Source organism: Scyliorhinus canicula, chromosome 5, assembly GCF_902713615.1.
Source record: "Scyliorhinus canicula chromosome 5, sScyCan1.1, whole genome shotgun sequence".
Classification (NCBI taxonomy): Eukaryota; Metazoa; Chordata; class Chondrichthyes; order Carcharhiniformes; family Scyliorhinidae; genus Scyliorhinus; species Scyliorhinus canicula.
The window spans coordinates 216398849-216543027 of record NC_052150.1 but is presented as its reverse complement, the minus strand read 5'-3'; positions in this window follow the sequence as shown (position 1 = coordinate 216543027).

Genomic DNA, 144179 nt, shown 5'->3' with positions numbered 1-144179 from the left:
TGGCATTCCCTCGAACCTTCCTCATGAACCTGCACATCCTTCTATTTCTGATAATGATCCAATCCCCCTCCTGAATGCCTTGGTTGAACCTGGGAGGGTGGCTGCCCTTTGAAGCACTCAGGGATGTAGGAAGCAGAGTTACTGAAGACACATCTGGCTGTGCATGTTGAGGCTGGCGGATACGATTGGGGAGGCGGGGTGGGGGAGGAGAAGAACAGTGTATGGTGCTGGAGGTGAAGGTTGAAGAATGAATGCACCTTTGTACTTATAGAAGAAGTGAAGCCATAAGACCATAAGACATAGGAGCAGAATTAGGCCACTTGGCCCATCGAGTCTGCTCCACCATTCAATCATGGCTGATATTTTTCTCATCCCCATTCTCCTGCTTTCTCCCCATTACCCCTGATCCCTTATTAATCAAGAACCCATCTCTCTGTCTTAAAGACACTCAGTGATTTGGCCTCCACAGCCTTCTGCGGCAAAGAGTTCCACAGATTCCCCACCCTCTGACTGAAGAAATTCCTCCTCATCTCGGTTTTATAGTATCGCCCCGGGAGTGGTTAGCAACTGGTGGTGCGGTGGCCAAACTTGCAATCCTCACCAGGTATGAGATCGGTGCCTGAAGCTTGAGTACGAGTGTGGAGGAAGGTCCTCAGGTCACGGAGGGGCATGTGTCTCAGAGGAAGGTAAGAGTCCAGGGGCAGAGCCAGGACTAGATGGAAAACAATGCAGGCTTGTCTCATCCCTCATAAGGACTTCTAAATTTGATTGCCCAGTTATTCAGCAATCACAAGGCCACCATGATATCAGTCTAACCCAGCTGCCCTGCATGCTCTGTGATGAGTGATAAAACTGACTGCATGGTCTCCTCCCTCAGAAGAGCTGTCCTCCAGAGCCAACCAGGACGCTCCATTAACACCAGGGGAGGCGCTGATGGTAGATGCACCTGCGTCACACCCTCTCTCTGCGCCAAGCACAAATGTAGATACTGGCACGTCGGTGAGCAATAGCGTGCCAGCTCAGTTGGCAGTGCACAGTGTGAGGGTGTGAGGAGTGGGTGGAGACAGGAAGTGTCCAGAGCGCCGGCAGGCGGTGGAGTCTGAGACAGATAACTAGCCTCTGAAGATGTCCATCAGGTGGCAGTTGCTGGATGCCCAGTGGGATGTGGGGGGAGACCTGCGTTCCATGGTCTCACCCATGGACGAGCCCATGTGGAGCATGAACATTATGTTGACCCAGTGTTCTGAGCACACAGCCTCCTCCATTGAGAGGTTATTTTATTCATTTTGTATGAGATGTGGGCTGGGCCAGCATTTATTGTCCATTGCTAATTGCCCTTGAACTGAATGGCTTGCTAAGCTTTTTCAGAGGGCAGTTAAGTGTCAACCACATTGCTGTGGATCTGGAGGCACTTTTGTATGAATATGTAGCAGGTCTAAAAAGAGATGGAGCAGTGATGGATCTGGTTCTCGGGGAACAAAGCCGGACATGTGTTCAATGTGGCAGTGGGGGAGCATTTTAGTGATAGCGACCACAACACGGTACGGTTCAAGTTTGTTATGGACAAGGAAAAAGATGATCAGTAATAGATGGTTTTGGGTTGGAGGAAGGCAGGTTTTACCAAAGTAAGGCAGGATCTGACCAAAGTGACTGGAAACAGCTTCTTGCGGGAAAGTCTACAGCGGAGCAGTGGAGGGCATTCAAAACGGAAATGGGGCAAGTACAGGTCCACCATGTTCCCTATAGAAGCAATAAGTTCCGGGAATCCTTGAGGTCTAGGCCAAGCCAGGGCTGGTAAAGGAGGAAGAGAAGGGTTTTTAGCAGGTTCAAAGGGAAAAATTCAACTGCAGCTGGGGAGGAATTTAGGAAGTGCAAGAGGGAACTTAAGAATTCAAGTAGAAGAGTAAAGCGGGGCATGAAAAAGGACTGTCGAATAAGATTAGGGAGAGTTCAAAGATATTCTATAAATACATTAAGGGGAAGAGGTTCATCAGCGAAAGAGACCATTAGAGACCATGGGGAAATCTGTGTGTGCAGTGGCATGACATTGACAGGGTGTTAAATGAATATTTCTCATCGGTCTTCACTCTGGAGAAGGAGGACATAGGTACTGAATTCAGAAAAGGAACTGTGTGGACCTTGAGCAGTTTGACATAGGAAGTGAGGAAGTATTGGAGGTTTTGACAGGCTTAAAAGTAGACAAATCCCCAGGCCTGGATGAATTGCATCCCAGGCTGTTGTGGGAGGTGAGGCATGGCTTTGTGAGAGGGGGGTCATCCCTAACAAATTTCATAGAATGTTTTAAAGTGACCGAGTGTGCGGATGAAGGAAGAGCAGTTGGTGTAGTTTATAAGGATTTTAGCAAAGCCTTTGACAAGGTCCCACATGTGAGACTGATTGAGAAGGTTGAAGCACGTGGAAATCAAGGAAGCTTGCCGAGATTGATCCAAAACTGGCTTAGTAATAGGGCACAAAGGGTGGTTGTAGAAGGCTGTTTGAGTAACTGGAGGCTGGTGTCCAGCAGCGTATCAGACGGTTCAGTGCTGGCTCCCTTATTGTTTGTTATATGTATAAATGATGTAGACATGAATATGGGGGCAATGATAAGTAAGTTTGCAGATGACACCAAGACGGGTCGAGTGATTAACAGTGAAGAAGGAGTCGTAGGTTACAGGAAGATTTAGATGAGTTGGTCAGGTGGGCAGAGCAATGGCAGAGGGTATTTAGCCCTGATAAATGTGAGGTGTTGCACTTTGGAAGAAAGAAACAGGACAAGGGAGTATTTAATGAATGGCTGGACACGAGGAGGAACAGATGCAACTTGGGTTACTTGTTCACAGATCCCGGAAGGCGGCAGAGCAGTGAATAGGGCAGTTAAGGTATATGGGACACTTGCCTTTATCAGTCGTGGCATAGAATATAAGAGCAAGGAGGTTATGATGGCAGAGCAGACTCGAGAACGTTAACAAGGCCACAGCTAGAGTACAGTTTGCAGTTCTGGTCACTATAGGAAGGTGATTGCCCAGGAGGGGGTACAAGAGAAGATTCACCAGGATGTTGCCTGGGATGGAGCATCTGAGCTATAAGGAGAGACTGGATAGGCTTGAATTGTTTTCGTTAGAGCAGAGAAGGCTGAGGGGGATATGATTGAAGTGTGTAAGATTATGAGGGGTTTGGACAGGGTAAGCAGGAAGCAGCTGTTCCCCTTGGTTGAGGGGTCAATCACAATGGGGCGTAGTTTTAGGGTGAGGGGCAGGAGATTCTGAGTGGATCTGAGAAAGGGTGGTGAGAATCTGAAATGCACGGCCAGGGAAGGTAGTGGAGGCTGGAATCCTCACAACCTTTAAAAAGCACTTGGGTAAGCATTTGAAACACCGACTCATTCAAGGATATGGGAGAAGTGCTGGTAAATGGGATTAGCGCGTGATTAGGGGTAGTTATTGTTGGTAAATGGGATTAGCGCGTGATTAGGGGTAGTTATTGTTGGTAAATGGGATTAGCGCGTGATTAGGGGTAGTTATTGTTGGCGCAGATGCAATGGGCGGAAGGGCCTTTTCTGTGCTTTTTAAAAATTTGTTAATGGGATGTGGGCGTTGCTGGCTGGCCCAGCATTTATTGCCCATCCCTGAGGACATTTAAGAGTCAAACACATTGTTGTGGGTCTGGACATATAGGTCAGACCAGGTAAGGATGGCAGATTTCCTTCCCTCCAGGACGTTAGTGAACCAGGTGGGTTTTTACAACAATCAATAATGGTTTTGTCACCATTATTAGACTTTTAATTCCATATTTTTATTCCACCAACTGCCCTGGTGGGATTCGAACCCAGAGGATTACCCTGGGTCTCTGGATTACTAGTCCAGTGACAATACCACTATGCCACTGCCACTTTTGCCACTTACCGAGGACCTTCTGCAGATTGATAACGCGCGCGAGACAGCGGTGATTGACAAATAAAGTCTGGATTACTCGTCCACTGTGCAACCATCCACTTGGAATGGAGTAAAAATAAAAAGTGTTTCGTAGGAGAGTCATGAGGCAAAATTTGGAACTGAGCCACATGAGGAGATATTAGGACATGTGGTAGGTTTTATTGAACGTGTTAAAGGAGGACAGGGAGGCAGAGCGGTGTCGGGAGAGAGGTGCCGGGAGAGAATTCCGGAATTTAAGATCCAAGGCAGCTGAAGTCACATCTGGAGATTGTGAAGCAGTGAAAATGGGGGATGATTAAATGGCCAGAATTGGAAGAGCCCAGAAATCCTAGTGGTTTGTGGGGCTGGAGGAGGGAGGGGGGGGGGGGGGGGGGGGGGGGAGGTGTTGGAGGGGTTTGAACACAAGAACGAGAAAACCATTGTTTCCCTGGCTCCTTCCAGCAGAAAAGATGTTCACATCAATAATTTCATGCCACTTCTCCGCTCAGATATGAATGGATTCTTTCTCCTTTCTCCCATGCACAACAACCCACTGAGGAAGATAATACTGTCAATAATGTATTCAGTTACAGAGGTGATTATTTTTTAATCTGGAACTCCTTCCATCTGAAATAGTTTGCTGAAAGGACACTCTGTTTTCAAGGCATAGACTTACACACCACACAGTGTTCCCAAGGTAGCTTCCATTGAAAGATATTGGCAAACTTTTTAACTGATATTTGGTTTTCCAAGCCCGCTCTCCCAAGGTCATTTTCTAATTGTCTCTCTCAGATAGAGCAGCCTGCTAGGATTACATCGCTAAAGTGTTTCAAAGCGATTATTTTTCTCAGGCAGGCAATGCCTCGATTTTCAAACTCTCATCCTTGTCTTCGAATCGCACCGTGGCCTCGCTCTTCCCTGTCTCTGTAATCCCCTCCAGTCCTACAGTCCCAATTTTAATCGCTCCCCTGTGGGTGGTCTTGCCTTTGGCCGCAAACGGCCCATAGCACTAAAACCGCCTCATTGAACCTCACTACGAACATACCAATTAGGCGCTGGAGAAGGCAGCTCGGCCCCTTGAGCCTGCTCCCCCATTCGATAAAATCATGACTGATCTGATCGTAACTTCAACCCCGCATTGATGCACTATCAATTACGCAAATACGAGAGTAGGATGTAATCGAGGCTTTATTACACACAGATGTGTGGCCTCCTACAGCAGCTGACGAAATGGCTGCTGTACGGGGAGCACACATATTTATACTACACCTACTGGGTGGAGCCAGCAGGCAGGGATCTACCCCTGTACCTGTAGTACAGGAGCCTTACCGTAAAGCACCTATATATACATCCTATATATATATATATATATACACAATATATACATCAGTGGTGACTACCACATACATTCCTACCTCACCCCCAATAACCTTTCACCCCTCCCTTGTTAGTCAAGAATCTATCTAGCTCCGCCTTAAAAAGACTCTGCTTCCACTGCGCTTTGAGGAAGAGAGTTCCAGAGACTCATGAGCCTCTGAGTGAAAAGATTTCTCCTCCTCTGTCTTAAATGGGTGACCCCTTATTTTTAAACAGTGACCCCGAGCTCTAGATTCTCCCACAAGAGGAAACATCCTCACCACACCCACCTTGTAAATACCCCTCAGTATCTTAAAGGTTTCGATCAAGTCACCTCTCACACTTCTAAACTCGAGTGGACACAAACCTAACCTCTCGAACCTTTCCTCAGAAGACAACCCACCCATTCCTGGTATTAGCCCAGTTAACATTCTCTGAACTGCTTCTTTCCATTGGCATCTACAAGAAGACTGATACTCTCCACAATATTCCAGGTGAGGTGTGGAGTTTTCCATTATATGCACGGGGTGCTGATTGAGGCTGGAAAACCGGTGTTCAGCTTGCCGGCTGTACAGACTGCTTTCCTCGCCACATTGTGCAGCAGTCTGTACAGAAGGGATCGCCTGGTGCGGCCCATGCCGCCGCGCTGGCGGGCCTAGTAAAAAGGGCGCCCCGATCTGCGTTAAAAAAAAACCCCCCCCCCAAGGATAAATGGAACGTTCCCCTCCCTCACACGCACAAGGGCAACTCTGTCTCCTGTTAACAAGCCAATCTTCTAACTGAACGAATATATCACCCCTTACACCATAAACCTTTATAATCTACTCACTTTCCCCCTTCAAGACGCTCCTTAAATCCTGCCTCTTTTAACCAGGCTTTTTTTTTGGTTAACTCCCTGAATATGCCCTGATGTGGCTTGTGTCAAATCTTGTTTGACCATTTAAAATGCATCGGGATGTTTAATTTGCGATGTTGCAGGTGCCAATAAATGCATCTTGTTGTTTGGGCAGGAGGGGTCCTGCATGTTTTCGGGGTGAATGTATCCTTCAGTTGTGCCTCCCCACGGTGCTGGGAACACATCAGAATTTGGATGGATGTGAGACGGAAGAGCCAAGAAATGTTAATTTGAGAAAGGCTGGCAGCTGCGACTTGCAAGAGCTTTGGTTTGCTCTGCTGTTTTCACATTCAACGTCCAACTCTGGGATCTTTCCCATTTTCAAATTGCTGTCACACAAAAGAAAATGGAAATGTTGATTTTCCCACTCGTTGGGGGTGTTTGCTTTTTTATTACAAACTGGTTCCTTTTGATTTGCCCGCAGTGATGTACAGCCACAGAAAGAGGAACTTAGGCAGCACGGTAGCATGGTGGTCAGCATAAATGCTTCACAGCTCCAGGGTCCCAGGTTTGATTCCCGGCTGGGTCACTGTCTGTGCGGAGTCTGCACGTCCTCCCCCTGTGTGCGTGGGTTTCCTCCGGGTGCTCCGGTTTCCTCCCACAGTCCAAAGATGTGCGGGTTAGGTGGATTGGCCATGCTAAATTGCCCGTAGTGTCCTAAAAAGTAAGGTTAAGGGGGGGTTGTTGGGTTACGGATATAGGGTGGATACGTGGGTTTGAGTAGGGTGATCATTGCTCGGCACAACATTGAGGGCTGAAGGGCCTGTTCTGTGCTGTACTGTTCTATGTTCTAACTCTATGAGGCAGCAATCAACACACTCAATCTCAGGGCAACGCTGGACAGACTAGGCAGTCACAGAGCAACAGAGTTGGTGCTCGAAGAGGAATCTCTGGGAAGAATAGGAAAGCTAATGTGGTTCAGAGAAAGGTGGATAAAGGAACATGAACAAAGCAGGCTCACGGAATTCGGACTCTTGTTTCTGTGGATGATAAACACTAACATGGATTGCTTGTGCCAAGTGTCCTCTTCCCATTTATCTCCGCATAATTCTGCGGAGATGAGTTCTGCCAGGATCGCATTAGGAGAGCTACAATTAGCCTCATTGTCCAGGGGCCAGGAAAAGTTAACTTCAGCCAAATATGTGCTTCTGATTATTATCTCCTGATCCATATCCAGAAAGTGTTGTGAGAGCGTGTATATGTATCGGTTTTTGTGCTTGACTGTGTATTTGTGTGTGTTTATTTGTTTGTCTGTGTGTTTGTCTGTGTATTTGTGGGTGTGTTTGAGTGTGTGTGTGTGTTTGGGTGTTTGAGCATGTGTATTTGAGAGTGTGCATTTGAGTGTGTGTGTGTTTGAGTGTGTGAGTAAATGTGTGTGTTTGAGTGTGTGTGACTGAGTGTGTGTTTGAGCATATGCATTTGAATATGTGTGTGTTAGTGTTTGAGTGTGTGTGAGTATGCATTTGAGTGTGTGTGTTTGAGTGTGTGTTTGTGTTTTGAGTGTGTGCTTGAGTGTGTCAGAGTGTGTGTGTGTGTTTGAGTGCGTGAGCATGTTTGAGTGTGTGCGCGTTTTGAGTGTGCAAAAAGAACAAAGAACAAAGAAAAGTACAGCACAAGAACAGGCCCTTCGGCCCTCCAAACCCGTGCTGACCATGCTGCCTGACTAAACTACAATCTTCTACACTTCCGGGGTCCGTATCCCTCTATTCCCATCCTATTCATGTATTTGTCAAGATGCCCCTTAAACTTCACTATCGTCCCTGCTTCCACCACCTCCTCCGGCAGCGAATTCCAGGCACCCACTACCCTCTGTGTAAAAAACTGGCCTCGTACTCTAAACCTTGCCCCTCGCACCTTAAACCTATGCCCCCTAGTAATTGACCCCTCTACCCTGGAGAAGCCTCTGACTATCCACTCTGTCTATGCCCCTCATACTTTTGTAGACCTCTATCAGGTCGCCCCTCAACCTCCGTTGTTCCAGTGAGAACAAACCGAGTTTATGCAACCACTCCTCATAGCTAATGCCCTCCATACCAGGCAACATCCTGGTAAATCCCTTCGGCACTCTCTCTAATGCCTCCACATCCCTCTGGTAGTGTGGCGACCAGAATTGAACACTATACTCCAAGTGTGGCCTAACTAAGATTCTATACAGCTGCAACATGACTTGCCAATTCTTATACTCAATGCCCTGGCCATACTGAAGTCCATATGGACAAGATCCACTGCCCTACCTGCATCAATCATCTTTGTGACCTCTTTGAAAAACTCTATCTTTGGTGCTTTGTGCGGGTCGCGTGTGGTCTGAGTTTTCGTGAACTCGGCTTGGCGGCTGCGGACTGTGTCCAGCGCTGCCACGGCCAGGCAGGAACCATGGTGCTGGCAGGGAGGGCTTCGGCGAGGGCTGGGGGGACTGGTGGGGGGTGTTCAGGGGGGGGGGGTGCGAGTGTGTGTCCAGAGGGACACTATTTGTCTGGCCGGGTCCGTCCATGGCGGGCGCCATGTTGTACCACGGAACCGGCATTTCTCTGACCGTTTATGTCGGGAATGCCGGGGAGTTTATGTGGTGTGGCTGCTAGTCCCCCCCCCCCCCCCCCCCCCCACCGGGCGGAGCATTGGTGCGGGGGCGCCCTGGATTTTTCATCATAAAACCAGACATATCCTCCGGACATTGCCTCAAAATCGGAGAATCCGCCCCCTCCCCATTTTCACCACCGGGGAGGGATTGGAGCATTACTCTGGAAACGGCACCGTGCTTAAACCTCGATTTGCACATGATGCCCGATTCTCCGCCCAATCGCAATTCACGTTCCCGGTGTCGAGAGGTGGAGAATCCAACCCCTGGTCCGTGAAAGGGTTTCTGTTGGGAATATAAGACCAGGAAGCAATACATGGTCCTAAATGTGCAGGCAGATCTCACACCAGATGGAAGGAATGTCATTCGGAAAGAGCCGGAAAAGTGGGACAAATCCGATGGAAGAGGCAAAAAAAAACCCCCCATCAAGGTCTGGAAAACGAACTGGATAAAGAATTACTGCAGTGGAAGAAAGAATCCGACAAAAATTACTGTGACGGCGCACATTAACATAAAGTGTCTCGGGACTGATTCATTTCCATATTGTTTGCTGCCTGCTAATTTAGGTACATACAGCAGGAGTTCGTCAGATGAAAATCAAAATATCCCTGACAACGATTCAGCACTGAAATATTGATCAGAATGTGGAAAAACATGAGGTACATTTTGCTGCTTTATGCGTAGACATGTCAAGAGTTATCAGTGCTTCAATGTGAGAAGCTGATTGTTGGTGACATTGTGTTTTTATATGAATCTTAGGTAAGAATAGTAAATCAGTCAAGTGGAAAATGAAGGAGACTGTGCTGCAAGAAGGAGTTGTCAGTTAGGACAGGAGAGTGGATGAGGCCTAAGGCGGACGTCAATGGGAGAAATGAAAGAAGATAGCAATATGTGGTCTGACTAGGGACAGCTGCTCATTTCTAATCTTGGGAGCGTGTGATTAATGTCCTTATCCAGCTCGCTCAGTTTTCTTCGGAACTTGGGAAACAAGGGAATAGGAGTAAACCATTCAGCCCCTCAAGCCTATCCTGCTCTTCAATTAAATCATGGCTGGTCTGCATCTTAAGTCCACCTTAGCCCGTAATAACCTTATATATTAAGAAATATAACTTTCTTTGGGGTGGGGAACAGGGCCGGGATTCTCCCCTACCCGGGGGGGGAGGGGGGGGGGGGGGGGGGTCCCGGCGTACCGGAGTGGCGAGAACCACTCCGGCGTCGGGCCTCCCCAAAGGTGTGGAATTCTCTGCACCTTTAGGGGCTAGGCCCGCGCTGGAGTGGTTCCTGCTCCGCCGGCTGGTGTGAACGGCCAGCCGGGGCCGAAAGGCTTTCGCCGGCTGACGGAAGTCCGCGCATGCGCGGGGGAGGGGGTCTCTTCCACCTCCGGCATGGTGGAGACCGTGGCGGAGGCTGAAGAAAAAGAGTGCCCCCACGGCACAAGCCCGCCCGCCGATCGGTGGGCCCCGATCGCGGGCCAGGCCACTGTGGGGGCACCCCCCGGGGCCAGATCGCCCCGCGCCCCCCCCCCCAGGACCCCGGCGCCCGCCCGCACCACCAATCCCGCCGGCACCAGACGTTCTTTGATTCCCGGGACTTTGGCCCATCGCGGGCCGGAGAATGCCGCGGGGGGCCCGCTGACCGGCGCGGCACGATTCCCACCCCCGCCGATTCCCGGGTGGCGGAGAATTCGGGCCACGGCGGGGCGGGATTGACGCCGGCCCCGGGAGATTCTCCGACCCCCGGGGGGGCCGGTGAATTCCGCCCCAGGTATGAGCCTTGTTCAAGGGGTCCAGTGAGTCACTGACACATGTTCTGGTCCTGCCCCAAGCTAGTTGGGCTCTGGGTCTTGTTTTTTTGAGATTGTTGCAGTCAAGCTGGAGCCGTGTCTGCTGGTGGCGATCTTTGGGGTGTGTCATGTGAGAGTACCTTTAAGAAATAGGTGTTTATAAATGTGTGTGTATATAAATATTTGTAGTGAGAGTACCTTTAAGAAATGGGTGTTTATAAATGTGTATGTATATAAATATTTGTAGTGAGAGTACCTTTAAGAAATGGGTGTTTATTACTGCAGTGATGTCAGAGAGTGGGTGGAGCTGGGCTGTCTGTCAGCTTTTTAATTTCGTTTTTGAGCAGGCTGCAGGGTGTGTTTTAGTTTCGTTTTCAGTGTTGGAGCTGAAGCCAGACAGAGCAGGTGTACTGCTGATCTCTCTGCCATCAAAAGACTATCTCTTGATCATTTGGTGAATTCAGAATTATAAATGTTCTCAGTAGTGAATGTAAACCTGATGTGCTTCTGGTAAAAGGCGTTTTAAGTCGTATAGATGTTAAAAGGAAAGCTTAAAGGATTACTTAGTGTTGTATTCTTTGGGGGTTGTATTTGAATTAATGGTTGCTAAGATGTTCACTGTATGTTTTAAAAAGGTTACTTGAGTTCATAGAATAAACATTGTTTTGCTTTAAAAAATACGTTTCCATTTCTGCTGTACCACACCTGTAGAGTGGCCGTGTGCTCCCCATACCACAGTCTATTAAAGGTTGTGGGTCAGGTGAACTCCAGTATACACTTTGGGGTTCTCTAAAACCTGGCACATAACAGGTGTCAGACTCCCCAGAGCTTCTTGAGGGGAGGAGGGCTGACGCCTTGGCCTTTGCCTCCTTGGTGGCTCGGAGGCGAGTCCTGCTTGGTTGGAGGCTGGCCGTGCTGCCCAGGGCCTTGGCATGGTTGGGGTACCTGGCAGAATTCCTGCGATTCAAAAGGATTAAATAAAACGCGAGCGGGTCGGAAGAAAGGTTCTATTCCAGGTGGATGGCGTTCAGCGCTTTCTTTAAGGACATGTTCGTGGTCAGCAATTGAGGGGGTTGGGGGGGGGGGGGGGGGGGGGGGGGGTGGGTTAGGAGAGGCGGGGGGTGAGGGAGGAAGGATCGCCGGGCTGGGGGCTGATAGGGGATTTAGGGTCGTTACTGTTACTGTGTTAAAATAAAAATGACAAATTGTTTGTATTGTGATGCCTTTGTATGTGAGAATTTGGAATAAAATATATTGAAAAAATAAAAAGAACATAGAACATAGAACAGTACAGCACAACTGCTTTAACTTTGACATTTTCAATTAATTCCCGACCTCGACACCTATTGGGGGAAAAGACTTCCAGAATTCCACTATCCTTTCTGTGAAAAAGTGCTCCAGGACACCTGTCTTGTCTAAACTGAAGGCCTTGTACTCAACTCTTCTATCAAAGGAAATCTTTCTCTCTGGCTATCCATGCTGTGAAAGCTAAGAATCATCAGTGATTGTGAGATGTTTCCTCTGCTCAAAATATTGATGGACCGTGAGGAGTATAATCCGGCCTTCTATTCTGGCAATATTCTTTTATTTTGATGCTCTTGCCATCCTGTTGTTGTGCTTACTGAGTGTATTGTAATATCTCCTCAGTGACTGTTATGTGTTTGGTAATGAGTGAAGTAAATGCTTCCACTTGCTCAGTAAAATTTAAGTCTCTGAGCTTGGCTCCTTCCACTGGTATCATTATTTTAATAAGCCGGAACAATTTGAAGCCGGATTCTCCAGGCTCCTGTTATATTCTCTCCCCCTCCACCCCCCCCCCCCCCCCCCCCCCCACGGGAATCAGTACTGGTCACCACCATTGGAGACCAGATGTGATGACCATTCCGGGGAGCCAATGGCGCTCCTGGGTGGTCAGGGGCATGCCAAGGGGCGGGGCATGAAAGTGGCAGGGCCAGAAAGATGTGGAGCCTGCAAAGGGTGGGGCCTAAATGGCAGGGCACAAAGGGAGGCCAAAGGGGGAAGCATAAAGGGGGGGACAAGAAGGGAGAACATTTGACGACCCCCCCCTGTCGGGACGTCACTTACCTGGTTTGGGGGGTGGGGTGGGGTGGGTGGGTTGGTGCCAGCAATTATGTGGGGCCTGATGTAGGTGAGGTGGCTGGAGGGAGTCGGGGGGGGGGGGGGGGGGGGGGAGGAGGATGGTTTGAAGAGAGGCCCATTGGGTGGGCCCAATGCCAGCAATCCTTGTGGGGAGAGGAGGCTGGTGCCAGTAAAGGTGGTGGGAGGGGGGGCACTGAAGACCTGATGCCGGCATTGTTGAGGTGGGGGGGGGGGGGGGGGGTTGCCTTTACTGTCACCTTGAGATCAGGACTCTGTTTTTTGTGAAGCCAGGCTTGTCGGAGTGTGTAGGCCCTGCTCCTCTCAGTGCCGGTGCAAATCACGCCCCTCTCCAAAAAATTGACAAAGTGCGGGAAGGTCGCAGTGGGAATCACGCTGGAACAGCCGGCACGATCCGCATCGATTTTCTCGCTCGTAATGACCCTTAGGCGGGAATTCTCCACCCGTTCTCGCCCATGGGATTCCCCGGTCCCGCTGCAGTGAGTGAAGTTTCGGCTGAGCGCCAAATTCTCCGTCCTCGCTGGCAGTGTGACGGGGCGAACCCGGATCAGAGAATCCCGGCCTTGGTCATGATTTGAGAGAATTCTGCCCAACATTTCAAAAAATCATTTCCAGTATGTGGGCACTGCTGGCTCGGCCACCATTTACTGCCTATCCCTAATTATCCTTGATAGCAATTCTCGGTGGTAATATGCTCGAATTTCTAGTGAAATTAGGAGATTTCTGATCTTGTCAAAATCATTTTGTGGGTCCCCGCCCCACTGTTGACCTTGTCACAACTGCTGTCGGAAGTGTTCATTGATTTCCATCATGTTCGGTAGAAAGGTTCCTATTTGATTGGCTATCTGTGCTGAATGTATATTGCTTAATTCACACTATGTATCATTGTGTCCTTGCGGGCTCTGTCTGTGAGCCGTTGCGCAGCTCTGCCCACAGGGGGAGATGAGGAGCTTGTACAGGGCTCCACCCTTGACTCCACCCATGGCTCCGCCCATGGCCCCTCCCACTACCGGAAGTATAAAGTGCTGCGGTCTTGTGAGTCTGCCCTCAGTTCTTCTGGTCGCAGGCAGGCTCAGTTGTAAGTCTATTAAAGCCACAGTTTACTGCCTCTCGTGTCTTGAGTGAATTGATGGTCACACCACCATCCCAAGGCACCTTTGTAATTCTGTGATGTTTTTATGCTGGGGGAACTCTCAAATGACCTCGATTTTCAGCGGGTCAGCTGTAATCCTTGAATCTTGGGCAATATGCTCGAAGAGTGTTATCATAGACTTTGTAAATTCCCATTTACCATTTAAAGTCAAACCTGCTGCTTGTAGGACTTTGAGGTTAGCTCTCACTCGATGGCCATGCTCTTCTCTCGATGAACCACGTCGAAGATTGCCATCCATAAGGCACATTACTCCCTTCCAGGGTCTGAGACCCTGGGCGGGATTTTCCGTCTCCTTCCGCCGCAATGAGTTTTCCGGTGGCGGAGCGGCCCCACCCATTGGCCAGTGGAGGGATCGGCTAGAAAATCCCGCCTGTTGTCTTTGGAATGGTTGCCTGTTACGACAATAATGACCGAATGGGGTGATTAAAGTCGTTCGCAATCTGGCTTTATCGCCCAGCGGAAACTGCCAAAAGCCACTGTCAACATCAGCTTTTGTGAAGGGGCTGCATTTTGTCAATTTGGCAGGACTTTCCAGTGAAACCATCGGGTGGATCTTGTGCTCTCTTGATTTGTTTAATTTGAGCCAATAAGTGAACTATTAGAACTATTAGAAGTCTAATTGGTATTTCTGATATTCCAGAATACCACTTCATCGGCGCGGTTACTGGAGAGGTGAACCCTGGTTGTAACGTGTGTTCAATCTCACTCGTGTCTTTCTCTAAGAATGGGTGAGGGAACATCCTCGCTGTGAAGAGAGAGAGAAATAAGCTTAGCATCTGGCCTCATGGTCAATGAAATATTCTGTCTTCAGCTTTCCTAAGCCACTGAATTGGTCGTCAGTGAATTCTTCAACCTTATAAATGAGCCTCCGCTACAAACATACCTTTCTGCTCAGTAACAATGCCTCCTGGTTCTGTATGACATACAGCACTGCTTTCTCTTTTTCATCGCTATTGAAAGGACATCACTTTCCCCACTGACAACCACTTTGCTTAGCTTCCTAAACTTGGTCTTTTGTGCTATTTGTACTGCCTTTGTGAGAGTTAAATCTTCCCCCATTTGCAAATACCTAATAAAGTTTCATTTAGGACCCAACTATCAGATGATCGCAGACTAATTCATTTCTGAGGATCATACAACCGTCTGTCAGGTCATCTATAAATTAATCAATGGATTTTTGCCACCTCTTATTAAATATTGCTCGCTCAATGATCAATATTTTTCAAACTCTGAAGGATGATTTGAATGCCTGATGGACTTCCTCATGTGAGCTCCAAGCCTCACCCGCCCCTGTCTTGCAATAACATTAATCTGCTATGGGCCCTACAGCATAGGGTTGACCTGAACCCTTTTTTCCTTCTTTTGAAAACACGAAGCTAATCTGTATTTGGACAATCTCTTTCTCCAATTGTCTCAACCAGTTGCAAATCTTGAGTATTTCAGAATGGTTCTGGGAGTGGCAATGTAGATTCCATGCTTACCCTAAGCTCTGGACCTATTGCTGCTTCAGTAGTTTGGCGAGTAGATTGTGATCTGCACAATTTGTACTTGTATATGAAGCACCCACGATTCTCCATTCTCAGCTGAGTCTTCGATCTCTTTTTCTTGTCCTTTTTCCAAGGATTTGCTGGTCTGTGGTCTTCTGATAGATAGCTCTTTAAATGACCCATCACAGACATAGGAGGCTGAATGGCCTCGTCCTGTACTGTGAGATCCACTGCCTATTCTACAGATGGAGCCCCAGACAATGTATCTTATTACAAAATCAAAATTCTGCAACTCTTAAAGTAAAAAAGGAAAATGCTGGAAATGCTTATCAGGTCACGGTGGAGAGAGAGAAATGGAAGGGTTAACATTTCAGGTCGATGAGTTTTCACCTCACTTGCAAGCAGGAAACTGCATAATCTAAAGCCTTATTGATCCTGATATACTTACAGTTCTTACGTAATATGCAGGGGCTGATGAAAGGGCATTGACCTGAAGCATTAACAATGAATATGTGTCGACTGGCTTTCAAGAGTGGGAAATAACACATCTAAAGCTTAATTGTACCTATATCCAACATAGATTGACAAGGCTTTTCCAGTTCAATAGCAGTCAGGAGCTGGAAACCTAATCCCTTTAACTCATTTTCCTAACCATGGGAACTGCGGAACACCCTCAACTCCCTCCTCAACTGGTCAGGTCTGTGCACATACCAAATATTCTGCATGATACATTCCTCTCTGGAATGAGAGTGACTGCCCTTGACATCAAGGCTGCATTTCACTGTGTGAATCACAGAAAAATACACTGCAGAAAAGGCCCTTCGGCCCATAGAGTCTGCACCGCCTCATGAAAAGCACCTGATCTGCAAAACCTAATCCCATTTGCCAGCACTTGGCCCACAGCCTCGAATGTTAAGAGGTTCCAAGTGCTCATCCATCTACATTTTAAAGGATTCCAGACCGTCACCACTCTCTGGGTAAAAAAGATTTTCCTCAATTCCTCCCTGAATCTCCCACCCCTCACCTTGAACCTGTGGCCTCTCGTAACCGGCCCATCAACTAAGGGGAACAGCTGTTCCCTATCCACCCTATCCATGCCCCTCATAATCTTGTACACCTCGATCAGGCCTCCCTCAGTCTTCTCTGCTCCAGCGAAAACAACCCAAGCCTATCCAACCTCTCTTCACAACTTAAAAGTTCCATCCCAGGCAACATCCTGTTTAATCGCCCCAGCACCTGCTCCAGTATAATCACATCCTTCCTCTAATGTGGCGACCAGAACTGCTCTCAGTACTCCAGCTGTGGCCTCACCAGTGTTCTATACAACTCCAACATGGCTTCCTTGCTTTTGTCAGCTAGGCCCTGATTGATAAAAGCAAGTCTAGGATGGTGTTTCCTTCGTCTGGGGGGGGCTCGAGAACAAGGGGTCACTGTCTCAGGATATGAGCATTTAGGTCAGAGATGAGGAGGAATTTCTTCTCTCAGAGAGGAGTGAATCTGTGGAATTCTTTACCGCAGAGAGCTGTAGAGGCTGAGTCGTTAAGTGTCGTATATGTAAGGCTGAGATAGAGAGATTTTTAATCTGTAAAGGGATAAGGTGGGAAAGAGTTGAGGATTATATCAGATCAGCCATGATCGCATTAAATGTCAGAGCAGACTCGATGGGCCGAATGGCCTACTTCTGCTCCTACATCTTTTGGCCTTCTGGTCTTATGGTCACACTAAGTTTGCTGATCAAGTCCTAATAGATTCTCCTGTTGGCTTAATTTAACATGCCAATACATCATTATAAATTAATTTGTCACCACCCAGCTGCAGTTGCATGGCTGTCATAAACAAGAATGTTAACATATTGACAGACCATGAAGGTTCGTTAGAAATGAAAACAGAAAGTTCTGGAAATAGGCAGATTATGAGGGGCATGGACAGGGTGGATAGGGAACAGCTGTTCCCCTTAGTTGAAGGGTCGGTTACGAGGGGACACAAGTTCGAGGTGAGGGACGAGAGATTCAGGGAGGGGCTTGAGGGAAAACTTTTTTATCCAGAGGGTGGTGACGGTCTGGAATGGAGCACCTAAGGTGAGATAAACAAAGTTTGGGTGGAATAATCCCATCTCTCACCGGCGGGTTCAACGGTGGGCAGGGAGGGAACAATTCGGCGGGAGGCTGGCGTGAATTTTCCATGGGATCTTCCATTGGCGCCAGCCATGGCAGATTGGGAATCTTGCTGGTGGCCGGCATGAAACAGATTTGCACCCCGTTAATGGGATGCAGATGAAGTCCCGACCGGAATCGTCCGCCCATTCCCGATTCTCCACGACAGCAGCGGGAAAACACAACAGCCTAGAACATGTGTGGAACAACATAGCATGCAGAGGTCAGGGCGCACCCAAACATTGCCTGGGGCTGCCTCCGGAGTTCGGGAAGGAGACCGCCAGTGACCCTGGAGCAACACAGTAGTGGGTGAGGCGAGCATCTATCAGGTGGATACTCAAGATTCAGTGTCATTGAGGAGGTCCGTCTTCCAGCCTCAGCATGTTCCTGGAGATCCATCTTCTCTCTTCAATGGTGGGTCAGTGATATTGGGCGCCTTTTAATTATTATTCCCAGATCTGACAGTGGGACGCGCGCAATCAAACCTGCCCCATCATGGAGTACGGCACTAAACCTGTAGGAGCATTATGAATTAGTTTGGGGCCAGAAAATATAGCGTGGTTTCCCATCAGCCTCCACAGCAGGAAACATTCCCTTACCCCACCCCGCCCCCGCCACGGGGCTCCATCCCAGATAGGAAAATTCCGGCAGATGTTTCACGTCCATCTGACTTTTCTTCAGGCTAGTTTAGTTGGTATTGCCTAACTTAGGGAAAAACGTTTAAAATACCCCAGGTGCTGAAAATACAAAGTCACGCCAGCCAACAAAATTTCTTGTTTCTGGCGCCCCTACCATCTGTGGAGAATTCTGCCCTATCTCTGTGCTGATCGTCCTGTAAAAATAGATTGTGCGGCACTCAGGAAACTGGCCATCCTTACCACATCCCTCCCCCCCACTCCAGCAAGTCTCTCAAAATCTCCCCCCCCATGGACTAGAGCTGCACCCAAATCTCTAAACGCAGTTTACATTTGGAAACGTGTTTGTTGGAAATTGACGGCCAGGTTTCCCATTTTACAACAGCGGCGACATTTCAACACCACTCCACTCTCGATAAAGGGCTTTTGGAGGCTCTCATGAAATGTGCTATATAGATGCAAGTTCTTTCCTTGTTATTAGTAAAGGCTCTTTGGAGTCCTATCACTGATGGCTTTATACACAGGATCTCTGTCTAACTGTGCTTTATTTTATGGTATAAGTAATGATCTATACCAGCACTTGCGGAATCTAATTTATTATTTTAGTCCCACTAACCACACAATTACTTTTCAAAGCCAGCCACCATTACCAACATCATTAGCAAATAGCATAGAATCCAGGCCCAGCCAGAATAAGAGATGGTAGTGTAGTGGTAATGTCACTGAAATGGTAATCCACAGACCAGTCGTCCTGGGTTCAAATCCCCAACATGGCAGCTGGTGGAATTTAAATTCGATTAGTCGACCTGGAAGATAATGAAATGAAATGAAAATCGCTTATTGTCACGAGTAGGCTTCAAATGAAGTTACTGTGAAAAGCCCCTAGTCGCCACATTCCGGCGCCTGTTCGGGGAGGCCGGTACGGGAATTGAACCGTGCTGCTGGCCTGCCTTGGTCTGCTTTCAAAGCCAGCGATTTAGCCCCGTGCTAAACCAGCCGCTGTCAGTAATGGTGGCTGTGAAGCTACGATTGGAATGATGGTCGTAAAACCCCATCTGGTTCACTCATGCCCTTTAGTAAAGGAAATCTCCTGTCTTAACCTGGACCCGGCCTACATGTGACTCCAGGCCCACAGCAATGTGCTTGACTCTTGATTGGCCTGTCTGAGCAAGCCACTCAGTTCAAGGGTAAGTAGGGATGGGTGACAATTACTGGCGACGCCCACATCCTCTGAAAGAATTAAAAACTCATCATAGTTGGCCAATGTAATCAAACGGCCAACATTGCTTTCTCATCTTGTTTCCTATCATTTAGTCAAATGTTTATCCAATCCGCTGCCTTGTTTTAGATTTCCTTTGGCCAGATCAGTCAGGAGTTGTTAAATTGTTTTATAATGGTCAGAATATGTGATAAGCGACACTTTTCCCTCTATAGGCCTCCATGCTCACCGAGAGACAGGGAGGGTGCACAGCCAGGGGGTAAATCCAGTGACGCCCAAAATGAAAAGGTCCCGCCAAAATTAATGGCAGCAGCTCATTATAAATTTTTCTTCATTTCCCGCCTGGCAGCCAAGCAGATTTAGCGGGCCGAGACCTCCTTACGTGCTTACGTGATTGCAAGATGCTATATTCCCAGGAAGCACCCTTCTGAAGACGCTGGTAGCTGCGTGGGGAAAACCAGCCCACCCTGGGGGCGGTCCCCAACAATCGGGAGAGGGGAAGGAAGTTGAGATGAGGGATTAGCGGAGGTGGGAGGCCATTTGAGAAGGGGGCGAGGGAGAGATCCCAGTTTGAGGAGGTGGCAGTAAGGCTCTTGACTACAAGACCATGAGACATTCAGCCCATCGAGTCTCCTCCGCCATTCAATGAGATCATGGATGCTCTGAGATGGTGAACCTTGATTGCTCGAGAGAGAGAGAGAGAGAGAGAGCGAGAGCTTGGTGAGGGAGGTGGCGGTGGATAGTTGGTGATTTTGGCAAATGGAGAGTGTAACATAGTTCAGAAGGGTTAAATGACCTCCTTCTGTGCTGTGTGAGTGTATGTACTATATTTGCAGGAACAACTTTCTGAAGGTGCTGATTATTTTGTCGCGTCATTGCAAGAAAAAGATTGTGAAAGAAGGAACAACCATTGACACAGCTTCACTCACACACTCAGAAAAGCACTTTACTTTGAAGTAAGAGGAGGCAGAGACCCAGGCAATGATCCGGGTGAGGTTCGAATCCCACCATGGCAGATGGTTACAGATGCTATATAAATGCAAGTTGTTGTTCTTGCTGCCAAACCATCTGAGCGGCATTTCTTTAATCATCCTAAACTATGATTAAAGGGTAAGGAGACCAAACGGCTTTCTCAGTGGCATTTACGTTTACTCACTGAACCAAGTTATGAATATGGTGACATTTGGATCCTTGCTAAATATAGATTGCAAACAAGTATTGATTTAATATATGCACTTGTATACAGACCACCCACACACATGTAGCTTGTCAGTGGGGGAGAAGGACAGCGCTGAGAGTTTAGAAAATCGCACAATTGGAAGGAAATGCACCAGGCAGAGTGAAATGAAAGACCTGCATTAATATAGCGCCTTTCACTACCTCACAACCACAGGATGTCCAAAAGACTTTACAGATAATAGAGCCCAATGAAGCCTGTTCACGTATCTAACTTCTAACATTCACTCCGACAGAAGCTTGGGTCATTAGAACCATAGATTCCCTATGGTGCAGAAGGAGGCCATTCGGCCCATCGATTCTGGACCAATCCTCTGATAGAGAACCCTACCTCGACCCATTCCCCCACCCTATCCCCGTAATGCCCAGTTAACCTACACATCTTTGGACACTAAGTGACAATTTGGCATGGCCAATCCACCTAACCTGCACATCTTTGGACTGCGGGAGGGAACCAGAGCATTCCGTGAAAACCCACGCAGACACTGGGGGGCGGGGGGGGGGGGGGGGGGGGGGGGGGAGGTGGGGGGAATGTGCAAATTCCACCCAGACAGTTACCCAAGCCTGGAATTGAATCCGGGTTACAGGGATCGGCCGGTTGATTGGGCCTAGGTAGGGTGCTCTTTCAGAGGGTCAGTGCAGACTCAATGGGTTGAATGGCCTCCTTCTGCTCTATAGGGAATCTATGGATTCTACAGTGTGCAAAATGTGCCCTCCACGTTGGCCACAATCTGAAAAAAATGCAAATCGCTTATTGTCATGAGTAGGCTTCAATGAAGTTACTGTGAAAAGCCCCTAGTCGCCACATTCTGGCGCCTGTTCGGGGAGTCTGGTACAGGAATTGAACTGTGCTGCTGGCCCGCCTCGGTCTGCTTTAAAGCCAGCTATTTAGCCCACTGTGCTAAACCAGCTCAACCTCAAACACAATCTGCAACCTCATGTCCCAGCATATCCCCCTCCCCCTCCCCCCTCTACCATTATCACCAAGCCAGGGGATCGACCCTGGTTCAATAAAGACTGCAGGAGAGCATGGCAGGAGCAACATCAGGCATATTGAAAAAATGTCGACTTGGTGAAGCTATAACACAGGACTATTGTGTGCCAAACAGCATAAGGAGCAAGAATTAGACAGAAATAAGCAATTCCACAATGAACGCACCAGATCTAAACTCTGCAGTTCCTGCCATATCTAGCCGTGAATGGTGGTGGAAAATTAAACAACTCACTGGAGGAGGAGGCGCCACAAATATCCCCATCCTCAATGACGGAGGAGCCCAGCACATCTGTGCAAAAGACAAGGCTGAAGCATTGGCATCAATCTTCAGCCAGAAGTGCCGAGTAGATGATCCATCTATAATGTTTTTGTCAGATGACCTGATTTATACTACAAGAACACTACTAGCTAAAGCTATAAATGATTTATTAACATCAACTGTGGGTCAAATACATACAAAACAATAGATGAATAACAGTACAAGAATAACATGCACAAGAAACCTCTCTCTTCCAGCTCCCTAGTCAGTCTGAGGTCACCTGACTGAAACGTATGTACTAATGAGACTCCTAGTGGCCAGTTGGTGAATTACAACACAACCATGATATCACTACATCCCCTTTCCTTTGAAGGAATAAATTAATACATTATCATCAGTATATTTACATGTGATATCATTAGCCTGTGAGTCTAACAGTATTTAAAAAAAACTGCTTTAACAGAAATATATGTACAAGAACAGCGAGCATAGTATGTACAAATAGTCCAAATCTACAAATTGAGTTGATCAGGTTCTCTTTTGACTCTGGTTGATCATCTCAAAGTTCGACCTTGCTGCTCAGAACTTGTCGATTCAATGTTCTCTGTGACATTCTCAATCTCACTGCAGCTGACATTGATTCTGATGTAGACTCGTCATCCAGCACGTTGTCGTGAAAGTCTTCTCTGCTTTACAAGACCACGCGACGATTTCTTCTTAACACCAACCCGTCCTATGTCTGTACATTATAGGAACGAGGTGCTACTTGTTAAAGTGCAATGGGTGGGATTCTCCGTTACCCGACGCCGATATCGTAATCGTCAATCGGGCGGAGAATCCTGTTTACGACTGAATCGAGGGTGCTGCCTGTTTTTGGATGCTCCGCCCCCTCCAAAACGGCGTCACCGAGGAGTACGCCGCACGCCATTGGGACGGTCTCAGGATGTTACCTGAAGGCACTCCCATGATGCTCCGCCCCCAGTGGGCCAAGTTCTTGACGGTACGGGACACGTGTGCGCTCAGTTTTCGTGAACCCGGCGTGGCGGCTGCGGACTGTGTCCAGTGCTGCCACAGTCGGGCGGGAGCCATGTTACTGGCCGGAGGGGGGGGGGGGGCTTCGGTGAGGGCTGGGGTGACTGGTGGAGGGTGGCCCGTGGGGGTGTCCAGGGGGAACTATCTGACAGGTCAGATCCGCGCGTGGCCAGCGCCATGTTGTACGGCGCGACCCCTGCAGGTCGTCGCCTTGCACATGTGTGGCCATGGACCTGACAATTCTCCAGGCGTTTATATCGGAAAGGCCATGCGGCTGCCATGCCCTCACCGGTCGGAAGATCAGTGCTGGGGCCTCACCGATTTTTTTCGTCGTAATACCTTCCTCCGGACATAGCCTCAAAATCGGAGAATCCAGCACAATGTCTTTTCTGGACCAATTGCCTGAACCGTCTCACAATGTCATCACTTTTGCATTTCCTTCACCACTGCATTCTTTTCCTTCTTATCCAAGTATGGGACTGTGGCATGCAACCTTCTATTCATGAGTAACTCTGCTGGTGATCGTGGCAACGCTTTGTAACATGAGATATGGATCAGATTGGCTGTCCATTGCTTTCTGTAATGATTGCTTTACGATATGTACACTTTTTCTGTTAAGATCTTTGGATCCATGTCTATACGGGTATCACCATTTTTTTGTTTCATACATACCATGGAATTTACCCCTTTGGTAAGTTCTTCTATCTTCTTGATAACTTGTGGTATCGTATCTGATATGGGTGGTAGGGTAGAAATGAGATTGACTTACTGATCTACATCTTCAGCAATTTCAATACTACTAGTTTGTATTGATGCTTTTGATAATGCATCTTCTTTAAATTGTACCTCATTGGCAAATGGTAGTGCACTAAAATCAATGAACACATCGCTGAATTTGCTGATAATGTTCTCAGAATCGTTGGAGTGTGGATCAATCCTTTGTGGATGCTACATACCAACTGCATTAGACCTAATTCTTCATAGGACTGATCACCTAATAATGAATCCAAGCCCTCAGATACAACACAGAATGGGACAGAATAAGCTGTGTTCTTCACCACCACACCCAGGTCACAAGCACCATAACATTTAATGCTTGAACCATTATAATCTCTCAGAGATATTTTGTGATTTCTTCTAACCAGCTGAATTTTTAGATTTTTAAAATCAGTCATGCTGATTAAGTTGGCTTTGGCACCAGTGTCTAACTTCAGTTGGATCACTGTACCATTCACTTCAAATGGTAGCGGCCATTTGTCCTCATCAACTGCATTTATTTTAAATGGAGCATCAGTTTTCATTTTTTTAAGACCTGGAGAATCTTTTGTCTCCAAAAAATTCTTCTTCTCTGTTATTACTCGAACAAACAATGATGTTTCATCACCGGAGACTGTGTGTCTTCCATTGTGTTGACTGAGCTGGATTTGAGCTTAGAGTGACAATTCTGAGCAAAGTGATATTTTTCCTTTGCATCTGGAACAAAACTTGCCAAAAACTGGACACTGCCTTAATTTGTGCCTTGAAACACATCTTTTACACAGAAATACTTTGTTCTGATCTTTAACTTGTTTGTTGGTGTGTGAGGGGCTGCAGGAACCTCCCACATTTTTTTGGAAGTTACCCGCCATTTTGGAAACCGGAGTGCTTTCCTCCACGAAGACGTCGCCATTACTGAGAAACATTTCAGAATACTGTGCTGCTACCTCGTGAGCCTGACAAATCTTAACTGTTTGTACTAAGGACAGCTCCGATTCCCTCAGCAACCGTTCCCTCAGCTTATTTTCATTCACAACAAACACAATCTGGCCCTGAATCATGGACACTTCCACCACAGAGAAATGATAGGTTTTAGCTTTGAAACTGATCTATGGATACTTCTGTAAACATAATCTGAACACAAAGCAATCATAAATTTCATTTTTTCTGGGGTACAATATGCATCAAATCTTCGAATTGCTTCATTAAAACATTTACTATCTTCATCGTTTGCAAATTTAAACGTATTAAATACAGCAATTGCTTCGGGCCCTACCGCTGTTAGGAGTATCGCTACCTTACACAAATCTGTCGATCTCCTAAATTTACTGCAGTAAGAAACAGATTAAATTGTTGTTTAAATGCACAGCAGTTGCTGTCTACATTACCGTGAAATCTGAGACTCACTGGTGGCTTCAATGGCTCCATGTTGCTAATTCTTGCAGTCTGCAAAATCTTCAAATCTCTGTAGACCTCGTGGCAGTCTGATAGTCTTTTTTCTCAGTGTTTCATACCATCTAAACCTGGTACCATGTAATGTTCTTATCAGATGGTCTGATTTCTATTCCAAGAGCACTTATAGCAAAAGCTAGAAACAATTTATTAACATTAACTGTGGGTCAAATATATACAAAACAACAGATGAATAACAGTATGAACACGCACATGCAACCTCTCTCTCCCAGCTCCCTAGTCAGTCTGAGGTCACCTGACTCTAACATTCACTTATATACTAATGTGATTCCTAGTGGTCAGTTGGTGAATTACAACACAACCATGATATCACTCCACCATCTTGGTCTCCTCTGGAGGTTCCCAGCATCTCAGATGTCTGTATTGAGCCAACATGATTCACTCCACATGATATCAGGAAACAGCTGAAGGCACTGGATACTGCAACGGCGATGGGCCCTGGCAATAATCCGGCAATAGTAATGAAGACTTGTGCTCCAGAACTTGCTGCACCCCTAGTCAAGCTGTTTCAGTACAGCTGCCATCTACCCGGCAATGTGGAAAATTACCCAGGTGTGTGCTGTACACAACAAACAGGACAAATATAACCCAGCCAATTACCACCCTATCAGTCTACCCTCCATCATCAGTAAAGTGATGGAAGGAGTCATCAACAGTGATATCAAACGGCACTTACTCAGCAATAACCTGCTCACTGACACTCAGTTTGGGTTCTACCAGGGTCACTCAGCTCCTGACCTCATTACAGCCTTGGTTCAAACAGGGACCAAAGAGCTGAATGCCAGAGCTAAGGTGAGAACGACTGCCCTTGACATTAAGACATAATTTGGCTGAGCATGGCATCATGGAGCCCTAGCTAAACTGGACTCAATGGGAATCAGGGCGGGGGGGGGGGGGGGGGGGGGGGAAAGGGGGGGGGGGAATTCTCCATGGTTGGAGTCATACCTGGCACAAAGGAAAATGGTTGTGGTGGTTGGAGGTCAATCATCCCAGCTCCAGGAGCTGCTCAGGGTAGTGTCGTAGGCCCAACCTTCTTCAGCTGCTTCATCAATGACATCCCTTCCATCATAAGGTGATGAAGTGCTTCAAGAGGTTGGTCATGAAGTGCATCACTTCCATACTCCCAGTAAGCCTTAATCCACTGCAATTCACATACTGCCGCAACCGGTCCACAGCAGACGCCATCTCATTGGACCTACACTCATCCCGAGAGCATCTCCACAACAAGGACTCCTACATCAGACTCCTATTTATTGACTGCCATCAATACCATAATCCCAGCCAAGCTCATATCAAAGCTACAAAACCTAGGACTTGGCTCTTCACTCTGCAACTGGACCTCGACTTTCTGACCCACAGACCACAATCAGTAAAAATAAACAACAACACCTCCTTCACAATAGTCCTCAATACCGGGGCCCCGCAAGGCTGCGTACTTAGTCCCCGACTATACTCCCTGGACACACACTCTGTGGCAAAATTTGGTTCCAACTCCATCTACAAGTTTGCTGACGATACGACCATAGTGGGCCGGATCTCGAATAACGACGAGTCAGAATACAGGAGGGAGATAGAGAATCTAGTGGAGTGGTGCAGCGACAACAATCTCTCCCTCAATGCCGGCAAAACTAAAGGGCTAGTCATTAACTTCAGAAAACAAAGTACTGTACACACCCCTGTCAGCATCAAAGGGGCCGAGGTGGAGATGGTTAGCAGTTTCAAATTCCTCGGGGTCCACATCACCAAAAATCTGTCCTGGTCCACCCACGTCGACGCTATCACCAAGAAAGCGCAAAGCGCTTAGACTTCCTCAGGTGGCTAAGGAAATTCGGCATGTCCACATTCACTCTTAACAACTTTTACAGATGCACCTATCTGGCTGCATCACAGCCTGGCATGGCAACTGCTCGTTTCCAAGACCACAAGAAACTTCAGAGAGCCGTGAACACAACCCAGACCATCACGCGAACCTGCCTCCTATCCATTAACTCCATCTACAGCTCCCGCTGCCTGGGGAAAGTGGGCAGCATAATCAAAAGACCCCTCCCACCCAGCTTAGTAACTCTTCCAACTTCTTCCATCGGGCAAGAGTTACAAAAGTCTGAGAACATGCACGAACAGACTCAAAGACGACTTTTTCCCCGCTGTTATCAGACTCCTACACGACCCTCTTGTGGACTGACCTGATTAACACTGCACCACTGTATGTTTCACCCCTGCCTGTGTTTACATTGTGTACCTATTATGTATTTTCTTTTTATTTTACTTTCTTTTCATGTATTTAATGATCTGTTGAGCTGCTTGCAGAAAAATACTTTTCACTGTACCTCGGTACATGTGACAACAAACCAATAAAATAATCCAAAGTGGGAATGTTTGTTGATGACTGCACAATATTCAGCATCATTCGTGACTCCTCAGATAATGAAGCAGTCCATGCCCAAATGCAGCAAGACCTGAGCAATATCCAGGCTTGGGCTGACAAGTGGCAAGTTACATTTGCACCACATTAGCGCCAGGCAATGACCATCTCCTACAGTAGAGGATCTAACCATTGCCCCTTGACATTCAATGGCATTACCATTGCTGAATCCCCCACAATCAACATCCTTGGAGTTACCATTGATCAGAAACTAAACTAGACTAGCCACGTTAATATTGTGACTTTCAGGGCAGCTCAAGGCTAGGAATCCTACGGCGAGTAACTCACATCCTGACACCCCCCCAAAAGCCTGTCCACCATCTATAAGGCACAAGTCAGGAGTGTGATGGAATACTCTCCACTTGCCTGGATGAGTGCAGCTCCAACACACTTGAGGAGCTCAACACCATCCAGGATAAAGCAGCCCCGCTTGATTGCTCCCCCTTCTCCCAACATTAAAACCCTCCACCACCGACTAACAGTGGCAGCCGTGTGTACCATCTACAAGATGCACTGCAGTAACTCACCAAGGTTCCTCAGAGAGCAACTTCCAAACCCATGACCACTACCATCTGGAAGGACAAGAGCAGCAGATATCTGGGAACCCCACCACCTGGAGCTTCCCCTCCAAGTCACCCACCACCCCGACTTGCCATCCTGGAACTCCCTCCCTAACAGCACTGTGGGTGTACCTACACCACAAGGGCGGCAGCGATTCAAAAAGGCAGCTCACCACCACCTTCCGAAGGGCTGAAGGGGAGATGGGTAATAAATACTGGCCTAACCAGCAACGCCCACATGCCATAAATGAATTTTAAACACTGTCAACAGTCATAGAGATTTTACAGCACAGAAAGGGGCCTTTCGACCATTGTGGCGGCACCTATCTGTTCAAACCCATTTTCCAGCATTTGGTTCGTAGCCTTGTACGCTGTGGTGGTTCAAGTGTTCATCTAAATACTTCTTAAATGTTGAGGGTTCCTGCCTCTACCACCCTTTCATGCAGTGAGTTCCAGAAAGTGTTTCCTCAAATCCCCCCCTGAATTACTTTCCCCTCACCTTAAATCGACCTGGTTATTGACCCCTATACCAAGGGGAAAGGTTATCCACCCTGTCTATGTCCCTCATCCTTTTCCTTTACCTCAGCCAGGTCCCCCCTCAGCCTTCTGCATAAGAAAAAAAAAGATACATTTTGGAAGTGACCTAAAGAGTCACTTGAAGCCAGCATGCTGTGTTCATAGAACATAGAACATAGAACATTACAGCGCAGTACAGGTCCTTCGGCCCTCGATGTTGCGCCGACCTGTGAAACCACTCTAAAGTCCCTCTACACTATTCCCTTATCGTCCATATGCCTATCCAATGAACATTTGAATGCGTTTAGTGTTGGCGAGTCCACTACTGTTGTAGGCAGGGCATTCCACGCCCTTACTACTCTCTGAAATTTTACAATCCTTACACACCCCTTCACCCCCACCCCACTTCCAATTTGAACACACTCCAAGCTTCCCCAGGACTGAGGTCATGTCTGCAGTCAATTGAAAGGTCCGTACTCTTTCAAAGAGTGTGATGTACCTTTGAAATTGTAATCAGCCAATATTGATTGCTTCGGAGCTGAACACACCGTTGATGTTGACAAACTAATTGTTTAAAGCAGGATTCAGCCTGGGTCGCTGTTGAGGACTGTACATGACAGATGTTTACTTCAGGCTCTGAAAGGTGTTTTCAGTCAGCTCTGTATTGTCAGGGGAAAGGACAGATTATGCTGCACCTGCAGAGATACCATTGAAGAGGATAAGTTCAAAGCCATGAGTTGAAGGGAACTGAAGGGGTTTTCATGCTGCTGTCTTGTTCAACAGATTAACTAGGCCCAACTGTCTTCAGCTGCTTCATCAATAACCTTCCCTCCATCATGTGGCCACAAGTGGGGATGTTCGTCGATGTTCAGTACCGTTCATGGCCATATGCATCAAACCTGGACAATTTCCAGGCTTTATCTGATAAATGTGACATTTGTACCGCACACTAATGCCAGGCAAGATTCATCTTCAACAAGGGAAAATCTGAACTATCTTCCCTTGACATTTAATGGCATTATCACCACTGAATCAGAATTCCTAGTTGCCACTAATGAACAAAACCTAAACGGGCCTCACCACAGGGGCTGGTTTAGCACACTGGGCTAAATCGCTGGCTTTTAAAGCAGACCAAGACAGGCCGGCAGCACGGTTCAATCCCGGAACCAGCCTCTCTGAACAGGCACCAGAATATGGCAACTAGGGCTTTTCACAGTAACTTCATTGAAGCCTACTCGTGACAATAAGCAATTTTCATTTCATTTCATTTCATTTCAATACTATGGTTATAAGTGCAGGTCAGAAGCTAGGGGTCTTGTGGAGAGTAACTCATCTCCTGACTCCCCAAAGCCTGTCTGCCATCTACAAGGCACAAGTGATGGAACGCTCTCTATCCGCCTGGATATTGACAGCTCCAACAACACTCAAGGAGCTCAAACTGTCCATGACAGAGCAACCCACTTCATCGGTGTTGCATTAAAAACTCCCTCCCTCCCCCACTGGTCTTCAATGGTCTTCAATGGTCTTCATGTGTACCACCTAGAGGATGTACTGCTGCAAATCGCCAACGTACCTGAGACAGCACTTTCCAAACTTGCAACATCCACCGGCCAGGTGGATGGGAAGAGAGAATTATAACAAAACTGCAATTTGGTTGAAATTGGTTAAGAGTTGCACTGTGCCCTCCAGCCCAACACCCGGCGTTCAAATGAGGTCACCGTGGCCCATATTCACCTGAATTCACCGCATTGTACGTGCCGTTGTCCAGTTATCATGTTCCAGGGCGCGATGAGAAAGTGAGATTATTTTTTCAGGATTCACTTGTCAAGTTGGGGAATTTGTCCAAATATTCTGAAACAGATTTGGCGGCTCAAACCTGTCAGCCTAAAAGAAATGCTTGCACCGCGTTAACGAGACCTTGATCCAGTCAACTTCCACCTGTGGAACCCTTTCGACTTTGGGCTTCATGTCAGGGCGGCATGGCAGCACAGTGGTCAGCACAGTTGCTTCACAGCTCCAGGGTCCCAGGTTCGATTCCCAGCTTGGGTCACTGTCTGTGCGGAGTCTGCACGTTCCCCCCGTGTCTGCGTGGGTTTCCTCCGGGTGCTCCGGTTTCCTTCCACAAAGATGTGCAGGTTAGGTGGATTGGCCATGCTAAATTGTCCCTTAGTGTCCAAAAAATGTTAGGTGGGGTTACTGGGTTTTGGGGAGAGGGTAGAGGTGTGGGCTTAGGTAGGGCGATCGTTCCAAGGGCTGGTGCAGACTCGATGGGCCAAATGGCCTCCTTCTGCACTATAAATTCGATGATCTATGTCCCCACCATGTGACAGGAGGTACAAAATATGTCATCATGACTGGAGAATTGAATGCATGTCAGACAAAACTCGTCAACAAGATTTTTCCAAACTGTCTGCCTGAAGTTGTACAAACAAATGGGAAGAGAAACAGAGTTAAACGTTTCGAGGCTGTGTGACTCTTCTTCAAAGCTCATCAGATTTGGCTGGATTGAGGTTAGGAATGTATCACGGATGAACATCTAACCAACTGCGTCATGGGGCTGCCCACAGGCAGTGGCGTAGTGGTATTGTCACTGGACAAGTAATCTCGAGTCCCAGAATCATGCTCTGGGCACCTGGGTTCGAATCTTGCCAGGGCAGGTGGTGAAATTTGAATTCAACTTAAAAAGGAAATCTGGAATTAATTAAGTCGAATGATGACCATGAAACCATTATTGATTGTTGCAAAAGCCCATCTGGTTCACGAATGTCCTTTAGGGAAGGAATTCTGTCGTCCTTACCCGGTCTGGCCTACATGTGACTCCAGACCCACAGCAATGTGGTTGACTCTAAAACGCCCTCAGGGATGGGCAATAAATGCTGGGCCAGCCAGCGACGCCCACATCCCATGACATTTTAAAAACAATTCTCAGGAGGTGAGAGTTTCTGGCTGAGCTGGGACAATTCAATGGCCACATCAGAGGCCAGTTTAGAGTCAGCCACAATGATATGGGTCTGGACACATATACAGGCCAAAATCAGACAAGGGCGACCAGTGCCCACCCCCAGAAACATTAGTGACACGGTCGACTTTCACAACAATCCAGCCACTTCACTTTGCATTCCCGGACGTCTTATAAAATAAGGTGGAACTCAAATAACCAATTTAATCTTCAAACTCATAGTCCCCAGATAATTTGTCCAATTGTCTAACATTACTAGTCCACAACTGTAACAGTGATGCTACAGTCAGCTAGATTCTCCGATCCTGTGAGTAAGTGTTGATGTCGGGACAGGATTCGTGGACTTCCACGACAGCAAAACTGGAGCCGCAACTGGACCGATTCGGTGACTGTGGAGGGGCTAGCACTGGTACCCAGTGGAACACAATCGATTCCAATGAGAAACTGTGGGCTTCTCCGAATTCACGATTGACTCAGAGGAGACAGACACTAAGCTTGAGATCCTACTGGTGGAGGAGAGGCTGGCCACCCTGTACCCCGGCCCGAGAAGGAGGTTGCCAGCCACCGCCGTTCGCCATGCCTGGGCGCAGGTGGCAAAGGCGGTCAGCGCCGTGGGCAACACCGCCCGGATCGGCCCGCAGTGCAGGAAGAAACCGCACAACCTCCTCAGGGCGGACAGGGTGAGTGGACAGCACTGTACCCCTGGCACCAAACCCCGTCCCACCCACCTGTAACCCCTCCCACCAGGAGAGCAGCCGAACCCCCACCCTGCATCCCATGCCGACCCCCATAACGGTCGCCATGGCTACTGAGGCCACCAGCTACCCTCCCCCTGGGCTGAACGCTGTCGTTTTCTGGCCGCCCATAATCGCCGGGAGCGGGGGGGCGGGAGAAAACTGGAGGCGGACCTCCAGACCTGCGGTCCCTCACTATGTCTGAGCAATGGGTCCTGGATGTGGTCAGTGGGCCCGAAGAAAGGGGGGTCACCAGGGTGGAGATCGTCCATGGGCGATGAAGTGAGACCCCGCTAAGTTGCGGTTCGCTGAGACACATCAGTCACCCCCCACAATATCACCCCCACACCTTTCTCACCCCCACAGCCACCCCCACCGTCACCCCCACACCCTTACCCCACACCACCCTCGCCCCCACCACTCCCTGCCGACCTAATCAAGCGTCTTGTCTTGTATCTTGCAGGACCTGCTGGTGATGGGGTGGGTCCGTCTGATGCCTCCTGCCCCCAGCCAGTGCCACAGCTTGAGCACCCGCCCCACCCCACCCATCGGCCAACCAGCAACGAGGACAGCAGCACAGACGGGGACCCTCAACCTGAGTCCCAAGACACCCCGGAGCACCAGTCTGGGGATGACACAGATTTCCCGTCACAGCTGTCTCTCCAACACCCTCCATCATCCCAGAGACACTCACCTCAGTTGGGAACTTTGGTGAAGAGGCTCCTGGGACACTATCTGGTGCTCACCACACAGCTGCTCCGGTACAGCAGGTGGAGGTTGGAGTACCCGAGGGGGCGGGCGGTCGGAGGGTGGCCCGACCCCAGGGACGAGCTGCCGTCCAGATGGGTTTCGGGCGTCTGGATTAGATGGTCCCATCGATTGTGGAGATGCCGTCACAGAGCCGGGGACTACACGAGGGGCTGTCGGTGAGCATCCAGCACCTGCAGGCACAGGTGGCGGAGTCCGACCGCGTGCAGCAGCAGGAAGTGGTGCCGACCATACGTGCCACCCAGGCCAACGATGCACGGCTAGCGTCCTCGACGGAGGCATTGGGGGAGAGGGTTTTGGCTATGGATCAGCATGCCCCAGGCCTGGGACATTCTGCGCAGGCGCTGGCCAAGGCCCAGGACAGGGCTGCCCTCTCACAGGACATTGCAGCGGCGCTCCTGGGCGTGGCCCGGTCACAGCGGGCCATGGCTGGGAACGTCAGTGGCATTGCCCAGGCACTGTCCGACGTGGCTCAGACGCAGAAGGAGGTGGTTCAGTCCCAGAGGGAGATGGTGCAGTCACTGGCTGATATGGCACAGATCCAGAAGGTGGTGGCACAGTCAATGAGTGATGTAGCGCAGTCCCACACAGAGATGGTCCACTTTCTGTGTTCCATGGCCAGGAACCCGGGTGAGACCCACAGTGAGGCTAGTATGTATCACGGAGGGAGTTTCAGGCGGAGTGGGGTGGGATGGGAGGGTGGGTGTGGTGATGGGATGCGGTGCCTGTGCCACAGGCTTGTCCCCCCCCCCCCCCCCCCCCCCCCCCCGCCTCCCCCCGCCACAGGTCGGTGAACCTGGAGGTGATCAGACCATCCCCTGCCTGTTGGTCCAGGCGCACACGTCGACGAGGTCAGATACCATCTAGTGTGCCAAGATGAAGCTGCCATGCACACTGCCGGGTATCGCGCACAGACATGTATGATGCACAGTTGATGGTCACATTTCAGCTACACGTTTATCGAGTGGAACGCCGTTTGTGTAGAGCGGCCTGTCATCTCATAAGGTGACATGCATCCTGTCAATCACCCCCCTGGACCCGGGGCATGTCGCTGATGGTGGCGAACCCCACTGCCTGGAATCCTGATGGGCTCGGTCCACATAGAAATTAATGTGTTGTGGCACCTGGGCATTTAGGGCCTCCATGACGGTGCGGATGCACCTGTGCACTGAGGTCTGTGAGATCCCAGACAGGTCCCCACCCGGTGCCTGGAAGGACCCCCTGGCATAGACGTTCGGGGCGACCGTCAACTTGACGGCCTACGGGAGCGGGTGTCCTCTCCCATACCCCTGTGATGCCAGGTGTGCCATGATCTGGCAGGTATGTCGCACCAGCTCCCCGCACAGTCGGAGTCTTCGACGGCACCCCCGGTCTGGCAGGTCCTCGAATGACAGGCGCGGCTGGTACACACTGTGCCTCAGCCAGCGCCTCCTTTGCACCTCCTCCTCGGCCTGTTGGGCGACCAGCTCTCCATCCTGGACAGCTGTCCCCTGTTTCTCTGCGGCATTCACCGCTCTGCCCGATCCGCTGATGCAGCTCCAGCTCGTACACCCACCAGGCACTCCCCAGGGATGTGGCGACTAGCAGGAGGCCCACCATTGCTGGTTGAATTCCAATATCCAGGGGGTGAAAGGCCGACACATTAGCATCATACGTACCCCCGTGCCCAACCAGGTCCAACGGGCTTCATGGTGCTCCTGGTTGGCAGCGTGGGTTCTTCCCCCTGCATGTCACCCTCCGCATTCCCGCATCCTTGGCCTCGTTGGTGCCCCTGGTGTCACTTTCCCTGGCACCCATCTCGGCTGCCAGGGGTACCATCAGCTGGCACTGCCCTTGCCAGCAGTACGCTCCTTGCAATGATCTTCCTTGCAGTTCGCAATATCTTACGCGCAGCTTTTCCAGGAGAGGCCCCTGGCTTCACATCAGCCTGTTCTGCAGAGAGAGTTATAACAATCTGGATTCTGCTTGCGTCAGTCTTTCTGCTGAGGGAGTTGGTTCCCACAGTGACCTTTAGTTGAGAATCAGTTGGTTATTCCTGGAGAAGACAGAATGGGAAAAAGAGAGGTTTTCTCTCTTCACTGCCCAAGTGCAATTGAAATCTCCTGAGGTCTATGAACTATTTCAGTAGAAACAGATCCAATCACCGCCTGTTACTGGGCAGAACACAGCCCTTTTGACCAATTCATTGGTTGACAGCCAAATCAATCAGATCGAGTCATTACTGATCTCTGCTGCTGCTGACATCACCTGCCTGAATTAAAGGCACAGGCTACTTTGCCTTAAAAGTCACAGGTCCATTAAACAACCATGGATCAAAAATGTAACAACAAAAATAAAATAAAGAGGAAATAATGGGATAAATAGGCATGGGATTCATTTCGGAGCGCCCTTGTTTTAAGGTGGTCTGGAGTCTGGCATGCAGGCATCAGTTTCTGTGTCTTCCTTACTGAGATTGCGGCCAAATAACCGGCGAGGGAGAGCCCGTCCTTATTGGGAGCTGGAAAGTGGGTGGCAGGGGGTGAATACTGAGGGTCAGCATTGGGGGTGACTGTGAGTGGATGGGGTCCCATGCGAGACCAGGCTGCAAAGGCCTGGATTGCATCCCTGCCTCATGATGAATGAAGACCCTCTCAATTGGGGAAGCATAAAGGAACTGTCAGTAGATCCCCATACTCAGGCAGAACTCGGAGGACCGAGGGGTTAAGCTCTCTTGAATATCAAATCCACTTCTCGTGGAAGTTTGTCTCTCAGGAATCAGTGTGTAGGGCTGTGAAATGAGGGTGCCCTCTCGATGTGTGCTCGTCATGCTCATTGCAGGCTTCACTCGAATCGACTGCACCTTGCCTGTCACAGCAGGCATTCAATTGCTTGATCGGTAATTTCACCCTTTATTAACAAGTCAATTGTGTCAATGAAATGTGCAGAGCAAAAGGTCATTGCCGCTGACTTGAGTCCCAAGCATTGAACCCCAATCCTCTTCCAAGAGTTTACATTACACAGGACACACTGATGTGAACCCTAAAACAAGGCTTAATTCTGAAGTCTGTCGTCACTACCCCATTGTAGGTCATGATGGAGGAGCTCCTTTGAGGTGCCCCGTGAGGATGTGGATGTGGGGCCGATCCACTCAATAGCTCTGTCACCTAAAGCAACAATGTGCCTGTGAGATTCTCGAGTCTCCAGGCGGGTAATCACAGAATCACAGACTAATGCAGTGCAGAAGAAGCCCTTCGGCCCATCGAGCCAGCACCGATGCATCACAAACACCTGATCTGCCTACCTAATTCCATTACAGCACTTGGCCCATAGCCTTGAATGTTATGACGTACCAAGAGCTCATTAAGGTACATTTTAAAGGATGTAAGGCAACCCACCTCTGTCACCCTCCCATGCAGTGCGTTCCAGGCCGGAGGAGATGAGTGGGACAGGTGTGTGGTATATGAGCATGAGAGGGAAGGGTGTGGGGTATACCAGTGTGAGAGGGGAGGGTGTGGGGTATACCAGTGTGAGAGGGGAGGGTGTGGGGTATACCAGTGTGAGAGGGGAGGGTGTGGGGTATACCAGTGTGAGAGGGGAGGGTGTGGGGTATACCAGTGTGAGAGGGGAGGGTGTGGGGTATACCAGTGTGAGAGGGGAGGGTGTGGGGTATACCAGTGTTAGAGGGGGGGGTGTGGGGTATACCAGTGTGAGAGGGAAGGGTGTGGGATACACCAGTGTGAGAGGAGAGGATGTGGGGTATACCAGTGTGAGAGATAAAGGTGTGGGGTATACCAGTGTGAGAGGGGAGGGTGTGGGGTATACCAGTGTGAGAGGGGAGGGTGTGGGGTATACCAGTGTTAGAGGGGAGGGTGTGGGGTATACCAGTGTGAGAGGGGAGGGTGTGGGATACACCAGTGTGAGAGGAGAGGATGTGGGGTATACCAGTGTGACAGATAAAGGTGTGGGGTATACCAGTGTGAGAGGGGAGGGTGTGGGGTATACCAGTGTGAGAGGGGAGGGTGTGGGGTATACCAGTGTGAGAGGGGAGGGTGTGGGGTATACCAGTGTGAGAGGGGTGGGTGTGGAGTATACCAGTGTGAGAGGGAAGAGTATGGGGTATACCAGTGTGAGAGGGGAGGGTTTGGGTATACCAGTGTGAGAGGGGAGGGTGTGGGGTATACCAGTGTGAGAGGAGAGGATGTGGGGTATACCAGTGTGAGAGATAAAGGTGTGGGGTATACCAGTGTGAGAGGGGAGGGTGTGGGGTATACCAGTGTGAGAGGGGAGGGTTTGGGTATACCAATGTGAGAGGGGAGGGTGTGGGGTTTACCAGTGTGAGAGGGGAGGCTGTGGGATATACCCAGTGTGACAGATAAAGGTGTGGGGTATACCAGTGTGAGAGGGGAGGGTGTGGGGTATACCAGTGTGAGAGGGGAGGGTGTGGGGTATACCAGTGTGAGAGGGGAGGGTGTGGGGTATACCAGTGTGAGAGGGGTGGGTGTGGGGTATACCAGTGTGAGAGGGAAGAGTATGGGGTATACCAGTGTGAGAGGGGAGGGTTTGGGTATACCAGTGTGAGAGGGGAGGGTGTGGGGTATACCAGTGTGAGAGGAGAGGATGTGGGGTATACCAGTGTGAGAGATAAAGGTGTGGGGTATACCAGTGTGAGAGGGGAGGGTGTGGGGTATACCAGTGTGAGAGGGGAGGGTGTGGGGTATACCAGTGTGAGAGGGGAGGGTTTGGATATACCAATGTGAGAGGGGAGGGTGTGGGGTTTACCAGTGTGAGAGGGGAGGCTGTGGGATATACCAGTGTGAGAGGGGAGGCTGTGGGATATACCCAGTGTGAGAAGGGAGGGTGTGGGATATACCAGTGTGAGAGGGGAGGGTGTGGGGTTTACCAGTGTGAGAGGGGAGGCTGTGGGATATACCCAGTGTGAGAAGGGAGGGTGTGGGATATACCAGTGTGAGAGGGGAGGCTGTGGGATATACCAGTGTGAGAGGGGAATGTGTGGGGTATACCAGTGTGAGAGGAATGGGTGTGGGGTATACCAGTGTGAGAGGGTAGGGTGTGGGGTATACCAGTGTGAGAGGGGAGGGCGTGGGGTACACCAGTGTGAAAAGGGAGGGTGAGGCGTTTACCAGTGTGAGAGAGGAGGGTGTGGGGTATACCAGTGTGAGAGGGTAGGGTGTGGGGTATACCAGTGTGAAAAGGGAGGGTGAGGCGTATACCAGTGTGAGAGAGGAGGGTGTGGGGTATACAGTGTAAGAGGGGAGGCTGTGGGATATACCCAGTGTGAGAGGGGAGGGTGTGGGATATACCAGTGTGAGAGGGGAGGGTGTGGGGTATACCAGTGTGAGAGGGGAGGGTGTGGGGTTTACCAGTGTGAGAGGGGAGGCTGTGGGATATACCAGTGTGAGAGGGGAGGGTGTGGGGTACACCAATGTGAGAGGAATGGGTGTTGGGTTTACCAGTGTGAGAGGGTAGGGTGTGGGGTATACCAGTGTGAGACGGGAGGCTGTGGGATACACCAGTGTGAGAGGGGAGGGTTTGGGGTGTACCAGTGTGAGAGGGGAGGGTGTGGGGAATACCAGTGTGAGAGTGGAGGGTGAGGGGTATACCAGTGTGAGAGGGGAGGGTGTGGGGAATACCAGTGTGAGAGTGGAGGGTGAGGGGTATACCAGTGTGAGAGGGGAGGGTGTGGGGTATACCAGTGTGAGAGTGGAGGGTGAGGGGTATACCAGTGTGAGAGGGGTGGGTGTGAGGTATACCAGTGTGAGAGGGGAGGGTGTGAAGCTTAGTGGAGAGGCCCTCACTAAGGGGGGGAGCACATGGATGGAGGGCTGAGGGGCGAGGCTTTCTCAGGAATCCTCATCGTTCACTTTGGTTTTCTTCTCATTTCAGTACAGGATTCTGGAGAATCACGGAACGTGTTGAGTTGGCGTTTCTACTATTTGCGATGGAGCAGCTGCAGAGACGAATATGTGTTGCTACACACGTCCAGGACCGGAGCCCTGTTGAGGAGTGGGAGGCTGGGCCGTTAGCTGTGCAGGGAGCAGCTCCACAGAGGGAACAGCCCCGTCTGAGACTGTATAGGCAAAGGGTCTTCCGATTGGAATTGCTTTCTACAGATGTTAAGTTACAGTGCCAGAGAAAATTGTGCCTGTCCTGAGGGACGGTGGACCATCTTTGTTGTGTCCTGCCAGAGGGATAGGAGGACACCCACTGACTGTGGCCCTTCTATATGAGCAGCTCATTTCAGGACAACACCGGTGATCTTTGTGGCATCTCCCAGTCAGCCGCACACAAATGTATCAGGTTGGCTATAGATGCCCTTTATAGCAGGGCATGTATATAACCTTGGAGCAGGACCAGGAGAGCCAAGATGCCAAGGCCATGGGCTTTGCCCATTGGCATGCCCCAGGCGCCCAATGTCATAGACTACATCCACATGGCCCCACACTCTCCATAACATCACATGGCATCATTTATCAACAGATTCCACTCCCTTAATGTCCCAATCGTCACTGACCACACAATGCGAACGGTGCAGGTGCGTGCCGGTTTCTGTGAGTGTCTATGATAGTTGCATCTTGGGATGCTCGCAGATCCCAGGTCTGAGGAGACTCTCTGCACTGTGGCTCATGCTTCAACCCGCCTGCTCGTCGAGCAGGTGATTGGCCGGGGAGGTTTGTGCAGATGTTGCTGGAGTGCCAGTTTCCCATGCTTGTCGAATTGAGGAGGTGCAGCACTTGGAGCTTTTCAATTGACAAGTGAGTCAGTAGCTTTGCTGGGCTCCTCCATTGTGGGTTTGACATGATGGAGCTGGATACCATCTCCCCTACCCGGCGGGGCGTGCGGTCCCGGGGATGAGAAATGGCGTGAACCACTCCGGCGTCGGGCCACCTGGAAAGTGCATGATCCTCCGCACCTTCAGGGGCTCGGCCCGGCGCCGGCAGGGGTTGGCATCGAGCCAGCCATGCGGAAGGGCCTCCGCCTGCCGGCACGAGTTGGCGCATGCGCGGGAGCACCAGCATGTGCCAGCGTCATCCCAGCGCATGCGCAGGGTGGTTCGTCTCTGCACCGGCCATGGCGGACCGTTACACCGGCCGGCCGGAGGGAAAGAATGCCCTCACGGCACAGGCCTCCCAGCGGATCGGTGGGCCTCGATCGCGGGCCAGGCCACCGTGGGGGCACCGCCTGGGGCCAGATCCCCCGCGCCCCCCCCCCCCCCCCAGGACCCCAGAAGCCGCCTGCAGAGCCAGGTCCCGCTGGTAAATACCAGGTCTAATTTATGCCGGCAGGACCGGCCTAAAACAGACGGACGCTCGGCCCATCGCGGGCCGGAGAATCGCCGGGGTGGCCGCTGCCAGTGGCCGCCGACCGGCGCGGCACGCCGCGATTCCCGCCCCTGCCAAAACCCCGGCACCGGAGAATTCGGCAGCCGGCGGAGGCGGGATTCACGCCGACCCCCGGCGATTCTCCGGTCCGGGGGGGGGGGGGGGGGGGGGGGGGGGGCGACCCCCGGCGATTCTCCGGTCCGGGGGCGGGGGGGGTGGAGAACCTGGCCCCTCGCCTTTCGATGGTGTCGAGAATTTCTTTGAGGCGAGTGTTCTCCCTCCAGGACAACTCAAGATAGTGTTCAACTCATCTCTCTAACTGTTTATTGCAGTTGGTGATGACGTCCTCTGCTTTGTTTTCTTTGCTGATGGATCTGTTTGATCCCTTCACATATTCCCTGTGAGGAAGGGAAGCTGGCAGAGCTGTAGTCAGTAGGCATTGGCGCACAGCCGAGCAGTTAGGGGAACATTACTTCTGGACAGTTCTTAATGCATTCAGAGGCTTCTCACTTGGATTTCTTTTGTAATTAATGAGAGTTTGGCTTCGATGACGAGTCCATCACGGTGATCACTGAACTTACAGACATGCAAATAGTAGCAGAAGTGGGCCATTCAGCCCCTCGAGCCCACGCCATTCAATAAGGTCATGGCTGATCTGTCTGAGTTTCGAATTCCACATTCCCATCTTTCATCTGGGTTGTCCGTTGTGTAATTCTGTCAGGATTGGGCGCCTGACTATTCCCGCTCCCACAGGATGATGCCATCTTCTACACTCAGCTCTTGTCATTTAGTGAGGAAGGGCTTCATGTGATCCGTGCGGTGTCCTCTGGGTGCAAACCTGGCACTTCCAAGGTACCCATGTGGCACTGCCAGGGTGCCAGGTTGGCACTGCCAAGGTGCCAAGCTGGCATTTCTTGCCTGTTCTCAATTGGGCCGGGGTTGCCCGTCATGTGTGTTGTGGAGGGGGGGACCATCCCGTGTTGCGTTCGGGCTGGGGGGGGGGGGTGGTCGGATTTTTTTGGGGGGCCTTGGAGATCGGGACACCATTCAAATTGGGGTCCTGATCTCTCGCTTCAACGGGGAGTTCTGGCGAGCAGAGCTCCCCATTGTTAAAAACGGGGCCGTGTACAGCATCGGCCACGCGTTCCCCGTTTATGCTCCTTATTCACAGCGAGTTGTGTTGAATAGCCGTGTGTTTCTTGGCACAGCGAGTGCCAGGAAACACGTGGCTAAACGTGCTCGCTCGGACCTTTTTGGGAAAATCGCGCCCAGAGAATCCCTACATTGCAGAAGGAGGCCCATCGAGTCCATGCTGACCCTCTGAAAGAACATTCTACCGAGGCCTACTCCTTCAGCTCTGCCCGTAAGTACAACTAACCTGCACATCTTTGTGGGAGTAAACCGGGGCACCCAGAGCAAACTCACGCAGACACGGGGAGAACGTGAAAAATCCACACACACAGTCACCCAAGGTGGGAATTGAACCCAGGTCCCTGGCGCTGTGAGGCAGCAGTGCTCGATACTCTATGAATTAGATATCGGGCAGTATGGGCACACTCATGGACATAGGGCACTTGGGCCAGTTAGCAGAGTGGTCAGTGCAGCTCTACCAATGTCTATGGCCGACCCACAATATAACAGCAATCACCATGTTTCATTCCCACCTTTGTTAACGTTTGTTCTACACCTGGTTTTGGGTGGCGGGTTTGGAAACTGCGACTAGAGTTGCCTTTTGCATTTGAAAATTATCCCTCTGCAGGACCCTGCAGTCAATCATCGCAAATTAAAGGGCGTATATTTTACCCTGGCAAATAGGGAAATATTAATTCCACAGAGGGAGAAATTAACTAGTGGCTGAACTTGTGTTGAACGAATAGAGGATCCACTCTGGGTGCCTATAGGGATCAAAGCCTCCAGTCACTAGATTAAAATCTGTTTGACTTTGAAGAACAGCATAATGTGTGTTGCACTATAGGGACAGCCAAATATGTTCCATATTGGTTAGAGGGGCATCAATTATCTATTTGTTTAAAGACAAGCATTTTCTGAAAGCAGAATGCCTCTGTGCTCTCAGCGTTAACTGCATTTTACCCAGCTGCACTTTTCTACAGGTCAGCTCATCGTTAATTCATTGCCTGGGGCTACAGACTAAAAGGCATCTGTAATTTTATTTTCACGGCAATAACTCACTCCAAACATTAACAATGATCATTTTCCCTATGTCTTTATTCCCTAAATTGTGTTTTAACCTTTGTGTGGCAGCTGCTCCGAGTGCCTCCTCTTGTAGTTAAACATTCGGCTAGTAAATAAGTGACGAGGCGATGAGAAAACTCTCACGAGGTTTCTCTCCAAATCAAAACCCACAGCATCATATTGTGCAATGGGCTGGTCACATATAGACCCCGGAGCCAACACCGGCAGTGTCAATGCGTTCCTTAAGGGCAATCGTATTCTTCCCCTCATTTCCACACCCCCACCCCGGGCGCACGCCTCTCCCACCCACTCAACAACAAGTTCCAGCCTAAAGGTACGGGCTCATTTTGGAAACATCTTTGCAACGGTAATAATAATAATCTTTAATAATAATAAGAATCTTTATTGTCACACGTAGACTCACATTAACACTGCAATGACGTTCTGTGAAAATCCCCTAGTCGCCACACTCCGGCGCCTGCTCGGTTATACACAGAGGGAGAATTCAGAATGTCCAATTCATCTAACAAGCACGTCTTTTGGGACTTGTGGGAGGAAACGGGAGCACCCGGAGTAAACCCACGCAGACACGGGGAGAACATGCAGATTCCGCACAGGCAGTGACCCAAGCCGGGAATCGAACCTGGGATCCTGTAGCTGTGAAGCAACAGTGCTAACCACTGTGTTACCGTGCTGCGTCCAACTGGTCAATCTTTGAACTGGGCCGCAGAGGCGACTCACTCCGTCCAATCACAGCTTTCCTGCCACATCCGCGTGAGGCACTTCGCATAAAATGTCTTTGGACAGTGATCGGTAGGTTGGCCAATCGGGATCAAATGTATTCCTGCAGGTTTTGTCCCCACACTCCAGCCATTAGTTGGCCAACACATCCACCCTTCTGCCTCACTGCCTTCCCACACCAATAGGAAAGCAAAAAGACTCATTACCCAATGGATTGATGCTTGACTTTGTAAAATTCACTTGTGGGATGTGGGCATCGCTGGTTAGGCCAGCATTCATTAGCCATCCCTAATAGCCCTTGAGAAGGTGGTGAGCAAGCTTCCTTCTTGAACCGCTGCAGTCCCTGAGGTGTAGGTACACCCACAGGGCTGTTAGGGAGGGAGCTCCAGGAGTCTGACTGAAGTAACACGGACATATCCTAGTGGATAAAGAGAAGCTTGTAATAATATGTACAATACTCTTCAGGTTTCAGTTGGGTCTGACGTGTCGGTTCCAAAGCTGGCTAACTTTTATATCAACGTCTATTACCCTGTCCATGGTCTCCCCTCCCCTCAGGTCCCCTGCAGGTTATAATATTGACCCAGTGATGGTGTAGGAACTGTCAGCTAAACAGCCTTTGTTTCCCCTATTTTCAATATTTTTTCATTTGGTGAAGAGAAATGTCAAAAAAAACAATCTTTTTTAACGTTCCCGATGATTTTTCTCCAGAGTTGCACACAGCAGTGTCCTGGAGATTGTTGGGTCGTCCTCTCACCTCTGAGTCAAAAACGTTTTGAGTTCAAGTCACATGCCAGAGACATGAGGGTATAATCTAAGGTGAACACTCCAGCTCACCCACAATTGGGCCTCAGGCCTCATTAATGGCCTGAGCTGCTGGCGTGTGTCGCAACTCCAGTGGTAACTTGTCAGCTTCCAATCCATCTAATGCGTGCACCATGCTTCACTGACAATGGCCCTTCAGACATGGAAAAAAACACAGATGAGTGCTGTGGAGTTCGCAAGGGTACTTCCGCTCCCCTGGATCCAAATAGAAGTCGCTTGTTTTGGAAAAACAAGACCGGTGGACATTTTGTTGGCAGCCGCTTGTTAGGCCGCATCCATGTGATGTGGAACAGAATATTCCAGTTGCTCCTGCTTCATTCAGGGCAGCTCAATTTCAGGAAATGTCCTAAAACAGACCTAATCAGGGAGATTAGTGGTCATGTCACTGGACTAGCACGCCAGAGACCCAGGCTAGTGCCCTGGGGACAAGAGTTCAAATCCCACCACAGCAGCTGGTGAAATTTGAATTCAATTAATAAAAATCTGTAATTGAAATCTACTCCCAGGAATGGGGTTTCAGAGTTTCACTTTTAAAGGAGCACGCTGGCTCGGGTCATGACCCCCACACCCTGAACTCTTGGCCTGTCTGGCTTCATTGAGGCCGTTTTTCAAAGATTCAGGGATCACGGCAGCTCAGAAGTGTCTTGAACCATAGAGGGAACCTTTTGAGAGTTAAGTTCAAAAGCTGCCCCTCGTGCACCCCCCTCCGCACGCCAAGGTGACCCCACCTCCGTTGACCCCTCATGCTTGTCATGGTGCTATTCTGACATAAGCACTAATCGCTCATAAGGGATTGTGTAGGCACATTGTGGGTTCAATTACTTACATTAATTTAGAATGGGCAAATAACAACATATATACATAGGTAGAAAGCCGGAAGACATCAGCAGCAGAGCTGTGTGTGTGCTCTGCTCCAAAGCAAAAGTAAAATTAAGACTGGATCCCGTGATACATGCTGCTATGTCTTGAACGCAGATTGCAATATCCCCCTGTCTTATAAAAGTGACTTCCCCCTTTCCAAAGAAGTGTAACTATTTACAATACATGCTCATGTACAGTTACCATTATGTAAGTATATAGGACTGATCAATCAATGAATCTCTACAGAGTCAAGGTCATTTGCTGGTAAGTCCAGATCTTGTAATGGTGACCTTGTTGGGAGGATCTTGTCCTCGATGCAATGGGAAATGGATCTGAGTTGTCCTCCGTTATGCTTCACCATTGTACCTTTGTGGGTAATAACTTTAACCTTGGTGATGAGCAAATCCTCGCCACCCCGTTGTTACATACCTTCTGTGGGATCCTGAATGCAAACTTGCTGTCCCAACTCTAAACTTTACAATTCTGTACCTGTATTTTCATTAAATGCATTGGTCATCTCCTCTTGCATGTTTTAAACCCTACTTTCTAGTTTTTCTCCAGTTTCTGAGAGAGAAGAATGGGTAAGAGAGGGTAAATTGGTGGGTGCGCTCTGCCAGCTCTGTCAGTGATGGGACAGTTGAAATTAAAGACGTCGCTCTCAGGGAATTGCTACAGTGCAGAAGGAGGCCATTCGGCCCATTGGGTCTTCAGTAGCCCTCCAAATGAGCACCCAGCCCTTGTCCACTCCCCCGTCCACCCCACCTTATCCCCCACATCCCTGAGGGGCAGTTTAGCATGGCAAATCTACCTAGCCAGCAGCACGGTGGCACAGCGGTTAGCACTGCTGCCTCACAGTGCCAAATTTATTTTACACTACGAACGAAAATGAAGTTTGCACACTCTACTGAGTTATAGATAATAAACTAATGATACTGAATTTGTAATACAGTAGTCAAGATTCTATCTAACTAATAAACTACACTATGACTATAATATTTGAGCAGCACTGTAGCATAGTGATTAGCACTGTAGCCTCACAGCGCCAGGGTCCCAGGTTTGATTTCTGGCTTGGGTCACTGTCTGTGCCGAGTCGGCACGTTCTCCCCGTGTCTGCGTGGGTTTCCTCCGGGTGCTCCAGTTTCGTTCCACAATTCAAAGACGTGCAAGTTAGGTGGATTGGCCAGGCTGAATTGTCCTTGGTGTCCAAAAAAGGTTGGGAGGGGTGGGTTGGGGAGATTTGGTGGAAGTGAGGGCTTGTGTGGGTTGGTGCGGACGCGATGGGCTGAATGGCCTCCTTCTGCGCTGTATATTCTATGTTCTATGACTAGACCTCGTGCTATATTTCTACATTCAACTTTCACTCTGCTCTCCTCAAGTCCTCTTCAGCTTCTCCCAGAATTCCTGGAGATGCTGTCTTATATACAGTAAATTAGTGACGCCCTCTAGTGTTTGATTTACACATAGAGTCAGATATTAACCCTTCACTATACTGGCATTATACATATCATTACACCCGTGTGGGTATCCTCCAGTTGCTCCGGTTACATCCAAAGACATGCAGGTTAGGTGGATTAGACGTGTTGAATTGCACCTTAGTGCCACGGATGTACAGGTTAGATTGTGAGGATGGGATGGGGAGTGAACCTGGGTCGGGTGCTCTTTCGGTGGGTCGGTGCAGACTTGATGGGCTGAATGGCCTCCTTTTGCACTGTAGGAATTCTATGATTTTCTAACCTGCACATCTTTGGACTGTGGGAGGAAACCAGAGCACCCGGAGGAAACCTACGCAGACATAGGGAGAACATACGAACTCCACATAGACAGTCATCCAAGACTGGAATTGAACCCGGGTCTTGTGAGGCAACAGTGTTAACCATTGTGCCACTGTGCCGCCCTAACATTGCAATGTGTAGAACTTGCTTGGTCTGTCTACATTTGAGATTTAGGGATTTCACCGTGCGAATCGTTCATTCAGCTGAACTGTTAGATCTGTGGTAATGAGAAGAATTGGATTGGATTGATTTGTTTATTGTCACGTGTACTGAGATACAGTGAAAAGTATTGGGCGCGATTCTCCCAAACCGGGAGAAATCGTAAGGCTGGCGTCAAAAACGGGCGGGTTTGACGCCAGCCTCCGCCCCCCCCCCCAACCGGGAACCAATTCTGGTCCCCGGTCGGGGCTAGCATGCCGCGGCCGTGAACTCCGGCACCGCGGGCTTAACGAATTTCGTTAAGTCCGCTTGCCAGAGTTTGCGACGGCTGACGCGTCACATGACGTCAGCCGCGCATGCGCGGATTAGAAGACTCCAACCCGCGCATGCGCGGATGACGTCATCGCGCATTTGCGCGAAACCCGCGCATGCGCGGGCCGGGATGCCCCTCAGCCACCACGCAAATGGATACAGCGGGGCGGCGGAAGGACAAAGAGTGCGCGGGGTAAGTACCCGCTGCCCGCGATCAATGGGCACCGATCGCGGGCCCATGGCACCCTTGGCACGGCCGTGGTACGGCCGTGCCAATCGGTGCCATGGTTGCCAAGATCGCGACTTTACGGCCGTTTTTACGAACGGCCAGACCAGGTGTGTTTGCCGTTCGTAAAAACGGCCGTAAAGGGCTTGGACTTCGGCCCATTGGCCAGCTGAGAATCGCTGCTCGCCGTAAAAAAACGGCGGCAGCGATTCGTGTCGGGAGTCGGGCGTGGGGGGGGGGGAGAATAGCGGGAGGACGTCAGACTAGCGTGGCCGTAAAAATTTACGACCCCCGCTATTCTCCGCACCGTCGTGAGTGCGGAGAATTGCGCCCATTGTTCTGCACACAGTCCAGCCAGATAATTCTGCATATGAAAAGAAAATACACAATAGGGCAAGCATAAAAAACACAATATAAATGCATAGACACAGGCATTGGGTGCAGTACTACTCAGCAGAGAAGGTGTGTGAAGACATGCAGGTTAGGTGGATTAGACATGTTGAATTGCATCTTAGTGCCACGGATGTACAGGTTAAATTGTGAGGATCAGTCCATATGAGGATCATTCAGGAGTCTGGTAACAGCGGGGAAGAAGCTGTTTTTGAATCTGTTTATGCGTGTTCTCAGACTTTTGTATCTCTTGTGCGATGGAAGAAGTTGGAAGAGTGAGTAAGCCGGGTGGGAGGGGTCTTTGATTATGCTGACCACTTTCCCCAGGCAGCGGGAGGTGTAGATGGAGTCAATGGAAGTTGATACAGTGCTTTCTAGGAAGGTGCCCAAGAGACAGAGAGTAAACCTCTGTTCACCAATGTGGTGATGAATCAATTGGATCAACGAGTGCCTGAGCACGACCATAATCTCCCATCGCTCTGTGAGTCCGCGGAGCAGGACGAAGACAAAACTCAAGTGATAGAATACACTGGTACAATACCACATTCATCTGACAGCAGACGCCCCTTTGCAGGTACATCCACACCTCTCCAAACACCAAAAATGGAGGCCCAAGGTGCAAGCAGTCAAACAAGTTCTGACCCAGAGGCAGAATGAATCAGGCAGTGTGCACCTCTTCTATGTCGGTTGGCACTGACCTTACAGGTACACTGGGGTTACTGCAATTTGAGAGACAGCACGATGTTGATCAAGTGGGCAGCACGGTAGCATTGTGGTTAGCACAATCGCTTCACAGCTCCAGGGTCCCAGGTTCAATTCTGGCTTGGGTCACTGTCTGTGCGGAGTCTGCACATCCTCCCCGTGTGTGCGTGGGTTTCCTCCGGGTGCTCCGGTTTCCTCCCACGGTCCAAAGATGTGCAAGTTAGGTGGATTGGCCATGATAAATTGCCCTTAGTGTCCAAAATTGCCCTTAGTGTCCAAAATTGCCCTGAGTATTGGGTGGGGTTACTGGGTTATGGGGATAGGGTGGAGGTGTTAACCTTGGGTAGGGTGCTCTTTCCAGGAGCCGGTGCAGACTCGATGGGCCGAATGGCCTGCATCTGCACTGTAAATTCTATGATCTATAAGTGCCTTCCTCGCAGTTTCCTGTCCTGCTAAAGAATTAGATCTGGAGGCAGCAATCCAGGATTCTACAAGGCTTCACAGACCAGCAGCTACAAGACATCATCACTCCAAAGGCGGACAAAACCGTATAAAGGAAACAAGTGCAACCCAATGAACAAGGATAGGGAACAGAGTAAACGTTTAGAAAATAGTAAACCCACAAAATCTGATCATGAGGAAGAAACAGTGGATCAAAGAGATGATTTCACCCATTGCGCACCGAGTAAACTAGTCCCGCGGGAGCCCCCTTACCCACTCTCAGTTCCTACCCGACCATGGGAACATCTATTTAGATGCAACGACAAATCCTTCCTCATTATTGTCCACTACTTCTCCAGGTGGATCCAGGTGAAGGGTTTCCAGGCACTGGCCACAGGGTGGGTCATTAGGCTGTTGAAAGAAGTCTTCACAATACATGGTAGTCTGGACCAGGTGCTGACGGCAATGGCCCACAATTTGCTAATGAGCATTTCACTGCGAAATATGGATTCCAACCCCTCACTATTTCCATGAAGTAACCTTAATCCAACAGGCAGGAAAGGGTGTCCACATATTCAAACCCTCTTGAAGAAGAACAAAGATTTTCCAGTGGTACTTTTGCCATGCAGGCCTACTCCGCTCCAGTGTGGATCGGCTCCGTCTGCTGATGGACAGAAGCTTCTCACTCAACTTCCCATGCTGCCCAAGAATAAATCCCAGGGTTAATAGTCTGAGACTATTGGAGGATTCAGGACCAAGGACAGTAATTCCCCACATACACTCAGAGGTACTGTATCAGACATTTGCTCAGGCTGAACAGAGGAGATAAGATTTGGATCAGAGACCAAAGCAGAGGAGGCATCGTCATCCAAAGGGATGATGGTCAACTGCTGGTGCCACATGGGCACCTTGGCACTGCCAACCTGGCACCCTAGCAATGGCACGTGGGTGCCAGCCTGGCACTGTTAGGGTGCCCAGATGGCACTACAGCCTGCCAGGTTGGCAATGGCAAGATGTCAAGCTGGCATTTTGCCCACACCGGGCAAATCCCGGGATCATACCTGGGATTCCCTGCCAGTGTGATGACCCCCTTATGGGTGAGTTCGGGCATTGGTGGGGGGGGGGGGGGGGATCCAGGGATTGCATCGGGAGGTCGGTACGCCATTTAAAAATGCTGCCCCAATCTCTCCTTGCACCGCTTTCCGGGAATCCTCAGTGCAGGAAATGACACTGAGTGTTGCCTCGGGAGGGTGGTGGGGGTGGGAGGGTGGGGGGGGGGGGGGGGGTGCATTTCTCACCGGGGCACTAAAAGAAAAGAGTGTTGTTAGATAACGGGGTTGTTGCCAGTGCTACAACCATCAGGACCTACCCTACTAATCCCTCCCAGAATGGTTCGATCGTGCCCTAGATGTTGGTGAATCCCGGGTATGGATCTCACCCAGAAAGCTGGTGAGAGACACCCAGCCGAACCCTCCCAAAATAGCACTTCCAAATGTTTTTGCTGAATCGCGCCCAATGTTTGGGACTGTAGAAACAGTACTGCCCATGGGATGATGTAAGAAAAGGTCACATGACAATTGAAAAAAAAAATGAAAATCGCTTATTGTCACAAGTAGACTTCAAATGAAGTTACTGTGAAAAGCCCTTAGTCGCCACATTCCGGCACCTGTTCGGGGAGGCTGGTACGGGAATTGAACCCGCGCTGCTGGTCTGCCTTGGTCTGCTTTCAAAGCCAGCTATTCAGCCCTGTGCTAAACCATTCAGGGCGGGTTACCATTGATCAGAAATTGAACTGGATGAGCCGCATAAAAACATGTGGCTACCAGAGCAGGTCATAGGCTAGGAATCCTGGGATGAGTAACTCATCTACTGACCCCTCAAAGCCTGTCCACCATCTACAAGGCACAAGTGAGGAGTGTGATGGAATACTCTCCACTTGCCTGGATGAGCGCAGCTCCAACAACACTCAAGAAGCTCAACACCTTCCAGGACAAAGCAGCCCCGCTTAATTGCTCCCCCTTCCACAAACATTCATTCCCTCCACCACTGACGCTCAGTAGCAGCCGTGTGTACCATCCACAAGATGCACTGCAGTAACTCACCAAAGCTCCCTCGGCAGCGTCTTCCAAACCCACAACTGCCACCATCTAGAAGGACAAAGGCAGCAGATTCCTGGGAACGCCACCACCTGGAGGTTTCCCAACAAGTCATTCACCACCCTGACTTGGAAATATATCTCCATTCGTTCACTGTCAAAAATGAATCAGCTTTATTGTCACAAGGAGGCTTCATTATCACTGCAATGAAGTTACTGGGAAAAGCCCCTAGTCGCCACATGTTCGGGTACACGGAGGGAGAATTCAGAATTCTCAGCTGGTGTGGGAATTGAACCCACGCTGCTGGCCTTGTTCTGCATCACAAACCAGCTGTCTAGCCCACTGAGCTAAACCAGCCCTCTTTCCTGGAACTCTCTCCCTAACAGCACACTGGGTGTATCTACACTACATGGACTGCAGCGGTTCAAGAAGGCAGTTCAGCACCTCCTTCTCAAGGGCAATTAAGGATGGGCAATAAATGCTGGCCTAACCAGCGACGCCCACATGCCATCAATGAATAAACAAAGAGTTTCAAAGGAGACTGCTCATGGCTTAGACTGAGTTATACCAAGTCTTGTGGGTCTGTAAAGAGTTACGTTCATCCAATAAAGAATTATTGTTCAGACTTATCTATGTCTCTGCAACAACTTTCCTCAGCCAGTCACAGCTGACATCCAACACACATCAGTACGGAATTCTAGATTGTGAATGAATTTAGGGGTTATTTGAACTTTGTTTCACATGAGAAAAATGGGTTTGTAACACAAACCTTGCCCCACAAGATAGTACTGTCTTCCTGCTCAATGTGACATCCATGAGACCATAAGACAAAGGGCGGCACAGTGGATAGCACTGTGGCTTCACAGCACCAGGGTCCCAGGTTCGATTCCCCGCTGGGTCACTGTGCGGAGTCTGCACGTTCTCCGTGTCTGCGTGGGTTTCCTCCGGGTGCTCCGGTTTCCTCCCACAGTCCAAAGAAGTGCAGGTTAGGTGGATTGGCCGTGATAAATTGCCCTTAGTGTCCAAAAAGGTTGGGAGGGGTTATTAGGTTAAGGGGATAGGGTGGAAGTGAGGGCTTAAGTGGGTCGGTGCCGAATGGCCTCCTTCTGCTCTGTATGTTCTATGTAAGACATAGGAGCAGAAGTAGGCCATCCGGCCAATCAGGTCTGTTCTTCTATTCCATGAGATCATGACTGATCCTAACCAGCTTGTGGTAGCGAGAAGATACATTTAAATTTTGCTTGGCACAGGGACCAAATGGAAGGCAGGATGGCAGACAGCAAGGGTCCTTTGGCTTTGTCGCCATGGCAACGTGACTAAGACCGGAATAGTTCTCAGTGACTGTCCACATGTTTCATGTTGCGTTGGTCCAGAGTGCTGATTTTTCTGAAATTGCCCGGACTAAAATGGGATTTAGCCAGTCAGGCAGCTGACATATCAGGGCGATAGGAGCCTGCTGGCGCCGAGATACATATCTACTTGTGAAAAGTGATTTTTCGCTTTTAGATGATTTTGCCAAGAGCATTACTAGCCATTTTCACTCGATATATCATTTGCTTTCAGTGACTCCCAGATACTGTCACAGTGAGAATTCACAGAAGGTCGCCTGGGGTTTTATTGCTTCATGTGACCACTAAAAGATGGCATTAAATTGCATTGGACGTTTGGCCGAGAAAGCTACTGGCTGCTGCTATCTGGCCAATGGGCATTCTGTCATCTCAATTTCCAGTTGCCTTGCTCCGCGTTCCCTGGCTCGATTGAAATCGATTATGCATTTATGGCAGTGAAATTGTATCATATCTCAAGGAACTTATATTTTAAATTTCTATTGTTCAGACATGTTTCTTCCTATTCTGCCAGTGTATGGACACAGTCACAGTATGATACATAAACGTACGGCACACAATCAGGTTATTCAGCGTGTGGTTACTGCTTTGCTGTTTATATTCCACGTGAGCGTCTGCCCTCCTTTCATCACCCCAACAGCATCTATTCTTCTCTCCCTCATGTCTTTATCTGGCCTTCCTTAAAATCACCTTTGTTTCTTTGCTTCAGCTGCTCCCTGGGGGACTGAGTTCCATCTTCAAACCACCTTCTTGGTGGAAAGGTTTCTCTTGTTTTGTATTGGTGACTTTCTTACATTTCTGGCCCTTGTTCTAATCTACCCCACATGCAGAAACATCTCCTCTGCATGTACCTCATCAGGTCCCTCATAATAGAGTCGTACAGCACACAAACAGGCCCTTCGGCCCATCATGTCTATGCTGACCATCAAATACCGATCTATACGAATCCCATTTACCGGCACTTGACCCATAGCCGACTGAGCCTTGGCAATTTAGGTGCCCGTCCAGATGCTTCTTAAATGTTGCGAGTGTAGCTGCCTCCACCATCCTCTCGGGAAGCGCTTTCCATATTTCCACCACCCTCTGGGTGAAAAAGTGTTTCTTCAAGTCCCCTCTGAACCACTTCCCCCTTACCTTAAACCCATGCCCTCTGCACTTTGACACCTCCGCCATGACAAAAAGATTCTTACGATCCATGGGCGGGATTCTCTAATAATGGGGCTATGCCCCACTCCGGCATGAAAAGCGGCGCCAACCACTTTGTCAACGGTCCCCGATAATGGGGAATGCTTCCCTTCCTAGGGGGCTAGGTCGGCGCCTGAGTGGTCTCCGCAGCTCCAGCCGGCGCGGAACAGCCGGCGCGAGTTCGCACATGCGCGGAACAGCCGGCACGATTCCGTGCATGCGCGGGGTTTCCCTTCTCCGCGCCAACCCCCGGGCAATATCCCGGAGCTCTACAGGAGCCCGGCGCAGAGTAAAGAAGGGCCCCACAGAACCAGCCCGCCTGCCGTTCGGGTAGGCCCCGATTGCGGGCCAGGCCACCGTGGCCCCCCCCTCCCCCCTCGGGGTCGGATCCCCGCCGCCCCCACCCCCCTCTCCAGGATGGCCCCCGCACACTCACCTTCCAGGTCCCGCCGTGTGGGAGGTGAGTAACCCACACCGGTGGGACTCGGCCAAACCCGTCGGCCACTCGGCCCATCGGGGCCCGGAGAATCACCGGGGGGAGGGGGGGGGGGGACTGCTGTCAACGGCCCTCAACCGGGGCAGCGGGAATCCCGCGTGTGCCTGAGAATTGGCACCGGAGAATAGGGAATCCTCTGACCCAACGCCGGGTCGGAGAATCCCGACCATCATGTCTCCCATAATCTTCTGTACCTCTAGCAGATCATCCCTCCAGGGAAAACAAACCCGGCCTATCCAGTCTCTCCTCACAGCTGAAACTGAACGTTTACCAGGTCACCCCTCAGTCTTGTCTTTTCTGGAGAAAAGAGTTGTGGCCTGTTCAATATTTCCTGATTAGTATAACCTCTTAGCTGTTTTTTAAAAATTCATTTACGGGATGTGGGCGTCGCTGGTTAGGCCAGCATTTATTGCCCATCCCTATTTGTCCTTCAGAAGGTGGTGGTGAGTTGCCTTCTTGAACCGCTGCAGTCCTTGAGGTGTAGGTACACCCACAGTGCTGTTAGGGAGGAGCTCCAGGATTTTGACCCAGCGACAGTGAAGGGACGGCGATATGTTTCCAAGTTGGGGTGGTGAGCGACGTGGAGTGGAGCCTCCAGGGGTTCCCAGGTATCTGCTGCTCTTGTCCTTCTCGATGGTAATGGTCCTCTCACCCTCCTCGCTGGTCCTGTCACCCTCCTGGCTGGTCCTGTCACCCTCCTGACTGGTCCTGCCACCCTCCTGGCTGGTCCTGCCACCCTCCTGGCTGGTCCTGTCACCCTCCTGGCTGGTCCTGTCACCCTCCTCACTGATTATGTTCCTACAAGTGTAATCCAGAGGGACTGATTTAACAACCCCAACAACTCCGGAGAAAGTGACGACAAATCACATGGCAGTTTTGCGGATTTGAATACAATTTAAACTTTTTTTTATTCTTCCATAGATGTGGCCAGCATTTGTTACCCATCCCGAGCACGGCAGCACAGTGGTTAGCGCTGTTGCTTCACAGCTCCAGGGTCCCAGGTTCGATTCCCGGCTTGCGTCACCGTCAGTGCGGAATCTGCACGTTCTCCCTGTGCTTGCGTGGGTTTCCTCCGGGTGCTCCGATTTCCTCCCACGGTCCAAAGATGTGCAGGGTAGGTGGATTAGCCATGCTGAAAAATTGTCCTCAGTGACCAAAAAGGTTAAGTGGGGTTCCTGGATTACTAGGACAGGGTGGAGGCCTGGGCTTAAGTGAGGTGCTCTTCCCTAAGGGCCAGTGCAGACTCGATGGGCCAAATAGCCTCCTTCTACACTGTAAATTCTATGATTCTAATTGCCCTTGAGCTGAGCGGCTTGATGGACCATCTCAGAGGGCAGTTAATAGTCAACCACATTGCTGTGGTGCTGGAACTTCCTGTAGGCCAGCCCGGATAAAGACGGCAGATTTCCTTCCCGAGAAGAGGCAGTTGGGTTTTTTGTTAATGATCATTTGTAATCGTTTCATGCTTCATATTCCAGATTTTATTAACTGATCCCAAATTCCAGCAGCTGTCATGGTGGGATTTGAAGTAGGGAAGCTGGCAACGGTCCAAGCGGCCATGAAACTCCCAGATTGTTGCAAAAATACAATGGGATTTTACTTTAGGGAAGGAAGGCTGACTCACGAATTAATTCCCGGTTTTTCACTTTTTGGATTGGATTTAGTTTTTTGTTACCGAGTTACAGTGAAAAGTATTTTTCTGCGGTCAGCTCAACAGATCATTAAGTACATGAAAAGAAAAGGAAATAAAAGAAAATACATAATAGGGCAACACAAGGTACACAATGTAACTAGATAACACCGGCATCGGGTGAAGCGTACAGGGGTGTAGTATTAATCAGGTCAGTCCATAAGAGGGTCGTTTAGGAGTCTGGTAACAGCGGGGAAGAAGCTGTTTTTGAGTCTGGTCGTGCATGTTCTCAGACTTTTGTATCAGATTTTTGCAGTAGTTGCAGGAACAGCTAGGCGGCAGGGTGGCACAGTGGTTAGCACTGCTGCCTCACAGCGCCAAGGAACTGGGTCAATTCCAGCTTTGGGTGACTGCCTGCGTTGCGTCTGCACGTTCTCCCCGTGTGTGCGTGGGTTTCCTCCGGGTGCTCCGGTTTCCTCCCGCAGTCCAAAGATGTGCAGGTTAGGTGGATTGGCCAGGCTAAAATTCCCCCTTAGTGGCCAAAGATATGCAGGTTAGGTGGGGTTATGGGGTTACGGGGATAGTGCGGGGGTGTGGGTCTAGGTAGGGTGCTCTTTCAAAGGGCCGGTGAGGACTCAATGGGCAGAATAACCCCTTTTTCCACTGTAGGAATTCTATGATTTATGTCCAGGTTAGGATGGTGTCCGACCTGGAGGTGTCCTTGTTTGTCTGGTAGAGTGGACGGGTTCTGGAGATGCTGCTGATCTTGTTAACAATTTTACCCATGAATGCTAAAAGCTAAAACTGACAACGAATGAGTCTCACCCAATGAGGAAAATGACGTCTCCTCTGAAATCCTTACACAGTAGCTTGTACGGTTAGCTCATCTGTCTAATGTCAGCTAAGGATAGTGGGCAAGGAGGGAGTGGGAATGGAAATAAATCAAATTGGAATTGGAAGAAACTATTAATGTGCACAATCAATAGTCTCCTCATCCCATTTATGTTGGGAGCCGCTTTTAAACTACCGTTTGAATTTTTGATTGTTTCTTGCTGCTCGTTCATCTTTTGAAGTTATTTAAATGTTATTGTAGCTATTTATCCATGAACAGCCCCATGCCTATAATAAATCAGTATGATTGCACAGGAAACATAGCACAACTGCTTAACTGCAAGGTACAAACCTCGCACTGCAGAAAATGGATGACGTCCCCCTTTGGAATCTTCCCTTCACCTTGTCAGCCCTGATTGTCTCTGGTATCACCTCCCGCTCAACAACCCAGCCTGAATGTGACATTTCCCTGACTTTGACATCTATTGGAACCCTCTCTACTATTGGCAGCCGTGCCTTCAGTGAGCTTAGCTCCACACTGTGTCATACCCTGCGTAAATGTTCTTGCCCTCTCCACCCACCTTTTTCTTTTTTCTTTTGAGGTCCTCTCTGACGTGATGTGGAGATGCCGGCGTTGGACTGGGGTGAGCACAGTAAGAAGTTCTACAACACCAGGTTAAAGTCCAACAGGTTTGTTTCAAACACCAGCTTTCGGAGCACTGCTCCTTCCTCAGGTGAATGGAAAGGTATGTTCCAGAAACATCTATATAGACAAAGTCAGAGATGCCAGACAATGCTTAGAATGCGAGCAGGTAATTAAATCTTTACAGATGCAGAGATAGGGGGTGATCCCAGGTTATAGAGGTGTGAATTGTCTCAAGCCAGGACAGTTGGTAGGATTTCGCAAGCCCAGGCCAGATGGTGGGGGGTGAATGTAATGCGACATGAATCCAAGGTCCCGGTTGAGGCCGCACTCATGTGTGCGGAACTTGGCTATCAGTTTCTGCGCTCGGCAATTCTGCGTTGTCGCGCGTCCTGAAGACCGCCTTGGAGAACGCTTACCCGGAGATCAGAGGCTGAATGCCCTTGACTGCTGAAGTGTTCCCCGACTGGAAGGGAACATTCCTGCCTGGTGATTGTCGCGCAATGTCCTTTCATTCGTTGACAATGACAGGAAAGGCTTCGGGGGGGGGGGGGGGGGGCACAAAATGATCAGTCAGCAGGAGTTGGGTGAGAAGTGGAGGAAGTCACTTTTATGAAGTAACAGAGAATCCACACCTAGTTGTATCAAAGAAAGGTAGGTTTATTTACGAGGCTGTAATACGCAGCTCCCAGTAAATCCCAACCCAGACGAATGGTTCGCTGACAAACTGGCCGTACTCCGCAAGAGAAACAGGGGAGACAATCATTCCCACCCCGTAAGTCCCTTGTTATGACAGTGACTGAAGGCGCAGGCAAAGGAAGTTGAGTTAAATGTGTTGGGGGGGGGGGGGGGGGGGGGGGATTGAACTGAGAGACATTGAAGCAAAATGGACCACACAAGCAGGATTTAGTGCATTAGTGTTTTGAACAAGATGGAGGGTGGATGATGGGAGTCATCAAACCGGTCGGTGGAATTATTGAATTGCAAGATTAAGGGTTTTCATGGCAGAGGAGCTGGGGTGAAATGAGGACGGGTAATATTGCAGAAGTAGTGTTATATGAACTGAAAAGATTGAACTGACAATGTAATAGATTACATTTCAGCTGCACATCATGACTACAGTCATGCCTATTGTGCTGTGAGAATGTACATAAGTCATGATCGGATTAGGGCAAATTGGCCGCTGTTGAATTTGATAGCTTGATCTTTGTGGGAACACAAGGTTTAAGGGATTGAAAATGCTGTCACGGTCAATTCACTTGGAAGCAAGCATTTAGCAGAATATCAGTATGGAGTGTTCTACATTCCTACAAACAGGATGTGGGCAATAAAATGGCTTTAAAAAGCTGTAATTATAAGGGGGTCGGGTAACATTTCAATGGTACCAATATCTATGATTAACAAGATACTAACAGGATGGACCTCTTTGAGGGAATCTTCAAAATTATTCTGATTTTATGCGGTCATCATTATAGTCAGGAGAGCGAGGAGCCTTGAAACAGTGTGAAGATGCACTTGAGTGATACCCATCATGGGGATCACGTAACAGCCAAGACGGGCATTTGAAACAGTCCGTAGGAATTTGGTGCATGGGTGACATGGCCTTTGGCCACTCACAGGGCTGATCTGGCAGGGAGACACCAGTCCCGGTTTTGCACATATTTTGGACAGAGGAGCATAAGAAAGAAGTCCTTTGCTTCTCACTGTACAGCCAGATGTAATAATAATAATAATCTTTATTAGTGTCACAAGTAGGCTTATTGCAACACTGCAAAAATAGCCCAACACATCGAAAGTTTCATCTTTTCGATTGGCACTATGGCGTGAACTGGCACGAGAGTATTCACGTCACCTTTAGGCTCCTGGTTGAGTTAAAGACAGGAGGCCTGGTTGAAAGAGACCAATAGATTTTTTTCTGTGGGTTAAAGTAAAGAGATAAAGGGATCGAGGGGCAAGGATGGGGCAACCAGAAATATAAACCTTTGGTATCATTGTTCTGAGCAAGTCAGTGAGCTGGATAAAGGAGGCCCGGTTGTCCTGTAATAATAATCACCTTTTATTGTCACAAGTATGAAGTTACCGTGAAAAGTGCTGAGTCGCCACATTCCGGCGCCTGTTCGGGTAAGCTGGTACGGGAATTGAACCCATGCTGCTGGCCTTGCTGTGCATCACAAGCCAGCTATCTAGCCCACTGAGCTAAATCAGCCCCTGTAGTTTAAAAGGTAAAATATCAACTGGATTGGGAAGATTATATTCCTGTGGGATATTTTTTAAATTCACTGTTCTGGGATGTGGGTGTCACCGGCGAGACCAGCATTTGTTGACCATCCCTAATTGTCCCTTGAGAAAGTGGTGGTGAGCTGCCTTCTTGAACCGCTGCATTCCATGAGGTGTAGGTACACCCACAGTTCCGGTATGTTGCCCCACTGATAGCGATGAACGGCGATATATTCCCAAGTCAGGGTGGTGAGTGACTTGGCGGGGAAACTCCAGCTGGTGGGGTTCCCGGGTTTCTGCTGCCCTCGTCCTCCTAGATGGTAGTAGACGTGGATTTGGAAGGTGCTGTCGAAGGAGCCTTGGTGAGTTTCGGCAGTGTGTCTTGTAGATCGTACACACTGCTGCCCCTGTTTGTCGGTGGTGGAGGGAGTGAATGTTTGTGGAAGGGGTGGATGGTGTCGAGCTTTTTGAGTATTGTTGGGACTGCACTCGCCCAGGAAATTATTCCATCACACCTCTGACTTGTAGATGGTGGGCAGCCTTTGCAGAGTCAGGAGGTGAGTTACTCACCTACTCTTGTAGCCACAGTATCAATGTGGCTAGTCCAGTTCAGTTTCTGGTCAATGGTAACCCCCAGGATGTGGCTTGGTGGGGGGGGGGGGGGGGGGGATTCAGCGATGGTAATGCCATTGAATGTGAAGGGGTGGTGGTTAGATTCTCTCCTGTTGGAGATGCTCATTGCCTGGCACTCATGTGGTTTGAATGTACCTTGCCACCTGTCAGATATTTTCCAGGTCTTGCTGCATTTGGGCTGCTTCAGTGACTGAGGAGTAGCGAATGATACTGAATATTGTGCAAACATCAGCAAATATCCCCACTTCTGATGAAAGGAAGGAGGTTATTAATGGGCCTAGGTCACTAGGATTGACCTCCAACCACCACAGCCATATTTCTTTGTGCCAGGTATGGCTCCAACCAGCGGAGAGTTTTCCCCCTGATTCCCATTGACTCCAGTTTAACTCGGGCTCCTTGATGCCATTCTTGGTCAAATGCTGCCTTGATGTCAAGGCAGGAAATCAATGGCAAAGGAGTGAAGATTATGGTAGGATCCAAAAACAAAGAGCTTGAACCTTCCTCGGGTTGCGACTCGTGGAGCACTTGACCAAGTAACATGTAGCTACTAAAGAGTAAGTGGGTTAAGGTAAATGCTTGGGTAACCTCAGAGATACCAGACTGCAGGAGGAAAGAGAAGCCACCACTAAGATTGCACTGGCTGTGTTTTAAGGTTCAGGACATCATCTTGGGGAGAGATGTTGGAAGGATAGAACAATTAATTGCATCAAGGAGACAAAATGCATCTTGCAAAGTCGTTTGGCTTGTTCATCTTGGGAGCAGTGTAGCCACCTGGGGTGGCCACTGCCCAACACAAAATGGAAGATTACAAGGAATGCAGGGAAAATGGACATGTTGCAAAAGCAAGCAGCTTGCAAAAGCACTTGTGTATTCTGACTGCTGCAGAAACCAGTTCTGACTGCTGCAGAAACCAAACAGCTCTGTGAAAGAAAACAAGTTAGCATACTAATGAGGCGATATCGGGCGATTCCCAGGTACAATGGAAACAAGTTAACGCTAATCGATACATTGAATGGAAGGCCAGACTTCTCGGCGCCAAAAGAAGTCCAAAACAATAAGTCCCAAGAACCGCCCCAGTGATCGAGATACTGACCCGTTATTGGGGAATTCAAATCAATCGATTGGGAAGAGACCCAATCGATTGTGAGTGTACAGAGGGTCCGCCCAGGTGGGCGCGAGACCCTGAGAGAGGTATAAGATAGAGACCCCGACCCCAGCTCTCTCTCTCTGCCAGCCTCTCCTTGACCAGCCAGCCCTCCCAGCAGAACACTGTTGCAGCAGAAGAACCTTGAGGAGGAGAGGTCTGGACAGCAGCCGCCATCACGTAAGTGTCATACAACGCACGCTACGAGAGTAGACACTCCTGACCCCCTTTAGTCCATAACTACTGGAAGCCTTTCGGACCCAGGACAAAGCTAGAGGCCGTTGTTCCCTGATCCGGCAGTCCCCTTATCCAGATAAGTATTTGGCCTATTAGTGGTAGGATTAGCCTAGTCTTATAGTTTTATATGCATGATTAGTAGATAACTGTAATATAATAAACATGTCTTGTTTGAACTTACTAACTGGTATATGGATGTATTGATTTGAACTTGAACTTGAAACTTGTGGCGGTATCTTAACGATACCTGGCGACTCTAGAGCTAAGGAACGACACAGAGCCAAATTGAGTGTTAAGCACACTCACCCAGAACGAGCAACAGCATTAAATGTGGCCAGTGTGCAAGGATACCCAGCATGTCGTCCCTTTGAGTCAGCGGCCATTCAATTGGCTGGGTCATGCGAGACAAATGGGTGACTGCCGCATCCCCAATGACATCGGCTGGATTCTCCGTTCCTGAGACTAAGTGTCGATCCCGGGGCAGGATCCGTGGACTTTCATGACAGCAAAACTGGTGCCAGCCCTAGACCGATTCAGCGACTGTGGAGGGGCTAGCACCGGCGCCACGTGGAACACAATTGATTCCAATGAAAGACGGTGCGCGATTCGCCGGGTCTGTGATTGACAATCAGGAGGCTGTCGCATATACACATTACAATCCCCACACACACTCACCCCAACCAACAAGATGGTGCTGAGTTGACTGGAGACCTGAGGCTAACCTGACCAGACTATCTTACTACCACATGGTGTTTGTTCTAGTTGCTGCTCACGAGCTCTGACTGTCTCAGTGGCTGGATCCCGAGAGAGCGGGAAAACTAGTGCCCTCCGGCTTTATAGTGGTCGTGTCCTGTCTGGTGATTGGCTGCTGTGTTCTGTGTGTTCACTGGTCATCTTGTGTGTCAATCACTGCCTGTCTGTGCACCATCATATACCTGTGTGTATATATTATGACATCTCTTATTATTTTTTTACCACTTTCCACCCCTCTATGTGTCTTATATGTGTGTGTAGAGGGTGGGGCAGTAAAAAGGGTAGTTGGTTAGCTTGTTTGTTATCCAGTTAATTGTGTTTCAACTGGTGACTGTAATTATTGGACAGCCAAGCACCAAAGATGTTGGGTATTTTTGTAAGAATTATTGTTTAATCCACTTGCATTGTGGCTCTGGGACGAGTGGGGCTGGAATTGACCGTGCACTAACCTAGGGTGTTGTAACAATAGACTGAACCCCAGCCCTGGCCCCGAGTTGAACTGTGTCTCTCACGTCCTTTCCACTGCACCCTGAGCAGTGAACAGCCTGGGGAATCATGGCTGCCTCAGCGCTCATCTCCATATCCCCCCCGCCAGGTGCCGGCCTGACGTCACCCCTGTTATAAATGATGCGGAGTGACGTCAGGCCGGCACCTGGCGAATATTCCGTGAGGGCGGAAGGTCTTTTGGTATCATCATAACTTAAGAACTGCAAGGGTTAATGAAATGTCTCGGGTAGCCACTAGAGGGAGCTACAGTTACAAGGAGATAAGGCATTGATGCTAAGCCTTGTGGGGGAGAGTAGGCAGGAAACAGACAGAAGTAAAGATAGTGCAATTAAGAGCAGATCGTAGTTTAGAGAAGTATAAAGAACAGTTGTAGATGAGTGTAGCTTATATGTTAATATTAAACTGTGTATTATTTAGGAGTACATGTTGAATCCAAATTAGTAGTGTTAATAATTTTATAGCTTTGTTCAAGTTCAATGAGCTGGATTCTCCATTTTGGAGACTAAATCCCCATGCCGGCGTGAAAACGGTGGTCTCTAGCTGCCGATACGGCCCCCAGCACGTCTGGTTCAGAGGTCGCGCATGTGCACGGCGGCGGCCTATAGCAGCCGGGCCTTTCTCCAAGTAGGACTCAGCCTGTGGACCTCGACTGCCCCCCCTCTGACCACTCGCACGCCCAGGACCCACCCACCCACAGTGCCCCCCTCTGACCGCTCGCACGCCCAGGACCCACCCACCCACAGTGCCCCCAGCCCTGAATGAAGCCCCCTCTGACCGCTCGCACGCCCAGGACCCACCCACCCACAGTGCCCCCCTCTGACCGCTCGTAAGCCCAGGACCCACCCACCCACAGTGCCCCCCTCTGACCGCTCGTAAGCCCAGGACCCACCCACCCACAGTGCCCCCCTCTGGCCGCTCGCAAGCCCAGGTCCCACCCACCCACAGTGCCCCCAGCCCCGAATGAAGCCCCCCCTGCCTGCTGATCGGCCCTCCCCCCACTGTGGCGGCGCTGGACTGAGTCCGCAGCCGCCACCCGAGGACCCGGTCGGTAACGGAGCATCGCGAGGCGGGCCTGAGGCAATGACCTGAGGAGGTGGATACTCGGTGCTTTTCAGGGGGCGGAGAATGAAGAAGCTGCAGCCGCTCCCGATTTCGGCGCCAAAACAGATTCTCCGTACCATCGCCAAACGCGATTTCGGTGTCGGGGAGCGGAGAATCCAGTCAAGATATTTTGTGGTCTTTGCGAACTCTACGCCAACCCTCCTGAATTTAGTAACACAAAGAACAGCACAGGTCTGGACAGAGTGCTCACTAATGACATGCTAATCTATTAAAATAAGGGGCGGAATTCTCCGACGCCCGGCAGGGTCGGGGAATCGCCAGGGGGCCGGTGTAATCCCGCCCCCGCCATGGCCGGAATTCTCCACCACCCGGGAATTGTCAGCGGCCACTGACGCTCCGGCGCATGCGCAGAGTCACGCCGACCAGCGAAGTTCTTTTGGCCAGCCCCGATGCCGGACGGCATCTTTGCCGGCAGTTTTGGTGCCAGTCAGTGGAGCGGGAGCCACTCCGGCGCGGGCCTAGCCCCTAAAGGTGCGGAGGTGAGAATTCCGCACCTTTGGGGAGGCCCGACGCCGGAGTGGTTGGCGCCACTCCGCTATGCCGGGACCCCTCGCCCTGCCTGGTAGGGGAGAATTGCGCCCAAGGTTCTTGGGTGAACGTGGCGTGATTGCCACTAATCCAGAGAGGGGGAATGAAAATCGCAAATCCCAAACACGCCGGAGACAATGGCGTTTTCAGATCATTCCGGATTTTGTGTCCTTGCCGAATTTCTGATGGAGAGGGCGGGCTCAAAACCGCCCCAAAGGGTCTCCCGTTTAAGATGGATGTGTGTTTTTCTCCGAGAGGCTCACAAGTCTGCAGGACTCTGGTCACCAGACAGCATTGGAGGGAGGATCAATTAATATTTATAAAGCTGAGCTAGATAGATTCTTAATTGACGTGAGAGTTAAAGGGAATAGGGGGTATACAGGGATGTAGAGATCATCTGGCAAAACAGGTTTGAGGCGCTGAATGGCTTACTCCTGCTTCTAATTCATATGTAAGCTCATAATAATAATCAGTAATATGGTAGAAGCATCTATAAAATGTAGATCATGTGCATTGCGATCCACCCTGCAACGATTTTATTGTTAATTTACTTGCTGAACTCTAGTGGGCTCCCTGCCACTATTTATTGACATGTTATCTCATCAATCTCAGCACTGTCTCAGCTGCCACATTGCTCACTCCACTGTTTTTAATCTTTCGCACCTCGAAACTGTTACTAAATCTGCATGAGCTGCAACCAGACTCTGCACTGACGGCCGATTAGCGAGCAGTTTGAAGAGCGAGGAGGTTTCAGGATAGCGAAGGTGATTTCAGAGTTTGTGCTTGGACTATCGTGCGACAGGTATTGTGAGAATCCCACTCCGTGATTGAAGAGGCCACCCACAACTTCTGGGTAACAGGGGGGGCACTGGGTGTCGTGGGAAGGGGTGGGGGTGGGGGGGGGGGGGGGGGGGGTCACCAGCCACATGGAAAACTGTTGGATCCACAATGTTTCTGTAGGGCATGTAAATGGAGGTTTGTACAATGATGAAGTGGCTTATTGTAGTCCTCTCGTATCTCAGTCAGCAGGTTCTCGATTAGAGTCCCACAGGATCGCGGGAGACAACCCAGTGCAGGATGGAGGGAGTACTGCACTGCCATCTTTTGATGAGATCGGTGGGTGTGGGTGTGGGGGGGGGGGGGGGGGGGGGGGCACGGGTGTTCTCCATTGTGTCCTGGCCGATATCTATCCCTCAGCCAACATCACTGAAGAAAGCACATGATCACATGACCTTGATCACGTTGCTGTTTGTGTGAGTTTGCTATGCACACGTTGGTTGTTGGACCAACGACGACCCTATCAATATACATCATTGGTTATTTGAGGCTTCCTGAGGTTGGGACAGGTGCTACATAAATATGGGTTTCTTTCTTTTATCAGTCCATCACCGAGATGTTTTTTCTCACATTCTCACATTCTATTCTTCACCGTACGAGTGAAACAGCATCCTGAACTTAATTTATAAAAGTTTCAATATTAACAGAGTGTGATAGACTCATAGGGAGGGATTATCCCCTACCCGGTGGATCAGCCCCAAAGGTGCGGAATCCTCCGCACCTTCAGGGGCTAGGCCGGCCCTGGAGTGGTTTGCGCTGTGCCGGCCGGCGGGGAAGGGGCTTGGCGCCACGTCAACCGGCGCTGAAGGGCCTCCGCCGGCAGGCGTGAGTTGGCGTATGCGCGGGAGCGCCAGCGTATGCTGGCGTCATCCGAGCGCATGCGCAGAGGGGTTCATCTCTGCACCGGCAATGGCGGACCGGTACAGCCGCCGGTGAGGAGGAATAGAGTGTCCCCACGGCACAGGCCCGCCTGTGGATCGGTGGACCCCGATCGTGGGCCAGGGCACCTCCCAGGGCCAGACCCCCCGTGCCCCCCCGAGGGCCCCGGAGGCCGCCGGCGCAGCCAGGTCCCGGCGGAAAATACCTGGTGTAACATACGCCGGCGGGACTGGCCTAAAACGGGCGGCCACCCGGCCCATCGCAGGCTGGAGAATCGCCGGGGGGGGAGGAGGGGGCTGCTGCCAGCGGCCGCCGACCGGCGCGGCGCGATATGTAAATACATAGAAATCTATGTATATCAGTAATGTCAATAATGGAAATCTATGTGTATGTCAGTAATGTAAGTATGTGGAAACCTATCTCTACATCAGCAATGTAAATACAAGGAATCTAAATGAATGTCAGTAATACAAATAATGGAAATCTATATGAATGTCAGTAATGTAATACATGTGTATCTATGTGAATGTTAGTAATGTAAATCTTAATGGTTGTCAGTAATGTAAATACATGGAAATCTTTATGAGTTTCAGTAATGTAAATACATTAAACAGATGGGGCGCCACGGTATCACAGTGGTTAGCACTGTGGCTTCACAGCGCCAGGGTCCTTGGTTCAATTCCCGGCTTGGGTCACTGTCTGTGTGGAATCTGCACGTTCTCTCAGTGTCTGCGTCGGTTTCCTCCAGGCGCTCCAGTTTCCTCCCATAAGTCTTGAAAGACGTGCTGTTAGGTGAATTGGACATTCTGAATTCTCCCTCTATGTACCCGAACAGGCGCGGAGTGTGGCGACGAGGGGCTTTTCACAGTAACTTCATTGCAGTGTTAATGCAAACCTACTTGCAACACTAATAAAGATTATTATTACATGGAAATCTACATGTATGTCAGTAATGTAAATACATGGAAATCTATATGTGTATAAGCTATGTATATGCATTGAAAACTATGTGAATGTCAGTAATATAAATCTATATGTATGCCAGCAATGTAAACACATGGAAATCTATATGTATATCAGCAATGTAAACACATGGAAATCTATATGGATATCAGTAATGTAAACACATGGAAATCTACATGTATATCAGTAATGTAAACACATGGAAATCTATATGGATATCCGTAATGTAAATACATGGAAATCTGTATGTATCAGCAATGTAAATACATGGAAATCTATCTATATATCAGCAATGTAAATACATGGAAATCTATATGTATATCAGCAATATAAATACATGGAAATCTATATGTATATCAGCAATATAAATACATGGAAATCTATATGTATATCAGCAATGTATATACATGGAAATCTATATGTATATCAGCAATATAAATACATGGAAATCTACATGTATACCAGTAATGTAAATACATGGAAATCTATATGTATATCAGCAATGTAAATACATGGAAATCTATATGTACATCAGCAATGTAAATACATGGAAATCCATCTATATATCAGCAATGTAAATACATGGAAACCTATATGTATATCAGCAATATAAATACATGGAAAGCTATATGTATATCAGCAGTGTATATACATGGAAATCTATATGTATATCAGCAATATAAATACATGAAAATCTACATGTATATCAGTAATGTAAATGCATGGAAATCTATATGTATATCAGTAATGTAAATACATGGAAACTATATGTGTATCAGCAATGTAAATACATGGAAATCTATATGTATATCAGCAATGTAAATACACGGAAATCTATCTATATATCAGCAATGTAAATACATGGAAATCTATATGTATATTAGCAATGTAAATACATGGAAATCTATATGAATATCAGTAATATATATACATGGGAATCTAGATGAACGTCAGTAATGTAATACATGGAAATCTATACGTATATCAGTAATATATATACATGGGAATCTATATGAATATCAGTAATATATATACATGGGAATCTATATGAATATCAGTAATATATATACATGGAAATCTATATGAATATCAGTAATATATATACATGGAAATCTATATGAATATCAGTAATATATATACATGGAAATCTATATGAATATCAGTAATATATATACATGGAAATCTATATGAATATCAGTAATATATATACATGGGAATCTATATGAATATCAGTAATATATATACATGGGAATCTAGATGAACGTCAGTAATGTAAATACATGGAAACTATATGTATGTCAGCAATGTAAGTAAAGGAAATCTATATCAGCAATATAAATACATGGAAATCTATATGGATGTCGGCAATGTAAATACATGGAAATCTATATGGATGTCGGCAATGTAAATACATGGAAATCTATATGTATATCAGCAATGTAAATACATGGAAATCTGTATTGATGTCAGGAAATGTGGGTGTACATCAGTAGATCTGGATTCTTGATTTCTATTGCTGAAACCTGTTTGTTTAATTAGGTTGTTTCATGAATACTTCATTCAGTTTTTGCTGTACCCCAAGTGTTGCCACTCTAGTGTGGCCGCCTGGTTTGTGTAGTGGTTACACTGGCGCTGGCAAAATGGCTTTTCTGTTTGGCAAGATGACAGGGTGGTGATAGGGGATGTGGACGCTGTACAGCATCTCAGATCACAGGGAAGCCTAAATGGCCATCAAGACATCAACGCTATCTCCATGGGGAAGGTTGCTCTTGCTGCGGAATACATTGGTGACCTCTCTGACACAAAGGAGATTGTAGCCAAACCTTCCTCAGGATGCTGAAGAGACAGGAGCTTTAAACACCTGTTCAGAAGAAAAAACATTCTGGGCGACAAGTGTATTTTATTGATTGAAGATATCTGCAACAGAGAAGTCACAGGCAAAAATGTCAAAGGTGGCGATGGACTGAACAACCGTAGGCAGAGCTGCCCATGCCCTGGTGTAAGGTTTGGGCTGTGGCATTGCTGGATGTTAGCCTCCTTGGTGAATGGTGGCACCTGAGACATTATCTGATAAGTTCATGTTGCTGATAGTAAGTGGTAAATGGATAACAAGCCAAATAGTGAAGTTGGAAACGAGACGCAAATCCTTTTCTGATAGTTGGTTGATTTACAGAATGCGGCATTGCACAAGATTGCTTCCATCCAGCTAATCCAACGGTCTTTCTTTATATGTGCTCTAAGTACTGAACTAAACAATGCTCTTCACCAGTGTAATCGCATATAGGGGGCAGGATTCTCCGTTAGCCAACCCCAAAATCGGCAAAGGCGAATGGGCGGAGAATCGGTTCCAATACCGAAATCGCGGTAGGCGCCGATTTGACTCCAAATTGCAATGCTCCAGCACCTCGACAGCGGTATCAATGCGTTCCGGAACACACATTCGGTCAATACCATTTGCATGTCATTAGTGGGGCCGAGCCGGTATTCTTCAGGGCCTCCGCGATTCTCTGCCTCTGATAGGCCGAGTTCCCGACGGCATGGTTCACTTGTGTTTTTAAAAATCGTGAAATCAGCGTGGCAGCTGATGAGGGAGAGAGAGAACGTATGGAAGATGCCCAACATCGCCATAATTTGCTGACATTGTGCTGCTGACCAGGGGACTTCTGCCGGTACCGTGGGGGAGGGGGGGGGGGGGGGGGGGGGGGGGGGGTTGGCTAGCGGGGAGGGTAGTCAGAAGGTGGACTGTGGGGTCGGGGTGGACAGGCACGGAACACCATTGCCGCAGCCGGCAAGGGAGCCATGCAACTGCGCACACCACTAACAGCCCACTTTGAACTTAGTGCCATGGGTCGTATAGTTGTCCCCCCAGGGCACCCCGTGTGATCCCTCTGGCCCCAGGTGAGCCATCAGCTGTATGGGCGTGCTCCAGTTTGACCATTGCCTTCTTGTTGGCTGGGATGAACGTGTGTGGGGAGTGTAATCTGTGCGTGTGTGGCTGCAGCTTGTCAGACTCCCGAGTGTGAATCACGGATCCGGAAAATCCTGCACTTATTTCATTGGAATCGATTGTGTTCCATGCGGCATTGGTGCTAGCCCCTCAGCGGTAGTGGAATCGGTCCAGATGCGGCGCCTGTTTATCTGTCATAAAAGCCCACAGATCCTACGTTAGCGTCAACATTTAGTCTCAGAAATGGAGAATCCCGCCCAGGATGTTAAGGTGTTCATTTTGCGATGAAGGAAAAGAGATGTCTTACCATCAAATGTGTCTTTCCGGGGCCTGGTCCACATGTGGCTCCAACATGGTTGACGCTTGATTCCCCTCAGCAGTAGCCTGATGTGAGCTAAGCCAAAGCATCCGACATTGGCACGGGCAATAGGTGCCAGTCTGGCCATTGATGCTAGGCTAAATATGCCCATGGAGGTGTTACTGCGTGGCAACCTGTCGTCATCTGCCCTTCCCCCACACTCCTGCCAATGGCCACGCAACGTTGTCCAACCTCACATTGCCCCGCCTCCCTGTTCTGATTGGAATCATTCCCTGATTGGGTGATTCCCGACAATCACGTAGCCTATCCCTTTGATGCCGGCTCCTGTTCCAACAGGTTAACAAAAATAGTCCTCAAAGAAAACATTTTTGAAAACATTGTTTTTTTTTTAAACTACCTGTCCGATTTATCTCCCAGTTTATCCTGTTCTCCTGTACGTTGGTCTATAATTCCTGGAGACTCCTGGATGATCCGGGGCATGGGGCGGGGAGGGGGGGGGGGGGGTGTTGATGACCCCAATTGATGACCACGCTCTGAGAACCAAGTGAAGTGATGCAAACACAGCATCCAGTATAATCTGAATGAATGAGCAGGGGAGAAAATTTATTTCAATGTGCCGCAGTTCCAGTTTCATTTGCATTGACCTGATTATGCTGCCTAATGAACAACAACAAGCTCACACTTCTGGATTGAAATTGGCTCTGCATTATTAGCAAGGAATGTATTAACTGCTTTAAGTGGGCGATTTGCCTTCATTAAAACTGAAGACAGAATTGTTTCAAGCTGAATGTTTGGACATAACCAATATTGCCAGTGCTGTTTCAATCCTGACAATAAAAAGGGTTCAGGGCTGGGGTGGGGGGTGGCCTTCTAAACCAAAATAGACTTCTCATCCCTTTGGTGACGAAACTGTCCCAGAAAACAAACCAGAGAACAGTACGCGTCCAAACCAGGGTGACAATGGTTCTGCCCAGGCTCCTTACTAATAGCTATGATGATTAAGTGCTTTTTTTTCTTCTGGCATAGGGGTCTCTGAGCTGATTAAAGCTCTCCGCTATTACCTCATCCTTTAATCAACTCATCCCCCCGCTGCAGTGTGGGGCCTACTCAATCATACGCTGTAGCCTCATTATGCATTCCTTTGGAATAATTCATTACCAGGATCCCTTTGGCTGGCGATTGAAGATTAATTTTAGGTTTCCGAGTGTCGACGGCAGAAGGTGTGTCACAGGGAGTTTGGGCTACAATCAGGGTCCGGCCACTGCAGGAATGATTGTTCCTCATCCGTTCTACAGATCCCGTTTGAAAAATATGCGCGCGGTATTCTGGCGCATTCTGAGAAGTCCGATTCGCAAACTCCTTAACAGTCCTGCTCACCATGTTAAACCTGCCGATCTCAACTTTTGGTACTTTTCAGAAAGGCCAGGTAATCTCGCAGCTCAGGATTTGTGCCCATAGTCGTCCGCTATTTCTGATTATGCTCACACTCCACAATGCCTGAACACACAGCCTGCTCGACAAGTAGCTTGCCGCTACGAGGAACTCCGTCAGATTGGACAGCGCCGCCGCCATTTTATGGACAGCAATTTCCCTCAACCGACGAGGTTTGGGGATTTGTTCTGACGGCAACGGTGCCTGAAAGATGCGAGCAACGAAAGCCCGGGGCCGTATGAGGAATCTTTCACTGGGAAAAAAGCCCCGCTTTTAAATGTTGGAGTCATGATGTTATAACGGACATGTTAACGGGTTTCTGTGAAATTTCTGCGTCTGTTGCTGTAACAAAGATGTCAACCTGTCGAAAGCAGTGACACAGGAGAATTTCAATATGTTAACACATTCATTATTAATGGAGGATTTTGTCTCCACTGTATCTTACTTGCTCCAATACAACAATGTGCTTTCTCGCTCTCTCTGTTTTATGGCAGTATTTGTTGTGTGCTGATGGGCCACTAATTTCCCAAAAGGAAGAATTTAATGGGTCTCAACTACCTTGCTCATTTGCTCTTATTTTTCATCCTGTTCAGCAGGGAGAGGAAACAACGAGAAATAAATAAGAGAACCTCAATTCTGACACTTTCATTCATCGACCTGTAGGGGCAGATGCAGGATTGTACAAGAAGGAAGTTATTAAAGGGACACTGTCATCTGCCCAGAGACTGTCTTTGCGCAGATTCAGTTAGATTTTATTTCTCCTTTTATTGGGACGGGAGTGCCGCTGGCAAGGTCAGCATTTGGGAATGAGCGTTGTGAAGATGATGCAAAGAAGTTACAAAGGGATTTGGACAGGGTTAGTGGGTGAGCAAAGACATGGCAGATGGAACATAGGGTGTGGTTTACAGGAAAAAAAATAGAGTCCTGTTTTGGGCAGTTTGGCGGGGTCGTTTCCAGCACTTGTGGCGCCAGGAACTTCAGGAATGACCTCGCTATCGAACAGGACTCTACTTTTTTTGGGCTTCAGCAGGAACCGTCCCCTGAGACTGCACTTGGATCCCCCCGCCAACCCCACAACTCCACTTGAGCCCCCTCCCCTTCCCCCCAGCACTCCACCTCCTTCGGGGAGGGCACCCCCGGGCTGATCCCCAGCATGGGCAAAAATGCCACCTGAACACAATGGCATTGCCAGCCTGGCACCCTGGCAGTACCCCTGCCAGTCAAGCAGTGACAGCTAGGAACCCGGGCAGTGCCAGGCTGGCACCCAGGTGGTACTACCAGGGTGGCCAGGTGGCATCAGCAGTGCCAGGGTGCTACAGTGCCCAGAGGCGAATGATCCAGGGACTTCCGATCGCCCGGGAGACCCTTAAAGTGACATTCGGCCTGGTTGAGACGAGTAATGAATTTATTTGTGGGGACCAGTGCTAAACGGCGTCCGCCTGGGGTCTCCTCAGCGAGGCCAATAGATCCCGAGGGCTGGTTAGGTCTGGCATAGGTATAGATAAGCAAGCCGTTAAGCTCACTTAACTGTGAAAGTCTGTCTTCTGTCCAATACGGGCGGGATTCAGATCGCAATGTCTTGCGTGATCTTGTTAGATCCCTCCAGCTGCGGCGAGAGGCAGCATCGAGGGAAATCCTTCAGGTGAAGTGGGGGGGGGGGGGGGGAATGAGGTGTCCAAGGCCTTCGATCAGGGGCTGTATAGGGCCAAGCCGGTGGGGGTAGGGGGGGGGGAAGGACGTGGCTGATGTGGGTCAGTTTATAGATGGGCTGGAATACCTAGAGTTGGATGAGGGGAAGAGGCAGGTGCTAGAGGAAGCATTAGGGCTAAAGGAGGTGTTGAGAGCATTGGCATGATGCAGTCGGGTGTGGCACTAAGGCTGGATGACTTCCCGGTGCAATTTCCGAAGTAGTTTGCGACGGAGTTGGCACCCCACCTCTTCGACATGTTTAATGAAGCGGTGGAGAAGGGAGAGTTGCCGGCTACACTGGCGCAGGCAAAAGGGGAAGGATCCATTGGAGTGCGGGACCTCTAGGTCCACCTTGCTGCCAAATATGGATGTGAAAGTCCTGGCAAACGTATTGGCCAGACGTTTGGAGGGGTGTGTACCGAAAGTGGTCTCGGAGGACCAAATTGGGTTCGTAAAGGGGAAACAGCTCTCTAATAATATTAGGAGGTTGCTAAACGTAATTGTGACCCCATCGGGGGCTGAGTGCCAGAGGTGATTGTGTCAATGAACGCAGAGAAGGCCTTTGACCGGGTAGAGTGGAGGTTTTTGTTTGAAATCCTGGGTAGGATTTGGGTTGAGGTTTGTGGGTTAAGTTGTTGTATGCGTCGTGTGTCCCCCCCCCCCCCCCCCCCCCGGCAAGTGTGCGAATGAATGAAGCAAAGCCGGGGTGTTTTGGGCTGCACAGGGGTACGAGGCAGGGGTATCCACTGTCTCTGCTGCTGTTCACATTGGCGATTGAACCCTTTGCTGTGGCACTGCAGGCCTCGGCTGAGTGGTGGGGGATTGAAGGGGGGGGGGGGCAGGGAGAACCCGGTGTCGCTGTATGCCAATGACCTACTGCTGTTCGTGACGGACCCATTAGAAAGTCTGGGCAGAATCATGGTAAACGCTTCGGGGCGGGCTGGACCTGGAGACTCTGCCATTTAAGGTGGTGAAGGAGAGGTTCTGGTACCTGGAGATCCAGATAACGCATGACTGGGCCATAGGTGCAACCTGACGGGGTTGGTGGAGGAGGTTAAGGGGGACCTTAAATGGTGGGATATGCTGCACCTGACATTGGCAGGAAGGGTACAGGTGGTGAAGATGAACATTCTGCCAATATTTCTGTTTGTGTTTTAGTCCCTCCTGATTCTCCGCCTTTTTGTGGAAGGTGGATGCGTTAATCTTGGGAATTTGTGTGGGCGGGTTGGGGGCCGAGAGTTAGTAGGATTCTGTTGCAAAAGCAGAGGCGGGAAGGAGGACTGGTGCTCCCGGATTTGCTGCATTACTATTGGGCAGCAAATGTGGAAAAGGTGAGACGATAATGGCAGGGTTGGGTGAGGGGGCAAATTGGCTCAGGTTAGAGGAGGAGTCATAGATTATCATAGAATTTACAGTGCAGAAGGAGGCCATTCGGCCCATCAAGTCTGCATCGGCTCTTGGGAAAGAACACCCTACCCAAGGTCAACACCTCCACCCTATCCCCATAACCCAGTAACCCCACCCAACACTAAGGGACATTTTTGACACTAAGGGCAATTTATCATGGCCAATCCACCTAACCTGCACATCTTTGGACTGTGGGAGGAAACCAGAGCACCCGGGGGAAACCCACGCAGACACAGGGAGGATGTGCAGACTCCACACAGACAGTGACCCAAGCTGGAATCGAACCTGGGACCCAGGAGCTGTGAAGCAATTGTGCTAACCACTATGCTACCGTGCTCCCGCAAGGGGATAGGCCTGAAGGCTATGGTGACGGCCCCACTGCCGTTCGCCCTGAGGAACTACACAAACAGTCCAGTGATGGAGTCATCCATAAAAATTTGGAACCATCTAGGGCAGCACGGTGGCACAGTGGTTAGCACTGCTGCCTGATGATGCCGAGGTCCCAGGTTCGATCCCGGCCCTGGGTCACTGTCCGTGTGGAGTTTGCACATTCTCCCTGTGTTTGCATGGGTTTCATCCCACAACCCAAAGATGTGCAGGGTAGGTGGATTGGTCACGCTAAATTGCCCCTTCATTGGAAAAATGAATTGGTTACTCTGAATATATATTTTTCAGATGTGGAACCAGCTGAGGAGACACTTTAAGCTGGGGCACTGTATGGGAATCATAGGTTTACGCCAGGAGGGATGGGATGTAGAGGAGATGGTGGTGGGGGGGGGGGGGGGGGGGTTAATGCAGGGTAAGGGCCTGTTTATGGAGGGCTGGAGGAACTGCGGGAGAACTTCGAGCTACCAAGGCGGAGTGAGTTCAGATACTGGCAGGTGTGGGACTTTGCCCGAAAGGAGCTGTCTTCATTCCCTCAGGTACCGGGATATACCCTTCAGGAGAAAATGTTGCTCCCGGATAAAGGGAGGGTGGAGGGTAGGATCGGTGCACGAAGGGCACAACCTTAATGAACAGGTCAAGCGGAGGTTGGAGGCAGAGCTGGGGAGGGAGATAGGATGCGGGTTTTGGTGCGAAGTAATGTGCCAAGTGAACTGTGGTGGTATAACTAGGAGGTTTACGGTACCTATCTGCCATTAGCTCAGGTCGATCATGTGCCTCTCTGCTGATTGGTTGTGGCTAGTCATGTGACTGCTCACCCATTGGCCGAGAGGCAAGTAGTTCCGCCTACGAGGCGGGGTATAAGAACCCGTAGGACCCGGCTGTCGGCCTTTCTCTGTAAGTCGACTGTCGGGCACACAACTAGTTGATTAAAGCCTGATATTTGGAACTTCTTCACGACTCGAGTCCAATTGATGGTACATCATGAACGCAACTTCCTCCTGGGCAAGGATGAGTCTTATACTATTGAAGGTGGTGCACCGGATCCACATGATTCGGGCCCGGATGAGTGGATCTTTCCCGGAGTTGGTAGATGAGTGTGAAAGGTGTGGAAGGGGCCCGGCACACCATGTCCATCTGTTCTGGGGGTGTGAGGAGCTGGAGAAACTTTGGGAGGCGGTGTTTAGGAACCTATCGAGGATTGTAGGGTTTGAGATGAAGCCGGACCCTATGAGGATGATCTTTGGGGTGTCGCAGGTGCTGGAGATGTTGGAGGGGGAGGGGGGGGGGGGGGGGGGGGGGGGGGGGCGATGTTGTGGCCTTTGCTTCTCTGATCGCCAGGTGACAGATACTTTTGAAATGGAGGTCAGCCACGCTGCCGGGGATCACAGCATGGCTGGGAGACCTGTACAGATTCCTCAGGTTGGAGAAAATCAATTTGCCCTCAGGGGCTTGGAGGAAGGCTTCGAGGTACGGTGGAGGCCGCTCATGACTATATTTGAGGAGCTGTTTGTCGTGGGGGTGGGGGGGGGGGGTGGTGGGGGTGAGGAGGAGGGGGGTTAAATGTGGAAAAATGTATAAACTGTAAACTCTGTTGGATATTCAGGTTGTGATACCCTTTCAAAAAAAAAAAGATCTGGAAATTTGGGAAGGGAGTACGTACCTACAACATTTCAAATCCACAAAATACTCTCAACCAAGATCTCGCGGAGCGTAACAACCGTCGGGAATGCCGGAAGAGGCTTCTCATGGGATTTATTGACCGTGTCCTTCCCCGATTCCAGCGGACACAGCTGGTAAATCACACCCATAATGTGGAGAAGTGTGAGGTTATCCATGTTGGTAGTAACCTGGGTGCCCTTGTCCATAAGACGCTGAAAGCTAACATGGATGAATAGCACGACATTAGGCAGGCAAATGGTATGTTGACCTTTATTGCAAGGTGATGTGCGTATCAGAATTAACATGTCTAACTTCAATTGTACAGAACATTGGTCAGACTGCCCCTGGAGAATTGTGTATAGTTTTTCATTATTGCTCCATGGGAACGTGGCCTTTGCTGTCTAGGCCAACATTTTTATTGCCCATCGTGCCCTTGAGACGGTGGAGCTGATTCACCTCCTGATGCAGTCCATGTGGTGTAGGTACACCCACAGTGCTGCTAGGGAGGGAGTTCCAGGATTTTGACCCAGCGACAGTGAAGGAGCGGCCGATATATTTCCAGGTGGGGGTGGTGAGTGGTTTGGAGGGTAACTTCCAGGTGGTGGGCCTCCTATTCTTCTGCTGCCCTTGTCCTTCGAGGTAGTAGAGGTCTCAAGTTTGGACGGGTCAATCACATTGCTGTGGGTCTGGAGTCACATGTCGGCCAGGCCCGGCCAGGACGGCAGATTTCCTTCCCCTAAAGGACATGAGTGAACCAGATGGGTTTTTATGACAATCCAAATTACCCATCACTGGAACAAGCTTTTATTCCAGATTTTAATTAATTCATTGAACCTAAATTGTGATAACAGCTTTGGGATTTGAACCCATGTCTCTGGAGGATTTGTCCTGACCTCTGGATTACTAGTCCTGTTGGCTGCAATAGCCTAAATCAATGCGTGAATAACAAATTTCTATTTTTAAGGTAGATGTCGATAGACTCTTGACTAACGAGGGAGTCAATAGTTATGGGGGATGAGGCGGGAATATGGGGTTGAGGTCACAATCAGGTCAGCCATGATGTTATTGAATGGCGGAGCAGGCTCAAGGGGCTGAATAGCCTCCTCCTGATCCATGAGGGTGGCACAGTGGTTAGCGCTGTTGCTTCACAGTGCCAGGGATCCGGGTTCAATTCTGGCCTCGGGTGACTATCTGTGAAGTTTGCACGTTCTCCCCGTGCCTACATGAGTTTGCTCCGGGTGCTCCGGTTTCCTCCCACAGTCCAGAATTGTGCAGGTGAGGTGGGGTTACGAGGATAGGGTGGGGGAGTGGGCCTGGGTAGAGTGCTCTTTCAGAGGGTCAGTGTGGCAGGTGGGGGGGTGGGGGGAGTGGGGCTAGGCAGGGTGCTCTTTCAGAGGGTCGGTGTGGCAGGTGGGGGGCGTGAGGAGTGGGCCTGGGCAGAGTGCTCTTTCAGAGGGTCGGTGTGGCAGGTGGGGGTGGGGGGAGTGGGGCTAGGCAGGGTGCTCTTTCAGAGGGTCAGTGTGGCAGGTGGGGGTGGGGGGAGTGGGGCTAGGCAGGGTGCTCTTTCAGAGGGTCGGTGTGGCAGGTGGGGGTGGGGGAGTGGGGCTAGGCAGGGTGCTCTTTCAGAGGGTCGGTGTGGCAGGTGGGGGGGCGTGGGGAGTGGGGCTAGGCAGGGTGCTCTTTCAGAGGGTCGGTGTGGCAGGTGGGGGGGCGTGGGGAGTGGGGCTAGGCAGGGTGCTCTTTCAGAGGGTCGGTGTGGCAGGTGGGGGTGGGGGGAGTGGGGCTAGGCAGGGTGCTCTTTCAGAGGGTCGGTGTGGCAGGTGGGGGTGGGGGGAGTGGGGCTAGGCAGGGTGCTCTTTCAGATGGTTGGTGCAGACGCGATGGACTGAATAGACTCCTGCATTGTGGGGATTCTATGGATTCTAAATTGTATGTTTGTAGTTGTGCTCTCAGATGCACCAACTGCAACGTACATTTATATAGCGCCCTTATGATATTGCAAAATGCCTCAAGGTGTTTCACATAAACATCAACAGGTATTAATTGACACTGAACCAACCGCCTGTATCCTTCCATACCCCGTCTGTTCATGTGCCTATCCAGATAAGTCTTAAAGGTCGCTAACGTATCTGCCTCAGCCGCCTCACTTGGCAGTGCATTCCAGGCCACCACCACCCTCTGTGTAAAACACTTCCCCCGCACATCTCCTCTGAACCTTTCCCCTCTCACCTTGAACTTGTGCCCCCTTGTAATTGTCATTTCCGCCCTGGGAAAGAGCCTCCACCTGCTTACCCTATCTATACCCCTAATAATCCTTTTGACTTAATTAATTGACTTAGGTTTAGGAGGCTGAAAGGTGTCCTACCCCATGAGTAAGTAGGCCTCGGTACCATAGTTTCTGCTGTGATAGACTGCACTAAACACAGCCTAATAAGACCAGAAGGCCATAAGATGTAGGGGCAGAAGTAGGCCATTCGGCCCATTGACTCTACTCTGCCATTCAATGGGATCATGCCTGATCTGATGTGATAATCCTCAATTCCACTTTCCAACCTTATCCCCATAACCCTTAATTTCCTTACTGATTAAAAATCTGTCTCTCTCAGCCTTGAACATACTTAACGGCCCAGCCTCTACAGCTCTCTGCGGTAAAGAATTCCACAGATTCATTATCCTCAGAGAGACAAACTTTCTCCTCATCTCTGTCTGAAATGGATGACCCCTTACCCTGAGATTGTGCCCTCTGGTCCTAAATTCTCCGATAAGGGGAAGCAACCTCTCAGCATTTACCCTCTCAAGTCCCCTAAGAATGTCTCAATATGGTTGGCTCTCATTGTTGTAAACTCCAATAATATCATAGAATTTGCAGTGCAGAAGGAGGCCATTTGGCCCATCAAGTCTGCACCGACCATTGGAAAGAGCACCTTGCCTTGGCCATTCCCCCACCCTATGCCCGTAACCCAGTAACTCCACCGAACCTTTTGGACACCAAGAGGCAATTGATCTGGCCAATCCAGCTAACCTGCACATCTTTTGGACCGTGGGAGGAAACCGGAGCACCCGGAGGAAACCCACGCAGACACGGGGGAGAACGTGCAGACTCCGCACAGTCACCCAAACCTGGAATTGAACCCAGGACCCTGGCGCTGTGAGGCAGCAGTGCTAACCACTGTGCCACCATTCCTTAGAATAGAGTGGTGTGAGTTGGGTAATTAAGGGAGTTAGGGAATGAAGGGAAAGAGGAGCTTTGGCTACCTAACTTTCTCAGCCTTCAGGAACTGGTCTTACTCTGCTACAGGGGAGGAAGCTAATTATGTAGCGAGTTTCTGGGAAGTGACTACGGTTTAGTCTATTCCTGCACAGTGTGATGACTGTGGGATATTTTTAGATATATTGTAGTATGTGTCTGTTGCAGCAATGTTACTAAAAGAACTTGGGTTAAGGGATCCAGATTATTTATCTGCTGAAGCTGCGATTAAGGGATTAAGGCAGGCTGTGATGTGTGGTAATACCACTGTATATATAAGTGTGTGCCTCTATTCGGGGATGTACAATAGTACCGGCTATTACAGGTTTGTCGGTAAGCCCCTGCATAGTTTGTCGGTAAGCCCCTGCCGGCTAGCTCCGCCCACAGGGAGCAGTATAAATATCCATGAGGTCTCCTGAGCCGCCATTTTACAGCTCCACTTGAGGTAATAACATCTCACGGTAATAAAGCCTCTTTTGTACCGTTTCGTGTTTCTGTGTGCAATTGTTAGCGCAACATGTCACTCGTGGGAGGAGCTGGGCCTGTTTTTAGTTTCCATTTCAGCCCTGTCCTCTGCCTGTTGTTTTTAGTTTCATTTTTAGAGTTCTGCTCTGGTTTCTGCGGAACGGAGGTGAGTTTCTCTGACTGACTTCTGAAAGCTTCTCTCCCAAAGTGAATAAATCTGTAAGCCCCTGAGTGTCAATTGTGTTAATATGTTGACCAGTGTGCGGATTTTGCTCAATTGAAATTATAGAAGTAGTTGGGAAGGTGAGCACAAAGATGTTTCTTCAGTGAGAACTGTTTAACTGATAATTGAAAAGCTGCTTTCCCCCTGGATGTTAATGGGGTTGAGGCTGTGTTAATAATACAGCTTGTTTTAATATAAAAGATGTCTAGATGTCAGTGCAATCACTCCTGGAGCAATAATAGCTAGGCAGGCTGTGAACGTGGACTTCATAGAATCCCAACAGTGTAGAAGGAGGCCATTTGGCCCATCGAGTCTGCGCTGACCATTGGGGCAAAGTATCTTTTTCTCACAGTTTACAAATTGAATAATTGTTGGGCTCAGGTCCGGTTTTGTAATATAAATTGGGATTTGGTCCAGGTACCAATAGTCAGAGGATCGAGGCAGCAAATTAAGAAGCAGAACTTCAAAGGTCATCATCTCTGGAATATTAGCCAAGCCACTTGAAAATTGGCATAGTACAAATCAGATCAGAGAGATGAATTCCCGGCTCTAAGCCGTGTGGGAGAAATGGGTTCGGGATCATGGAGCACAGGCACCAGTACTGGGGAAAGTGGGATCTGTATCGTTGGGAGTTCTGAACGATACTGGGACAAGTGTTCTAGCGAGCCGCATGACGAAGGAAACAGAGGGGTTTAAATAAAACAATGAGGAGTGTGGCAAGGGATCAGATTTGGGAAGATGTGATAAATCAAAGAGCAGAGACAAGGCAAAAGAGAAAGGTATTATTATGGTAAATGAAAAACAGACCGTGACAGGAAGAGATAGTACAAATCTAACAGAAAACCAAAAGAGCAGGCCAAAGGTTATTTAAAAAATGATAAAACTGAAACTATGGGTGAGATTCTCTACCAGCCAACACGTAAATCGGAAAAGGCGATTGGGCGGAGAACCGGTTTTGACGCTAAAATCGTGGTGGACGCCGGTATCACGCCAAATCGCAATTCTACGGTGCTCGACGACGAGTCCGAATACAGGAGGGAGATTGAGAACTTAGTGGAGTGGTGCAAAGACAACAATCTCTCCCTCAATGCCAGCAAAGCTAAAGAGCTGGTCATCGACTTCAGGAAGCAAAGTACTATACACACCCCTGTCAGCATCAACGGGGCCGAGGTGGAGATGGTTAGCAGCTTCAAATTCCTAGGGGTGCACATCACCAAAAATCTATCCTGGTCCACTCACGTCGACCCTATCACCAAGAAAGCACAACAGCGCCTTTACTTCCTCAGGAAACTAAGGAAATTCGGCATGTCCACATTAACCCTTACCAACTTTTACAGATGCACCATAGAAAGCATCCTATCGGGCTGCATCACAGCCTGGTATGGCAACTGCTCGGCCCAGGACCGCAAGGAACTTCAGAGAGTTGTGAACACAGCCCAGTCCATCACACGAACCTGCCTCTAATCCACTGACTCTATCTACACCTCCCGCTGCCTGGGGAAAGCGGCGGGCAGCATAATCAAGGATCCCTCCCACCCGGCTTACTCACTCTTCCAACTTCTTCCATTGGGCAGGAGATACAGAAGTCTGAGAACACGCACGAACGGACTCAAAAACAGTTAAACGACTCTCTTATGGACAGATCTGATTAATACTACACTCCTGTATGCATCACCCGATGCCTGTGTCTCCGTATTTACATTGTGTACCTTATGTTGCCCTATTACATAGAACATACAGTGCAGAAGGGGGCCATTCGGCCCATCAAGTCTGCACTGACCCATTTAAGCCCTCACTTCCACCCTATCCCCGTAACCCAATAACCCCTCCGAACCTTTTTGGTTACTCAGGGCAATTCAGCATGGCCAATCCACCTAACCTGCACGTTTTTTGACTGTCGGAGGAAACTGGAGCACCCGGAGGAAACTCACGCGGACATGGGGAGAACGTGCAGACTCTGCACAGACAGTGACCCAGTGGGGAATCGAACGTGGGACCCTGGCGCTGTGAAGTCACAGTGCTAGCCACTTGTGCTACCGTGCTGCCCGAATTTATGTATTTTCTTCTCATGTACTAAATGATCTGTTTTAGCTGCACGCAGAAAAATACTTTTCACTATATATCTGTATACGTGACAATAAACAGACGTGCAGGTTAGGTGGATTGGCCATGATAAATTGCCCTTAGTAACCAAAAAGGTTAGATGGGGTTATTGGGTTACGGGGATAGGGTGGAAGTGAGGGCTTAAGTGGGTCAGTGCAGACAAGATGGACCGAATGGCCTCCTTCTGCACTGTATGTTCTATGTTCTATGTAGTAGGGCAATATATGTGTTATATACAATATGTGTATTGTAAGGAATACAAAGGGTTAACAATAAGTGGCCGGGATTCTCCGGTATCTGGTGGGCGGGCCGTACCGGTGCCAAAGAGCGTCGTGAACCACTCCAGCGTTGGGCCTCCAGGAAGGTGCAGAATCCTCCACACCTTTGGGGGCTAAGCCGGTGCTGGAGTGATTGGCGGTGCGCCAACTGGCACCGAAGGGCCTCCGCCGGCCGGCGCAAGTTGGCGCATGCACAGGAGCGCCAGCGTGTTTCCAGAACCGTTGGAGTGATTCCTCCGCATGCGCAGGGATTTCTTCTCCACGCCGGCCATGACGGAGCTTTACAGAGGCCGGCGCAGGGGGAAAGAGTGCCTCATGGCACAGGTCTGCCCACAGATTGGTGGGCCCCGCTCGCGGGCCAGGCCACCGTGGGCCCCCCCCCCCCCCGGGGCTGGATCCCCGCCGTGCCCCTCACTCCGCAGGCCGCCCACAGAGCCAAGTCCCGCCGGTACAGACCTTGTGTAATTCACGCCAGCAGGACTGGCCGAAAACGGGCGGCCGCTCGGCCCATTGGGGACTGGAGAATCGCCGGGGGGGGGGGGGGGGGTGCACTGCCAACAGCCCCCGACTGGCGCGACGCGATACCCGCCCCCTCCAGAAAACCGGCAACGGAGAATTCGGCAGCCGGCATCGGAGTGGTGGGGCAGAATTCACGCCGCCCCCCCGGGGATTCTCCGACCCATCGGGGGTCGGAGAATCCCGTCCAAGATAATAATACTTCTCACCACCAGATGGAGATAATGAGCAGTCGTATAAATATCATGTGACTCCTGGGATTCTGGGAGAATGTGGTTAGGTGTGAGATAGATTAGTTGCATAGCATAGAGTTCTGTTGTAAGAGATAGCGTATAGTTTTATTTAATAACTTATTCCTTGTTTACTGGTTAGAATCTTTAATTTAATAGTGTAAATGAATCAGCTTTGTTCAATAACTCAGCTTGATGTTCTTTTCTATGTATTTTTGTTTTTATTCCTTCTCAAAAAAAATTTATATCACCCAATTATTTTTCTCCAATTAAGGGGCAATTTAGCGTGGCCAATCGACCTATCCTGCACATCTTTGGGTTGTGGGGGTGACACCCATGCAGACACGGGAAGAATGTGCAAACTCCGCATGGACAGTGACCTGGGGCCGGGATCGATCTGAATCGGTGGGCATGGGTTTCCTCTGAATCCTCTGGTTTCCTCCCACAGTCCAAAGATGTGCAGGTAAGGTGGATCGGCCGTGATAAATTGCCCCTTAGTGTCCAAAGAATAGGTGGTGTTATGGGGGTTGGGATATGGGCCTAGGTAGCATGCTCTTTCAGAGGGTCCCGCAGACACAATGGGCTGAATGGCCTCTTTCCGCACAATGATTTTCCTTCAATGATTTTATGCCAATTGCAAATTTTCAAATTGAAGGGGTCTTATCACTAACCCGTGACAAAAGAGTATTCTTCCACGCTGCAAATGTTAGGTTATTGTACAGTCTTTTCCCATTCACATCACAGATCTTTTGGTCTGGAAGACCCAGTGTCAGTTGCAAAAGATCGAGCTCTATGTCCGTTTCAAAGATCCTCTCTGTGACATTATACAAATGTACAGCATGTGAAGAGTTAATGTTATGGTAAGCCCCACCACTAGAGGGAGCTAAGGAACAGTACTATAAATTGCACTGGCTCTTCAGCTAAGGGGAAGAGATTAGACTGGAGCTGAAGAAGGTAAGATTCATACTGTAATGCAGAGTTACTTAAGATATGATCGTTATAATTAGTAGATTGAGACAGTGTTGGTGAGTGTAGTTTAATTATTACATGCATGTTTGCTACACAGAATAAGTGTCGAAATCAAATTTAGAAGTATAAAGGGGCAGCACGGTAGCATTGTGGATAGCATAATCGCTTCACAGCTCCAGGGGCCCAGGTTCGATTCCGGCTTGGGTCACTGTCTGTGCGGAGTCTGCACGTTCTCCCCGTGTGTGCGTGGGTTTCCTCCAGGGGCTCCGGTTTCCTCCCACAGTCCAAAGATGTGCAGGTTAGGTGGATTGGCCATGATAAATTCCCCTTAGTGTCCAAAATTGCCCTTTGTGTTGGGTGGGGTTGCTGGGTTATGGGGATAGGGTGGAGGTATTAACCTTGGGTAGGTTGCTCTTTCCGGGAGTGGGTGCAGACTCGATGGGCCGAATGGCCTCCTTCTGCACAGTAAATTCTATGTAAATTCTATGTAAATAAAATTAGTTTAGTTCTTCAAGAGAGCTTTGTTTATCTTTCTGATCACTACGCCTTCCGTCCTGGAAACCCATCACAAAGATCACCACACTCTCGAGCTCTTTAAGACCAATCTTGACAAAGGACAAAAATCATCACAGGCTTCACCTTGCACTTCTGGCCCAACGAGGAGATGGCCGGATCAAACCAGTGCTGGCAGCGTGGAGTAATATGCAGACAGTACAATACCTTCAGTTTCTTTTGTTCTGTTTTTGAAAATTAATTGGTACCTTCCCAAATATCACCTCGTGTCTCCTCGTCACTAATTACTGCAAGGTCTCTCTCCCAAGACCGCAGTGTATCCAATATATTATCACAAGATCTGGAGCAGAGTATCATAAAGGTTACTAACTAAATGCTTGGGCCCCACAGATAGCAGAAACGTTTTCCACTGGGGAAATCTTAACATCAAAAAGAAGCGTTAACTTACGAAGGATAAATCCCAAAGTTGCAGATATCTAAAGAATGAGTGTTTTGGAATATCAAACTGTCAACTCAGCTGCTCAAAAGATAATATGGTAGCATCTTCAAACACATCCCCTAATTTACAGAGACCTCTATCCCAACAGATATCGGAACCATGGTCCATAAGACTTGGAAGGAAATTACCCATAATCCACATGGCAACTTCATTCTTCCATTGGTCAGAGGGCTGAGCTCAGACAATAATGGTGGGCAGTCGGACCCCAATATGCTAACTTTAGATTCAGTCATTTGCTTTCCAGGTTGATATAATGTTCTCTTCAAGGGTGGCACAGTGGCACAGTGGTTGGAACTGCGTCCTCACAGCGCCAGGGACCCGGGTTCGATTCTGACCTTGGATGACTGCCTGTGACGTGTTTGCACGTTCTCCCCGTGTCTGCCTGGGTTTCCTCTGGTGCGGAAACTCCTCTGGGGAAGATAAACATACCAGCCATGATTGAATGGCGGAGCAGACTCGATGGGCCGAATGGCCTAATTCTGCTCCTATGTCTTCTGGTCTTACGCTGCGGTTTCCTCCCACAGTCCAAAGATGTGCAGGATTGGCCATGCTAAAAAATGTCCTTTTGTGTCTAAAGTTATGCAGGTTGGTGGGGTTATGGGAATAGGGTGGGGGGTGGGTCTAGGTAGGGTGCTCTTTCTGGGGATCCAGTGCCAGTGCCGACTCAATGGGCCAAATGGCCTCCTTCCACACTGTAGGGATTCTATGACTCTAAGGTTGGTATTCAGAATATAAATTTTCACGCAAAGAAATTTAAGTTTGCATACCTTTTTTTTACTTACGAGCAAAAACCATCATCTGCTCCCATTGTTTAGCTCCGATGCTCTCTCAGTATAAACTGGAAAACAAGTCTTGGCTACTTCATTTTCAATTTTATTGTGTTCTACAATAACTTCTCATCCAACACCAGAGTGCAACCTGTATCCCCTTATGTATATATATATGTGCAGTCTTCTATATATATGTGCAGTCTATCAAACAATACGTGTGGTCTATTAAACAATTAAAAACTCCAATTCTAACTTAAGCACTAGGTAACATTTACTCTTTCCTAACACTTGAATTTCTAATCAGGGCTCGGGAACTGGACATGGGGATGAGTCCATGCTTTAGGTACACCCAACGCCATTTAAAAAAAAAATTTGGAGTACCCAATTATTTTTTCTACAATTAAGGGACAATTTAATGTGGCCAATCCACCTACTCTGCACATCTTTGGGTTGTGGGAATGAAGCCCACACATACATGGGGAGAATGTGCAAACTCCACACGGACAGTGACCCAGGGTCGGGATTCGAACCCGGGTCCTCAGCGCCGCAGTCCCAGTGCTCACCCAATGCCATTTTCAAGGCTTCAGCCAACCAAAGACCAGGGTGCAGGCTCACCAACCAATCAGGGACAGTGTGAGGGCTCTTGATGCTGGAAGGCCAGTGCAACGCCCTCCAACTCTCAGAGATTGGCAGCCCTACCAGCCGAGGTGGCAGCTACCCATTTAAAAATGGAGACATTGAGGAGCAAGGGCTAGCAAGTTAATTATCATTGTTATTTTTCAAATATCCCCCAGGTGTGGGGAGGTGGTTTGTGAAATCTTGTGCCCCCCCCCGCCCCATTATCATAAGAAGGGCTGCCTTCTTTGTCGCCAAATAGAAGTTCCAGATGGCATGGCAGCATGCCCTTAATAGTCCCCTTAACTTTAGTTATGAGGATAGATTGCAGAGGTTGGGACTGCTCTCCTTGGAGAGAAGAAGGCTAGGAGAAGATTTGATTGAGATATTCAAAATCATGAGTGCGCTGGAGAAACAGGGAGAAACTGTTCCCACTTGGGGAACAATCAAGAACGAGAGGGCGCAGATTTGAAGTGATTTGCAAAAGAAGCACATATGATATGAAAAAGCTTTTCCACACAGCGAGTGGTGGTGGAGGCAGGTTCAATCGAGGCATTCGAGTGGGCAATGGGAAAAGACGGGAATGGCAGGAAGCCACAATGTTCGTTTGGAGAGCCGGTGAACGCGCGATGGGCCGAATGGCCTCCTTTGATGTCGTGACAATGTTGCAATTCTGCGAATGACACTGAAACTGGCTCAGGGTTGGGAACATGGTGGAGAACCTGCACAGAGGCTGGCAGTGCGCAATGTGTGTTCGCACCTGCCCACCCACATGCCTCTAATCTAGAGCCCAGCCATTTTAGATACCTTTCTTTTATTCCCACTGGCTTATCTCTGAAATACCAGTTAATGCAACTCAACCGTTAGTCATGCTCAGGCAATGGTCTGTAATTCAAAATGCTCATCTCTCCTGATTAACAGAATTAGTTATCTCTTTGAAGAGAACAAATTGTTCTCAGCCCTGTGGAACTGTCTGTAAAGTCACAGTTTGGTGCGTCAGACCTTAGTCCACAAGATGTTTAGGAATGGATTAGTGTAGTTTTGTGTCAGACACCTGAACATACGACCTAGGAACAGGAGAAGGCCATTCTGCCCCTCGAGCCTACTCCGCCATTCAATTAGGTCGTTGCTGATCTGATTATGGCCTCGACGCCACATTCCCGCCTACCCCCCGATAACCTTTGACTCTCTCCTTGGTCAAGAATCTATCTACCTTGGAACTTAAAAGTCTCAGGGCTGGATTCTCCGATTCTGAGGCGATGTCCCCACGCCGGCGTGGGAATGTTGGCGTTTTACACCAAAACAAAATGGCATAAAACGGCCACCGATCCTACGTTTGGCTGGGGGCTAGCATGCCGGCAGCACCTGGCTCTAGCTGCCGATACGGCCCGGAGAATTCTGGCCGCGCATGCGCACGGTGGCGGCCTGCAGAGGTGTGGCCACGGGCCCCCTTGCCCGCGGATCGGCCCTCCCCCGACTGTGGCGCCACTGGACTGAGTCCGCAGCCGCCAGGCCGAGTTACCGATGGATGAGGCCATGGGAGACCCACGCCGTTGGGAACACGGCTGGTCGGGGGCGGAGCATTGGGGGGGCGAGCTCAGGCAATGTCCTGAGACTGTCGATACATTGTGCGGCGTACTCTCCGCTTTGGAGGGGTTGGAGCATCACAAAAGCATTCACCGCCCCCGATTCGGTCGGGACGTTTGATTCCCTGGCCGATCTCCGAACGAGATTTTGGTGTCGGCGACCGGAGAATCCGGAGCCTAGCTGTGTCCCTGTGTTCGGATCTCTCCCACAAAGGGAACCATCCTTTCACCATCCATCCACCTTGCTGAGTCCTCTCAGGATCTTATATGTTTCAATAAGATCACCTCTAATCTCCAACCTGCCCAACCTTTCCTCATAAGAGAAATCCCCTGGGGGCAGCATGGTGGCACAGTGGTTAGCATTGCTGCCTACGGCGCTGAGGACCCGGGTTTGAGTCCCGGCCCTGGGTCACTGTCTGTGTGGAGTTTGCACATACTCCCCGTGTCTGTGTGGGTTTCACCCCAACAACCCAAAGATCTGCAGGTTAGGTGGATTGGCCACGCTAAATTGCCCCCTAATTGGAAAAAATAATTGGGTACTCTAAATTTATATAAAAAAAGGTAAAAAAAAAAAAGAGAAATACCCTTATCCCAGCTATCAGTTGTGTGTGAACGGCAATAAACTCAGCCCCCATGTTAAATCAGCTGGGTTACATGGAAGTTGGAAAGCAGGTATGGACAACATCTTGTCCAATTGAAGAGGCAACTTCAATTAACATTTCACTTCCTGGTGTGATGTGATTTATTTTTTATTCATTCATGGGATGTGGGTGTCGCCGGCTGGGCCAGTATTTATTACCCACCCTTAATTGCCCTTGAATCGAGTGGCTTGTTATCCCATTTCAGAGGGCAGTTACAATCAGCCGCATTACTGTGGGTCTGGAGTCAGATGTAGGCCAGACAGAGTAAGGACGGCAGATTTCCTTCCCTCAAGGACATTAGTGAGCCAGGTGAGTTTTTGACGACAATCAAAATGATTTCATGGTCATCATTAGACATTTAATTCCAAATTTTTATTGAATTCGAATTTCACCATCTGCTCCGGTGAGATTTGAACGCAGACCCCAGAACAGTGTCCTGGATCTCTGGTTTACTAGTCCATTATGCTAACTCCCCAAAATATTGGTATTAACTAGATATTTGCGGCTCCATATCCATCTCATTATCATTTTGCAAACAATAGCTAACAGGGACCGTTGTCCCTTCAACCGGGGCATCATGCAGCACGCATCCACAGGCACCTTAATAATGCCAGACTGAACGGTAAAAGATCTGTTGACCCCTCACCAACAAACCACCACAGATCCTGGGCTGGATTCTCTGAGCCTCTGTGCCGAAATCGGGCTCGCCGCGAGGGGGCGGAGAATAATCCTCAACCTGGAAATTGGGATGAGCGCCGCTCCCCGGAGAATCGCACGGGAGTCTCTCATGCGCGAACTCATGGGCACGGGAGGGGGGGCCATTGACAGAGGACCCCCCCCACCGCGATTCTCCCGACTGGACGTGGGGGGCCCCGTATCCGCAGCCAGAGCTCTGAGAACCACTCCGGAGCCCTGCTAGCCCCCTGCAGGTTAGAGAATCACTCAGGACTTTCTTCAGGAAAGTCCAGAATGAAATGCCAGCGTTTTTGGAGAATCCAGTCCCCTATCTCAGTGAAAACTGGGGTCAAACAAATCTGTGTCATTGCACCAACTCACTTCTCCATTTCCCTCGATGTAATAGTGCATGCATCTCACCTGCAGCCAATTCCCCACAGGAGTGGAGATCACATAGAAACATAGAAAACAGGTGCAGGAGTCGGCCAACAGAACAGTCAGGGAAACTATTCAATCTAGGCTGCCTACAGTCCAAAGCTAAAACCACTCCAACTCAGTCATAGAGCTTCATGATGGAGATGACACTGTATGTGTGCGCTCTCTGGGACATTGTCAACCCTGAGCTCTGCGACATTGTCAACCCCTTCGCTGAAGCATGTGAGAAACTGGGCCTTTAACTAAACATCCAGGAAAATAAGATTATCTTCCAACCAGCCCCCACAGCCCAACATCCCCCTATATCAATTAAGATCAACAGTGAGATCCTGGAAAATGGGAACCATTTTCTGTTTCTTCAGAGCCTCCTCATGTTGAAGGTAGAAATAGAACAAATAAATCAAAACTTCCAAGGTGCCAGCTCAGCCCCTGCAATTGAGGAAAGGAGTATTTGAGAATCAGGATATCAAACACGAGACAAAAGTGCTGATAGAGTGGTTGACAGCAATTCCCATTGCTCCTATATGCTTCAGATTCCAGGACTACTTCCAGCAGACACCACAAAGCACCAGAGAAGAACCATTAATCGGCCCTTCACAAGATCCTCCTGAGAAAGATGCTCCAACAGCAACATCCTCTCCCAAGCTAACTTGTCCAGCAGCAAGGTGCTAATCAGACAAAACCAGTTCCACAGGGTGGGACGTGTCGCTTGTGTGCTTGGCAGCTGGATCCAGAAGTAACTGCTCGATTCAGCACCCGGTTGGCCCAGGAGACTCTGAGGGAGGCAATGGAAACACGTCAGGGATGTTGCCAAAGGACCCTGAAGAGGTCAAACATCCCCTCACTCAGGGAGGTGCTGAACACATTGAGAGACTTTGTTGAAAATATGCAGAGGCAAAGTCACGACATTAGAGAGAGAGCACAGATGTCCATAAAATCCATCCACCCAACCGGCCAAGCACCAAGTGCCCCTTTTGTGTGGCAGAGTCTTCGGATTGTGCATCGGACTTTATGTCAGAACCCACAGAATCTGAGTGAAAGCCAGTACCCTCGATTCTGAGGGACTGCCTAAGGACAGACAATCCATCGAGCACTCAGAGCTCAACCTGCACGTAATATAGTCAATATGGTGGCATGGCGGGGAAGTCACAGGATTAGTGATCCAGCACCTCGTGCTCAGGAGACATGGATTCAAATCCCACCACAATAGCTGCTGGTATTTAAATTTGAAATTTAACCTCAATAATGATGGCCTTGAGTTGAGATGAATATCGATAGTCTTCAAAACTCATCTTCTTCAATAAAGCCTTTCAATCTAATTGCCTTTCCTCGCCTAAAATAGGCTAGCAAGCCACTCAACTGTAGCAATCAACAAATGGTCAACAAATAGTGGCCTTGCCAGTGGCACCCATATCCCTTGAAGATGGGCAGGTTGGGCGGATTAGCCATGCTCAATTGTCCCTTTGTGTCCAAAGGTGAGGTGGGCTTACGGGTCTAGGGTGGGGGATTGGGCCTAGGTAGGGTGGTCTTTTGGAGGGTTGGTGCAGACTCAATGGGCTGAATGGCCTCCTTCTCCACTGTAGGGGTTCCACGACTCAATCGGTAGCACTCCCATTTTCGAGTCAAAGTTTTATTGGTTGATGTAAGATGCTTGGGTGACTGATGCTGATAGAACCTTGAACGGGAGGTCACAGTTTAATAATAACCTTTATTAGTGCCACAAGTAGGCTTACTTTAACAGTGCAAATGAAGTTACTGCGAAAACCCCCCAGGTTAGTTTCCCAGTGAAGACAGCGATGAGGAGCAATGTTTTCTCTCAGAGTACATGAATCTGTGGAAGCGGGCAGCGGAGACTGACTCATTGAGTATACTCACAGAAGTTTGATTTACAAGGAGTCAAGATGAATGGAGGAGCAGGCAGCAAAGTGAAGTTAAGATTCACAATCAAATCAGCCAGGGGCAGACTCGATGGGCCGAATGGCCTCCTTCTGCACTGTAAATTCTCTGATTCTGTGAATGGCGGAGCAGACTCGAGAGGCTGAATGGCCTACTCCTGCTCCTATTTCTTATGTTCACACTCCAACGCCAATTAGAGCAACTAATCCAGACTGGCACTCAAGCACTGAGGGAGTGCTGCCCTGCTGAGCTGGAAATGTGATTGGCTGTTAATTGTGCCTTGAATTGGCATCGTTAGCCTATTGGTTGTAGGTGCACGGGTAATAATATTGGCCTTGCCAGCGATACTCACATCCCATGAATGAACAATAAAATAAAGGACTGTGTTTTGGGTGAACTGAGGCCCCACCTGTTGTCTGGGGTGGGGAGAGGGGGGGGATATATTTTCTGTCAGTTGTGGCTTCTGGTGTCCAAATTGCAAGGTTTCTGGCTTCAAGTCGCACTCCAGGCCTTGAGTATAAAGATCGAGGCTGACACTCCCGTGCAGTAGTGACGGAGAGCTGCATTGTTGGACGTGCTGTCTTTCAGATGGATTGTTAAAGCAAGGCCCTGTCTGTCTGCTCGGCTGTGTGCGAAAGATCCCCCGGCAATATCTCGAGGTGCCCCGGCCAATAAGTATCCCTCAGCCCGACATCAATCAGAGGACTAATTCTCTGGTCATTATCACATTGCGTGTTTCTGGGATCCTGCTGTGCGCAACTTACATAGAATTTACAGTGCAGAAGGAGGCCATTCGGCCCATCGAGTCTGCACCGGCTCTTGGAAAGAGCATCCTACCCAAGGTTAACACCTCCACCCTGTCCCCATAACCCAGTAACCCCACCCAACACTAAGGGCAATTTTGGACACTAAGGGCAATTTAGCATGGCCAATCCACCTAACCTGCACATCTTTGGACTGTGGGAGGAAACCGGAGCACCCGGAGGAAACCCACGCACACACGGGGAGGATGTGCAGACTCCGCACAGACAGTGACCCAAGCCGGAATCGAACCTGGGACCCTGGAGCTGTGAAGCGATTGTGCTATCCACAATGTTACCGTGCTGCCATGTTTCCCACATTCCTGCAGCGAGCACACTTCAACCCTGAGTTTGCGGGTTTGGAGATCTCAGGACTCTGGTAGCTGGGCATTTGTTTGGCAACAATATTAAATAATATGAAGCCATGCCAGGAAAATGGAACGGAGAAGCCACTCAGCTTTGATCTCATTCGTCCTTGTGTTGTGAGTACCATGGGCAAGGCTGACATTTGTTGCCCATCCCGAATTGTCTTTGAGATGGTGGTGGTGAGAGGCGCCTTCTTCAACTGTTGCAATTCACACGATGCAGGTTCTGTAAGTTTGGTTCAAGGTACCAGTGGCTTGACCATTTCCTCGTGTCCGTGAGGAACCAGCCACATTGCTATTGGTCTGGAGTCTGGGATTAGGGGCGGCCAGCAGATCAGGCCGGAAAATTCCGGCTCATATTATTCAATGTTGGTCTTACACCTCTGCAGTACCTTAAAGATAATAAAGCACCCAACAGCTCTTTCACGAAAATGTTACCAAAGATCGATGCCGTGGCATGTAAGCAGCCGCGCGGGTTCAATTCCCGTACCAGCCTCCCCGAACAGGCGCCGGAATGTGGCGACTAGGGGCTTTTCACAGAAACTTCATTTGAAGCCTACTTGTGACAAGCGATTTTCATTTCATTTTTCATTTCATTCCTAAGGCCTCTTGGTTAACCTTGGTAAAATTAGTCGGTTTTAAGGCACACCTTAAGTAGGAGAGGGAGGGAAGCCGGCAAGTTGGGGCAGAGTATGTCAGAGATTCGGGACTTGGAAGTGGAAGGTTCAGCTGTCAAATATAGAGCCATTCAAATCGCAGATACACAAGAGACCAGAGTGAAAGGTGCGCCGAGAGGGTTGGAGCAGGTTTCAGAGATAGGGAGGGGCAAGGATGTGGAGATGTCCGAACACAACGGGGAGAATTTTAAAAATCAAAGTGATCTTGGACTGGGGAACCAAAGCAGGCCTGCAGGGGAAATGTGACTTGGGTTTGGATACAGACAAGAGTATTGGATGAGTTCATGATTTGGGGATATAAAAGAAGACAGCGGCCCACTATAATGGATCTCCAATCCCATCTCTTTCTCTAGTATGAGAACCTAGTAACAACTGAAATCTCTTTCACCAGCAATGAGGACATGGTAAACCATGCCACTGAGCCAGAAGCTAACAGAGAGGGTATGGTTTCTGAAGCTTAGCTCATTGCCCAGTGGGACCTTACTTATGATTTTTATTCTGAAGCTCCTTATCTCTGTCCGCTGCCATCATCTCCTGTTTGTATTCTTTGATGGGACGTGGCCGTCGCTGACTAGGCTAGCATTTGTTGCCCAAAGCTTGAGTTGCCCTGGAGAATGTGGTGATGAGCTGTCTTCGTGAACTGCTGCAGCCCATGTGGTGTAGGTACACTCACAGTTCTGTTAGGGAGGGAGTTCCAATGTTTTGACTCAGCGACAGTGAAGGAGCGGCGATATATTTCCAAGTCAGGATGGTGAGTGACTTGGACAGGGAACTTCAGAGCAGAAGGTGGTGAGGTCTCCATGTGCTGTCCTTGTCCTTATAGGTGGTAGAGGCTGTGTATTTTGAAGGTGCTGCCTAAGGAAACTTGGTGAGTTGCTGTGGTGCATCTTGTATATGGTACACATGGCTGCCACTGTGGGGCTGGTTTAGCTCACCAGGCTAAATCGCTGGCTTTTAAAGCAGACCAAGCAGGCCAGCAGCACGGTTCAATTCCCGTACCAGCCTCCCCAAACAGGCGACTAGGGGCTTTTCACAGTAAATTCATTGAAGCCTACTCGTGACAATAAGCGATTTTCATTTCATTCATTTCACTGTGCATCTGTGGAGGAGGAAGTGAATCTTTAAGTTATAATTATCTTAAGGCAGCACGGTGGCGCAGTGGGTTAGCCCAGCTGCATCACGGCACTGGGATCCCAGGTTCGATCCCGGCTCTGGATCACTGTCCGTGTGGAGTTTGCACATTCTCCCCGTGTTTGCGTGGGTTTCGCCCCCACAACCCAAAGATGTGCAGGGTAGGTGGATTGGCCATGCTAAATTGGCCCTTAATTGGAAAAAATGAACTAGGTAATCTTAATAAAGATAATTATAACTTTTGTTTTATAAATTTAGTGTCCCAAGTAGGCTTACATTAACACTGTAATGAAGTTACTGTGAAAAGCCCCTAGTCGCCAGATTATGGCACCTGTTTGGGTACCTTGAGGGAGAATTCTGAATGTCCAATTCACCTAACAAGCACGTCTTTCGGGACTTTTGGGAGGGAACTGGAGCACCCGGAGGAAATCCACACAGACACGGGGAGAACTTGCAGACTCCACACAGACAGTGACCCAAGCCGCGAATCGAACCCGGGTCCTTGGCGCTGTGAAGCTATTGTGTTAACCACTGTGTTTTGTTGTTGGATGGGGGCCAATCAAGCAGGTTGCTTTGTCCTGGATGGTGTCGAACTTCTTGACTGTTGATGGAGCTGCACTCATCCAGGCAAATGGAGAGTATTCCATCACACTCCTGGGGCGAAATTCTCCGACCCCCAGCAGGGTCGGAGAATTGCCTGATGGCGCCTAAAATCCCGCCCCCGCCGTGGCAGAGATTCTCCGCTACCCGGGAAGTGGCGAGGGCAGGAATCTCGCCACTCCGATCGGAGAGGCCCCTGCGGCGATTCTCCGGCCCAGATGGGCCGAAGTCCCGCCGCTGGGAGGCCTCTCCCGCCGCCGAGGTTTAAACCACCTCTGGAACGGCGGGATCAGCGGCGCAAGCAGGCCCCCGGGGTCCTGGGGGAAATCGAACCCCGGGGGGTGCCCCCACAGTGGCCTGGCCCGCGATTGGGGCCCCCCCCTCAGACTCCGTGCCCTGGCTGCACTAGTTTCTTCCGCGGCCGCCACGGCCTTCGCCAGGGCGGAAGCGGAAGAGAACCCCACATCGCGCATGCGGCGGCAGTGACGTCAGCGGCCAGCTGCCGCTGACGTCACTGCCGGCGCATGCGCGGACCGGCGAAAGCCTTTCGGCCAGCCCCGCTGCCGGGGGCGCCGGTTTTTTGCGCCGGTCTTCTGGTGGCAACCGCTCCGGCGCTGGGCTGGCCCCCAAAGGTGGGGAGAATTCCCCACCTTTGGGGAGGCGCGACCCCTGAGTGGTTGGCGCCACTCCCCTACTCCGGGACCCTCCGTCACGCCCAGTAGGGGAGAATGCCGCCCCAGACGTGTGCCTTGTAGATGGTGGACAGGTTCTGGGGAGGCAGGAGATGAATTACTCCCCACAGAACTCCCAGCCTCTTTGCCAGCTTTTCCAGCCACTTGTGGTATTTATGCCTTAGGTTGCTTACCATAGGTAAAGGGATTCAGTGCTTGACAACATCTCCACGTAGGAAGCAGTAGATTCGCCAAGAGGAAGCTTGAAGCAGAAAAGTCCAAAGCAACTACCAGGGTCGGGATTCTCAGAGCCTCTATCCCAAGCTCGCGCTCGGCGGAGAATGGGCGTTGACGCAGGTGGCCGCCACGTGCATGCGCGGACCCCCGGCCGGAAGTGCAGGGCCCCGTATCAGCAGCCGGAACTGCGAGGACTACTCCGCCGCCCTGCTATCCCCTTCAGGTAAGTGAATCTCTTTTCTCAAGGAAAGTCCAGAGTGATTCGCGCCTGTTTTCCTGCGGGCGTGGGGACATAGCCCCATTATCAGAGAATTCTGCCACAGGTGCGTGGCTGTCGGGCGAGGGCAGGGTCACGCTGAACCGCGCCGCCCCACATAGTTGAATGGCCTGACTGACACTCTGGGATGACAAATGTCCTTATGGGTGAGTGAATTACCTGGAGAGGATTGAGCTAATTGTGAAGCAGCGCTTCCAAGCGCAGACAGAGTGAAAAGAAAAACACATGGAGACAAATGTTGTGTATCCTTACATTGGGTAATGGGCGGGGGGTGGGGGGGGGGGGGGAGGGTGGGGGGGGAGATGGTGAATTGGTGATGGCCTTGAAATAATAAGCTTGCGGGTCCCTGCTGTATGGATCACGTGCTGTAAAATTTAATGCACAGCAGCTAAATATATAAAAGCCAGGTAGTGTACAAAACCTCCGAGGTGTTATCAACTTCTTCATCAACATTTGATGATTAATAAAGTGACAGAATTCTGTTTTATTTACCGTCAATGCTTCCCAGCTGAGCTCAGCAGAGCACGCAATGGCTCAATCGCTGCGCGGTTCACTTTAATGTTTGCTTTGATGATGTGTGTAATTTGGTTTCGTTCATAAATTATTTTTTTAAAAAACAAACGCATCATCTCGCTGTGGAGTCCATTTATTCATTGATACAATATGAATAGTGATTGAACCCATCTGTGCTCCTGAAGATGTGCATCTTTATTGCACATTAACAAGTCTGGGGAAGTTACAAGCTGCAGCCAATAGTGGGTGATTGATCACCATGCTGAACTCCTGATTCGCTGCGTTATGGTCAGCTCCTTTCAAAAGCAGCACATGTTGCACCCCCCCCCCCCCCCCCCCCCCCGGCCCGCTCCCCCCCCCCCCCCCTCTTTTGTGCTGTGCACATGTGTCCTCAGTCAGGCTGATGTCTTCTCCAGCACCCTCCGGCCGCGAGAGGGACATCAGTGAGACATGTTAGGCCGTATGACTTTCAATCACAGTCCCGGTACAGCCCCAAATAGTATTATGGACGCTCACAGCCCTGCACGAGGCCATTCAGCCCATCGAGCCGGTGCCAGATCTTTGACGGATCTATCGAATTGGTCCCTTTTCGAGCCTCAAAGCTTTTCCTTCTTCGTTATCGATCCAATTCTCCTTCGGAAGTTCGGCTGTTTGCGCCACCCACCCAGGCTGTGCATTGTCCACAACTCACTGCATTGATCAAATTCCGGTGGGCAGGATTCTTTATCCGTTCACGGCAGCGGGATTCCCCTGTCCCGCTTTAGGGATTGGGAGATTCGACCCGGGCGTCAAATTCACCATCCTCGCGACCAATGGCGTGGAATCACGGCGGAGAATCCCGGCCCTCAGCTCTCCTTTGTTACTTACCTTAGTTATCTTAAATCTGTTTGCTCCGGTTACCCACCCTCCTGCCACTGAAAACTGTCTTTCCCCGTCTATCCTGTGATGGCGGAGGTCTTGAGGGGGGCACAGTGGGTAGCCTCTCTGCCTCTGAGACAGGAGCTCCAGCTTTGAGTCCCAATCTCAGTGCTTGAAGGGCAAAGTCATCGCGGGGTCAACCAGGTTGAGTCGCAACCTGCAACTCCTTCCAAACACGCCAAAGGTTGGCGGTAAGAGGGTGGGATTCCTGGTCAGTCATGTGATGGAAGGTTTGTTCCTCTTTCCTTATTTTTACCATTTTGATTCATGGATGATTAATGGACCTGAGACTTTGATGCCAAGCAGCTTGTACGTGACCCGTGCCTTTAATTCGAGTGGAGGATTGGAGACAGCCAGAGACATCAGTGTTGACTCACTTTGACTGACTTGGCTGGCAGCCAATGAACTGGCTCAAAATGCTGTGCTTTGCCCGGTAACCAGTAGTGATTGGTTCCGATCTCACTGCGATTTCTTTTCAGAGACAAGGCCGTGGTTTTAATTTCACTTTTGGTTCTGAAGCTTGGAAGGAGCAGCTCTTAGTCCCTCACTCTGATCAGATGTATTATATCTAAAGATCCGGTGTAAGAGCTATTCTCTCTCCCCAGTGAGACTGGATGTCATTCTCTCGAGACTGCAAAGGAATTAAGTCAACCCACGGGCTGGAAGTCGGGTTTGATGTGAGACAAAGGGTCTCAAGAAAGAAACAGTCCTGAAGCTGAAACTTCAGGTTCAAGGTTCAGTTTAATAAAAGATAAAGCGCTGGATTTTCGATCGCCGATGCCGAAATCGCGTTCGGTGATCGGCCGGAGAATCCCCGTTTACTCTGGAATCGGGGGCGGCGCCATTTTTGCAATGCTCCGCCCCCTCAAAAACATACTTGGGGAGTACAATAGAGCAATAGAGCAAACCTTGTGGCCGGCCTCAGGACGTCACCTGAGGTCCTCCCCAGATACTCCGCCCCCGATGGGCTGAGTCCCCGACGGCGTCGCTCACGTGTGCTCACGCCGTTCGGGGATCTCGCGTGGCGGCTGCGGAATGTGTCCAGCACTGCCACAGTCGGTGGGGGGGGGGGAGCCGTTCCGCTGGCCGGGGGGGGCTTTGGCGGGAGCTGGGGGGACTGCTGGGAGGGGGGTGGTCTGGGGTTGGCGAGGCTGGTTACAGTCGGGGTGGGGGGGCAGTTTTTGGCAGGCCGGGTCCGCCCGCGGCCGACACCATGTTGCACAGCGCGGCCGCCGTCGTGCGCATGTGCAGCTATAGACCCGGCCATTCTTCGGCCGTATCCGCAGGTAAAGCCGGGGGCTTTACGCTGCATGGCTGCTAGCCGCCACCGGAAGGAGGATCGGTGCGGGGGCATCCACGGCTTTCTGGTCATAAGATCGGATGGATCCTGCAGACATAGCTGCAGGCTCGGAGAATCCAGCCCCAAGCGTCTCTTCCGAAGTGAGTACGGGATGGTTGACTCTGCAAGAAGACCATCATCAACTGTAAACCAGAGGCTTCAATCAACCAGAGTGTAGGGAGGAAGGCCTGCTGCAAATAACTCATCATCTAAAACAATGTCTCTTATCTTTTGCTCTTAACCCTTATTATTTTACCCCTTTCCACCCCTCTGTCTTTGTCTGTCTTGTGTGTGTGTGTGTGGGTAGAGGGTGGCACAGTTAAAGGAGGAGGTAGTAGGTTAGCTTTCTTGTTACCCAACTGGATTTACTGCCTATTTTATCTCTATTTCTGTTATAAATAAACAGTAACTTTGTTTCAACTTACAAACCGGGTGACTGTAAATTACAGGGCAGCCAAGGACCAAAGATTTCTAGAATCTTTATACAAATTGGAAGCTGTCCCTCAATTCAAGGATGATGTCAACTCAGGGTTGTGAGTTTCTGCCATGGGTCTTCGTGTGATTCCCGAACTGCAGATCTACAGGGCGTTCCCACAAGGTAGTGAGATCCAGAGTTCAGGATTGTCTTCCTTTTCTTTCCTTCTCCTCCGCCCCTCTGTCTCAACATTAAGATGCCGCGACTCGAAGTGTGATGACGTTTGATGGACAAGTGGTCACCATTCTGAACGGTTGGTAGTTCCACCCAGTCATTCATCTCAAAGCTGTCCCGCTTCAAGGAGAGATTCAGAGTGTCTTTGGAGTCTTTTCCTTGTCGTCCCCGGAATTTTGATAAGCTGAGAGAACAGGACCTGGTGGGGGGTGCGATTCCAAGAGTGATAGCCGCTATCAGCTATCAGATCGTGACTCCAAAGTCGGAAACTTGAAATCTCAGTGTTAATTTGAACCAAATACTCCCTGAAATGGTTATTCCTCCCAGAATCAAATGACTAAGAAGGGTGTTTGAAATGCTTCACTGATGTGGCAACGCCAAGAAGAAGCTGTCACTCTTCTGAAGGCAGTATGGTAGCTGGTGAGGGCGCATCGCGTAGGAAAACGGGACTGGTGGGACGGAGAATCCCGCTACCGGCGAGGGCACATCGCGCAGGAAAACGGGACTGGCGGGACGGAGAATCCCGCTGCCAGCGAGGGCGCACCGCGCAGGAAAACGGGGCTGGCGGGACGGAGAATCCCGCTACCGGCGAGGGCGCACCGCGCAGGAAAACGGGGCTGGCGGGACGGAGAATCCCGCTACCAGCGAGGGCGCACCGCGCAGGAAAACGGGGCTGGCGGGACGGAGAATCCCGCTACCAGCGAGGGCGCAGCGCACAGGAAAACGGGACTGGCGGGACGGAGAATCCCGCCTGCGGCGAGGGCACATCGCGCAGGAAAGCGGGACTGGCGAGGCGGAGAATCCCGCTGCCGGCGAGGGCGGCCACGCAGGAAAACGGGATTGGCGGGACGGAGAATCCCGCTGCCGGCGAGGGTGCATCGCGCAGGAAAACGGGGCTAGCGGGGCGGAGAATCCCGCTGCCGGCGAGGGCGGCCGCACAGGAAAACGGGGCTGGCGGGGCGGAGAATCCCGCTGCCGGCGAGGGCGGATCGCGCAGGAAAACGGGGCTGGCGGGACGGAGAATCCCGCTGCCGGCGAGGGTGCCTTGTGCAGGAAAACGGGACTGGCGGGGCGGAGAATCCCGCTACCAGCGAGGGCGCACCGCGCAGGAAAACTGGGCTGGCGGGACGGAGAATCCCGCTACCAGCGAGGGCGCACCGCGCAGGAAAACGGGACTGGCGGGACGGAGAATCCCGCTGCCGGCGAGGGCACATCGCGCAGGAAAACGGGACTGGCGGGACGGAGAATCCCGCTACCGGCGAGGGCGCATCGCGCAGGAAAACGGGGCTGGCGGGGCGGAGAATCCCGCTGCCGGCGAGGGCGCCTTGTGCAGGAAAACGGGGCTGGCGGGGCGGAGAATCCCACTGCCGGCGAGGGCACATCGCGCAGGAAAACGGGACTGGTGGGACGGAGAATCCCGCTGCCGGCGAGGGCGCATCGCGCAGGAAAACGGGGCTGGCGGGCCGGAGAATCCCGCTGCCGGCGAGGGCGCATCGCGCAGGAAAACGGGACTGGCGGGGCGGAGAATCCCGCTGCCGGCGAGGGTGCCTTGTGCAGGAAAACGGGACTGGCGGGGCGGAGAATCCCGCTACCAGCGAGGGCGCACCGCGCAGGAAAACGGGACTGGCGGGACGGAGAATCCCGCTGCCGGCGAGGGCGCATCGCGCAGGAAAACGGGGCTGGCGGGACGGAGAATCCCGCCTGCGGCGAGGGCACATCGCGCAGGAAAACGGGACTGGCGGGACGGAGAATCCCGCTGCCGGCGAGGGCACATCGCGCAGGAAAACGGGACTGGCGGGACGGAGAATCCCGCTGCCGGCGAGGGCACATCGCGCAGGAAAACGGGGCTGGCGGGACGGAGAATCCCGCTGCCGGCGAGGGCGCATCGCGCAGGAAAACGGGACTGGCGGGGCGGAGAATCCCGCTGCCGGCGAGGGCACATCGCGCAGGAAAACGGGACTGGCGGGACGGAGAATCCCGCTGCCGGCGAGGGTGCATCGCACAGGAAAACGGGGCTGGCAGGACGGAGAATCCCGCTGCCGGCGAGTGCGGCCGCGCAGGAAAACGGGACTGGCGGGGCGGAGAATCCCGCTGCCGGCGAGGGCGCATCGCGCAGGAAAACGGGGCTGGCGGGACGGAGAATCCCGCTACCGGCGAGGGCGCATCGCGCAGGAAAACTGGGCTGGCGGGACGGAGAATCCCGCTACCGGCGAGGGCGGCCACGCAGGAAAACGGGGCTGGCGGGGCGGAGAATCCCGCTACCGGCGAGGGCGGCCTCGCAGGAAAACGGGGCTGGTGGGGCGGAGAATCCCGCTGCCGGCGAGGGCACATCGCCCAGGAAAACGGGACTGGCGGGACGGAGAATCCCGCTACCGGCGAGGGCTCATCGCGCAGGAAAACGGGACTGGCGGGACGGAGAATCCCGCTACCGGCGAGGGTGCATCGCGCAGGAAAACGGGGCTGGTGGGACAGAGAATCCCGCTGCCGGCGAGGGCTCATCGCGCAGGAAAACGGGACTGGCGGGACGGAGAATCCCGCTGCCGGCGAGGGCTCATCGCGCAGGAAAACGGGACTGGCGGGACGGAGAATCCCGCTGCCGGCGAGGGCGCATCGCGCAGGAAAACGGGACTGGCGGGACAGAGAATCCCGCTGCCGGCGAGGGCTCATCGCGCAGGAAAACGGGACTGGCGGGACGGAGAATCCCGCTACCGGCGAGGGCTCATCGCACAGGAAAACGGGACTGGCGGGGCGGAGAATCCCGCTGCCGGCGAGGGTGCATCGCGCAGGAAAACGGGACTGGCGGGACAGAGAATCCCGCTACCGGCGAGGGCGCATCGCGCAGGAAAACGGGGCTGGCGGGGCGGAGAATCCCGCCTGCGGCGAGGGCACATCGCGCAGGAAAACGGGGCTGGCGGGACGGAGAATCCCGCCTGCGGCGAGGGCACATCGCGCAGGAAAACGGGACTGGCGGGGCGGAGAATCCCGCTGCCGGCGAGGGCGGATCGCGCAGGAAAACGGGACTGGCGGGACGGAGAATCCCGCTGCCGGCGAGGGCGGATCGCGCAGGAAAACGGGACTGGCGGGACGGAGAATCCCGCTGCCGGCGAGGGCGCATCGCACAGGAAAACGGGACTGGCGGGACGGAGAATCCCGCTGCCGGCGAGGGCGCATCGTGCAGGAAAACGGGACTGGCGGGACGGAGAATCCCGCTGCCGGCGAGGGCGCATCGTGCAGGAAAACGGGACTGGCGGGACGGAGAATCCCGCTGCCGGCGAGGGCGCATCGCGCAGGAAAACTGGGCTGGCGGGCCGGAGAATCCCGCTGCCGGCGAGGGTGCATCGCGCAGGAAAACGGGGCTGGCGGGGCGGAGAATCCCGCTGCCGGCGAGGGCGCATCGTGCAGGAAAACGGGACTGGCGGGACGGAGAATCCCGCTGCCGGCGAGGGCGCCTTGTGCAGGAAAACGGGACTGGCGGGACGGAGAATCCCGCTGCCGGCGAGGGCGCTTTGTGCAGGAAAACTGGGCTGGCGGGACGGAGAATCCCGCTGCCGGCGAGGGCGCATCGCGCAGGAAAACGGGACTGGCGGGGCGGAGAATCCCGCCTGCGGCGAGGGCGGCCTCGCAGGAAAACGGGGCTGGCGGGACGGAGAATCCCGCCTGCGGCGAGGGCGCATCGCGCAGGAAAACGGGGCTGGCGGGGCGGAGAATCCCGCTGCCGGCGAGGGTGCATCGCGCAGGAAAACGGGGCTGGCGGGGCGGAGAATCCCGCTGCCGGCGAGGGCGCATCGCGCAGGAAAACGGGACTGGCGGGGCGGAGAATCCCGCTGCCGGCGAGGGCGGCCTCGCAGGAAAACGGGGCTGGCGGGACGGAGAATCCCGCTGCCGGCGAGGGTGCATCGCGCAGGAAAACGGGACTGGCGGGGCGGAGAATCCCGCTGCCGGCGAGGGCACATCGTGCAGGAAAACGGGACTGGCGGGACGGAGAATCCCGCTGCCGGCGAGGGCGCCTGGTGCAGGAAAACGGGACTGGCGGGGCGGAGAATCCCGCTGCCGGCGAGGGCGCATCGCGCAGGAAAACGGGGCTGGCGGGACGGAGAATCCCGCTGCCGGCGAGGGCGCCTGGTGCAGGAAAACGGGACTGGCGGGGCGGAGAATCCCGCTGCCGGCGAGGGCGCATCGCGCAGGAAAACGGGGCTGGCGGGGCGGAGAATCCCGCTGCCGGCGAGGGCGCATCGCAGGAAAACGGGGCTGGCGGGGCGGAGAATCCCGCTGCCGGCGAGGGCACATCGCGCAGGAAAACGGGGCTGGCGGGACGGAGAATCCCGCTGCCGGCGAGGGCGGCCTCGCAGGAAAACGGGACTGGCGGGACGGAGAATCCCGCTGCCGGCGAGGGCTCATCGCGCAGGAAAACGGGACTGGCGGGACGGAGAATCCCGCTGCCGGCGAGGGCTCATCGCGCAGGAAAACGGGACTGGCGGGACGGAGAATCCCGCTGCCGGCGAGGGCTCATCGCGCAGGAAAACGGGACTGGCGGGGCGGAGAATCCCGCTGCCGGCGAGGGCTCATCGCGCAGGAAAACGGGACTGGCGGGACGGAGAATCCCGCTGCCGGCGAGGGCTCATCGCGCAGGAAAACGGGACTGGCGGGACGGAGAATCCCGCTGCCGGCGAGGGCTCATCGCGCAGGAAAACGGGACTGGCGGGACGGAGAATCCCGCTACCGGCGAGGGCTCATCGCGCAGGAAAACGGGACTGGCGGGACGGAGAATCCCGCTGCCGGCGAGGGCACATCGCGCAGGAAAACGGGGCTGGCGGGGCGGAGAATCCCGCTACCGGCGAGGGCTCATCGCGCAGGAAAACGGCACTGGCGGGACGGAGAATCCCGCTACCGGCGAGGGCTCATCGCGCAGGAAAACGGGACTGGCGGGACGGAGAATCCCGCTGCCGGCGAGGGCACATCGCGCAGGAAAACGGGACTGGCGGGCCGGAGAATCCCGCTACCGGCGAGGGCGCATCGCGCAGGAAAACGGGGCTGGCGGGACGGAGAATCCCGCTACCGGCGAGGGCAAATCGCGCAGGAAAACGGGACTGGCGGGACGGAGAATCCTGCTGCCGGCGAGGGCACATCGCGCAGGAAAACGGGACTGGCGGGACGGAGAATCCCGCTACCGGCGAGGGCACATCGCGCAGGAAAACGGGACTGGCGGGACGGAGAATCCCGCTACCGGCGAGGGCACATCGCGCAGGAAAACGGGACTGGCGGGATGGAGAATCCCGCTGCCGGCGAGGGCGCATCGCGCAGGAAAACGGGACTGGCGGGACGGAGAATCCTGCTACCGGCGAGGGCGCATCGCGCAGGAAAACGGGACTGGCGGGACGGAGAATCCCGCTGCCGGCGAGGGCGCCTTGTGCAGGAAAACGGGACTGGCGGGACGGAGAATCCCGCTGCCGGCGAGGGTGCATCGCGCAGGAAAACGGGACTGGCGGGCCGCAGAATCCCGCTGCCGGCGAGGGTGTGCCGCGCAGGAAAACGGGACTGGCGGGCCGGAGAATCCCGCTGCCGGCGAGGGTGTGCCGCGCAGGAAAACGGGACTGGCGGGACGGAGAATCCCGCTGCCGGCGAGGGCACATCGCGCAGGAAAACGGGACTGGCGGGACGGAGAATCCCGCTGCCGGCGAGGGCGGCCGCGCAGGAAAACGGGACTGGCGGGACGGAGAATCCCGCTGCCGGCGAGGGTGCATCGCGCAGGAAAACGGGGCTGGCGGGACGGAGAATCCCGCTGCCGGCAAGGGCGCATCGCGTAAGAAAACGGGGCTGGCGGGACGGAGAATCCCGCTGCCGGCGAGGGTGCATCACGCAGGAAAACGGGACTGGCGGGACGGAGAATCCCGCTGCCGGCGAGGGCGCATCGCGCAGGAAAACGGGACTGGCGAGGCGGAGAATCCCGCTGCCGGCGAGGGTGCATCGCACAGGAAAACGGGGCTGGCGGGACGGAGAATCCCGCTGCCGGCGAGGGTGCATCGCGCAGGAAAACGGGACTGGCGGGACGGAGAATCCCGCTGCCGGCGAGGGTGCATCGCGCAGGAAAACGGGACTGGCGGGACGGAGAATCCCGCTGCCGGTGAGGGCGGCCTCACAGGAAAACGGGGCTGGCGGGGCGGAGAATCCCGCTGCCGGCGAGGGCGCGACACGCAGGAAAACGGGGCTGGCGGGACGGAGAATCCCGCTGCCGGCGAGGGTGCATCGCGCAGGAAAACGGGACTGGCGGGACGGAGAATCCCGCTACCGGCGAGGGCGCCTTGTGCAGGAAAACGGGACTGGCGGGACGGAGAATCCCGCTGCCGGCGAGGGCGCATCGCACAGGAAAACGGGGCTGGCGGGACGGAGAATCCCGCTGCCGGCGAGGGCGCATCGCACAGGAAAACGGGGCTGGCGGGGCGGAGAATCCCGCTGCCGGCGAGGGCGCATCGCGCAGGAAAACGGGGCTGGCGGGACAGAGAATCCCGCTGCCGGCGAGGGCTCATCGCGCAGGAAAACGGGACCGGCGGGACGGAGAATCCCGCTGCCGGCGAGGGTGCATCGCGCAGGAAAACGGGGCTGGCGGGGCGGAGAATCCCGCTGCCGGCGAGGGCGGCCTCGCAGGAAAACGGGGCTGGCGGGACGGAGAATCCCGCTACCGGCGAGGGCGCCTTGTGCAGGAAAACGGGGCTGGCGGGGCGGAGAATCCCGCTGCCGGCGAGGGCGCATCGCGCAGGAAAACGGGGCTGGCGGGGCGGAGAATCCCGCTGCCGGCGAGGGCGCATCGCGCAGGAAAACGGGGCTGGCGTGACGGAGAATCCCGCTGCCAGCGAGGGCGCATCGCGCAGGAAAACGGGGCTGGCGGGGCGGAGAATCCCGCTGCCGGCGAGGGCTCATCGCGCAGGAAAACGGGGCTGGCGGGACGGAGAATCCCGCTGCCGGCGAGGGCGGCCTCGCAGGAAAACGGGACTGGCGGGGCGGAGAATCCCGCTGCCGGCGAGGGCGCATCGCGCAGGAAAACGGGGCTGGCGTGACGGAGAATCCCGCTGCCAGCGAGGGCGCATCGCGCAGGAAAACGGGGCTGGCGGGGCGGAGAATCCCGCTGCCGGCGAGGGCTCATCGCGCAGGAAAACGGGGCTGGCGGGGCGGAGAATCCCGCTACCGGCGAGGGCGCCTTGTGCAGGAAAACGGGACTGGCGGGGCGGAGAATCCCGCTACCGGCAAGGGCACATCGCGCAGGAAAACGGGACTGGCGGGATGGAGAATCCCGCTGCCGGCGAGGGCGCATCGCGCAGGAAAACGGGACTGGCGGGACGGAGAATCCCGCTGCCGGCGAGGGCGCATCGCGCAGGAAAACGGGACTGGCGGGACGGAGAATCCTGCTACCGGCGAGGGCGCATCGCGCAGGAAAACGGGACTGGCGGGACGGAGAATCCCGCTGCCGGCGAGGGCGCCTTGTGCAGGAAAACGGGACTGGCGGGACGGAGAATCCCGCTGCCGGCGAGGGTGCATCGCGCAGGAAAACGGGACTGGCGGGACGGAGAATCCCGCTACCGGCGAGGGTGTGCCGCGCAGGAAAACGGGACTGGCGGGCCGGAGAATCCCGCTGCCGGCGAGGGTGTGCCGCGCAGGAAAACGGGGCTGGCGGGACGGAGAATCCCGCTACCGGCGAGGGCACATCGCGCAGGAAAACGGGGCTGGCGGGACGGAGAATCCCGCTACCGGCGAGGGCGCATCGCGCAGGAAAACGGGGCTGGCGGGACGGAGAATCCCGCTGCCGGCGAGGGCGCATCGCGTAAGAAAACGGGGCTGGCGGGACGGAGAATCCCGCTGCCGGCGAGGGTGCATCACGCAGGAAAACGGGACTGGCGGGACGGAGAATCCCGCTGCCGGCGAGGGCGCATCGCGCAGGAAAACGGGACTGGCGAGGCGGAGAATCCCGCTGCCGGCGAGGGTGCATCGCACAGGAAAACGGGGCTGGCGGGACGGAGAATCCCGCTGCCGGCGAGGGTGCATCGCGCAGGAAAACGGGACTGGCGGGACGGAGAATCCCGCTGCCGGCGAGGGTGCATCGCGCAGGAAAACGGGACTGGCGGGACGGAGAATCCCGCTGCCGGTGAGGGCGGCCTCACAGGAAAACGGGGCTGGCGGGGCGGAGAATCCCGCTGCCGGCGAGGGCGCGACACGCAGGAAAACGGGGCTGGCGGGACGGAGAATCCCGCTGCCGGCGAGGGTGCATCGCGCAGGAAAACGGGACTGGCGGGACGGAGAATCCCGCTACCGGCGAGGGCGCCTTGTGCAGGAAAACGGGACTGGCGGGACGGAGAATCCCGCTGCCGGCGAGGGCGCATCGCACAGGAAAACGGGGCTGGCGGGACGGAGAATCCCGCTGCCGGCGAGGGCGCATCGCACAGGAAAACGGGGCTGGCGGGGCGGAGAATCCCGCTACCGGCAAGGGCGCATCGCGCAGGAAAACGGGACTGGCGGGACAGAGAATCCCGCTGCCGGCGAGGGCTCATCGCGCAGGAAAACGGGACCGGCGGGACGGAGAATCCCGCTGCCGGCGAGGGTGCATCGCGCAGGAAAACGGGGCTGGCGGGGCGGAGAATCCCGCTGCCGGCGAGGGCGGCCTCGCAGGAAAACGGGGCTGGCGGGACGGAGAATCCCGCTACCGGCGAGGGCGCCTTGTGCAGGAAAACGGGGCTGGCGGGGCGGAGAATCCCGCTGCCGGCGAGGGCGCATCGCGCAGGAAAACGGGGCTGGCGGGGCGGAGAATCCCGCTGCCGGCGAGGGCGCATCGCGCAGGAAAACGGGGCTGGCGTGACGGAGAATCCCGCTGCCAGCGAGGGCGCATCGCGCAGGAAAACGGGGCTGGCGGGGCGGAGAATCCCGCTGCCGGCGAGGGCTCATCGCGCAGGAAAACGGGGCTGGCGGGACGGAGAATCCCGCTGCCGGCGAGGGCGGCCTCGCAGGAAAACGGGACTGGCGGGGCGGAGAATCCCGCTGCCGGCGAGGGCGCATCGCGCAGGAAAACGGGGCTGGCGTGACGGAGAATCCCGCTGCCAGCGAGGGCGCATCGCGCAGGAAAACGGGGCTGGCGGGGCGGAGAATCCCGCTGCCGGCGAGGGCTCATCGCGCAGGAAAACGGGGCTGGCGGGGCGGAGAATCCCGCTGCCGGCGAGGGTGCATCGCACAGGAAAACGGGGCTGGCGGGACGGAGAATCCCGCTGCCGGCGAGGGCGCATCGCGCAGGAAAACGGGACTGGCGGGACGGAGAATCCCGCTGCCGGCGAGGGCGCCTTGTGCAGGAAAACGGGACTGGCGGGACGGAGAATCCCGCTGCCGGCGAGGGTGCATCGCGCAGGAAAACGGGACTGGCGGGACGGAGAATCCCGCTACCGGCGAGGGTGTGCCGCGCAGGAAAACGGGACTGGCGGGCCGGAGAATCCCGCTGCCGGCGAGGGTGTGCCGCGCAGGAAAACGGGGCTGGCGGGACGGAGAATCCCGCTACCGGCGAGGGCACATCGCGCAGGAAAACGGGGCTGGCGGGACGGAGAATCCCGCTACCGGCGAGGGCGCATCGCGCAGGAAAACTGGGCTGGCGGGACGGAGAATCCCGCTGCCGGCGAGGGTGCATCGCGTAAGAAAACGGGGCTGGCGGGACGGAGAATCCCGCTGCCGGCGAGGGTGCATCGCGCAGGAAAACGGGACTGGCGGGACGGAGAATCCCGCTACCAGCGAGGGTGCATCGCGCAGGAAAACGGGACTGGCGGGGCGGAGAATCCCGCTGCCGGCGAGGGCGGCCGCGCAGGAAAACGGGACTGGCGGGACGGAGAATCCCGCTGCCGGTGAGGGCGGCCTCACAGGAAAACGGGGCTGGCGGGGCGGAGAATCCCGCTGCCGGCGAGGGCGCGACACGCAGGAAAACGGGGCTGGCGGGACGGAGAATCCCGCTGCCGGCGAGGGTGTGCCGCACAGGAAAACGGGACTGGCGGGACGGAGAATCCCGCTGCCGGCGAGGGCGGATCGCGCAGGAAAACGGGCCTGGCGGGACGGAGAATCCCGCTGCCGGCGAGGGCGCCTTGTGCAGGAAAACGGGACTGGCGGGGCGGAGAATCCCGCTGCCGGCGAGGGCACATCGCGCAGGAAAACGGGACTGGCGGGACGGAGAATCCCGCTACCGGCGAGGGTGCATCGCGCAGGAAAACGGGGCTGGCGGGACGGAGAATCCCGCTGCCGGCGAGGGCGGCCGCGCAGGAAAACGGGGCTGGCGGGACGGAGAATCCCGCTGCCGGCGAGGGCACATCGCGCAGGAAAACGGGGCTGGCGGGACAGAGAATCCCGCTGCCGGCGAGGGCACATCGCGCAGGAAAACGGGGCTGGCGGGACGGAGAATCCCGCTGCCGGCGAGGGCACATCGCGCAGGAAAACGGGGCTGGCGGGGCGGAGAATCCCGCTGCCGGCGAGGGCGGATCGCGCAGGAAAACGGGGCTGGCGGGACGGAGAATCCCGCTGCCGGCGAGGGTGCATCGCGCAGGAAAACGGGACTGGCGGGACGGAGAATCCCGCTGCCGGCGAGGGCACATCGCGCAGGAAAACGGGACTGGCGGGCCGGAGAATCCCGCTACCGGCGAGGGCGCATCGCGCAGGAAAACGGGGCTGGCGGGACGGAGAATCCCGCTGCCGGCGAGGGCGCCTTGTGCAGGAAAACGGGACTGGCGGGACGGAGAATCCCGCTGCCGGCGAGGGCGCCTTGTGCAGGAAAACGGGACTGGCGGGACGGAGAATCCTGCTACCGGCGAGGGTGCATCGCGCAGGAAAACGGGACTGGCGGGACGGAGAATCCCGCTGCCGGCGAGGGCTCATCGCGCAGGAAAACGGGACTGGCGGGACGGAGAATCCCGCTGCCGGCGAGGGTGTGCCGCGCAGGAAAACGGGACTGGCGGGACGGAGAATCCCGCTGCCGGCGAGGGCGCATCGCGCAGGAAAACGGGACTGGCGGGGCGGAGAATCCCGCTGCCGGCGAGGGCACATCGCGCAGGAAAACGGGACTGGCGGGGCGGAGAATCCCGCTGCCGGCGAGGGCTCATCGCGCAGGAAAACGGGGCTGGTGGGACGGAGAATCCCGCTGCCGGCGAGGGCGGCCGCGCAGGAAAACGGGGCTGGCGGGGCGGAGAATCCCGCTGCCGGCGAGGGCGGCCACGCAGGAAAACGGGGCTGGCGGGGCGGAGAATCCCGCTGCCGGCGAGGGTGCATCGCGTAGGAAAACGGGACTGGCGGGACGGAGAATCCCGCTGCCGGCGAGGGCACATCGCGCAGGGAAAACGGGGCTGGCGGGGCGGAGAATCCCGCTGCCGGCGAGGGCGCCTTGTGCAGGAAAACGGGGCTGGCGGGGCGGAGAATCCCGCTGCCGGCGAGGGCGCCTTGTGCAGGAAAACGGGGCTGGCGGGACGGAGAATCCCGCTGCCGGCGAGGGTGCATCGCGCAGGAAAACGGCACTGGCGGGACGGAGAATCCCGCTGCCGGCGAGGGCGGCCGCGCAGGAAAACGGGACTGGCGGGACGGAGAATCCCGCTACCGGCGAGGGCACATCGCGCAGGAAAACGGGGCTGGTGGGACGGAGAATCCCGCTACCGGCGAGGGCGCATCGCACAGGAAAACGGGACTGGCGGGACGGAGAATCCCGCTGCCGGCGAGGGCACATCGCGCAGGAAAACGGGACTGGCGGGACGGAGAATCCCGCTGCCGGCGAGGGCGCATCGCGCAGGAAAACGGGACTGGCGGGACGGAGAATCCCGCTACCGGCGAGGGCACATCGCGCAGGAAAACGGGGCTGGCGGGGCGGAGAATCCCGCTACCGGCGAGGGCGGCCACGCAGGAAAACGGGGCTGGCGGGACGGAGAATCCCGCTACCGGCGAGGGCACATCGCGCAGGAAAACGGGGCTGGTGGGACGGAGAATCCCGCTACCGGCGAGGGCGGCCGCGCAGGAAAACGGGACTGGCGGGGCGGAGAATCCCGCTGCCGGCGAGGGCGCATCGCGCAGGAAAACGGGACTGGCGGGACGGAGAATCCCGCTGCCGGCGAGGGCGCATCGCGCAGGAAAACGGGGCTGGCGGGACGGAGAATCCCGCTGCCAGCGAGGGTGCATCGCGCAGGAAAACGGGGCTGGCGGGGCGGAGAATCCCGCTGCCGGCGAGGGCGGCCTCGCAGGAAAACGGGACTGGCGGGACGGAGAATCCCGCTGCCGGCGAGGGCGCATCGCGCAGGAAAACGGGACTGGCGGGACAGAGAATCCCGCTGCCGGCGAGGGCGCATCGCGCAGGAAAACGGGACTGGCGGGACGGAGAATCCCGCTGCCGGCGAGGGCGCCTTGTGCAGGAAAACGGGACTGGCGGGACGGAGAATCCCGCTACCGGCGAGGGCGGATCGCGCAGGAAAACGGGGCTGGCGGGACGGAGAATCCCGCTGCCGGCGAGGGCGGCCACGCAGGAAAACGGGACTGGCGGGACGGAGAATCCCGCTGCCGGCGAGGGCGGATCGCGCAGGAAAACGGGGCTGGCGGGACGGAGAATCCCGCTGCCGGCGAGGGCGGCCACGCAGGAAAACGGGACTGGCGGGACGGAGAATCCCGCTACCGGCGAGGGCGGATCGCGCAGGAAAACGGGACTGGCGGGACGGAGAATCCCGCTGCCGGCGAGGGCGGATCGCGCAGGAAAACGGGGCTGGCGGGACGGAGAATCCCGCTGCCGGCGAGGGCGGCCACGCAGGAAAACGGGATTGGCGAGACGGAGAATCCCGCTACCGGCGAGGGCGCATCGCGCAGGAAAACGGGACTGGCGGGACGGAGAATCCCGCTACCGGCGAGGGCGGATCGCGCAGGAAAACGGGACTGGCGGGACGGAGAATCCCGCTACCGGCGAGGGTGCCATGTGTAGGAAAACGGGACTGGCGGGACGGAGAATCCCGCTGCCGGCGAGGGCGGCCTCGCAGGAAAACGGGGCTGGCGGGACGGAGAATCCCGCTGCCGGCGAGGGCGCATCGCGCAGGAAAACGGGACTGGCGGGACGGAGAATCCCGCTGCCGGCGAGGGCGCCTTGTGCAGGAAACGGGGCTGGCGGGACGGAGAATCCCGCTGCCGGCGAGGGCACATCGCGCAGGAAAACGGGACGGGCGGGACGGAGAATCCCGCTGCCGGCGAGGGCACATCGCGCAGGAAAACGGGACTGGCGGGACGGAGAATCCCGCTACCGGCGAGGGCGCCTTGTGCAGGAAAACGGGACTGGCGGGGCGGAGAATCCCGCTGCCGGCGAGGGCGCATCGCGCAGGAAAACGGGACTGGCGGGACGGAGAATCCCGCTACCGGCGAGGGTGCATCGCGCAGGAAAACGGGACTGGCGGGACGGAGAATCCCGCTGCCGGCGAGGGCGCCTTGTGCAGGAAAACGGGACTGGCGGGACGGAGAATCCCGCTGCCGGCGAGGGCGCCTTGTGCAGGAAAACGGGGCTGGCGGGACGGAGAATCCCGCTGCCGGCGAGGGCGGCCGCGCAGGAAAACGGGACTGGCGGGACGGAGAATCCCGCTGCCGGCGAGGGTGCATCGCGCAGGAAAACGGGGCTGGCGGGACGGAGAATCCCGCTACCGGCGAGGGCGGCCGCGCAGGAAAACGGGACTGGCGAGGCGGAGAATCCCGCTGCCGGCGAGGGCACATCACGCAGGAAAACGGGACTGGCGGGGCGGAGAATCCCGCTGCCGGCGAGGGTGCATCGCACAGGAAAACGGGACTGGCGGGACGGAGAATCCCGCTGCCGGCGAGGGCGGCCTCGCAGGAAAACGGGACTGGCGGGGCGGAGAATCCCGCTGCCGGCGAGGGTGTGCCGCACAGGAAAACGGGACTGGCGAGGCGGAGAATCCCGCTGCCGGCGAGGGCGGATCGCGCAGGAAAACGGGACTGGCGAGGCGGAGAATCCCGCTGCCGGCGAGGGCGGCCTCGCAGGAAAACGGGACTGGCGGGACGGAGAATCCCGCTGCCGGCGAGGGCGGATCGCGCAGGAAAACGGGACTGGCGGGACGGAGAATCCCGCTGCCGGTGAGGGCGGATCGCGCAGGAAAACGGGACTGGCGGGACGGAGAATCCCGCTACCGGCGAGGGCGCCTTGTGCAGGAAAACGGGGCTGGCGGGACGGAGAATCCCGCTGCCGGCGAGGGCGCATCGCGCAGGAAAACGGGACTGGCGGGACGGAGAATCCCGCTGCCGGCGAGGGTGCATCTCGCAGGAAAACGGGGCTGGCGGGGCGGAGAATCCCGCTGCCGGCGAGGGCGCATCGCGCAGGAAAACGGGGCTGGCGGGACGGAGAATCCCGCTGCCGGCGAGGGCGGATCGCGCAGGAAAACGGGGCTGGAGAGGCGGAGAATCCCGCTGCCGGCGAGGGCTCATCGCGCAGGAAAACGGGACTGGCGGGGCGGAGAATCCCGCTACCGGCGAGGGCGCATCGCGCAGGAAAACGGGACTGGCGGGACGGAGAATCCCGCTACCGGCGAGGGCGCATCGCGCAGGAAAACGGGACTGGCGGGACGGAGAATCCCGCTACCGGCGAGGGCGCCTTGTGCAGGAAAACGGGACTGGCGGGACGGAGAATCCCGCTACCGGCGAGGGCGGCCACGCAGGAAAACGGGGCTGGTGGGGCGGAGATCCCGCTGCCGGCGAGGGTGCATCGCACAGGAAAACGGGGCTGGCGGGACGGAGAATCCCGCTGCCGGCGAGGGCACATCGCACAGGAAAACGGGACTGGTGGGGCGGAGATCCCGCTGCCGGCGAGGGCTCATCGCGCAGGAAAACGGGGCTGGCGGGGCGGAGAATCCCGCTGCCGGCGAGGGCGCATCGCGCAGGAAAACGGGACTGGCGGGACGGAGAATCCCGCTGCCGGCGAGGGCACATCGCGCAGGAAAACGGGGCTGGCGAGGCGGAGAATCCCGCCTGCGGCGAGGGTGCATCGCGCAGGAAAACGGGGCTGGCGGGACGGAGAATCCCGCCTGCGGCGAGGGTGCATCGCGCAGGAAAACGGGGCTGGCGGGACGGAGAATCCCGCCTGCGGCGAGGGTGCATCGCGCAGGAAAACGGGGCTGGCGGGACGGAGAATCCCGCTGCCGGCGAGGGCACATCGCGCAGGAAAACGGGGCTGGCGGGACGGAGAATCCCGCTGCCGGCGAGGGCACATCGCGCAGGAAAACGGGGCTGGCGGGACGGAGAATCCCGCTGCCGGCGAGGGCACATCGCGCAGGAAAACGGGGCTGGCGGGACGGAGAATCCCGCTGCCGGCGAGGGCACATCGCGCAGGAAAACGGGACTGGCGGGACGGAGAATCCCGCTGCCGGCGAGGGCACATCGCGCAGGAAAACGGGGCTGGCGGGACGGAGAATCCCGCTGCCGGCGAGGGTGCATCGCGCAGGAAAACGGGACTGGCGGGACGGAGAATCCCGCTACAGGCGAGGGTGCATCGCGCAGGAAAACGGGGCTGGCGGGACGGAGAATCCCGCTACCGGCGAGGGCGCATCGCGCAGGAAAACAGGACTGGCGGGGCGGAGAATCCCGCTACCGGCGAGGGCGCATCGCGCAGGAAAACGGGACTGGCGGGGCGGAGAATCCCGCTGCCGGCGAGGGTGCATCGCGCAGGAAAACGGGGCTGGCGGGGCGGAGAATCCGCTGCCGGCGAGGGCGCATCGCGCAGGAAACGGGACTGGCGGGACGGAGAATCCCGCTACCGGCGAGGGCGCATCGCGCAGGAAAACGGGACTGGCGGGGCGGAGAATCCCGCTGCCGGCGAGGGTGCATCGCGCAGGAAAACGGGACTGGCGGGGCGGAGAATCCCGCTGCCGGCGAGGGTGCATCGCGCAGGAAAACGGGACTGGCGGGGCGGAGAATCCCGCTGCCGGCGAGGGCACATCGCGCAGGAAAACGGGATTGGCGGGACGGAGAATCACGCTGCCGGCGAGGGCGCATCGCGCAGGAAAACTGGGACTGGCGGGACGGAGAATCCCGCTACCGGCGAGGGCACATCGCGCAGGAAAACGGGGCTGGCGGGGCGGAGAATCCCGCTGCCGGCGAGGGCGCAGCGCGCAGGAAAACTGGGACTGGCGGGACGGAGAATCCCGCTACCGGCGAGGGTGCATCGCGCAGGAAAACGGGACTGGCGGGGCGGAGAATCCCGCTGCCGGCGAGGGCGCCTTGTGCAGGAAAACGGGACCGGCGGGACGGAGAATCCCGCTGCCGGCGAGGGCGCATCGCGCAGGAAAACGGGACTGGCGGGACGGAGAATCCCGCTACCGGCGAGGGCGGCCGCGCAGGAAAACGGGACTGGCGGGGCGGAGAATCCCGCTGCCGGCGAGGGCACATCGCCCAGGAAAACGGGACTGGCGGGGCGGAGAATCCCGCTGCCGGCGAGGGTGCATCGCGCAGGAAAACGGGACTGGCGGGACGGAGAATCCCGCTGCCGGCGAGGGCGCATCGCGCAGGAAAACGGGGCTGGCGGGGCGGAGAATCCCGCTGCCGGCGAGGGTGCATCGCGCAGGAAAACGGGGCTGGCGGGACGGAGAATCCCGCTACCGGCGAGGGCTCATAGGGCAGGAAAACGGGGCTGGCGGGACGGAGAATCCCGCTGCTGGCGAGGGCTCATCGCGCAGGAAAACGGGGCTGGCGGGGCGGAGAATCCCGCTGCTGGCGAGGGTGCATCGCGCAGGAAAACGGGGCTGGCGGGACGGAGAATCCCGCTACCGGCGAGGGCGCATCGCGCAGGAAAACGGGGCTGGCGGGGCGGAGAATCCCGCCTGCGGCGAGGGCGCATCGCGCAGGAAAACGGGGCTGGCGGGACGGAGAATCCCGCTGCCGGCGAGGGCGGATCGCGCAGGAAAACGGGGCTGGCGGGGCGGAGAATCCCGCTGCCGGCGAGGGCGCATCGCGCAGGAAAACGGGACTGGCGGGACGGAGAATCCCGCTGCCGGCGAGGGCTCGTCGCGCAGGAAAACGCGACTGGCGGGACGGAGAATCCCGCTGCCGGCGAGGGCGCATCGCACAGGAAAACGGGGCTGGCGGGACGGAGAATCCCGCTGCCGGCGAGGGTGCACCGCGCAGGAAAACGGGACTGGCGGGACGGAGAATCCCGCTGCCGGCGAGGGCGCATCGCCCAGGAAAACGGGGCTGGCGGGACGGAGAATCCCGCTGCCAGCGAGGGCGCATCGCGCAGGAAAACGGGACTGGCGGGACGGAGAATCCTGCTACCGGCGAGGGTGCATCGCGCAGGAAAACGGGACTGGCGGGACGGAGAATCCCGCTACCAGCGAGGGCGCATCGCGCAGGAAAACGGGACTGGCGGGACGGAGAATCCCGCTGCCGGCGAGGGCGGCCTCGCAGGAAAACGGGGCTGGCGGGACGGAGAATCCCGCTGCCGGCGAGGGCGCATCGCGCAGGAAAACGGGACTGGCGGGACGGAGAATCCCGCTGCCGGCGAGGGCGCATCGCGCAGGAAAACGGGACTGGCGGGACGGAGAATCCCGCTGCCGGCGAGGGTGCATCGCGCAGGAAAACGGGGCTGGCGGGACGGAGAATCCCGCTGCCGGCGAGGGCGGATCGCGCAGGAAAACGGGACTGGCGGGGCGGAGAATCCCGCTGCCGGCGAGGGCGCATCGCGCAGGAAAACGGGACTGGCGGGACGGAGAATCCCGCTGCCGGCGAGGGCGCATCGCGCAGGAAAACGGGACTGGCGGGACGGAGAATCCCGCTGCCGGCGAGGGCGCATCGCGCAGGAAAACGGGACTGGCGGGACGGAGAATCCCGCTGCCGGCGAGGGCGCATCGCGCAGGAAAACGGGGCTGGCGGGGCGGAGAATCCCGCTGCCGGCGAGGGCGCATCGCGCAGGAAAACGGGGCTGGCGTGACGGAGAATCCCGCTGCCAGCGAGGGCGCATCGCGCAGGAAAACGGGACTGGCGGGGCGGAGAATCCCGCTGCCGGCGAGGGGCGCATCGCGCAGGAAACGGGACTGGCGGGGCGGAGAATCCCGCTGCCGGCGAGGGCTCATCGCGCAGGAAAACGGGACTGGCGGGACGGAGAATCCCGCTGCCGGCGAGGGCTCATCGCGCAGGAAAAACGGGACTGGCGGGACGGAGAATCCCGCTACCGGCGAGGGGCGCATCGCGCAGGAAAACGGGACTGGCGGGACGGAGAATCCCGCTGCCGGCGAGGGCGCATCGCACAGGAAAACGGGACTGGCGGGACGGAGAATCCCGCTGCCGGCGAGGGTGCCTTGTGCAGGAAAACGGGACTGGCGGGACGGAGAATCCCGCTGCCGGCGAGGGCGCATCGCGTAGGAAAACGGGACTGGCGGGACGGAGAATCCCGCTGCCGGCGAGGGCGCATCGCGCAGGAAAACTGGGACTGGCGGGGCGGAGAATCCCGCTGCCGGCGAGGGTGCCTTGTGCAGGAAAACGGGACTGGCGGGACGGAGAATCCCGCTACCGGCGAGGGCGCATCGCGCAGGAAAACGGGACTGGCGGGACGGAGAATCCCGCTGCCGGCGAGGGTGCCTTGTGCAGGAAAACGGGACTGGCGGGACGGAGAATCCCGCTACCGGCGAGGGCGCATCGCGCAGGAAAACTGGGACTGGCGGGGCGGAGAATGCCGCCCCTTATTTCGCATTAAATCATTGAACACTTGGAATCTGGCCTGCTGCCAGTCAAGTCAACATTACCCTGGAATGAAAGAAAATAGTTATAATCATGCAAGATGTTTGATCCCAAATATCAATGTAACACAGTCGGAGGTGTTAAACATTGCTGCCAACTCTGAAATAGATAGTAAAAGATTTTGCAATTGGGTAGGTGCTCATCTGGCCCCTTCAAATGAGATTGACATTATCTTCATTAATGTTTTCGTTGCAGTTGTGGTAAAGCTGTGTTTAACGCCACGTGGATGAGACAGAGTGATGCTAATTACCCTAATTGTTGCATTAGTGTCAGGGACAACACACCCAATCCAATGGCAAATGTGCAGCAGCCGTATTCCCCAACACACAGTGTTCTGGACAATCCCACATTCGCAAATGTCCAAACCTGCACTGCCATTTCAAAGAAATCCTAATGAAGAGATGTTGAAGTAACGTAACAGGCGGCCGTCCGAACTTTCGTCAGGACTACATTGGAAGCAATCACCAACAGAACATCAAGCTAAGCCTCTGCACTAAAATAATCAAAATTAATCACAGGCCAGCTGTAATTATTTAAGTGGCACTAAAGCCTCTCGAGCAGTTGGCCATCTTGTGTTTGAAAAGGGTAATCCATTTCCTCAGAGATGGGAGCTTGATCGAATCTGCTGCTAATGCGGTTGTGATATCTCCTTTTCTAAAAGGCAGCACAAACAATAAATATGTTTTAATTCTATCAGAATAATACATTTGGTTTGGATAATACAGCCCGACTGGTTTAGATATTACAGTCTGACTGGGTTAGATAATACAGTCTGACTGTTTTAGATAATAAAGTCTGACTGGTTTAGATAATACAGTCGGACTGGGCTAGATAATACAGTCTGACTGGGTTAGATAATACAGTCTGACTGGTTTAGATAATACAGTCTGACTGGATTAGATAATACAGTCCGACTGGATTAGATAATACAGTCTGACTAGGTTAGATAATACAGTCTGACTGGTTTAGATAATACAGTCCGACTGGATTAGATAATACAGTCTGACTGGGTTAGATAATACAGTCCGACTGGTTTAGATAATACAGTCTGAGTGGTTTAGATACTACAGTCCGACTGTTTTAGATAATACAGTCTGACTGGTTTAGATAATACAGTCTGACTGGGTTAGATAATACAGTCTGACTGGTTTAGATAATACAGTCTGACTGGTTTAGATAATACAGTCTGACTGGTTTAGATAATACAGTCTGACTGGTTTAGATAATACAGTCCGACTGGTTTAGATAATACAGTCTGACTGGTTTGGATAATACAGTCTGACTGGTTTAGATAATACAGTCTGACTGGCTTGGATAATACAGTCTGACTGGTTTGGCTAATACAGTCCAACATGTTTAGATAATACAGTCTGACTGGGTTAGATAATACAGTCTGACTGGGTTAGATAATACCGTCCGACTGGTTTAGATAATACAGTCTGACTGGGTTAGATAATACAGTCTGACTGGTTTAGATAATACAGTCTGACTGGTTTGGATAATACAGTCTGACTGGGTTAGATAATACAGTCTGACTGGTTTAGATAATACAGTCTGACTGGTTTAGATAATACAGTCTGACTGGGTTAGATAATACAGTCTGACTGGGTTAGATAATACAGTCTGACTGGTTTAGATAATACAGTCTGACTGGGTTAGATAATACAGTCTGACTGGTTTAGATAATACAATCTGACTGGTTTGGATAATACAGTCTGACTGGGTTAGATAATACAGTCTGACTGGTTTAGATAATACAGTCTGACTGGTTTAGATAATACAGTCTGACTGGGTTAGATAATACAGTCTGACTGGGTTAGATAATACAGTCTGACTGGGTTAGATAATACAGTCCCACTGGGTTAGATAATACAGTCCGACTGGTTTAGATAATACAGTCCGACTGGTTTAGATAATACAGTCCGACTGGGTTAGATAATACAGTCCGACTGGGTTAGATTATACAGTCTGACTGGTTTGGATAATACAGTCTGACTGGGTTAGATAATACAGTCTGACTGGGTTAGATAATACAGTCCTATGGGTTTGGATAATACAGTCCGACTGGTTTAGATAATACAGTCTGACTGCTTTGGATAATACAGTCCTATGGGTTTGGATAATACAGTCTGACTGGGTTAGATAATACAGTCTGACTGGTTTAGATAATACAGTCTGACTGGATTAGATAATACAGTCTGACTGGGTTAGATAATATAGTCCGACTGGGTTAGATAATACAGTGTGACTGGTTTGGATAATACAGTCTGACTGGTTTAGATAATACAGTCAGACTGGGTTAGATAATACAGTCTGACTGTTTTAGATAATACAGTCTCACTGGTTTAGATAATAAAGTCCGACTGGGCTGGATAATACAGTCTGACTGGTTTAGATAATACAGTCTGCCAGGGTTAGATAATACAGTCTGACTGCTTTAGATAATATAATCCGAATAGTTGAGACAATACAGTCTGCTTGGGTTAGATATTACAGTCTGACTGGGTTAGATAATACAGTCCTACTGCTTTAGATAATATAATCCGAATAGTTGAGACAATACAGTCTGCTTGGGTTAGATATTACAGTCTGACTGGGTTAGATAATACAGTCTGACTGGTTTCGATAATACAGTCCGACTGGATTAGACAATACAGTCTGACTTGTTTAGATAATACAGTCTGACTGGGTTAGATAATACAGTCTGACTGGTTTAGATAATACAGTCTGACTGGTTTAGATAATACAGACTGACTGGTTTAGATAATACAGTCCGACTGGTTTAGATAATACAGTCTCACTGGTTTAGATAATACAGTCTTACTGGTTTAGGTAATACAGTCTGACTGGTTTAGATAATACAGTCTGACTGGGTTAGATAATACAGTCTGACTGGGCTGGATAATACAGTCTGACTGGGTTAGATAATACAGTCTGACTGGTTTAGATAATACAGTCTGACTGGTTTGGATAATACAGTCCTATGGGTTTGGATAATACAGTCTGACTGGGTTAGATAATACAGTCTGACTGGTTTAGATAATACAGTCTGACTGGGTTAGATAATACAGTCTGACTGGGTTAGATAATACAGTCTGACTGGGTTAGATAATACAGTCCCACTGGGTTAGATAATACAGTCCGACTGGTTTAGATAATACAGTCCGACTGGTTTAGATAATACAGTCCGACTGGGTTAGATAATACAGTCCGACTGGGTTAGATTATACAGTCTGACTGGTTTGGATAATACAGTCTGACTGGTTTAGATAATACAGTCTGACTGGGTTAGATAATACAGTCTGACTGGGTTAGATAATACAGTCCTATGGGTTTGGATAATACAGTCCGACTGGTTTAGATAATACAGTCTGACTGCTTTGGATAATACAGTCCTATGGGTTTGGATAATACAGTCTGACTGGGTTAGATAATACAGTCTGACTGGATTAGATAATACAGTCTGACTGGGTTAGATAATATAGTCCGACTGGGTTAGATAATACAGTGTGACTGGTTTGGATAATACAGTCTTACTGGTTTGGCTAATACAGTCTGACAGGGTTAGATAATACAGTCAGACTGGGTTAGATAATACAGTCTGACTGTTTTAGATAATACAGTCTCACTGGTTTAGATAATAAAGTCCGACTGGGCTGGATAATACAGTCTGACTGGTTTAGATAATACAGTCTGCCAGGGTTAGATAATACAGTCTGACTGCTTTAGATAATATAATCCGAATAGTTGAGACAATACAGTCTGCTTGGGTTAGATATTACAGTCTGACTGGGTTAGATAATACAGTCCTACTGCTTTAGATAATATAATCCGAATAGTTGAGACAATACAGTCTGCTTGGGTTAGATATTACAGTCTGACTGGGTTAGATAATACAGTCTGACTGGTTTAGATAATACAGTCTGACTGGGTTAGATAATACAGTCTGACTGGGTTAGATAATACAGTCTGACTGGTTTAGATAATACAGTCCGACTGGTTTAGACAATACAGTCTGACTTGTTTAGATAATACAGTCTGACTGGGTTAGATAATACAGTCTGACTGGTTTAGATAATACAGTCTGACTGGTTTAGATAATACAGACTGACTGGTTTAGATAATACAGTCCGACTGGTTTAGATAATACAGTCTCACTGGTTTAGATAATACAGTCTTACTGGTTTAGGTAATACTGTCTGACTGGGTTAGATAATACAGTCTGACTGGTTTAGATAATACAGTCTGACTGGTTTAGGTAATACAGTCTGACTGGATTAGATAATACAGTCTGACTGGTTTAGATAATACATTCTGACTGGTTTAGGTAATACAGTCTGAATGGGTTAGATAATACAGTCTGACTGGGTTAGATAATACAGTCTGACTGGTTTGGATAATACAGTCTGACTGGTTTAGATAATACAGACCGACTGGTTTGGATAATACAGTCCTACTGGTTTGGATAATACAGTCTGACTGTGTTAGATAATACAGTCTGACTGGTTTAGATAATACAGTCCGACTGGTTTAGATAATACAGTCTGACTGGTTTAGATAATACAGTCTGACTGGTTTAGATAATACAGTCTGACTGGGTTAGATAATACAGTCTGCCAGGGTTAGATAATAAAGTCTGACTGCTTTAGATAATATAATCCGACTAGTTGAGACAATACAGTCTGCTTGGGTTAGATAATACAGTCTGACTGGGTTAGATAATACAGTCCGACTGGTTTAGATAATACAGTCTGACTGGTTTGGATAATACAGTCTGACTGGGTTAGATAATACAGTCTGACTGGTTTGGATAATACAATCTGACTGGGTTAGATAATACAGTCTTACTGGTTTAGATAATCCAGTCTGACTGGGTTAGATGATACAGTCTGACTGGTTTAGATAATACAGTCTGACTGGTTTAGATAATACAGTCCGACTGGGCAGGATAATACAGTCTGACTGGGTTAGATAATACAGTCTGACGGGGTTAGATAATACAGTCTGACTGGGCTGGATAATACAGTCTGACTGGGTTAGATAATACAGTCTGACTGGTTTGGATAATACAGTCTGACTGGGTTAGATAATACAGTCCGACTGGTTTAGACAATACAGTCTGACTGGTTTAGACAATACAGTCTGTTTGGTTTAGATAATACAGTCTGACTGGTTTAGATAATACAGTCCGACTGGTTTAGACAATACAGTCTGACTTGTTTAGATAATACAGTCTGACAGTGTTAGATAATACAGTCTGACTGGTTTGGATAATACAGTCTGACTGGGTTAGATAATACAGTCTGACTGGTTTGGATAATACAATCTGACTGGGTTAGATAATACAGTCTTACTGGTTTAGATAATCCAGTCTGACTGGGTTAGATGATACAGTCTGACTGGTTTAGATAATACAGTCTGACTGGTTTAGATAATACAGTCCGACTGGGCAGGATAATACAGTCTGACTGGGTTAGATAATACAGTCTGACTGGGTTAGATAATACAGTCTGACTGGGCTGGATAATACAGTCTGACTGGGTTAGATAATACAGTCTGACTGGTTTGGATAATACAGTCTGACTGGGTTAGATAATACAGTCCGACTGGTTTAGACAATACAGTCTGACTGGTTTAGACAATACAGTCTGTTTGGTTTAGATAATACAGTCTGACTGGTTTAGATAATACAGTCCGACTGGTTTAGACAATACAGTCTGACTTGTTTAGATAATACAGTCTGACAGTGTTAGATAATACAGTCTCACTGGTTTAGATAATACAGTCCGACTGGGCTGGATAATACAGTCTGCCAGGGTTAGATAATACAGTCCGACTGCTTTAGATAATATAATCCGACTAGTTGAGACAATGCAGTCTGCTTGGGTTAGATATTACAGTCTGACTGGGTTAGATAATACAGTCTGACTGGTTTAGATAATACAGTCCGACTGGTTTAGATAATACAGTCTCACTGGTTTAGATAATACAGTCTGACTGGTTTAGATAATACAGTCTGACTGGGTTAGATACTACAGTCTGACTAGTTTAGATAATACAGTCTGACTGGTTTAGATAATCCAGTCTGACTGGGTTTGATGATACAGTCTGACTGGTTTAGATAATACAGTCTGACTGGTTTAGATAATACAGTCCGACTGGGCAGGATAATACAGTCTGACTGGTTTAGATAATACAGTCTGACTGGTTTAGATAATACAGTCTGACTGGTTTAGGTAATACAGTCTGAATGGGTTAGATAATACAGACCGACTGGTTTGGATAATACAGTCCTACTGGTTTGGATAATACAGTCTGACTGTGTTAGATAATACAGTCTGACTGGTTTAGATAATACAGTCCGACTGGTTTAGATAATACAGTCTGACTGGTTTAGATAATACAGTCTGACTGGTTTAGATAATACAGTCTGACTGGGTTAGATAATACAGTCTGCCAGGGTTAGATAATAAAGTCTGACTGCTTTAGATAATATAATCCGACTAGTTGAGACAATGCAGTCTGCTTGGGTTAGATAATACAGTCTGACTGGGTTAGATAATACAGTCCGACTGGTTTAGATAATACAGTCTGACTGGTTTGGATAATACAGTCTGACTGGGTTAGATAATACAGTCTGACTGGTTTGGATAATACAATCTGACTGGGTTAGATAATGCAGTCTTACTGGTTTAGATAATCCAGTCTGACTGGGTTAGATGATACAGTCTGACTGGTTTAGATAATACAGTCTGACTGGTTTAGATAATACAGTCCGACTGGGCAGGATAATACAGTCTGACTGGTTTAGATAATACAGTCTGACTGGTTTAGATAATACAGTCTGACTTGGTTAGATAACACAGTCTGACTGGGTTAGATAATACAGTCTGACTGGGCTGGATAATACAGTCTGACTGGGTTAGATAATACAGTCTGACTGGTTTGGATAATACAGTCTGACTGGGTTAGATAATACAGTCCGACTGGTTTAGACAATACAGTCTGACTGGTTTAGACAATACAGTCTGTTTGGTTTAGATAATACAGTCTGACTGGTTTAGATAATACAGTCCGACTGGTTTAGACAATACAGTCTGACTTGTTTAGATAATACAGTCTCACAGTGTTTGATAATACAGTCTCACTGGTTTAGATAATACAGTCCGACTGGGCTGGATAATACAGTCTGCCAGGGTTAGATAATACAGTCCGACTGCTTTAGATAATATAATCCGACTAGTTGAGACAATGCAGTCTGCTTGGGTTAGATAATACAGTCTGACTGGTTTAGATAATACAGTCCGACTGGTTTAGATAATACAGTCTCACTGGTTTAGATAATACAGTCTGACTGGTTTAGATAATACAGTCTGACTGGGTTAGATAATACAGTCTGACTAGTTTAGATAATACAGTCTGACTGGTTTAGATAATCCAGTCTGACTGGGTTTGATGGTACAGTCTGACTGGTTTAGATAATACAGTCTGACTGGTTTAGATAATACAGTCCGACTGGGCAGGATAATACAGTCTGACTGGTTTAGATAATACAGTCTGACTGGTTTAGATAATACAGTCTGACTGGGTTAGATAATACAGTCTGACTGGGTTAGATAATACAGTCTGACTGGGTTAGATAATACAGTCTGACTGGGCTGGATAATACAGTCTGACTGGGTTAGATAATACAGTCTGACTGGTTTGGATAATACAGTCTGACTGGATTAGATAATACAGTCCGACTGGTTTAGACAATACAGTCTGACTGGTTTAGACAATACAGTCTGTTTGGTTTAGATAATACAGTCTGACTGGTTTAGATAATACAGTCCGACTGGTTTAGACAATACAGTCTGACTTGTTTAGATAATACAGTCTGACAGTGTTAGATAATACAGTCTCACTGGTTTAGATAATACAGTCCGACTGGGCTGGATAATACAGTCTGCCAGGGTTAGATAATACAGTCCGACTGCTTTAGATAATATAATCCGACTAGTTGAGACAATGCAGTCTGCTTGGGTTAGATATTACAGTCTGACTGGTTTAGATAATACAGTCCGACTGGTTTAGATAATACAGTCCGACTGGTTTAGATAATACAGTCTCACTGGTTTAGATATTACAGTCTGACTGGTTTAGATAATACAGTCTGACTGGGTTAGATAATACAGTCTGACTAGTTTAGATAATCCAGTCTGACTGGGTTAGATAATACAGTCTGACTGGTTTAGATAATACAGTCTGACTGGTTTAGATATTACAGTCTGACTGGTTTAGGTAATACAGTCTGACTGGTTTAGATAATACAGTCTGACTAGTTTAGATAATCAGTCTGACTGGTTTGGATAATACAGTCTGACTGGTTTAGATAATACAGTCTGACTGGGTTAGATAATACAGTCCAACTGGTTTAGATAATACAGTCTGACTGGTTTAGGTAATACAGTCTGACTGGTTTAGATAATCCAGTCTGACTGGTTTGGATAATACAGTCCGACTGGTTAGGTAATACAGTCTGACTGGTTTAGATAATACAGTCTGACTGGTTTAGATAATACAGTCCGACTGGGTTAGATAATACAGTCTGACTGGATTAGATAATACAGTCCGACTGGGCTGGACAATACAGTCTGACTGGTTTAGATAATCCAGTCTGACTGGTTTGGATAATACAGTCCGACTGGTTTGGCTAATACGGTCTGACAGGGTTAGATAATACAGTACGACTGGGCTGGATTATACAGTCTGACAGGGTTAGATAATACAGCCCAACTGCTTTAGATAATATAATCCGACTAGTTGAGACAATACAGTCTGCTTGGGTTAGATATTACAGTCTGACTGGGTTAGATAATACAGTCCGACTGGTTTAGATAATACAGTCTGACTGGGTTAGATAATACAGTCTGACTGGTTTGGATAATACAGTCCTATGGGTTTGGATAATACAGTCTGACTGCGTTAGATAATACAGTCTGACTGGTTTAGATAATACAGTCTGACTGGGTTAGATAATACAGTCCCACTGGGTTAGATTATACAGTCTGACTGGTTTGGATAATACAGTCCGACTGGTTTAGAAAATACAGTCAGACTGGGTTAGATAATACAGTCCTATGGGTTTGGATAATACAGTCCGACTGGTTTAGATAATACAGTCTGACTGCTTTGGATAATACAGTCCTATGGGTTTGGATAATACAGTCTGACTGGGTTAGATAATACAGTCTGACTGGTTTAGATAATACAGTCTGACTGGATTAGATAATACAGTCTGTCTGGGTTAGATAATACAGTCTGACTGGGTTAGATAATACAGTCTGACTGGTTTAGATAATACAGTCTGACTGGATTAGATAATACAGTCTGTCTGGTTTAGATAATACAGTCTGACTGGTTTGGATAATACAGTCTGACTGGTTTGGCTAATACAGTCTGACAGGGTTAGATAATACAGTCTGACTGGTTTAGATAATACAGTCAGACTGGGTTAGATAATACAGTCTGACTGTTTTACATAATACAGTCTCACTGGTTTAGATAATACAGTCCGACTGGGCTGGATAATACAGTCTGACTGGTTTAGATAATACAGTCTGCCAGGGTTAGATAATACAGTCTGACTGCTTTAGATAATATAATCCGAATAGTTGAGACAATACAGTCTGCTTGGGTTAGATATTACAGTCTGACTGGGTTAGATAATACAGTCCGACTGCTTTAGATAATATAATCCGAATAGTTGAGACAATACAGTCTGCTTGGGTTAGATATTACAGTCTGACTGGGTTAGATAATACAGTCCAACTGGTTTAGATAATACAGTCCGACTGGTTTAGACAATACAGTCTGACTTGTTTAGATAATACAGTCTGACTGGGTTAGATAATACAGTCTGACTGGTTTAGATAATACAGTCTGACTGGTTTAGATAATACAGACTGACTGGTTTAGACAATACAGTCCGACTGGTTTAGATAATACAGTCTCACTGGTTTAGATAATACAGTCTTACTGGTTTAGGTAATACTGTCTGACTGGGTTAGATAATACAGTCTGACTGGTTTAGATAATACAGTCTGACTGGTTTAGGTAATACAGTCTGACTGGGTTAGATAATACAGTCTGACTGGTTTAGATAATACAGTCTGACTGGTTTAGGTAATACAGTCTGAATGGGTTAGATAATACAGTCTGACTGGGTTAGATAATACAGTCTGACTGGTTTGGATAATACCGTCTGACTGGTTTAGATAATACAGACCGACTGGTTTGGATAATACAGTCCTACTGGTTTGGATAATACAGTCCTACTGGTTTGGATAATACAGTCTGACTGTGTTAGATAATACAGTCTGACTCGTTTAGATAATACAGTCCGACTGGTTTAGATAATACAGTCTGACTGTTTTAGATAATACACTCTGACTGGTTTAGATAATACAGTCTGACTGGGTTAGATAATACAGTCTTCCAGGGTTAGATAATACAGTCTGACTGCTTTAGATAATATAATCCGACTGGTTGAGACAATACAGTCTGCTTGGGTTAGATAATACAGTCCGACTGGTTTAGATAATACAGTCTGACTGGTTTGGATAATACAGTCTGACTGGGTCAGATAATACAGTCTGACTGGTTTAGATAATCCAGTCTGACTGGGTTAGATGATACAGTCTGACTGGTTTAGATAATACAGTCTGACTGGTTTAGATAATACAGTCTGACTGGGTTAGATAATACAGTCTGACTGGGTTAGATAATACAGTCTGACTGGGCTGGATAATACAGTCTGACTGGGTTAGATAATACAGTCTGACTGGTTTGGATAATACAGTCTGACTGGGTTAGATAATACAGTCCGACTGGTTTAGATAATACAGTCTGACTGGTTTGGATAATACAGTCTGACTGGTTTAGATAATACAGTCTGACTGGGTTAGATAATACAGTCCGACTGGTTTAGATAATACAGTCTGACTGGTTTGGATAATACAGTCTGACTGGGTTAGATAATACAGTCCGACTGGTTTAGACAATACAGTCTGACTGGTTTAGACAATACAGTCTGTTTGGTTTAGATAATACAGTCTGACTGGTTTAGATAATACAGTCCGACTGGTTTAGACAATACAGTCTGACTTGTTTAGATAATACAGTCTGACAGTGTTAGATAATACAGTCTCACTGGTTACATAATACAGTCCGACTTGGCTGGATAATACAGTCTGCCAGGGTTAGATAATACAGTCCGACTGCTTTAGATAATATAATCCGACTAGTTGAGACAATGCAGTCTGCTTGGGTTAGATATTACAGTCTGACTGGGTTAGATAATACAGTCTGACTGGTTTAGATAATACAGTCCGACTGGTTTAGATAATACAGTCTGACTGGTTTAGATAATACAGTCTGACTGGTTTAGATAATACAGTCTGACTGGTTTAGATATTACAGTCTGACTGGTTTAGATAATACAGTCTGACTGGTTTAGGTAATACAGTCTGACTGGTTTAGATAATACTGTCTGACTAGTTTAGATAATCAGTCTGACTGGTTTGGATAATACAGTCTGACTGGGTTAGATAATACAGTCCGAGTGGTTTAGATAATACAGTCTGACTGGTTTGGATAATACAGTCCAACTGGTTTAGATAATACAGTCTGACTGGTTTAGGTAATACAGTCTGACTGGTTTAGATAATCCAGTCTGACTGGTTTGGATAATACAGTCCGACTGGTTTAGGTAATACAGTCTGACTGGTTTAGGTAATACAGTCCGACTGGTTTAGGTAATACAGTCTGACTGGTTTAGGTAATACATTCTGACTGGTTTAGATAATCCAGTCGGACTGTATTAGATAATACAGTCCGACTGGGCTGGATAATACAGTCCGACTGGTTTAGATAATCCAGTCTGACTGGTTTGGAAAAGGCAGTCCGACTGGTTTGGCTAATACAGTCTGACAGGGTTAGATAATACAGCCGAACTGCTTTAGATAATATAATCCGACTAGTTGAGACAATACAGTCTGCTTGAGTTAGATAATACAGTCTGCCTGGGCTGCATAATACAGTCTGACAGGGTTAGGTAATACAGTACGACTGGGTTAATGACAGATGCCAGGGTCAGAGGCTCCCACAATGTTGGGCACCGACAGGGCCGGGGTTGGGGGAGGGTGAGGGGGACATGCAGCGGCAGGGTCTGCAGTGCCAACCAGGGCCACCATGTCGCCCAGTGGACCTGGTTAGGCACGGGAGTATGCGCCATGCTAACATGTCGGCCTTTCACCCCCTGCAGACAATGGATATTAGAAGTTGACCGGCAATGGTGGCTTTCCTCCTAGTCGCTACAGCCCTGGGGGATGCCCTGCGGCTGTACGAGCTGGAGCTGCTCGAGGAGGAGGAAGCTGCAGCAGCAGAGCCCTCCCCAGAGAAACCGAGACAGCTGCCCAGGATGGAGAGCCATCCGCCCAACAGGCTGAGGAGGAGGTGCCAAGGTGGCGCCTGCCATTCGAGGACTGCCGGACTGGGCATACCATCAAGGACTCCGGCTGAGCAGGGAGACAGTGCGACATATCTGCCAGATAATGGCGTGCCCGGCACTGGGGGAAATGATTGGATTGGATTTGATTCATTGTCACGTGTACCGAGGTACAGGGAAAAGTATTGTTCTGCTTACAGTCCAGGCAGATCAGTCCATACAAGAAAAAACATACATCAACACACAATGTAAGGCATCAGGTGAAACATACAGAGTGTAGTACTACTCAATAGAAAAGATGTGTGAAGAGAATGGTGGTGGACACCTGCTCCCGATGGCCGTCAAGGTGACGATTGCCCTGACCCTTGACACCACGGGGTCCTTCCAGTCGCTGAGTGAGGACCTGTCCGGAATCTCACAGAGCTTGGTGCATCTGCCGCGTCATGGAGGGACTGTATGCCCGGCCGGCACAGTACATCCATTCCAATATGGACCAAGCCCACCAGGATGCCCGGACCGCAGGTTTCCACTCCATTGCCAAGATGCTCCGGATCCAAGGGGTGATTGATGGGATACATGCCCCTCTATGAGCAAAGGCCCATGACAGGCCAAACTTCAGAAACTGAAAGGTATTCCACTCGATGAACGTTCAGCTGGTGTGTGACCACGAGCTGCGCATCATGTACGTCTAAGCCCGACAGTGTGCACAATGCCTTTGTCCTGACACACTTGATGGTTCTTGGCTTCATCGAGGTGCACCCCCGGCTGGGGGGTGGCTGCTGGGTGACAGGGGCTATCCACTGCGGTTGTGGTTGGCAACTAAATATCCCAGGATATCGATGCTTCAGGCGGGATTGAGAGGGAGATAAAAGGGATGGAGGAGTTGCATTACTGGTCAGAGAGGATATCACAGCTGTGCTGAAGGAGGGCACTATGGAGGACTTGAGCAGTGAGGCGATATGGGCAGAGCTCATAAATAGGAAGGGTACGATAACAATGTTGGGGCTGTACTACAGACCTCCCAACAGCGAGTGTGAGATAGAGGTACAAATATGTAAACAGATTATGGAAAGATGTAGGAGCAACAGGTTGGTGGTGATAGATTTTAATTTTCCCAACATTGACTGGGATACACTTAGTGTCAGAGGTCCAGACGGAACAGAGTTTGTAAGGAGCATCCAAGAGGGTTTTCTAGAGCAGTATGTAAATAGCCCAACTCGGGAAGGGACCATACTGGACCTGGTGTTGGGGAATGAGCCTGGCCAGGTGGTTGAAGTTTCAGTCAGGAATTACTTTGGGAATAGCGATCACAATTCTGTAAGTTTTAAAATACTCATGGACAAAGACGAGAGTGGTCCTCAAGGAAGAGTGCGAAATTGGGGGAAGGCCAAGTATAATAAAATTCGGCAGAAGCTGGGGAATGTGGATTGGGAGCAGCTGTTTGAAGGTAAATCCACTTTCATATGTGGGAGGTTTTTAAAGAGAGGTGGATTAGAGTGCAGGACAGACATGTCCCTGTGAAAATGAGGGATAGAAATGGCAAGATTAGGTGAAATTGTGAGACTAGCTAAGAGGAAAAAGGAAGCATACATAAGATCTAGGCGACTGAAGACAGATGAAGACAGAGGAAGCTTTGGAAGAATATCAGGAATGTCGGACCAAACTGGAACGAGGAAACAAGAGGGCTAAAAGGGGTCATGAAATATCTTCAGCAAACAGGGTTAAGGAAAATCCCAAAGCCTTTTATTCATATATAAGGAGCAAGAGGGCAACTCGAGAAAGGGTTGGCCCACTCAAGGACAAAGGAGGAAAGTTATGCGTGGAGTCAGAGAAAATGGGTGAGACTCTTAATGAGTACTTTGCATCAGTATTCACCAAGGAGAGGGACATGACGGATGTTGAGGTTAGGGATAGATGTTTGATTATTCTAGGTCAAGCCAGCATAAGGAGAGCGGATGTGTTGGGCATTCTAAAACTCATTAAGGTGGACAAGTCCCTAGATCTGGATGGGATCCAGCCCAGGTTACTGAGGGAAGTGAGAGAGGAAATAGCTGGGGCCTTAACAGATATTTTTGCAGCATCCTTGAACACGGGTGAGGTACCGGAGGACTGGAGAATTGTTAATGCTGTCCCCTTGTTTAAGAAGGGTAGCAGGGATAATCCAGGTAATTCTAGACCGGTGAGCCTGTCTTCTGTGGTAGGGAAGCTGCTGGAGAAGATACTGAGGGATAGGATCTATTCCCATTTGGAAGAAAATGGCTTAACAGTGATAGGCAACATGGTTTTGTGCAGGGAAGGTCATGTCTTACCAACTTAATATAATTCTTTGAGGAAGTGACAAAATTGATTGATGAGGGAAGGGTGTAGATGTCATATACATGGACTTCAGTAAGGCATTTGATAAGGTTCCCCATGGTAGGCTCAGAAAGTGAAATCTCATATGGTCCAGGGTGTACTAGCTAGATGGATAAAGAACTGGCTGGGCAACAGGAGACAGAGAGTAGTGGTGGAAGGGAGTGTCTCAAAATGGAGAAAGGTGACTAGTGGTGTTCCACAGGGATCAGTGCTCGGACCACTGTTGTTTGTGATATACATAAATGATCTGGAGGAAGGTATAGGTGGTCTGATTAGCAAGTTTGCAGATGATACTAAGATTGGTGGAGTTGCAGATAGCGAGGAGGACTGTCAGAGAATACAGCAAAATATAGATAGATTGGAGAGTTGGATGGGGAAATGGCAGATGGAGTTCAATCCGGTCAAATGAGAGGTGATGCATTTTGGAAGATCCAATTCAAGAGCGAACTATATGGTAAATGAAAAAGCCCTGGAGAAAATTGATGTACAGAGAGATCTGGGTGTTCAGGTCCATTGTACCCTGAAGGTGGCAACGTAGGTCGATAGAGTGGTCAAGAAGGCATACAGCATGCTTTCCTTCATCGGACGGGGTATTGAGTACAAGAGTTGGCAGGTCATGTTACAGTTGCATAGGACTTTGGTTCGGCCACATTTGGAATGCTGCGTACAGTTCTGGTCCCCACATTACCAAAAGAATGTGGATGCCTTGGAGAAGGTGCAGAGGAGATTCATCAGGATGTTGCCTGGTATGGAGGGTGCTAGCTGTGAAGAGAGGTTGAGTAGATGAGGATTATTTTCATTAGAAAGACGGAGGTTGAGGGGTGACCTCATTGAGGTCTACAAAATCATGAGAGGCATAGACAGGGTGGATAGCAAGAATATTTTTCCCAGAGTGGGGACTCAATTACCAGGGGTCACAAATTCATGGTGAGAGGGGAAAAGTTTAAGGGAGATGTGCGTGGAAAGTTCTTTACGCAGAGGGTGGTGGGTGCCTGGAACGCATTGCCGGTGGAGGTGGTAGAGGCGGGCACGATAGCGTCATTTAAGATGTATCTAGACAGACACATGAATGGGCAGGGGGCAGAGGGATACAGATCCTTAGAAAATAGGTGACAGTTTTAGATAGAGGATCTGGATCGGCGCAGGCTTGGAGGGCCGAAGGGCCTGTTCCTGTGCTGTAATTTTTCTTTGTTCTTAGTTCTTTGGTTGATGACACCTAACCGGAGGTCGCATGCCGACACGGATACCCGCTACAAAGACGTCCATGCCACGGCGGTTTGGCCTCCAGAAAATGAGTTTAAGGTGCTTGGATCACTCTGTAGGGACCCTCCAGTATGATGCTGAGAGGGTCTCCCACATTGTGATGCCTGCTACATCCTCCACAACACTGTGCAGCAGAGGGGCGACATGCTGGAGGAAGATGATTAACGGCAGGCCTCGCCCGACGAGGACGATGCGGGGGAGGGTGAGGGTGGGCAGGACATGGGTCCGGGCAGGCATGGGAGGCAGCGCAGTGTGTGCACCGGGGTCAACGTGCACGGAGCACTCTGATCATCCAGGTTCACTGACTGGGTGGGGTGGGGGGGGGAGAGAACTGGCAATGGGCACGGGCATTGCACCCCACCATCACACCCCACCCTGACGGAGATAACCCTGAGGCTCCCCCGCCACCTGGCGCTGCCAGTCCTGGAGGCCCGCTCTCGTCTCGGCCAGGGTCTGCGTGCTCGTGGCCATGGAGCACAGGAAGTGAGCGACCTCCCTCTGGGACTGCGCCACATCACGCTGCGACCGTGCCACCACCTTCTGGGACTGATCCACCTCCCTCTGTGTCTGCGCCACGTCGGTCAGCGCCTGGGCAATGCCGCCGACGTTCCCAGCCATGGCCCGCTGTGAGTGGGTCCTGCTCAGGCACACCACTGCACTATCCAGCAGGCTCTGGCATATTGCTGACTATGACAGGGCAGCCCTGCCCTGGGCCTCGGCCACCGCCAACACTGATTGTCCCAAGCCTTAAACAGCCTGAACCGTGGCCGAAACCTTTGCCGTCAAGGCCTCCATCGCAGACGTCACCCTTGCGGCGTTGGCCTGGGTGGCACGCATGGCCGGCACCGCCTCCTGCAGCTGCACACGGTTGGATTCCTCCAACTGCACCTGCGGGTGCTGGATGCTTTTTCACAGTAACTTCATTGCAGTGTTAATGTAAGCCTACTTGTGACAATCATAAAGATTATTATTATAATAGTCCCTGGTTCTGCAACTGCATCTCCACAATCGATGGGACTGTCCATTCCAGAAGCCCGGAACCCGTCTGGTCGGCAGCTCGTCCCTGGGGCCGGCCCACCCTCCGGCTGGCTGCCCCCTCAGGAGTTCCTAACGCCACCTACTGTGCCATAGCAAGTGTGAGGGGCGCACCAGAGAGTGCCCAGGAATGCAGAGCTGAGGTGAGTGTCTCTGGGTTGGTGGAGGGTGTTGGAAACAGCTGTGACGGGAGGTCAGTGTCATCCCCGGACGTGAGCTCCAGTGGGGGCGGTGTGGGGGGGTGACACACATGCCAAGGGGATCCGTAACTCAGTGGGGTCTCACTTCCTTGCCCGATGCCATCCTCCGTTCCAGCGGCCAACTACCGCCAGTGCCCTCTGCTCAGCTGTGGTGAGGGACTGCAGGTCCAGTGGTTCCCCCGCTAGTCTTTTCCCACTCCCGATGGTTGCGTGTGGCCTTCTCCTGGGGCAGTGGTCACACGGGATCAGGGGTGAGCTGGCAAGGTGGATACAGAACTGGCTAGGTCATAGAAGGCAGAGAGTAGCAATGGAAGGGTGCTTTTCTGATTGGAGGGCTGTGACTAGCGGTGTTGATCATAGAATTTACAGTGCAGAAGGAGGCCATTTGGCCCATCAAGTCTGCACCGGCTCTTGGAAAGAGCACCCTACCCAAGGTCAACACCTCCACCCTATCCCAATAACCCAGTAACCCCACCCAACACTAAGGGCAATTTTGGACACTAAGGGCAATTTATCATGGCCAATCCACCTAACCTGCACATCTTTGGACTGTGGGAGGAAACCGGAGCACCCGGAGGAAACCCACGCACACACGGGGAGGATGTGCAGACTCCGCACAGACAGTGACCCAAGCCGGAATCGAACCTGGGACCCTGGAGCTGTGAAGCCATTGTGCTATCCACAATGCTACCGTTCTGCAGGGATCAGTGCTGGGACCTTTGCAGTTCGTAGTATATATAAATGATTTGGAGGAAAATGTAACTGGTCTGATTAGTAAGTTTGCGGACGACACAAAGGTTGGTGGAATTGCGGATAGCGATGAGGACTGTCAGAGGATACAGCAGGATTTAGATCGTTTGGAGACTTGGGCGGAGAGATGGCAGATGGAGTTTAATCCGGACAAATGTGAGGTAATGCATTTTGGAAGGTCTAATGCAGGTAGAGACTATACAGTGAATGGTAGAACCCTCAAGAGTATTGAAAGTCAGAGAGATCTAGGTGTACAGGTCCACAGGTCACTGAAAGGGACAACACAGGTGGAGAAGGTAGTCAAGAAGGCATACGGCATGCTTGCCTTCATTGGCCAGGGCATTGAGTATAAGAATTGGCAAGTCATGTTGCAGCTGTATCGAACCTTAGTTAGGCCACACTTGGAGTATAGTGTTCAATTCTGGTCACCATACTACCAGAAGGATGTGGAGGCTTTAGAGAGGGCGCAGAAGAGATTTACCAGGATGTTGCCTGGTATGGAGGGCATTAGCTATGAGGAGTGGTTGAATAAACTCGGTTTGTTCTCACTGGAACGACGGAGGTTGAGGGGCGACCTGATAGAGGTCTACAAAATTATGAGGGGCATAGACAGAGTGGATAGTCAGAGGCTTTTCCCAGGGTAGAGGGGTCAATTACTAGGGGGCATAGGTTTAAGGTGCGAGGGGCAAGGTTTAGAGGGGATGTTTAGAGGCAAGATTTTTTCACAGAGGGTAGTGGGTGCCTGGAACTCGCTGCCGGAGGAGGTGGTGGAAGCAGGGACGATAGTGACGTTTAAGGGGCATCTTGACAAATACATGAATAGGATGGGAATAGAGGGATACGGACCCTGGAAGTGTAGAAGATTTTAGTTTAGACGGGCAGCATGGTCGGCACGGGCTTGGAGGGCCGAAGGGCCTGTTCCTGTGCTGTACTTTTCTTTGTTCTTTGTTCTTTGGCTGCACCCAAGAACGATTCAGTGAGTCGTCCCCCCTCTGCTCTATCCCCAAAGCCTTCAACTTTCCCCTTTCTCAGTATTTAGTTAAATGCATTTTTGAACGCTATTGTTGAATCTGCTTCCACCGCCCTTTCAGGCACCATGGGCGGAATTCTCCGCTCCCTCGCCGGGTGGGAGAACCGCGGGAGGTGCGAGATTCTCCCCCCCCCCCCCCCCCCCCCCAAAATGGCGTGTCGCGTTTTGCGACACGCTGCTCGGAAGAATCGCCGCTCGCCGTTTTTCACGGCGGCCCGCGATTCTCCGACCCGGATGGGCCGAGCGGCCTGCCGTTCGCGACCGTTTCACGACGGCGGCAACCGCACCAGGTCCCTGCCATTGTGAACACGGCGTGAGATGCCCGTTTGGGGCTTGTGGGGGGCCTAGAGGGGAGTGAGCACCACGACCGTGCTCGGGGGGGGGGGGGGGACAGGCCCGCGATCGGTGCCCACCGATCGTCGGGCCGGTGTCTCAATGGAACGCACTCTTTCCCCTCCGCTGCCCCGCAAGATCAAGCCGCCATGTCTTGCCAGGCGGCGGAGGGGAAGACGGCAACCGCACATGCGCGTGTTTGCCGTCATCCGTCGTGACGTTACCCACGCATGCGCGGCTGACATCATTAGGCGCGTCGGCCGCGTCATTCTCGGCGCGCCGGGCCTTGACGCCAGCGACAAGGCCCCGTGGCCGGGTTTCCTGGCACGGCCCTCCTAGCCCCCTGGCGGGGAGGGAATGGGGGCCAGGATAGGCCTCCGCGCCGTCGTGAACCTCTCCGAGATTCACAACGGCGTCAGGCCTTTGGTAGAATTCCGCCCCATGTTCTTAGCGTGCAGGACCACGCAGGTCATCTACTTGAACAGGAGATATTAATCTGAGTAACATGGCTGATAAATCGCATAGTGCCCGCTAAACCGTGCATTTCTCTCAAACGACAAGAGAATTCCCTTTGCCCTTCTCTAAGAATGGGCAATGATCCAGCAGCTTCTCCAATACAATCCCAAATCAATCTCTTCCTGGAATGGACATCGTGCACAAATCACCAGGCAGGAATGTTCCCTTCCAGTCAGGGAACACTTCAGCAGTCAAGGGAATTCAGCCTCGGATCTTCGGGTAAGCGTTCTCCAAGATGGCCTTCAGTTCGTGCGACAACGCAGAATCGGCGAGCAGAAAATGATAGCTAAGTTCTACACGCATGAGTGCGGCCTTGGATTCATGTCTCACTACATTTGCCCCCCCCCCCCCCCACCATTTGCCTCAGCTTGCGAAATCCTCCCAAATGTCCTGGCTTCAGATAATTCACACCTCGTTAACTTGTGATTATTCGTCTCTCCACTCGCACCGTCTGGACCTATAAAGACTTAATTATCTGTAAAAACTCACATTCAAAGTATCATCCTACATCATTGACTTTGTTCACATCTGTGTTGTGGAACCACAGCTACGCTCCAAAAGCTAGTGATTCCAAACAAACCTGATGGACTTTAACCTGGTGTGGTAAGGCGTCTTACTGTGCCCGTACAGTCATCTCCACATCTCCACATCTTCCTATACTAAGAGCAAACTGTGGGGATTGGTGCAACATGAAGTTGGGGGACTGTCTGATCTTGGAGAGAGCACTGCCTGATCTTGGAGAGAGCGCGGTCTGATCTTGGAGAGAGTGTTGTCTGATCTTGGAGCGAGTGTTGTCTGATCTTCGAGAGAGCCGTGTCGGATCTTGGAGAGAGCACTGTCTGATCTTGGAGCGAGTGTTGTCTGATCTTGGAGAGAGTGTTATCTGATCTTGGAGAGAGTGTTGTCTAATCTTGGAGAGAGCCGTGTCTGATCTTGGAGAGAGCACTGTCTGATCTTGGAGAGAGCACTGTCTGATCTTGGAGAGAGTGTTGTCTGATCTTGGAGAGAGCCGTGTCTGATCTTGGAGCGAGTGCTGTCTGATCTTGGAGAGAGCCGTGTCTGATCTTGGAGCGAGTGTTGTCTGATCTTGAAGAGAGCCGTGTCTGATCTTGGAGAGAATGTTGTCTGATCTTGGAGAGAGTGTTGTCTGATCTTGGAGAGAGTGTTGTCTGATCTTGGAGAGAGTGTTGTCTGATCTTGGAGAGAGCACTGTCTGATTTTGGAGAGAGCACGGTCTGATTGGAGAGAGTGTTGGCTGATCTTGGAGAGAGTGTTGTCTGATCTTGGAGACAGTGTTGTCTGATCTTGGAGGGAGCCGTGTCTGATCTTGGAGAGAGCACTGTCTGATCTTGGAGAGAGTATTGTCTGATCTTGGAGAGAGTGTTGTCTGATCTTGGAGAGAGCACTGTCTGATCTAGGAAAGAGTGTTGTCTGATCTTGGAGAGAGCATTATCTGATCTTGGAGAGAGCACTGTCTGATCTTGGAGAGAGCATTGTCTGATCTTGGAGAGAGCACTGTCTGATCTTGGAGAGAGCCGTGTCTGATCTTGGAGAGAGTGTTGTCTGATCTTGGACAGAGCATTGTCTGATCTTGGAGAGAGCATTGTCTGATCTTGGAGAGAGCACTGTCTGATCTTGGAGAGAGCCGTGTCTGATCTTGGAGAGAGTGTTGTCTGATCTTGGACAGAGCACTGTCTGATCTTGGAGAGAGCCGTGCCTGATCTTGGAGAGAGTGTTGTCTGATCTTGGAGAGAGTGTTGTCTGATCTTGGAGAGAGTGTTGTCTGATCTTGGAGAGAGCATTGTCTGATCTTGGAGAGAGCACTGTCTGATCTTGGAGAGAGCACTGTCTGATCTTGGAGCGAGTGTTGGCTTATCTTGGAGATAGTGTTGTCTGATCTTGGAGAGAGTGTTGGCTGATCTTGGAGAGAGTGTTGTCTGATCTTGGAGAGAGCACTATCTGATCTTGGAGAGAGTGTTGTCTGATCTTGGAGAGAGCCGTGTCTGATCTTGGAGAGAGTGTTGTGTGATCCTGGAGAGAGCACTCTCTGATCTTGGAGAGAGCCGTGTCTGATCTTGGAGAGAGCCGTGTCTGATCTTGGAGAGAGCACTGTCTGATCTTGGAGAGAGCACTGTCTGATCTTGGAGAGAGCACTGTCTGATCTTGGAGAGAGTGTTGTCTGATCTTGGAGAGAGTGTTGTCTGATCTTGGAGAGAGCACTGTCTGATCTTGGAGAGAGCACTGTCTGATCTTGGAGAGAGTGTTGTCTGATCTTGGAGAGAGTGTTGTCTGATCTTGGAGAGAGTGTTGTCTGATCTTGGAGAGAGCATTGTCTGATCTTGGAGAGAGCACTGTCTGATCTTGGAGAGAGCACTGTCTGATCTTGGAGAGAGCACTGTCTGATCTTGGAGAGAGTGTTGTCTGATCTTGGAGAGAGTGTTGTCTAATCTTGGAGAGAGCCGTGTCTGATCTTGGAGAGAGCACTGTCTGATCTTGGAGAGAGTGTTGTCTGATCTTGGAGAGAGCCGTGTCTGATCTTGGAGCGAGTGCTGTCTGATCTTGGAGAGAGCCGTGTCTGATCTTGGAGCGAGTGTTGTCTGATCTTGAAGAGAGCCGTGTCTGATCTTGGAGAGAATGTTGTCTGATCTTGGAGAGAGTGTTGTCTGATCTTGGAGAGAGTGTTGTCTGATCTTGGAGAGAGTGTTGTCTGATCTTGGAGAGAGCATTGTCTGATCTTGGAGAGAGCACTGTCTGATCTTGGAGAGAGCACTGTCTGATCTTGGAGCGAGTGTTGGCTTATCTTGGAGATAGTGTTGTCTGATCTTGGAGAGAGTGTTGGCTGATCTTGGAGAGAGTGTTGTCTGATCTTGGAGAGAGCACTATCTGATCTTGGAGAGAGTGTTGTCTGATCTTGGAGAGAGCCGTGTCTGATCTTGGAGAGAGTGTTGTGTGATCCTGGAGAGAGCACTCTCTGATCTTGGAGAGAGCCGTGTCTGATCTTGTAGAGAGCCGTGTCTGATCTTGGAGAGAGCACTGTCTGATCTTGGAGAGAGCACTGTCTGATCTTGGAGAGGGCACTGTCTGATCTTGGAGAGAGTGTTGTCTGATCTTGGAGAGAGTGTTGTCTGATCTTGGAGAGAGCACTGTCTGATCTTGGAGAGAGCACTGTCTGATCTTGGAGAGAGTGTTGTCTGATCTTGGAGAGAGTGTTGTCTGATCTTGGAGGGAGTGTTGTCTGATCTTGGAGAGAGCACTGTCTGATCTTGGAGAGAGCACTGTCTGATCTTGGAGAGAGCACTGTCTGATCTTGGAGAGAGCACTGTCTGATCTTGGAGAGAGTGTTATCTGATCTTGGAGAGAGTGTTGTCTAATCTTGGAGAGAGCCGTGTCTGATCTTGGAGAGAGCACTGTCTGATCTTGGAGAGAGTGTTGTCTGATCTTGGAGAGAGCCGTGTCTGATCTTGGAGCGAGTGCTGTCTGATCTTGGAGAGAGCCGTGTCTGATCTTGGAGCGAGTGTTGTCTGATCTTGAAGAGAGCCGTGTCTGATCTTGGAGAGAATGTTGTCTGATCTTGGAGAGAGTGTTGTCTGATCTTGGAGAGAGTGTTGTCTGATCTTGGAGAGAGTGTTGTCTGATCTTGGAGAGAGCACTGTCTGATTTTGGAGAGAGCACGGTCTGATTGGAGAGAGTGTTGGCTGATCTTGGAGAGAGTGTTGTCTGATCTTGGAGGGAGCCGTGTCTGATCTTGGAGGGAGCCGTGTCTGATCTTGGAGAGAGCACTGTCTGATCTTGGAGAGAGTATTGTCTGATCTTGGAGAGAGTGTTGTCTGATCTTGGAGAGAGCACTGTCTTATCTAGGAAAGAGTGTTGTCTGATCTTGGAGAGAGCATTATCTGATCTTGGAGAGAGCACTGTCTGATCTTGGAGAGAGCATTGTCTGATCTTGGAGAGAGCACTGTCTGATCTTGGAGAGAGCATTGTCTGATCTTGGAGAGAGCACTGTCTGATCTTGGAGAGAGCATTGTCTGATCTTGGAGAGAGCACTGTCTGATCTTGGAGAGAGCACTGTCTGATCTTGGAGAGAGTGTTGTCTGATCTTGGAGAGAGTGTTGTCTAATCTTGGAGAGAGCCGTGTCTGATCTTGGAGAGAGCACTGTCTGATCTTGGAGAGAGCACTGTCTGATTTTGGAGAGAGCACGGTCTGATTGGAGAGAGTGTTGGCTGATCTTGGAGAGAGTGTTGTCTGATCTTGGAGACAGTGGTGTCTGATCTTGGAGGGAGCCGTGTCTGATCTTGGAGAGAGCACTGTCTGATCTTGGAGAGAGTATTGTCTGATCTTGGAGAGAGTGTTGTCTGATCTTGGAGAGAGCACTGTCTGATCTAGGAAAGAGTGTTGTCTGATCTTGGAGAGAGCATTATCTGATCTTGGAGAGAGCACTGTCTGATCTTGGAGAGAGCACTGTCTGATCTTGGAGAGAGCACTGTCTGATCTTGGAGAGAGTGTTGTCTGATCTTGGAGAGAGTGTTGTCTAATCTTGGAGAGAGCCGTGTCTGATCTTGGAGAGAGCACTGTCTGATCTTGGAGAGAGCACTGTCTGATCTTGGAGAGAGTGTTGTCTGATCTTGGAGAGAGCCGTGTCTGATCTTGGAGCGAGTGCTGTCTGATCTTGGAGAGAGCCGTGTCTGATCTTGGAGCGAGTGTTGTCTGATCTTGAAGAGAGCCGTGTCTGATCTTGGAGAGAATGTTGTCTGATCTTGGAGAGAGTGTTGTCTGATCTTGGAGAGAGTGTTGTCTGAT